This window comes from Alosa alosa, chromosome 17 (assembly GCF_017589495.1).
Source record: "Alosa alosa isolate M-15738 ecotype Scorff River chromosome 17, AALO_Geno_1.1, whole genome shotgun sequence".
In the NCBI taxonomy this organism is placed as follows: Eukaryota; Metazoa; Chordata; class Actinopteri; order Clupeiformes; family Clupeidae; genus Alosa; species Alosa alosa.
In genome coordinates this window covers 16,817,951-16,932,950 of record NC_063205.1, presented here as the reverse complement: position 1 = coordinate 16,932,950, position 115,000 = coordinate 16,817,951, and the positions used below count along the sequence as shown (strand labels likewise).

Below are 115,000 nucleotides of genomic sequence, written 5' to 3'. Positions count from 1 at the left end.
AGCAGTCAGTCTCCATGTACACCTGACCCCTATTTATTATATGAACACACACATATGTACAACACCCATACATACACACACACACACACACACACACACTGCAATGTCACCAATCCTAGTCAGCTTGGGGCAATGTCAGCCTGAGCAATTCAGTGAGCCCCTGGCCTTCAACAAGGATCAGAGGGGGCACGCAGTGGGACTCTGTAGCGGGGGATGAAGATTAAACAGGAATAAACGAACGCCACCAGAGATCTCTGAGAGGCCACAGAACCTCAGGATTAAATATGGAGGGCAAAAAGGAGGAGCAAGAGAGAAAGAGTGAGAGAGGGATAGAGAGACGAGAAAATGGGGGGGGCAGGGAAATGTGGAGGGAGAGATGGGGTAGAAAGGGCATTTCTGAGCTTCTGAGGTCCACACACACACACACACACACACACACACACACACACACAATGCTACAGTAAGTCTACAGCTATTTCTGCAGCAGGGGCTATTTGTAATCCTAAGCTATTAGTAAATTAGGGCCATTTGGGAGTCCTGGCTGCATTAGCGACCTAAAGAGTGCTCTTCTTATAGCGGCTTAGAGAGCAGCTCAGCCTCTCTAGTTCCAGCTCAAAGTGCAGGAACTGATATCAGAGCAGGACCAACTAGCTTACCAAGGTGCCAACCCAGGGCCAAAATCTGTTCCAGGATCAGCTATGACGACACACACTGGGGAAAGTCCATCCATAGCCTAGTTAATATTAGCGGAGGAAATCACAGAGTAGCTTACAATATTGCACCTTCACAGTGCTTGAGCCATGACGACGATAACATCACAATAGGGAGATTCTGCAATACTCAATACAATGAAAGGAAATTATCTACAACACATGCTGGGGAAAGTCCGTCCACAGTTGCACATACATGGTGCTACTACTGCAGATGAATAATTAATCCATAAAGCCGGACGTCCAGGCAACACCCGGGGATGGACAGAAATACATCAAAATGTATTTTCAAATAAAATATCAAATACCCTCATTTTAAGTGTATCAAAAATAAACTACAAAAGACACTTCAGTACCCACGCCATGTATCAAAATAAAATACTGTATTTTTGTATTTTGAAAATACTCGTCAAAGGGAGCATGAAATAACTTTTTAAACCTTCCATATCTGTCTATTTCATCTATTCCTTCATCACTACACTGACTCTTGATAAAGTGGGCAGTGTTTGAGACCAACAGCTTTTCTCTGCCTACAAGACATGCATACATCTGCAAACAGTCAACAGATCAACTATGCTGACCTGCCTGTAACATCTCATAGCCTACTGTATCAAAGATGTAGTCAAGAAGTCACAACTGAACTTGTCAAGTGGTATCATCTAACAACCGAACCACTGAGAGCCACAGAACGAGGGCTTAAAGCAACCCAATGCAGTTTTATAGAATATAGTTCAAAATAACGGCTTCAAACTCATGGTACACTGACATAATAATACAGAGAATGAAGTCTCTCACATTGTCAATGTGTGGTTTTTAACTAACTGGGTACTGTGTAAGTGCTAAATGGACTAAATAATGGTTTACATGTATTCTGCTGACTAAAGGTCTCTAGAAACTGATGGTTAAAGTTCTCAAGAAACGTGAAGTTGGTGTGAGAGAGGGGGTGTATTGTGTGTGTGAGCAACCTACACGTTACTCATTTTGCACTGGATCCTCTTCCTGAATCTCAATATTTAAGTGTGGACAAATTACTCAAACAGCACCAGTCAGAGGCTACATTCTTTGTTTTACACACAAAAGCATTGGTTTTACCAAAATATTTGACAATATTTTTAAACTACAAAAATACACACCTATAAAGTATTCTAATACAAAATACGAAGCCATTTTTTTCAACCCAATAAAATACAAATTCCAAAATACAATTTTGTATTTGAAATATGTACTATTTTAAATACATTTATCATAAAAACTGCCCATCCCTGGTAAGACCTGTTAGGCTAAGTGGAGTGAATGAGCAATCAAAGCATCAGGACATCGTGATAGACCATTTAGGCTACATGTCATCATTTAAACAGGTGCTCTTATCCATGGCAACTTACATCACCGACCCCAGTGCAGTTTGGGAACTGAAGCGGCGAGCTTTGCATTGTTAGCGACACGCTCCACCAGCTAAGCTAAGGGAGCGTTACTATGAGTCGATAAGGCACAGTCCTGTGCTTCCTGAGCCAATATGTATTGCGCTCGGAAACAGAAAGTATGAATCACAATACAAATGACAAGAAGCACTCTCGTCTCAGCAGCTGTAAGCAGTACTCTTCTTGGAATAACATTAATTAAGATGGGTGTTTTTTTTACGTTCTGGTAGCAGTCTTAAAAATAGATACTCTGAGAATAGAAGACTGGGTTTAGGGCACTCTCCTGGGATGTGGAGACGGCGACAAAAACTTTCAACAGAGCAAATGCACTGACCAATTAGGAAACTTCCGCAGACACTCGGATTCCTGCCTATCAGTAATATTGCCCTTGGGTTTTATAGTAAACCACATTAGTTAGAACCCAAACTCCCAAAAGACAAATGGCTTGTTTGGTCAAATCCCCACCTCCCTATTTTCCAATGATTTGTTGTATACCAATGTCAATGTCAAATGTCAATGTATACCAGGAATAGACCTAATTGACAAATGTCAATGTATACCAGGAATAGACCTAATAGACCTGTAATATGAATTTTATCTTTTTTTTCTTTTTCGAAAACAACCCTAGCAAGACCCTAGCAATTAATTTGGACAAGGAAACAACTCCATCCAGAAAAGCAAATACAACTTTATCAACTAAAGTGTTAGTCAACTGCCACAAATACAGTGGCACTTCAACCAAACTCGACACACCCCTCTGTCACCATTCAGTAGCTGAAGTGAGTGTCCGATTAAAGCGTCCATCGTCTCAGCACCTGATACATGGCTCAATGTTTACTTTGTCTCAGCTGCCTAATACCCACAAGTCCAGGCAATTTGCTCCTAACCTCTAGACTGTTACAAGGCCATTATTATTCTGCCCAGCACTGCTAGTTCTTCCCAGGGCTGAGTGGGTCTTGACGGTTTAAATAAATGTGACAATTGTCTCTGCTATCCGTTCATTTTTTTTTTCATTAAATGAGCACAGGCGAGAGATTTCCCTGGAAGAGAGCAATGGTGTAATATGTTGTTTCATCTCCAGCTCCAGATATTACACTAGTGTGACATTAATTTTGTGAGCAATCACAGCTTTTTTTCCCCCCTAAGCCTTTAAGTGCTCCAATATGTCTCAGCAGACTGTGCAGTGTGTGTGTGTGTGTGTGTGTGTGTGTCTGTCTGTCTGTCTCTATGTAAGTGGTGCGTGGTCACAGACTGTTTAAATTAAACATACTGGAATGTTCTAATATCTCTGCTGAAGCAAGGTCTGGTGGCAGTGTATGGATACTCTTAAACAGCATGTGTTCGTACATATATATAAAAGACAAGTAAGAGCTTTACTAACACAAAACCATCATTCCAACCCTCCTCCTTCTCCGCCCTGTCCACTATATGATTAGGTGCACACAGTGCTCCCATGAGGCGATGAACTAATGCTTTTAATAAGCACTAAGAGCCTGTTATGGTTCTATTCTTAGTGTGTTATGATTCTATTCATAGTGTGTTGATCCAATAAAGAGAGGAGGGAGGGGCAGGTAATCACTATTTCTGCAGTCGTCTCTCCACGTTAACACGTCATGGAAGCCCCGTGCATGTGTCACTTTGACTGGTAAACATGACCCGTTCGTACATAAGTAGTTAACGTTTATGACCGAAAAAGTCTGACGATGATGACTGTATTTAGGTAGGTTTATGGCCATGTGTTTCTTTTTATGTGCCAACTGTATTTATATATGTGTGGGTCTGCATATGTGAGTGCTGTGTGTGTGTGAGTGGTGTGAGTGTGTGTGTGCAGGTTTGCATGTGTGTGTGTGTGTGTGTGTGTGCATGTTTGTGTATGTGTGTGAGAGAGAGAGAGAAAGAGACAGAGACAGAGAGGAGGGATTATCCTCTAATCTGGTTTAAAATCAGACTTTCCTTAACTAAAGCAAGCTGTGTTAAGACAACAACGTTGATACAATAACACACTTTAACAATAACATAAAAACACTAAAATTATCTTTAAAATAATCTGTCATAGAGCCAGAGGCACTGAAGTAGAGTGGGAGAGAAAGGGTATGGAGAGAAAGAGAGAAAAAGAGAGAGAACGAGGAAACGTAGAGGAGAACGCACTGTGAGGGGTCACGAGGCGCGAGGGGGGATAATCTGAATCTTTTAATGAATGTGTCGCCCTGTTTAAGCCTGCGAATAATCCCCGGGGAAGACACAGAACTACTCAGCACAACTTCCTTTGATTATGAGTTGCATCAAACACACACACACACATACATACACACACGCACAGAGACAGAGACAGAGAGAGAGAGAGAGAGAGAGAGAGAGAGAGAGAGAGAGAGAGAGAGAAAGAAGAGGGTGAACTGGATAAAGGTTAGCCTCAGGCATCACACACACACACTGAAAGTCACCTCCGCCTGCTTCTCATCACCATATAGCATAGCTGGACATACAGTACGTTGCATATAATATGCATTAGAAATTATACACACCAACAGACACAGACCATGCAAACACAGATGGGAATCTGTACAAAGAGAGCAATGTCATTTCCAGAGAACTTTCACATTTTGATAGGGATACTGTTACAGTGTGAGGGCTGGAAATATACACACCAACAGACACAGACCATGCAAACACAGATGGGAATCTGTACAAAGAGAGCAATGCCATTTCCAGAGAACTTTCACATTTTGACAGGGATACTGTTACAGTGTCAGGGCTGGAAATATATACCATGCTTAAAGTTGCAGTAAAGAGTTTTGAGCTAAAACAAGGTATGCAAAGGTATGCAAAAAATAGCAAACAACAACACAGTTGCCATGGCATAGAGACTTGCTGTCATCCTAATTCATTTATTTTAGTGATATGTGTGAACTACATGCACAGCCTGGGAGGTTAAGCGGAATGAAAGGTGTGTTAATCTGTCCTTCAACTACATTAATTTAAAGCTTCTTTCAACCAATTGCACTCTGTATTTTATGACCCTATGAATTATGTAAATACATGTATTTTACTTATCTATTGTTTTGTCCCTCATGCTATTTTTTTATTACTGTTTTCTATTCTCTGTTTTTTGACAATGTAGAGCCCACTGAGTTGCCTTTTTGTATAAAATGCACTATATGAATAAAACCTGTCTTGCTTTATCTTGCCTTCCCTAAAATTAGTTGTCGATAAATCTATACTTCAAAAAGAATGCCCCAAATGGCTGCATGCTGTTGCTTTAAGTGTATAGGGATGTGAGGAGGATGCCCTTTATATGAAACTCCAGCCAATGGCAGACATCCCCTGGGGCCTTTGTGGCATATTTCTCACAGTGTTCCTGGTGTTCCAGTGAAACTCCCCCAAGCGTTGTGGCCAAATGGCCATAGCTAAAGATTACAGACAAGGGCGCTGACTCAGGAGTCATGGTCACCAAACACACACAAACACACACACACACACACACAGACACACGCAAACCACAAACAGGAAACACAAAAATGCTGAAGACCAACAAATAAAACAGAAGCATGACAAAAACATGAAAAATGAGCATGTTTTTTCCTCATTGTGTACTCCTAGAGTGCCCCTCTCTTTCACACACTATGTGTGCATGTGAGTGAGTGTACAAATTAAAATTAACATTCAAAAGTTGCTTTATTAGCGTGTAAAATGTTTATTATTGGCACTTATATTGCCAAAGCAGTCAATACATGTAGGATACAAGGCCATAGCCATATAGTCAACATTGGGGGGACTAAATGTCCCATATACAAATTCATGAACATAATGACTGATATGTTAGCATGAAAGATGTTGAAGTATACGCCTAAGAATTTCAACGTCCATGACACATTTGAAAAGTAGCACTGGAAAACATCTGATGTTTTCCGACATCTCTGACACCAGTTGTAACAGTTTCATGTCTCTGTTGTTTCGGTCGTCAAGACACCAGACGACAAGTATGTTGATAAGAATGTTGTAGGGTCTGTTTTTATTGAGTATTGCGTGCATGAACTTTCATTTCAGTTGGATTGCCTGAAGCTATTTGAATAATCAGAACTAAGACTTGGGACTTGCCAAAGACAATCATAAGTTTTGAAGAAAAATACAGTAGGATCTATTGCTTAGTTATCGCTAAGCCCTGCCCATCAAACACAGATAAGCCAATAGCAGTTAAGAACCAGCCACACGCGGACAACTTCAGCCTTAAACTCTATAGAGTTGCAGTAGAAGCCATGATTTGTGTGGGGTATGAGATTTTATAGAGATGTTGAAAACAATGGCAAAACAATATGCATGGGATTAATGTAACACTGATACCGGAAATGTTTGCTTTCAGTCTTGTATGATCTTTCTGTAAATTAATGTGTATTGGGGTGAAAATGTCCCATAAACAAATTCATGAACAGATGGAGTGATATGTTTATATATGTTTTCTTTTTACAATTGTGTCTAATATCAGTCAAACGTGTGTAGGCCTATATGGGGACCCCCTCCAACATTGACAATGGTCTTCCACACACATGATTATGATTTCTAAAAGGCCTATAGACAGGCTCATTTCTGACATCACCAGACTATGAATGCATTATTTATGTTGTAAGACATGTGAGAGAAATTAATGACACCAGCACTACTCACAAATTCATCATTTAAACTTAAAGGGCACTGGGAGAGTAGAGGTCCGCCAAGTTTCACTTTCGCGGTCATTGCGAGAAAATACTACCGGTATATGGAAAATACTTTGAAGTTCTCAGAGTCAGATCTGCTCCAAAATTTAATGGATTGTCCTTAGAATGTGTTACACCTTTCCACCAAATTTTGTGAGAATTGGACTGGTAATTTACCACACCGCAGTAGCCTATCGCAGTAAATGGAAACTCTACCAAGCACACGGACAATATTTTGTGCCTGCCCTAATTCTGAAGCAGTGGCGTTGTGCGTTATTTATGTTTGATTAAAATGTCAATAACCACTCCAGATGGTGGTGCTTGTTGGTTTCCTGTAGTATAGCGTGTGTTTCTTTCTTTCTTTATATTTTTATGTCCATATATTGGGGGGGGGGGGGCATTTGGATCATATCAACCCCCCAATGTATATGGTAATTACTGCCTTTGCTGCAGTGAGTTTATCACTTTGTTATGATATGTATAGAAATGTGTGTGTGTGTGTGTGTGTGTGTGTGTACATGTGTGTGCCCATATGTTCTTCACTGGGTGCATGTTAGACTGCAAAAACATATCAAACATACTGCATGTGCAGCAGAGTCAAGGAGACAGAGAGAGAGAGAGAGAGAGAGAGAGAGAGGGATGGAGAAAGAGCAGAGAGAGAGAGAGAGAGAAAGAGAGAGAGGGATGGAGAGAGAGCAGAGAGAGAGAGAGGGAGGAAGGAAGATTCAAGTTGAGAAAGAGGACAAAGTCAGGATCACGAAGTGTAAGTGGAACAAGCAATTAAGGACGGCACGGCCTGAATGTCTTCTCTCCGCTCGTGTCTTTCCCCTCTCTCTCTCCTTTCCTCTTTCCTTTCTCTCTCTTTCTAGCTCCTCCTCTCTCCTGTCTTTCCTCTCTCTTTCTCTCTCACCTCGCTGACCTCTTCGGTTGATATGAGTTTTTCTCAAGTTATTTCTTGAAAGAGGAGTGATGTTTTGGTCTTACATTAAAAATTAAGAGTAGAGATTGAATTCTGAGTTGTGTGGAGTAATACTAGGGTTTATACCTAAAGCAAAAAGCATTGTGTTTGTGACAAAAAAACTCCCAGTGTTTTCTTAACATTAATTTGGTCTAATCAAGTCTGTCTAAAGGATGCACCTGTTGAAATGGTCATGTGACATCCCTCAACCTGTGGGTGCTCAGTGAGTTCAATTATTCAGTAGCTGCTGTCTACATGTACTCTCACACACACACACACACACGCACACGCACACACGCACACACACACGCACACACACACAGAGTGATGTGAAACCAGATCCCTGACTCTCATAATGCCCCATATCCTTCGCTACGCAGTGTTGAGTTAGCGTTCCGGTCATATGCTTCCAAACGCTATCCAAACATTTCTGCTGCTGGATGGACAGAAGGCAGGTCAGCGTCCTGCAAGCATGGAACGCTAATGATTAATAGCACCAAAGTCAAGTTAAAGAATGAATTATTTGAAGAGCTAACATTTGCTACAGATCACACGGGGCTCTGGTCAGATGGGGGCTCAGGTAGTGAGGAAGAGCAGAGCCCCCATGTGATCTGTAGCAAATGTTAGCTCTTCAAATAATTCATTCTTTAACCCCGAGTCAGCCCCCTAAAAAGATCAAGACAAGGAGGGAGGAGTGTAGAGTGCTAAACATGGAACTTTCAAATGAAAACAAAAAAGAACTAGGCATTGCTATACACAGTAGAAAAAATGGCTGCTGCATGCTTTAGATGCAGGGGTCTGTCTTGCCACTTTAGGTCCAATAAGACACACACATGCACACACACACACCCACCCACACACACACACACACAGAGAGAGACCACAATTAATTCATTACATCCATTTAACATCCACTCATTAGTGTGTTCAGAAGCTAGTCCAACCATGTCATGACAGACAGCTAAATGGCTGGGAGCATTGTGGTCAATATTTAACCAGAGTCTTGTGTTAAGGTGGATGTTTTGTTAAAGCAAATGGATGCATTGAACACATGCCAGTGGTAGACAGAAATATTTCAACTCCGTCAAGCAGCAGACACATTGTGAATACATTTCTGGTGTATGTCAAGTTAATGTGATAATGAATTGATGGACGTGTTCACTGAAAATGTGTTTAAAACTATTGCAAACATGTAAATAGTGTGTATAACATGTATCACTGGGGGATTCTGTTCTGTCTCGGGAGTAGATAGACTGCTGTTGACAACACTGCGTGAGACAGACCAGAGAGAGGATGAAGACTCAGGATAAGAGTTTGGATCCAGATGAACTTATCTATACAGAACATATACAACTCATTGCTTTATTTTCTCAAACGTTGCATGCAGATAGACACATGCTATCTTGTATGCTGACACTTCCCAGGGAAATCAGTCACATGCTAAAGAAGTCTGTTAAAAAAAATTTGCAAATGCATGCTATGTGTGCCTTTGGACATAATATGCACATGTGGCATATAGTCTACCTATGGCTACCCACTATAGCCGCAACGCTGGCAATACCCTGCAGAGTAAGTGCCTTTGCCATTGAATTTTGTCCAGTTTCCATCAAGAAATCTGTGACTGTCAAAAATGCATCAGTCGTAATTCATCCAATAAAACTGATAAGCACTGAATCGTCTACCCACTTAGATACAGATTCATACACCATAAAAATATTCATTGATAAAGATTTCCTTCATTCACCATAAAACCCATTCAACACAACATGGTCCAATCATGAGGCATTATTTGCTCCAGTGCTCCTCCCACCTCTTGCCTGCTGGGAGACAAAGCAGCCCGACACATCCGAAAGACCATCCCATCCTCCATCTCATCCCCTCGACTGGTAGAGCCACTTTGAGTTGCCATGACTCCTTCTCTTGTGTTGCCATGACTGCAGTGTCCTAGCGCCTAACTCAGATCCTCTTGTCAGGAGATGAGATGGGGAAGATTTCCATGTGTGGGCAGAAGCTTGGAGGCTTGGAGACCCCCAACCCCCCAAACACACACACACAAACACACACACACACATACAGTCATAAACCGAAGTAGCCAAACAATTTCATCCTGGTCCCCATATCAGCCATATGTACTGTCATTAGTATTATTATCATGCTGCTACACTGACCCTGGCGGTCCATTCTCTATTCCAAGAGACTTTCTCCCGCGCTCTAATCTGTCTGCATTAATCCCCCCATTCCCTGACTCAACTGGAGCCAGCACCAGCCTTCAGCAAACAGCTACCGGTGGGAGGGAGTAGGCTACGGCTACGGGCGAAGAAAAACGCCACTGCACAACAAACATCGTTTGGCACGACCCAACAGGTCCACATCACAGGGTCTCAGTAAGAGCGGAAGTGGGCGCATGCAGTGGTCATAGACTGGCCGACCGTTGCCTTGCGGTTACAAGTTCCTGTGACAGGAGAGTTGTCCATCTAAATTTCTGGGGACAGGAACGCACGAAATGGCGCAGATAACAAGCCGTTCTAATCAGTTCCTAAAGGTCGAGGGACTAAATTAATATCCGGAACTCTGTTATCTGGGAGGGATGACATTTTCTATCCCGTTTATTGTGATTGCCTACACAATATGTTGAGAAAACGTAAGGTAATCGCATGGACCAACACAGTGTTAAGGTTATCAATGGGTTGTTTTTGTTTTCTTTGGCTTCGATAAAGACCAACGAGACGAATGAGTGCTTCCTTTAGGGATAAACGTCAGATTAATGAATAGGCTATGTTCACAATAAATAATCCAAAACACTGTTTCGTGTAAATAAATACCCACGCCGTTCCATTTAAAGCAAGATTTACTTATGATGAGTTATTTGGGGTCCAGAGGGAGAAAATAATGTAAAAATATAGTTGGGTTATCAAATTACTGTAGATTAGCCTAACTTGCATTAGTCCTAGGCTATATGGTCGTCCGAAAGTATTTTTTTTTTATCCTACACCGATATCTCTCTTCGTCTTTGTTTACTAACAGTGCAGTGTTACATTGTTTCTCATAGACTGTCCCGGTCCCTTTACACATGCTTACCCAACATGGTTACAAAGTTTCAACGGCCTGCCCTTGATACACTACGTGTAGCCTATTCGGTGAATTCTACCATTCACATGCATGCCCAAGGGGAGAGCCGCTTGCATATTTCTAAACCTAGACTAGATGAGCTTGTTAAGTCACTCACGTTCCGAGGATCTCCTTGAATTCAAATATCTTCTTGATGTCATCAACTTGCTTTTTCCACGAGCATTTCCCGGAGTCTCCGTTCTCCCGCGCCATGGTGCAACCGGGAAAAGCCGTAGATGCTTCGAACAGTTTTGGGTCCCCCGGAGAAGAATCTACCTCTTGCCTTTTTTCCCACGCTTAGGATTCCACTCCCCTCTGACGAGCACAACCACGCGCATCAAAGTCACCGCGCGGGCGATGATGTTCTCTTGCAGGCTCTCGACGGTGGAAATGCCACCGCCACCTCGGGTCGCCCCGCACCTCTTTCTCTCTCTCTATCTCACTCTATCAGCAGGCACCAAACGGGACCACGCGACTTCTCTGTATCATTCGTTTAAGATCACGACTTAAACAGTTGACATAAATAGCCTAAATTGTGCAGGGGTAACCCTGTTTAGGCTATGTCACCCTCCACCAGACAAGACGAGCACAGTAGCCTAGTCACCGTAGTCCCTCAAAATACAACCTGCTCTCGCTACGCCCCATACAACTGAAGCACATAATCTAAACCCGGATGTTTTATTGAACCATGCTAATGCCTTCGGTTGTTATGGCACTGAGGGAGTGAGTAGGATGCCACAGAAAGATAGACCTGTCAACAGTGCGCACAAGTGTGCTTGTGAGCCAGAACGTCTAGGCTACCTACTACAGATAATTCGCATTGCACCAAAACGAGTCTGGCGGCAAAGGGGATCCACTTATGCTAACGGACACCCTGTAATGTACCGTTTAAAAACATCAATGTGCTTATGAAATAAAAGTGGTGTCTAAACCAATGGCAGTGGATAAAATGCTCATAATGGACTCGATTAAGCACCATCCCCGATAATGGGACAGTGTTGCCAACACGCTGAATATGCGAGCTCACACGGCTTGGTCAATATTTTTAAGGACATATCCATAGTCGGTGTTATACTAGGCTACCTGATGAACACAAGCAAGCATTACAGTGTGAGTGTACTTGCAATCTACTTTGAAAACTTGCTAGGCGACTTCAAATATGTAAAGTTCGGTCGTATGATTAAATTATTCTATTAAAACTTCTGGTAGCCCTAATCATGATCGTTTAAATTAAAACGTAAAAGTTTTCCTTTAGTTTTCTTAAAAGGTTTTTCCTCATTATCTTCTGAGGAAACAGCTGAGTCTGAATCCCCTTAGCTACTGATTGCAGCGTGCACCCCATACAAAATTGCATTCTGGGTATGAGTAAGAATTACGTGCCCAGTGCCAGCTGCAGCAGTGTGTGGTGGGAAAGGGGGTCTGGATGGTGCCCACAGCGCCAGCTTGGCACTGTAGTTAGGGGGGATAAAATTACTGCAGGCTTTCTCATTTGACAGACCAGCCAGCTCCTGTGTGTGTGTGTGAGCGCGCAAGTGCTCATGAGTATTCCAGCTGCAAACTACTGCAGTTTTTTGCTAAGGAAAATCTATCCACTCCCTTCCTCTCTTCTTCTCACCCCCCCCACCCCTCCTCTCTCTCTATGCAGCCATTTCTGAGTCAGCTTTTCAAACTAGTTTGATTTGACAGAGCCTCCGCCCCGCCTCTATCTAAAGAAGGATAATACTCCTCTCAGCTTTACTCGCAGTGACAACCTTTCTCTCTAGTCTGCAGCTCTCTCTCTTTCTCCCGGGAGAGGCAATCCAGGCTGAGGGTACTGTGCACACTGCTGACATCTGCTGTGTACAACACACACACAGACTCACACTCGTCATAGTGCATACATAAACACACCTGGTGTGACAGGACACAAGCCACTTGCTTGGCCCTGGCGCCAGGTACAAGAATAAAACCAGTCCATCCCTTCATGTTTATGTTTTGTGTCTAGCAGTGTGTTCACAGGCATCACAGGCCCCTTTGATCTGTGTCAGCAACACACGACAGACTGGCTCTGGTCCTAAGCAATGCCCTCAAGCATTTGAGTGAGAGAGGCAATAATGCATTTACTGAGGGAGAGTAACAATTTTTGCATGAATACCTTGATTTAAAGAGGATCCACTGCCAACCTTCAGGAGTGTGGCAGTGTGTATGTGCAGTATGTGTGTGTGTGTGTGTGTGTGTGTGTTACAGCCTAACTGTGAAAAGTGAAAATATCTTGCCCTAATTCTACAAACAAACTTAGGGTTACCAAAGTGTTAAGGTCAGTTTTTTTTTAATCAATCCAAATGGAGAGTAAAATAGTAGCTAACTGCAGTGACGACATACTGCTTAGTGAATACAATGTAATATTGTTGGCGTTAGCACAACATTACCCTTACAGTCACTAAATTGTTGAAAACTATTTGACAAAATACTAGTGAATTGCTCCACCTTGTGGAAAACTGGGGAGATTGTCCAAAGTTTAGCAGTTGCAGTGTGTGTGGTGAGTCCCAGTTATAACTATTCATATAACATACAACATATAGCAATACTAACATATACCAATTGAAAGCATGGAACGATAGGAACACAATCATGAAAATGTATTTGAACTGCCCAGATCTGATGCATTTTACAAAGATCTCTGGTTAAAAACTGATGAAATGAATTTGAAAATGTCTAACTGATGAACATCTGTTTATTATTATTATAATTATTATTATAAAGAAAAGTTTGTGGTGTTTGCAACTCGTTTCTCATTGTCAAAGGGGGGCCTGTTATGAAAAGTGATGCACTGGTTTACAGGGACCAAGATTAAACAAGTCAAACTGTTCCACAGTGAAATCCAGTTTCAAATACAAATATATAGTTTCAAATATAATTTACACAAAAGCGTTTATTTCACAACCATAATGAAAAAGCCTAAAGCCAACTGTGGATGTTGACTCCACTCTTCTAGTCCCACTTCCCAAAGATGATAGAAGATAACCATGGTCCATTTGAGACCAAAGTCAACATACATGCAAAAAAAAAATGCATGCACATTTACATGGTGTGAGGAGGGATCTAATCAGTTCACACAATAGGCTTTAATGCCCTTTTGCATCAGAGCACAACTAAGACACAAACGCTTGTTATTATTTAGGTTGTTCCTCAGAAAAGGAGAGTTATTCCTCAGGAAAAAGAAAATTCCTGTCCTGTTAAGCAAACATTATATCCATAAGACTACAATAACTCTAGATCCAGTAAAGAATCATGATGGGTACTGCTAAGCTTTACAAAGTAACAGCAAACACAAACTCACTTGAAAGTGCAAGGAGCTGGGAAAAGGATTTTCAAAGGTAAGACAGGATGAAGCTTGTCTTGATATGTGAATGAGAACTGTAATAAGACAGTGGTTCTGGATCCACCTAGTCAATAATTTACTGCACTGTATGTATGTGTCTGTCTACAAGAAGGGAAGCATGAACATCTTCTAGGCCTCTCCCTCAGATTCTTCTGCTTCCTGCTGTCTTTTGGTCTGAAACAAGAGAAAACGGATGCAAACCTTCAGGACACAAGCCTTGATGCCACATATGCAGACACAGAGACACACACAAACACAAACACACAGTATGGTATGTCTCATGCTACATCATTTATGTCTTTAGATATTCATAGAAATAAACACTACATTAACATTAAATGTAACAGTTTAAAGTAAAATCAAATAAATGTTAAAAATAAGACTTAATAGATATATTATATAGAAATTTCAAAAGTTCTTCCTTTACTCATACTAAATAGTAACATTATTCGCACGTAAAGGCATGAGCAACTCTTCCATACCAGTTTGAGAAAGTCGATAAGTTTGTAGGCATCCTCTCCTGTGGACAGGTCCACAAAGTCCCGTGGCATTCTGTAACTCAGGCAAGGACTGGGCTGAACAGTGACTTCACTGGTAGTATAACGGAATGCAGGCCTCTCCTAGAGAAAGGGAAAAGTGTGTGTGGCTATATACTGTACACTTCACATTATCACATTTATACAGCTGCACACAGCAACATACATGCATGTGCACACTCACACAAGCACACACACACTTACAAAAAAGCACTTTTGCAAACTATGTATATATTTTTTTTCTCCCAAAATTTCCCATGATAATGATTGCAATACACATGCACACACACCTCTTGAGGCATGTCATCTTGTGGCTGACTAGCGGTCAGACGGCTCCCGGAGCTCAGTTCCTCCCAGGTGAATAGCAAGGAGTCTGTGACCGGCCCGAATGGATTTATATCAATCAGCCAGACCTGGCCCTGTTAGGAACCGTAGAGGAACACTGAGTACATGCTGTGCATTTTTAAGGGTCGCTCACACCAAGAACAGTAACTGTAACGATAACAGCGAAAAAGCATCGCTCTAGCTAATATGGATGACAACGTCCACCCATAAACTATAACGATACCGACACAAAGAATGATATTGTTAAGCTTATTTTCAGTTATCGTTGTAGCTATTGTTCTTGGTGTGAATAGCCCTTTACAATCTGCTGGAGTTACTTGACTAAATGACTAGCACAAAGATGGTGCAAACCATAATACCTCCATGGTGGAAACCAATAGCAAGAGCACTTACACAGCTATCCCGGTAGACGTCCAAAACAACTGCAAAAAAATAAAAATAAAAACACATCAAATTGTTATTACAAGGCATCTAATTAAACTACAATGTCAACAGAAGCACATAAACACAGTGAGTGAGCTTTCCTTCTCACTCTCTATCTCTCTCTCTCGCACACGCACATGCACACACCCAAACACACTTACAGTCATCATCCAGAAACTTGTACTGGATATGGTCCCTGAAGAAGTCCTGGATAGACTGACAGATGCTGTCTTCCTGTTTCGATACGTGATGGTAGTACTGTGTGTAATCCCTCTGAGAGATCCCTGTGAGGAAGGCAGATGTTAACGAGGAGGAGTTTGCATCAGCATGCATATTTAAATCTAGACCAGATTTTAGTGACGATTAGCTCATGGCAAGTCACCATTAGGCAAATTGAATGTGTATGTGAATGTGTGACCACATGACAGTGTGTGTGTGTGTGTGTGTGTGTGTGTGTGTGTATGTGCGTATTTAAGATGCAGTACCGATCAACTTGCTCTCCTTAACGAAGCACCGGAACTCTCCCCCTGGGATCAATTCACTCCATTTCCTCAAGACCAGCTGAGAGACAAAAGAGGAAAGGAGGTATAAATATATAATATGTAATATACTTAATATAATATTTATCATACGGCTCTTCACAAGGCAAGTAGAACGCTCCATTGGCTTGAATGGGATTTCCCAACGTTCGGCGGTCTGCTAGTTCTGAATAACAGACCGTTGCTAAGTATAACAGACCGCTGTCAAGGAAAATGGGCTTTGTGCATCTATTTCACGTCTTTCATATTACTGCGCAAGTAGTCCGGCCACTTATCACTTTAGAATACTCTGTTGCTAAGCTACGCGAGTTGACTTGCACATACTTTGTAACGGACAAACTTTCAATTCATCCGGCGCAATGGATGAGTTTAATATTAGTTTTAATATTCTTGGAGATTACCCAGATTTCGATTCTTGGATGAAGGCTGAGTTGTCTTCACCACTTAAGAAAAGAAAACAACACAGAGGAAGGCAAAGAAGCGAAACGACACAAACATCTGGACGACAGTGTTGACAGAGACAGAATTGAAGAGAACCGACGTGAAATCAATACAAAACGGACCACGGTATGGGCCATATCAGTTTTCAAAGACTGGTTAGTGGAAAAAAAATGTTGGTTGACTTTGCTGATTATAATGCAGAGTCTTAATCAGGTGCTACGTTCTTTTTATCCATCGGTGCAAAATGCCAACGGAAAGACCTGCGAGTTACATGGCAATTAGGGCAGGGATATCTCGACATTTCACAACCCTAGATATAATGATCATCATTAAAATTATTGTTAAATCAATATTTTGTTGCCGGTGTTGATTGCTTTAGTGGGTAGCCGCTGCGCGTCGGGGTCCGGTCCGCCCTGTCGGGACCTATTTCCCGACAATGACCGGCGTTCTATACATTATCCCTTACGTATTTAATGGAAACATGGGTGAGATAAGTATGTATGTAGAGAGACGTCTTTGTTACTTAAAGGAGAAATCCGGCGATTTTTCACATAGACTTCCGGTTCTCGAGGTCTCTGAGTAATGTCAGTACGGAAAAAAAACAAAGCAACTGGTTTTACCTAGCTTGAGTTGCTGCATCCAACAGCTAAAGCAGCCAGGCAGTTACAGCGCTACACTGTGGGTAGTACCAAAGTCATTTTAGGCAAGTCCCTCCACTCGGCGGCCATATTGCAAGGCTTTTTGGGCTCTCATCGGGCATCCTATTCGGCAAAAATGCGCATGCGCAAGGCTTCACGACACCAACCTTGCTCCAGCGGCGAGTTCACAAGATATGATTGGCCTGATGTCTTCACATCACACCACATGATTGGCTCAATGTATTTACATGTCGAGGAGGAAGGGGAAGGAATGGGTAGGATATGTGTAGGATGTGGATATTGCCGAGGAAGGGGTGGGATATGTGTAGACAACGGCCATACAAACTAACCCCATGCACTTCTATGGAAGATTTTTTGAGTGCTGTGTCTCCTCATTAGAAAGTCTCTGGTAGTACTAGTACTAGTGCAACGCTGTAGCTGCCTGGCTGCTTTAGCTGTTGGAACGAGCTAGCTTTTCTTTTTTTTTTGAACAAACAGTACTCGTTGACCTTGTGAAACTTTGCCGGAGTTCTCCTTTAAATGTCTGGATAATATGTGAATACAGCAAGCATATAGTGTGTCTGTGTAATTATTATACATAATAACATCACTGTACAGAAGGCATGTACTTCACCTCATAGCTGATGGTTGGATCTGGGGAATCTTGATCACTACAGTGGATGAATCTGCGGGTGGCAAAATTAAGTAAATTACAGCAATGTGTTGACACCCACCTACACTAACACACACACCTACCTACACTGTAACACACACACATACACACACACACACTCCACAGAGCATAACCTGATTAAAGTGTCATGGGTCTAAAGCTAGTTCAGTCTTCAGGGAGCCTTGACATTTCCCTGGGGATTTCAATCTCTCCTACATTAATGCGCCAATGTGAGTTTCTGTCCCAAGAGCTCTTGTTTCTGCTGTGCCAGCAAACAAATAGCTGGCTTGATGACAGATCCGTGATGGAGAGAAAGAGTTGGGGGTTGAAATAAAAATGATGACCTACACCATTCTTGGGGTTGTATTCTGGAATACAACCAGTTTCCATACATGATTATGGATGTTGGTTGCATTCCAAAATATAACATTTCAACTGATATCCTTCCTCATTGTGGACTCAAGGACAAGCACAGCATTCTAACCAATGACAATACACAGAGAACCCATCACATGCACATTTCGATTAAGCATATAATATCTGTGACATAGAAAGCATACAGTAACAGAAGTCACTGACTGGTATTTTGTCTGGTGATTTTCACAATCTGGTATTAATTTTCATGAAGGATCCTGCTCTAGGGTAAAAACAACTTCAAAGGCTGACAGAAGTAACAAAAATAGATCGAGTGTGGTGTGTGTTTATGTGTGTGTGTCTTTGTGTGTGTTAAAATATGAATCTTAGTCAAGCTATTTGAACTAATGCACTTACCAAATCACAAAGGGGACAATTGATTGTGCAGCTAGTGACTATGAGCCAACAGTCAATATTGTCACATATATGGAGGTACTGTGCTCTGCATGCTAATTAATCAGATGTGGCCCATCTAAAAGCTATATTAGGAAGGATTTCTTGTTTTAATTCCTGGATTAGTAGACAGAGCAGCTCATATCTCGATGTTAACTCAATTGGTAATTGGTAATCAACATGTTTACATGACATTATATAATGATTTTGAACCGAAGCCTGAATTATATCAGAAATCAAATTACAATTGCAATATCTGTCAGAAAAATTGCAATTGATAATGATATGAATGATATTTTCCCCAAATCCTTTAGCCCCAGTGTGTCCCATCTTTTAAATGCATTTAGTAAATGCCTTACGGTTGTGTGAGGTCATGCGTGACAAAATCGGAGCTCTTGAACAGAAGAAATATGTCACTGAGGCTCTGGCATTGCAGGGAACTGTTCAGAGCGATCCAGTTAGCATCCTGTAGAGAACAGAGATGAAGAGGATGTTGTCAGTGGTCACCCTGTGCTTGGTTGTTAACCACTGTAAATCACTATGATGAAGGTCTGACTGACCAAGACATCAGTTTATTAATAAACCGGCAGCTCCGTGGAGTAAGCAGTATTACACTTTTCTTTCTTTATGTTACTTTGAACCACTGTAGATACTCACTGTAGTTAAAGTAACACAATGCGGGTATTCCTTTTTTTGTAAATTTTTAACAAAGTGGGTACCATTTACCGCTAATGGGTAACCAATTTGATTAAAACTGATGAGTAATGCTCCTTCACACCACAACCACATTACATAGAGCAATACCAGACGCACATCAACAATGTCAGAGACTCCTGTTATTCTAAGGTAAAAATAACTATATTGTGTTGCTTTTACCACTGTAGTTGCTGTACATCCAAAATGGATATGCTTTTTGAATCTATATTCTGTAGCTCAACTGAAAGATCCTGGGTTGAAATCAAATTCAATCAAACATGTACCCTACTGTCAAATGCTAGTCGCTTTGCATAAAAAATGCAACGTGAATTAATGTAAATATATTTTCCTTTTCTGATCCTCAGTTTCACACAGTTATGGCTATATCGTAGTATGAATATATTATGTATACTTTGGTATGAATTCCTTATTGTAATGCCTATATTTGTATATGTGCCGACACGCATGTGTAGCCTTTATCTGAACTTACACGTGGTGCACTCCAGTTGAGTTTAGGGAACACGCACCCACCAAGTGAATTTATTGCTTCAAGCACTTTAGCATTGAAATCTGGGAACTCTGGGGCCTGTGGGATGAAATTAAAACAAAAATCACTAAATGTTGACTTCAAAATAGTGATTAACCAGTACAGTCAAACCCAATAGGAATGTGTTTCATTCAGAAATAAGATTAACTAAACACCTAAAATGCATCCTACACCTTTTTAACAGCAACATGTCTATAGAGGCACAAGGTAAATAAAAACAATGAATAAATAAGAAAGAGCCTTACTTTAACAGTCTCTGTTGTTTCGTCGTCTGACCACTGCCAAAAAGACAAACAAAAAAGTTTAGAAGATGGAACCACTGTATGACATTTTTTGGTACAGTTTTGAGCATCACAAGACCATGATAATCAAGCCAACATAATACCTGAACATCATCTCCTTCAGAGTCACTAGTGTTGTTATGAGTTTGCGGAGTGTTGCTGGCACTAGAAATAGGTAGGGATGACATTGGTTAGGACAGATGTTCTTACCTTAAACTGTAGAAAACTACAGTTCATTAACTCTGATAGCGCTATGTCTGCTTACCTTTCTGGTACTACAAGTGTTCCATCATCTAGCAAATAATCAATTACATTCTGAGGCAGAGGAAGAATCAAACTGCAAGCAAAATAACAAATCCATTGATACGGATGATTAATACTGTGAAAACCATGGCCTTTCAACTACCACGGTACCAACAGCATAGCATTCAAAATAGTATGTTTTTCCTGATAGTAGGATAGGGTAAGGTCGCGTGTGCAGTAACGATGTAACATTTAACTGAAGTACAAAATTGGATAAATATTACAAGGTTGCAGTAGTAAATGGATACAATGTTGAGAGACTATCAAGGCCAATGTTATGATAACAAACGAGTGAACTCAGCTGACCAACGTTAGCTTGCTGCGTGTTATCCACAGAACCGCATGATCAGTAATATATTTTTTGCCATTAAATTACCATCAAACAGACGAGATTCAAGAAAATGTCAGAAAAGGAATAAGAGGACGGTACACACGACCTTACCTCTTTATTGTAAATTTCTTAAATATCGGATACCAGACCGAAAACTGACAGTTGACAACTTGCTCCTTCTTCATAATGTACAACAAACACGCCAGAATGAGCTTCCGGGTCAATTTATTTGGTAAACTTTCAAAACAAGAGTCCTCCCAGCAGACACGAAGTCTCAATTATAAAAATGTTATCAATTATAAAACAATAGTGCAATTACTTTAATGATATAAACGGCAAGATACTGCTTAAATAAATTATATGATATATTTAGTAGTTTTTTTTGTTGTTGAGATTTTGACCGTAATATCTTGGTATTGTATTTGACCTAGGCTATATGTTACATAATTCTTGCAATCAAGCTGTCTGGATCAACATGAACCGACATGAACTGATAAAATAGTTTGCTTACCCTAAAGGTTAGCTAAGGGAAGTGCTTCTAATGTAAATTGAAGATGCCAGAGCACATGCCAGGAGTATTTAAAATATTTGATTTGACATTCAAAAGATTTCATTTGACATTTAAGATCCTGTATTATTCAACATTTTGAATGGACTGTTATTCTGGGCATCTACTTGAGCATGGGCCCTTACAGCGGTACTAAATGGTTTGGGAACCAGTTAGGTCTACAGATTCCTGCAAATATGCATTTATATTACCTAAAATGTAATCAGATCTGAATTGAGAAAGAGAATGAGATGTCATTTATTCCCCCAAATAGTGTACTAATGTTTATTATTATTATTATTATTATTTACCAAATGTTCCTAAATGATATTAGCCTAGTGTGAAACCGTATGTGAGTCTTTAATTCCAGTAACTGATGGGAACGTTGGAACAACAATGACCAGGCCTACTAAACATGTCCATGATGATCAGTTATGCACAACAGTTGGGATTAAATCTGGTTTATAACACATTTACATCCATAAATGTTGGTGCTCCAGTAGCCTACTTAAATGTTAGTCTGGAAAAATCCAAAGTCATTTACAAAGTGAATAGAGTCTAGTTACTCTCTATTGGGAAACGTTTGCAACACTTGCATCGCCACGGGCACTAACTCTGAAATCATTGGTCCAGCCTTACCAATGATCGCCTAAACTTTACAAACTGACAATAAACAGCATCAACAGTCAGGAAACAATGTATATGGCCCAACCTTTGTTGTAAATGCATTTCTGCATTTTTACAACAGCATTTTCTGACGTTTGCAGGTGTTGCTTGAATGTGTTTTTTGAATGATGGTCCTTTAATGGGGACATGTGTGTCATTCAAAAATGATCAGGAAATAGCAACAGAATGTGAGGAAATAACTGTTTTGATGTAATGTCAAAAATGCCTATGCTCTGTGCTTAGGATATAGTGAATATTAATATGATGTGTAGGATGGGAACCTAGTATAATAATACACATATGATGGTCATACTAAAATAAAATAAGTTTCACTATACACTGTGGGGACAACAACTGTGCCAGTTTAACTTTACAGACTGAAGTTATGTAGTATGGGTAACTGGATGTGAGAATGTCCACATTATCAAGATAGATCATGAACATTCCATTGAATGATGTATAGTAACAACATGGGTCTGCATAACTAATCATTCATTAAATCACCCAACTTAAAGCAACACAATATGTAGTGATGATAATGGCTTCAAACTCATTTTGATAACAGGCAGAATCGCATGCTCAGAATATCTGATACTGCGTCGTAGCTTTCAAACAATTATCAACAAATTAGGTACCCCATCGGCACTAAATGGGTACCTATATGTTGGAAATTGTCAAAACAGGGAACAGACATTGTTACATTAAACCTACATTGTGTAACTTTAAGCATTAAAAGTTGCAAAAGCTGAAGAGGCAACATCATGATGTAAAGGAACATGACAAAGTGAAAACTGGAATTGTTCACTCTGTTTAGTTGTTTGAAATTGGTTTATTTCCATTATTTTCTGGTAATTCGATGTGGTTATTTTGGTTTTTGTTACCTCACAGTATGGCAGGGGAGGATGGCAGGACAGCTGAAGCTATTAAGAAGAGGGTTAAGAAAATACAAACTGCATGAATTAAGGGCAGAATTGGGGAACTGAAGAAATCCAAACTGGACAGAACCACCGCCAATGCAGAGACGGTTGTGGCGAGAACAGTTACCATTACCGTTATTATTATGTAACACTTTCACACATATACTTCCAAGTCAGATTTCTTGCGATACTTAACTATTTCTCCCTAATAAATGTATCAAACATAATTCTGTAACCTAACTAACCTCTCCATTAAGTTGCAGTTGGTTCTTCCCATGCGTTTGAGTCCTGAGAGAAATTGGTGTTGTCCATTACCTGATCGGACTCCACTGCCACAGCACAGCACAGGAAATACCTGCATGGTAAACGCTCATACAGACTAGACAACTGCTAATGGGCTTGGGCTTTATTAGTAGCCTGTGAACCAGTAGCAGTTAGAGCACAAACTGTACTGTTGTTGGTGGCACACCTACTGTCCCCTGCCACTCATGGCCATTTGCCAACTTGGGTTAGGGTTAGAGATAGGGTTGACATGGGACAGTGGTGTGGGACAGTAGGCAAGTGGCGCGGGACAGAGCCATGGGACAGTAAAGCAAGTGGGCACCTCAAGGTGAGTGCCACAAGACAGTAGGTGAGTGTCGTGGGACAATAGGCGGGTGGGGCGTGCCACCACAACAGTACAGTACAGTTTTTGCTACTACTGCCTCTACTGCAAACACAAATCTGAGAGAGAATATCAGTATCAGATATCCTGAATTTGCTGCAGGAGAGAATTGGTGATGGTACCTCTTTGGTGCTACTGCAAACACAAATCTGAGAGAGTGCATCAGTATCAGATATTCTGAATTTGCTGCAGGAGAGAATTGGAGATGATACCTCTTTGGTGCTGAAGCACCATGTTTTCACATCTCTTCAACAGAGCACAGAATTTGAATTTTGCATTTCCTAATGCACACCCCTGTCCAAAAAGTGGTGTGGTTGTTTTGCTATGGAACTGAAGACAATGTTTCAATGCAAACTTCTTATTTCTGCTCTGTGTTCGCTTTGGTTTCGTTCACCCGGTTCACAAAAAACACTTCACTAAAAAGTTGAATTACTCAATTGTTAATGTTAACTTTAATTGAATCAGGTGTTACACCACTTTATTTAGTGGGACCACAACTTTCACAAAGGACCTCTTATTATTCACATTGAAGACGACTTTGTAGAGTTGAGAGGGAAAAAAACTCATTAAATGCACGACTGAATTAGAAGTCCTCAGATATGTTCAAAGTTAGGCTAAATAGAGCAAACAGAAATGGCCCTAACAGAAATAGCCTTCCCTCTCAATTACAATGGGTATTATTTGACGTAACACACGCATATTCCTAATTTTCACACGAATAGATCTGTGGACCAGTCATAAGATTCCAGTTCAATATTGTGTGACTGCAAAAGAGACCGATGCTCGTCAGTTCTACCGCAGGTAGTATTCAATGGCTGCCGAGAACGCAGCAAATCCTCCACACCCCAACACACCTGCCTTCAAACCAGCCCGCAATCCAATCGCTCCTCCTGTGACACATCCACTGTACACGGCATTTTTCCAGTCTGATTTGCCTCTGTGTGATTCGATGATGCACTCTGTGCAAGAAAACATTGCTCCCACAATAGCGAAGTTCTTGGCGTAAGACATACCCCTCTGGCCCATATCTTTCAAGACCTCGCGCGCTGTCGGGGTCTTCAGGGGGTCTTTAGGGTCAAATCCAACGTTGGTGTCAATGCCAGCTGTGAAAACACCAAAAGCACCACCTAACACAAAACCTCCAACACATGCGAGCACTGCTTTGAACGTACAGCTCTCCATTCCTCGTTCGATCATCTTCTCCTGGTCCGTTTTCTGTGGACTCGGCAGTCCGCCCATAACGCCCGGATTCAAGTCTTTGATCGGCTTTCTGTCTCCAATAAGATGTTCCAATATGAGACTATACTGAAAATGAGAAGTTGGATCACTTGAATTGTCCGAGGACAAGGTAGGTATGGACGACTTTGAGCCATCACTGCTGTCTGTGGAGGTCGCCATGTTGGAGGAGCCTGTTTCCCTCGTGCAAATCTTTAAAGTGGATTGAATCCAACTAATGGAACATTACTGACACCATGTGGACTGGAAGATTCTTGGATTTTCAGCTGTTAAACAAAAAAGTAGTTATAGCCTGTAGGCTGAATGATAGCATTTTAGTGTAATACAGTAATACATGATCACAATGTATTTGTTAAAATAAAGGCTTGCTGGAGTAGCAGGAAAATAGCATGTTCTATCTGCAGTGTTTGATACAATGGATTTAGTAAGAATGATGTAGGCTACTGCACCACTGTGCATAGATTGTAGCCTATCCCGTGAGGGAAATTTGGACTCTGCATTTTATCCCAATCCGTGAATCAGTGAAACACACTCAGCACACAGTCAGTGGCGATTCTAGACATTTTTAACAAGGGTGGCACTATTGAGGCACTGATAAATTCAAGGGTGGCATGAGGCAAAACATCCAGATAAACAGAAACAGGCTCAAGATGTGAAATTAACATTTATACATTAGGGAAACCAGGCACCAAACACCATACTCAAATTAAAGAACAAAAAAACACAAATACCTTACTCTCACATAAAATTTATTTGTATTTGAATAAAATTATCTAAGTTGTTTGTCACTGGGCTATGCTGTGCTAAAACAAATTCCATCATGGGGATATTAAAATATTTTATTAATATGTAATATTATATTGATATTATTGTTATTATTACTATTTTGATTAATAATGAGGATCATATTGGCCTATGAGGCTCCAGGGGTGCTGTTAAACATACCATTTTAACGAAGTTTGGTTTGGGAGGGACAGAAATACCTTAACAGAGCAAGCAGGGCTCGCCTTCTGTCTAACTCAGCTAGGTGACTTACAGTAAACATTGGCTACGTGCATATCACTTCACTACTTAACAGTACACTGCATCAGGGCCAGCCCTAGGTAGCACTGCAGCCAACAGAGTGTAGCACTGTAGCTGCCTGGCTCATCTAGCTGTTGGCAGGGATGGGCAAAAATACATCAAAATGCATTTTAAAATAAAATATCAAATATACCCTAATTTTAAATGTATCAAAATAAACTATAAAATACATAGCCACACCATGTATCAAAATCAACTGTATTTTTCTACTTTGAAAGTACCAAAAATACTCTTTAAAAGGAGCATAATATCACTTTGCAAACCTTCCATATATATCTATTCCTTCATCAGTATACTGACTCTGTTGATTAAGTGGACAGTGTTTGAGTTTTTCAGTTTTTCTCTGCCTAGGAGACATGCCATAACCTGCAAACAGATCAGCTATGCTGACCTGCCTGTTACATCTCATCGCCTAAACACTGTATCAGAGATGCACTCAAAAAGTCACAACTGAACTTGTCAAGCGGTACAAAGTGGAGACAAGTCTCTGACATTGTCAATGCATGCCCAGATTGAGCAGTGTTGCAGAGCAACCACATAACTGGTCCCATGTGTTCCAATTGGATAATTAAAGTTCTCAATAAACTGATCATTAAAGTTCTCAAAAAACTTGAGGCTGGTATGAGGGAGTGTATTGTGTGTGTGAGCAACCTACAAGTTACTCATCTTGCACGGGATCATCTTCCTGAATCTCAATATGATCACATCAAGTCTGGGCAAATTATTAATTAAATAAAATGTTCAACGTTTTGCTTTAGGCAAAAAAAAACAGTAAGTATGTTGGGGATGTGTGTTGGAGAAGCTTCCTGATGAAATAATGTGCTGTGTAGGGAGGGGGGGCAGTGTACTGCAAGTATGATGAAGGGACTTACTATTGCAAGCAGAGTACTGTATGTATGATGTATGTGAGTGATGACAGTGAAGATGTGTGTGTGGGCGGGAGGGGAGTGGAGCAGTGACTGTGTGTGTGTGTGTGGGTAGGTGGGGGCAGTGTGCTGTAAGTATGTAGAGGATGTGTGTTGGAGAAGATCCTGAAGACAATGTGCTGTGTATGTAGGGAGGGGTGGGGGTGGGGGCAGTGTGCAGCAAGTATGTAGAGGAGGCTTACTGTAGCAAGCAGTGTGCTGTATGTATGTGAGGTGATGACAGTGATGATGTAAGTGTGTGTGTTTTGTGTGTGTGTGTGTTGGGGATGGGGGTGGGGGGTTTTTGAAAGGCTAGGCAATCAAGCATGATTAGGTTAGGACATTATTGTCATTAAACGCTTTTACAAAAGTATATACCGGTACAGTTAACACTTAATGACCTAGCAAATGTCGGCGACTTAGGTGTGTGATTAGATAAATAGGCACTGGCAGGTGTAATAGGTAGATAGATATTTTTGCCTGTCAGAACAAGCAGCCACCATTGGCTGTAGGCCAATAAAGGCAAGCGTGTTTGCCACTTACATTTCTATTGCCTGACACTTCAAACCGCTTCAAGTGCAACAACAGTGGCGCTCGGGGAGTAGTGAGGGGTTAGGTGCCTTGCTCAAGGGCACTTCAGCCGTGCCTACTGGTCGGGGTTCGAACCGGCAACCCTCCGGTTACAAGTCCGAAGCGCTAACCAGTAGGACACGGCTGCCCTAAACTAGGCCTATATGAACACAATGCAGTTCTTTTAGCTTAAAATAACAGCCTCAAACTCATTCTAATGCTACACAGACTTAATAGGGCCTACAGAGAATGAAGTTTCAGACATTGCCAATGCGCACCTGGAACGGTTGATATTGCACTATGTAACGATGTTGATTGGGTCAGATAGTGACCCTTTTAGTCTGTTTATGACTAACTAGGTGTGATCTTCTTCCAATGTGTTCCTTTAACAAATACGTATGCAGGGACATTGGCTATAGTGCCTGGACAGATTCTAAGTCTAGTGCTGATAAAACCTTGGGTTATATTTTGTGTAAACATGGGTGCTGTCATCCTATTTACACACAAACCGTTAATTCTTTTATTCTCCCTAACATTCATGGCTAACAAACAATGCTATATTCTAATATCTTCACAGATGAGTTATGTTGGCTTCAGTTCAGAGGTGTTACACAGCAGCACATAACACAAGCACAGGCCTTTAATTAAATGCTATTTATTTGTCCTAAGGACAATCATCACTTTTGATTAAACAATTTAATTGTACTAAAAACAATAATCAATCATTCTGTCCAGTCATGTAAATCGTAGAACCAAAGTCGTAAATCATAAATGTTATAGTCATAGCCCAGTGGTCTTGCAGGAAGAAGAAGGGTAGATTAGCCTGTTCTGGTGTTCGAATCAGCAGAGATTCTTATCTCCTCAGAGGCCTAAAAATAAGATCAGATAAATTGTGAATCTTTATCAATTTCTATAAGCTCCAATTTTGATAACATCGAGGTAGGAAGCATGATAGGTACATTTTTTACCAGTTCATGGAGAATGTCTTTAATTATGGCTGAATTGCTGTCTTGGTGATTAAAAAAAGAAAAGAAAAAAGAGTAAGAGAGCTGTGGCGCTTAGGTAAATATTCCTTGCTTTCTACTAGTTAGGTCTGGTTGTGCATCAATAATATTTAATTAATAATAAATACTATGCTCATTCATTTAAAAGTTGTGGGAAAAGGTTTTGGAGAGGGACTCACATTTCTGACAGCGGGACCTGTGATGATCAACACTAGCTGACCGAGGCAAGGTTTCCAAACGGGATTTCTTAAGAAGCACCAGCAGGTCTGTGATTTCCACCAGTCTGCAGGAAGGAAACAAGGTAGGGCATTGAAATAAACAACACACTGTAGCCTACACAAGCGACATATGTTGCTAAACGTCGGCCTTGACATCTGATTGGTATCTTGAAATTATCTTAATAAAATGAACATACTAACACACAATTTACTTATTGAAGTCTTGCTGGTCAATGTACTTTGCCCTGCCATCCACTGTTTGTGTAAGTGTTTACTGTAGGCTCCAGATCTCCTGATGCCAAATTAGCTTAAAGCGATGGTTCGGAGTAATTTCACCCCCTTTGCACCATGCATTCAGTTACAGTTACTTTTTGGAACAAGTAGTGAGTAACTATAACTAATTACTTTTTTACGTTCCCAGTAACTTCCCAACACTGATTATTAGTGGGGTAATTTACAAGATACTAAGTTGGTTCCATTACGCCTGCAGAAAGTCATTTGTTTCTGACAGCGCTACTCGACCAGGGTTCGACCAAGGGAAAACAGGTTCTGGGAGGGTGTTTGGCTCGGGGTCATGGTGCAAAGGACCCTAGAGTGAAATTACTCCGAACCATCGCTTTAATCAATGTAGTAAACTATATGAAGACAGATGAAGAATAATGATGGCCAACCTCTGACGCAGACGAACAAGGTCTGCCCTCTCTGCCTCCAGAGCTCTCTCTAACGTACATATTTTCATCTGTGGTGTGGTAAAGAGGCAAGAAAGATAAGGATTAGGAAAAGGAACAAATCAATCTAAACTATAATTATTATGGTTGTTAAGGCAAAGTGCTTTCTTACCGTCTTCTGCAGTAACTCTTTTTCCAGCAATGCCATCTGCTACAAATTAACAAAAAATGAGAGAGAGAGAGAGAGAAAAGGAGCAAGGTACAATTATGAACAGGTGAACAGACAGAGCTAATCTGTGGGTTCAGCAGGATGTGAAAAATTAGGAAACACTAAAAATAAAATAGAATAAAATCTGACACACAAAATGTAACTTTCAAATATTACCACGCTATTCCGTTCAGTGTTTTTTTGTTCCTCTTCTGAAAGGCGCTTTTTGAGTATTTTGACCTTGTCCCTCATATTCTCATTTTCCTCTCCAAACAGCTTGATGGTCACCTAGGAAACATTCAAGGGATTGAGTCATGTTGGATCATGTTTGTTCACAGATTTGTGTACAGACCATAGGCTACTTGTCAACATTCCCGTTTTTCCCGGGTTTCTCCCGTATTTCAGTGTCATCTCCCGGCACCCTCCCGTTTTGTTATTTCTCCCGGAAAACTCCCGTAATTTGCATGGCCATCAAACTTAATTTTAAAATCATTCATCCATTTTTCTGTTAGTCTGACATCTCCCAGGTTGCCAGATTGTGTATGAAATACACCCTACAAATACACAATCACTTTTAATTTCAACAGTTTTGTCAGGCTAAAACCTGGCAACCCGAAACACAAATAAGGAAGCGGGTGCCGACTGCGCAAGCAATTAAAGGGGTGGTTCAGGATTTTGGACATAAGACCTTATTTCCAAGTAAGCAAGTGTGATATTTATCAGTGGAGACCGTTTTCAGCACGTTTCATCCAGTCCTTCTAATTGCAGAGTTCGTGAGGTGCTAGGCTAGCTAAGTCAACGGTATGTGCTAGCCTGCCACAGTCTTACCCACTCCAAAGTACACCTGAGGCAAATTCCAGACAATCGATGTAAATGTCTGTGTTGATAGAATAGTGTAAGAAATACAACTACCCTTGCATCGCGTTGCAATAGTTATACTTTGGTCCCTAAAGTCCTATGTCCAAAATCCTGAACCACCCCTTTAAGCAAGCGAGCGGGCTAGTTGAATAGCCTACCTAATTTTCCTTAAAATATTAGTATAGACCCTTTCAACAATAAAAACAAAAACAATGCCTGAACGTTCTATTTGGGCCCCAATCTACTTCCTCTGCATTAAGATAACATATGGAATGTTAAAAAGGAAGTCTTGTGGGGCCAACTATGATGCTGATAATGGAACTCTCTTGAAAGGGTCTATAGCCTAACTAACTGTTGTCAAATTGTTGGGAATTTAATTGATTAACACATCACATAAACTGTTATTGAGTGTTGTTGATACACAGTAGGCAACTTGTGTCCTCGGAACCAAATCTGACAAGCAGCTTTGGAGTTTTGGAAGTAGGCTGCAGGCAGGCAGCTGGTGGATACATCTGGCATGCGTAGGCTTTCGGTAAGGTAAAAGCAACGACTCCGAAATGCAGTGTTGAAACACGAAACATGTTAGCCTAAATATGCAAACACTGATCCGGTACAAACACTGACCCCCCCCCCCACCCGTTTTTTGCAAAAATCAAAAGCTAAATGTTGACAGGTATAGGCGGCCTTGATAGACAGTAGGCTATTGTTTGATGATCGAAAACACAGTTTACCTTCATCTCATCATTCTCCTGTTGTAAGCAGTGTTTGGAATGCATGCACATATTCAGCTGACCCTGAAGTCGCATCTGAAAGAAAAAAAACTGTAAAGCAAATGTCATTCTTTTGCTTTCACAGAAAACATACGGAATGGTGTGGGCTTACTGTTACGTTCTGCTCGGTTATCTTTGCCAATGAATCATACTTCTCCTCAAACAGACTGGCAACTCTTTCAGCCAGTTGAGATTGTCTCGCTGTGTGAGGAAAAATGCTTTGTTTTTTTACATAAGAAACAGGCAAAGTAGGCTTATTGCCTACCTCCAGTCGTGTTATGAAATATAAAACTTACAGTTGTATAGTCTTCTTAGAGCCTAGAGATAATCAGCGGACAGAAGTGACAGAGAATTAGGCTAGGCTACACACAGAGCATTTCGATCAATAAACATGGAGGCATAGAAGCTAGTAGGCTGAAGAAAATAACTCACACAAACTGAAGATCTCCATACGAATGTCAAGGGAAAAAGTAACAGGCCGATGATCACCATCTTCAGAAACAGAAGCGCGCGCATACAAGCACAACACACGCATTCAATATTATCTACACTGCTCCGTCTGGCATTTTTTGTCTTATTGTCTTTTGTTTTGTGTCAATGTCTTATATGTGGAGCGCCTACTAAATAAAACTGACTTGACTTGACTACACTATGTCAAACCAGGCTATCATAATGCCAGGTGAGTTAGTTCGCAAGTTAGACGACACTTTTTACTTACATTTTGAGGAAATATCATCAGTTGGCTTAAATCAACGATGCCGTCGGTACCAAATAGGCCTATCTCCATCTTGATCGATTGAAGACCGGGCTAAACTTTGTGTATTTGTATCCCGTTATTTGATGATTTACGACACTAAACATCTATGGATGAGAAAAGCACAGTTCTAAATAATAGCAAAGGCTACAGTTTCCTAGCAACGGGGACGCACTAAACCAAAAATTCTAGAATGGACCGCTCTGGACTGATTCGCTGGACGCCCACCGGTAAGCCTCAGCCCAGTCCTGTGACTGCATTAAACTCCATGCCAGTACACTGACCCATACAACCTCATGTGCTATTTATTATTGTGCCTTACTGATGATGAACTGTTCGATCTCCACTGAATTGCTGTGATTTTTGATATTGTACTGACATTGTAGTCATACCCAGTGTGTAGTGTTTTAACCCTTTAGGCGCCATAAAAAAAGATTGGATTTTACATCAAAATGTCAAAAGGCCATGGCTTGAAAGTGGTCAGAGATAAAGTATGAATAAAATGATATGAGTATGAACAAAAGTTTATGAAGGGGGTAAATGTACTTACCTAATTTGCATATTATGACATCACTGGATGGCAAACACCTCGATTTATACATATTTTAGTAAATAGGCCTACTGGATGTTGAACACATTTGAGCAGTTTTATTTTCTTTGTATGTCATTTCACCCACATAACAAATGAACAAGTATGGTATGATGTCTTTGTAAGTGACATTTAATTAAAAAGTGTTTCTTCCGTCCTGGTTCTCCCTAACAAAAAACGCTGTTGCTAAAGCCCTCCTTACACTGACAGACTTTTGAAAGATTTTCAAAGATTTGGAAAAGATTTTTGAAAGACTACAGTCTCAGACCCTCTCACATCTGAAGACAAGTAGTAGAGGTTTTATACTATGATGTGTTTTATCTAGGGCTGTCAGCGTTAACGCTGACAGACACATCCTTAGGCTTCGGCATGGTCCTCCTCCTGTAATCATGGAGATGTATAATAGAGATATAATGTGTACATTTTGTGCATGCACTTCTGCTGTAGCATTTATTTCAGTTTATTCATCTATATTTCTGAAAAAGACATTGTGTTGCCTCATGCCTGCTACACATCTTTTAAAATTTGATTTGAAATAATCAAATACGTCATACGGTAACTGTCTTTGCATTAATTTGATTCCCAGTCAAGATTCACTGTTAAGAATTGATTTACATTGTTAATATGGACTTCTGGAAAGTTCTGAAATGCAAAATAATAGAATTTTAATAATGTGATAAAATATGCAATTAATCACAATTAACTGTTGAAATTTAGCGATTAATCGCAATTTAAAAATAGGCCTGAAAGGTGATGCCAATGTACAGTGATGCACACAATTTAAACCTAACAGTGCCATGATCACTTGGCTAATTAACAGATTAACAGGCAGTTGGTCCTCCTTCTCATCTCATTCCATTTGGTGTCCTGAGGACATCAAAGCACAGCAGGATGTTCAACTCTCTGGGCGCTCCCCCTGGAAAGCTGGCGGCGAGTTTGAGCTGGGGGACAGTGCTGGTGTGCACCTCTCCCTCCCACATCTGGCTCTTCTGGTTGATGCGCAGCTCTGTGTGGTCCTGTCCTATGACGTTCACTTTCATTGCCCTGGGGATTTTAACGCAGAAATGCACCTTGGACATGGGCTCCAAATGACCCGTACGTGGCTCGAAGAGAACACAGCCATCATTCCAGGTTGAGTAGCTCTGGGGGAATGGAGGCCAGGCACCGTCCCAGTCATTCCACAACACATAGTCACATATGTGGGATAAGGCAGAGGTCGCAGGTCCACCAAACAGGCTGAGTCGGTAGACCCCTGCACCTGGCAGGGCCACGCTGATCGTGACGTCTTTCTCATCACAGGAGAGGAGCACGTAGCGAGAAAGGGGGTACTTGGGTTGCTGACGCTCCTGTCTGGACAGATCAGCTTGAAGTTTCAAACTGTGCTGATTGCGAAATGTGATGCTGCATTGCCCCTGCTGAGTGTTTATTATGGCCCTGGTGTGGCTGAAATCAGCAAGACCTGCTTTGAACGTGCCATTGCCAGGCCCACAATTACTGCTCAGACCAGGTGGAAAGAGTTTATTGATGTTAATGACAGCACTGCTTGTGCAATGCAGGAGGAACGTACCAACAGGACTGTATGAGTTACCAGTGCTGTCGCAGTCCTTCACAAACACTGTCAGCCGATAATAGCCCACATAAGAGCAGAGAACGTGACATCTGAGCTGGTCAGGTTCACTTTGTGTGGCCACGCATCTTTTGGCCAGCGCTTCATCCAGGTCTTTGTGGAAAAGTTCGCACAGCATCATCAGAGGCCGACTGGTTTGGAGCACCATCTCAAAAGTGGCAGACTCCAGCATGATCTCAGCCTGATATTGGCATGGTTTGAGCCCCATGCTCGTTGCGTTCTGATTCAGGCCCCAGGACTTGGATGGGTTCTCGGGGAAGCTATCTAAAGGAGAAGGCTTGGGACATTCCAGCAGGAAGTTGCAGACACATTGGAGCTTGCCAGAAGTGTTGGCTGTTCGAGCAAACACAATGACGTCGAACGTTCCCTGTGTCGGGGGCCGAAGCCGCAGCTTCATGTGAGTGGTGGTTACGGTGAGGAGAACAGCAGAGGTGCTCAGCTCTCTCTGTATGGAGTCACTGCGCTGACAGATCTGGTAGGAGAACTCCAGAGGCTCTGGGAAAGTCATGGAAACAGTGGCTTCACCATTCTCTGAAATGGGAAAAGAGGAAGGTAAAGATGTTTATTGACCTAATAACAAATAATGGAAACAGCTGACAGGAAACAATAGTATTGTGATGCATTATGATACCCCTATTATTTAAAGGTGCTCTAAGCGATGGCCACGCGTTTTTTAGGCTAAAACATTTTATGTCACTTACTGCAAACATCACCTAACCATCCGTTAGCTGTCTGTGTCCTGAATACACTGGAAAAAAACGCAATCTCTGTGGACTGCCCAGGCTCCAAAAACGGCAACAAAAACAACCTGGGCAAACCTAGCCCATAAAAACATAACAAACTGTTCCAGCAAATCACAGATGAGATGCGCGTTTAGGAGAGTTTCAATTCAATCTCTGTTTTGTTTGAAAGACAACAGAAGTGACGTTACCCAGCATCGCTTAGAGCACCTTTAACATCAGACAATTGTTGACCAGTTGACAAGGTGTTTGAAGTGATGCCTCCTCAAATCACAAACAAACCAATCACAGTATGTATTATGACAAATCCTCCTAACAATCCAATTCACTGAGATGGTAATGCCAACCTGTGATCAGCAGGAAGTGTGTGGGATGGTGAAGTGTCAGCCCCAGCTGGAAAAATTGTGAGTATTTTTGGACCCTCATCCGGAACTCCTCCAATGAGAGAGGCTCCTTGAGGAGTTGCCACTCCACCTCGTCTGGGAAGTGGTCACTTATGAACATATCTGGGTCTGTCAGGAAGTAGAACTCATTGTAGCTGGAAAAGAGAAAAAACATATTTTACTGGAGAATTTTTAGTTATTCCGGCATGGCATTTACTTATTTTCCACAACCTTTTTAAAACTTGTATTACTTTTAACACATTTCAATGACATTTTCCATTAAACCATTGAATTACACTATCTCCCCTATAAGACAAACTGCAAGCTAGCCTGTCTCACCATTTATTGAAGACTCTTTTGGTCAAGTCCACGGTCCCTGCCCCCCAGCATGAGTCCAGCAGGTACCAGTTCCCCTGGAGACGCACTGCATTCCAAGCGTGGTTAGACTGGGTGGGTTCGGCATGAAGACCGGGCCGGTAGCTGGCTCCTTTGCTGTGACCACTCACCTTCCGGCACTGGATCCCAACCTCACTGCAGAAGCACACGAGAGGCTGGTAAGGAAAACAAGTCACCAGAATGTAATAACACTACATATGGATCGCCCTTGACTGAGAGGTCAAAGGTGAGAGGTTGAGAGATCAGGGTACCTGCACATCTGCTCACACAACCTGGCGTATCCAGAGCAGACACCTCGGCGAGTCTCGACGACCTGCTCAATTGAAGTTATCATCTCAGTCATCCCCAAGTATCCGTTTACGTCATACTCTACACAGAGACATCCAAGCACACTTAGATTGTCATCTAAATAATTACACAGCTACAGAGATGTTCTCTCAATGGCAATGACTACGGCTACACAACAACAGTGACATATTAATACAAATGTTATGGCATGGTATGACAACTCAGAACCTGATGCATCTAAATTTTAATTAACTATTCCGTCCACATGAATAAACACTTTAATATTCATTAACAGAATGTATCTCTCATTGTCTAGCACTGTACAGAAATATAAACTCATATTGAATGTGTTGAAGGACGAGTGACACATAATTCAGGATTCCGTATTGTAGCTTTTACTCAGGAACTTGTAAAGGCATAAAGCATTTCAGGCAACTCGGGTCAGGCTCGTCATTCACTATAAATCATTCTGACTATGCACATGCACAGTGCCCATTTAAAGTGTTCAAACTGATCTCATTAGCCTACTTACGAACATTTGGTGAATAACATAACATACACAAATGTTCTACACGATGTTTAAAGACACTCATAATCTCTTTCGCAATATTGCCAGTGTGAGGGGAAATGACAAAAATGGACTTTAACTGGATTTTGTTTTTTTAGATTAGATTAGATTCAACTTTATTGTCATTGTGCAGAGTAAAAATGCAAAGACAACGAAATGCAATTTTTGTCTCTGATCCTCGTGTTTCTGTAAGATCTTAAAATGGATTCTTCTGTTAAAGTTGAATCCAATTCTTAATGTTCTTCATAACTGATACTTCTATTACCTTTTGAATTAGTTATTCTGTGGGAACCTAACCTAGTTATTTATGTTTTTACTATTTGATACTTCTGTTCCTGTAACTGGTGTGCAGGTGGCAAATCATGTTTTGTGTGATAGAAATGTTCTTAACCCAGTTTTAATAACTAAGTCATTGTATTGACTACAGCTCCCTGTGCACACACATGCTTTTATGATACAATGATAATATGACACGGTACAAGGTATAAATGTGTGTGTGAGAAACAACTGACTTTGTCTCTGTATCCTGATTCCCTGATGCATATGAGACCTCTCTGTAGAGATTAATAAACTACTAACAAGAAAGACAAAACCCAGTGTTTCCCATACATTGACTTATTTCTGGCGGCCCACCACAATATCAACATTGACCACCACACAATAATTTTCCAGGTTGTACTAAATTGTGCTTAAATCTGGTTCATCATAACCACACTATGCTAATTTGTTAAAAACTGTTGAATTCAAGTTAACCCTTTAGGCGCCAGAGTTCCCCAAACGTTCGATTTTGACATCTTAATTTCAAAAGACTATATCTTAAAAGTGATAAGAGATAGAGACTTTCTGTAAAATATTAAGGATGACCCAAAGTTTATGTAGGGATTACATTTCCCCATCTAATTTGCATATTATGACGTCATATGGTGGCGGCCATCTTGGATTATAGAATTTTCATCGAGATAATGACTCCCTATCCATACAGGGCCGGCATTCCCATCATCTTGCATATAGACTATGCATAGCCTAATTAGGGTTGGGATAACGCTAACGTATCGACCGCCGACGAAAAAAAAATAATATAGGCCAATTTGTCAGACCCAAAACGCTGCTGCCAAATATTTTGAATTTTACACCTTCAGTGTTTCCCATACATTGACTTATTTCTTGGCTGCCCACCACAATATCAACATTGACCACCACACAATAATTTTCCAGGTTGTACTAAATTGTGCTTAAATCTGGTTCATCATAACCACACTATGCTAATTTGTTAAAAACTGTTGAATTCAAGTTAACCCTTTAGGCCCCCCCCGAAACGCTCGATTTTGACATCTTAATTTCAAAAGACTATATCTTAAAAGTGATAAGAGATAGAGACTTTCTGTAAAAATATTAAGGATGACCCAAAGTTTATGTAGGGATTACATTTCCCCATCTAATTTGCATATTATGACGTCATATGGTGGCGGCCATCTTGGATTATAGAATTTTCATCGAGATAATGACTCCCTATCCATACAGGGCCGGCATTCCCATCATCTTGCGATAGACTATGCATAGCCTAATTAGGGCTGGGACAACGCGTCAACGTAATCGATTACGTCGACGCAAAAAAAAAAATATGGGCGTCAATTTGTCAGACCCAAAACGCGTGCTGCCAAATATTTTGAATTTTACACCTTCAGTGTTTCCCATACGTTGACTAATCTATGGTGGCGCGCCACAAAACCGGCCGTCACACATTGATGTTCTATGTTGTACTATTTAAATTAAAGATAAGATAAAATCCTTTGAGCTGCACTTTTTACACACGCAGCCTTTCCCTGCCCCGCCTGCTCTCTCTCATAATGAGCCCGCTGCCCCCTCTGCATGTGCATTTAACACAAAATATTCACGATTGTTGAAGGATTGTTGTTGCCTCATAGAAGCATTGCATAGAACACAGCTGGATAAATTGCTATTAAATCCGCTTAGCATCATGACCATGCTGTGCAAATTTGTTCAAAACTGCTGCAGTTAAGTTAACTCTGCTAAGGTCTTATCACAACATAGTACATTGAGGAGACTAAACTTAGTTAAGTTATGCAATCAAGCAGTATCTCAAAGCTAACGTTAGAATACTGTTTGGATGTTGAGTTTAGCATGCTTACTTACAGCTGCTTGTCAATTTTGTTACTCAGGGCTCATTTTATTGACTCTGACACTGAATGTTTGCAAAATCCCGATGTAAATGGAAAAATGTTTTCCAAGACTCAAAAGTGCTTGTTCCAAGGAGAAGTACAAACTGTTATTTGAACTAACTACGTTAGTTCTTGAATTTCCCCTGGGGATCAATAAAGTATCTATCTATCTATCTATTTATCTATCTACGTTATGAATTGCATCCATACATCAGCTGCGTTTTAACTGCGTGTTACAATTGCAAGGGAATGAATGTCTTAAAGTGACAGGCACTCAATTAGACCTATACACTACTGAACTTTATTGAATGCTACCCCTGACTAAGAATGCATTACTTTGCACTTGTATAGTCTTTTATTTTGGAATTTTAAGAACAATAAACATATATTGCAATGTTAAGGAATTCATGTTTTTTTCATTCAGATATATAAATCAACGTATAAATTGCTATTAGTCAATTAATGGGGAGATAATCGATAATCGAATCGAATCGAAATCGAATCGGACTGAAAAAATGAATCGATTAATCGATGCATCGAAAAAATAATCGCTAGATGAAATGGTTTAACCCTCTAGGCGCCACGGTCGAGTTTACGCGACAAGATGCGGTACTGAATAAAACGGCCGATTTAGTCAAATAGGGTGTCATATTTCGTTCGACCTCCACTCCACTAGATGGCAGACATGTCATACGTCATCCCCGAGTCCGAAAAATGTCACGCTTTAAACAAAACTTTCGCGCTACAGCGCATTGAATCAGTGCGTGCAATACCGGAACTAGTGTGCGTGTGAGCCACTTTATCAGAGCGATATTGTCAACGTCAGCGAGTATTTGCATTAGATTATCGTCTAATGGCATTAAAAAAGTTTACCCGAAATGAAGTGTTGGGTCTTCTATTCGCGGACCCTGATTCTAAAGGGGAATATCTGCCTTCAGAAAATGACGGTGATTCGTTTAGTGAGGCTTCAGATGCGTCCCTGCCTTGCAATGATGCAGCTGGACAAAGTGAGTTTAGCTTACACCAAGCACAAACGTTGAATCGTTTGCCCAATGTCAGTGGTGGGAATAATGTTTCACGGGGTTGGAGTGTTCATCGGGAAGTTAGCAGGGTGTTAGTGGTGTGGCTTAACGAGGCTGGAGGTAATGTCCATGTAGCTATTTCTGTCTTCTGACCGTGTGCTTCTCCCGCAATCGCGGCGACAGTAACGTGGTGGAGCCTTTGTCTAATGCCACTGGGTATGTTAGGACGAGGTCGAAGTGCTCATAGGATAGTTAGGGGGAATTAGAGGCAGTGTGGGGAGTCGCTTAATGAGAATGACAGTAGGCCTAGTCGAGGGGCGCAAATATTCTCTCCACTTGGCTTCATACGAGGCAGATCTGGCCATGCTGTTTTCGCAGCAGGAGCAGAGGTGGTGACACGGGGCAGGGGAGCCATTAGGCTATGCATAGTCTATCACAAGATGATGGGAATGCCGGCCCTGTATGGATAGGGATAGAGAGTCATTATCTCTACAGCAAAAGGCCTGCTACATAAAAAAAAAAATGTCAGCCATTTATTAGTAATGATTTACACTGTTGATTTGCTACCTCTTTCCCTGACCATTTAGGACATACACTAGGCCTATGTGATCTTTTTTTGTGTGTTCATGTCCTTGTGATGTGTGTGTCTTTGTCAGCTAAGAAAAAAAAAATCAACAAAAAGAAAAAAAATACTAATATTGTCTCTTGTCTTGTCTCGTCATCTCACTCCTGATCTGTGCCTTGCCGTGGCAAGTGAGCTTTTGAACTAAACAGGTCTTGTCTACTTGTGTTTGTGTGTCATCTGAATAAAATATATGTGCCCCATACATGGAATCAGAGTGCCTACTGTATGTAGTAAATGGAAAATCTCTACAGCAAAAGGCCAGCCTACCGCTACATGCATTCGGTTTGTTTCTGCCATTTATTAGTAATGATTTATACAGTTTGTTTACTACTTACTATTTACCTGAGCATTCAGTATTGTGCAATATAGCATACAGAAGGTGAGGGACATTTTGGGGGAAAAGAAGTGGTGCATTTTATCATTCAAACATGCAACTTTTCATGAAAATTCTATAATCCAAGATGGCCGCCACCATATGACGTCATAATATGCAAATTAGATATAAACATTTAATCTCTACATAAACTTTGGGTCATCCTTAATATTTCTCTAATTTACAGAAAGTCTCTATCTCTTATCACTTTTAAGATATAGCCTTTTGAAATGAAGATGTCAAAATCGAACGTTTCGGAAAAAAACCTCTGGCGCCTAAAGGTTTAAAATAATCGTTTATCCCAGCCCTAAGCCTAATGGCTCCCCTGCTCCGTGCCACAACGCCTCTGCTCCTGCTGCAAGCAGCACGGCCTTCAAGGAGAAGAATATGCTGTTTTTATTTGTTATTATTGTTTGGTTTTGTTTATGTAAAGCACATTGAATGACCTCTGTGTATGAAATGTGCTATATAAATAAACTTGACTTGACTTGACTTGACTTGACTTGCTAATTCATGATGGTAAGCCATTGCAATATTAACCATTAATATTATTAGAAATGGCTATGAAGCAACAGACTTGGGTATGAATATTGCAATGCCAGGAGTATGGAAGAGAATGATGATTAGAGCTAGGGAACTGACCAATGTTGTGGCACAGCCAGATCCAGATAGCCCTTAACTTCTGCAGGTCAGTCACTGCACCCACAGTGATAGCTTCAATAATGGCCTTCACAGAGAAGATCCTCTTCCTTCTCAGCTGCAATAGACAACAATAGGATATAATGTCTGACACATACGCACAGACACAAAAACATACACACACACACCAGGGTCATTTAAATTAGTGATATCTGTCAGCCAAAAAGCTTGCTACAGCTGGCCTGGCTTCAAGAGGCTTAGGAAGGTGTGTGCACTTTGGACCTCTGGACATCAGTTTAATGTGTTTTCTTATCAGTTACCAAGATAAGAATTGCATTATCATTGAGTATGATAATGCAATTATCTCACCTCCTCTCCGGCCTTGATGGCATGGGCATCAATCTGGCTGAAGACTGCTGGGCTTGGAAACAGGTGCTTTTTCAGCTTCCTGCTGCTCTTCCGTCTCCTAAGGCTCCCCTTGGCACTTCTCTTTGAGTCTCGGAGTTTGCTGCCACTTCGCTGAATGTTGTTATCACCAATTTTACCGCCGTCTGTCGCGTCTTCCCCTCGTTTCGGGAAAATATCGTTGAGTGGTCTTCTCTCCACAGTATGCCCTTTTTGGCTACACTTTGTACCATTGCTCTTCCTTCTCTTGGTGCTCCTTTGTTTGCTTCTCTGGGTATCATTAGCTTGGGTGCCTCCCAAATTTGCTGGTTGCCCATTGTCATCTATTACCATATATACATGTGATGTTTTATCAGTGTCAGTATTTGTTGAGGCCTCAGTCAGAAGTTTTCTCTGTCGGTTTTGACTGCGTTGAGCTCCATTGCTCCTTCTGGGCCTTATGCTTCCCCTCACACTCCTCGATGAGGAAGGTGTTATGCTTCCTCTCTTCACCACTACAACTTTTCCCTTCTTCTTTTTGTTTTTGGGGTTCTGTTCTTTTTTACGCCCCCTCCTCAACCTTGTGATGACAGCACCCATCTTCTCACGTCTTGTATGTTTCAATAGTGTCTGTAAAAAGATGGAAAGCCTTGCTTAAATGTAGCCTAGGTTTTCCCATGCTGCCTTACGTGCTCGATTTGATTCACGCTGCTAGGCAGCTTGGATTCTATGGACTCCGTTTTCACCTCAACGAAGGAACCAATCACAGAACGGAGGGAGGGCAGCAAGACGATGACGACACACCGAAGCCGTTCTGAGCTACGTACAGACGCATTTGATAGACATTTGTATTGCCCAATAAAAGGTTCTGGGCATTCGTAAACCACGTTTCAAATACGAGAAAATGAATGTCTAGTTCCCAGACCCCATCTCAATGAGGTCTGACGTTAGCCAGGCTAGCTTAAATGTGCATTTGTGAAATAATGTACTGTATGATTGAATGTACTGTATCTCAAAATCAATTTACAAATTCTATATCTTTCTCATGAACACAATATACTTTACTTTGCCATCAAAGTGTCTTCTTATTTTGCATGTAATAAAAAGAGCATTAATATAAATTCATATACAAAAATTAACTTTTACACCGTATATTTCATTATGCATTCTTCAACTCAGCTTGTCAGTATAGAGCTCCTCTTTCTTAAATATGCCTTGAATATTCCTCTGACATACCTATCCCTAAACCTCTGCTTTGCTCTGCTCTCACTGTGCAGATGTTTTAAGGACCCCGTTTTGGGCTTATTTTGCTCTTCTAATTCCTAACTTTACTGTTTCTGATCGATGACATTTAATATAAAATTAATGAATTAAAAATGTATATATATTTTTTTAGTCTTTCATGTGAGATTGAAAACATTTTTGTTCCCTCAAATTCCCTCTGGGAACTCTCCTAGAGTGAAGGAGATACTAATTCATCTGATCACTGATGAACTATTCAAAAGCAGCATAATATAAAAACTTGATGTACCACAGAGCGGTACAAAATACAGGGTTTCCGCAGGGTCATAAAAAGTCAGATTTAATAATAAGAATTTTAGACCTTAAAAAAGTCATAGAAATGTCCAGATTGTAATTTACATTTAGTCACGTCTAAAATGTATACACTTGTTCATTCGTTGATTTTACCATCACCTTTTTCCCCTGAAATATGCGCTGGCGGCGGCATTCATTCGTTCTGCTTGTTGTACCCCTTACGGAAATTAACCATGGTTTTACTATGACAGAATAACCATGTTTTTTTAGGTAACCATGACCATGTTTTTTTGTTTTCATGGGTAACCATGATAACCAGTTTATCACTATAAGCACCATGCCACGCAGGGGCGGTGCTAGACAATTTGGTCCCTCTGGGGGCTCCCTGTCAGTGTTGGGTCCTTAGACCCTACACTTAAAGTTCCAGTGGGTGGGTTCTGTGTCATCCTTATGGGGCTACATGCCTACCAAGTTTCGTGCAGCTCGGTCTTTCAGTGTCCCGGGAATAGTTGACGGAAATTCACTGAAGAATAAAATAAATAATAATAAAAAAATAATAATAATAACGGTAATAATAATAAATATAGCTGCAAGCTGCAATGTGGGGGCCAAGCAGTGCGCTATAGCAGGAATGGCATTGCCATGCCATGAGCAAGGACTCACAGCAAGTTTGATTGCAATTGGATAAAGAATGGCTGAGAAATAAGCTCATTTACTTTGTTACAGCGCCCCTAGAGGCCAAATTACACCAATGTCCTTGTGCGTTCTCACAATCAGCTACCATGTCCCTCTACCAAGTTTGGACTTCATACACCAAAGTGTTGCTGAGATGTGAGCTCACTTTCTTTATTACAGCACCCCTAGAGGTCAAATGAGACCACTTTCCTTGCATGTCCTCACAATCAGGTAATATGTCCATGTATCAAGTTTGGACTTCATACAACTAAGCTGTTGCTGAGATATGAGCCCACTTCTTGTATTACAGCCCCTATAGAGGCCAAATGATGCCAATTTCCTACTGTGTCCTCACAATGAGGTACCAAGTCCCTGTACCAAGTTTGGACTTCATACATCAAAGCGTTGCTAAGATAGGAGCTCACTTCCTGTATTGCAGCCCCCTATAGAGGCCAAATGATTCCAATTTCCTAGGCCATCATAATCAGGTAACAGGTCCTTATACCAAGTTTAGACTTTTTACAATCAAGCGTTGCTGAGATACAAGCTCACTTCCTGTATTACAGCGCCCTATAGAGGCCACATGATGCCAATTTCGTAAAAGGCCCTCACAATCAGATACCAAGTCCCTGTACCAAGTTTGGACTTCATACATTAAAAGCATAGCCGAGATGTTAGCCCACTTCCTGTTAGGCGGCATCGTCGCCATGTGTGATTGGCTGTCACGGGCAAATAAACGCGGAAATTAAAAAATCTGACAAGTATCGTTTTGTGCTGCTCGGTTCGAAGATCATCTCCGCCAAGTTCTGTGAAAATTGGATGAAATTTGTAACCGCTGAAACTTTTCGTAGTGTTTGGACCAAATCCAATATGGCGGAGGTCCAATATGGCGGAAAGTGACGGAATAGGGGCCGATGAACTCTGTATGGTCCAAGGATTCAGACACTACCTCAATTGTGAAAATCAGACAAAGAGTCAAGGATCATGCGATGAACGCATGTCCAGCATTAAACTGGTGGTGGCGCTAGAGTGTTCAATGTATATGCATAAAAAATGCTGTGAGTGATTGGGACAGTGTCCTGACTAATCGTATCGAGTTTTGTTATGTTAACTCAAAGTGTCACAGAGATGTTAGTCCACTTCCTGTTTGGCGGCTTCATCACCATATTTGATTGGCTGTCACGGGCAAACAAAAATGAAATTGAAAAATCTGACAAGTATCGTTTGTGCGGCTCGGGCAGAAGATCCTCTCCGCCAAGTTCTGTGAAAATCGGATGAAATTTGTAACCGCTGAAACTTTTCGTAGAGTTTGGACTAAATCCAATATGGCGGAGGTCCAATATGGCAGAAAGTGACGTGAACTTAGGTCGGTCCAGGGATTCCAACGGTGCCTGATACGTGAAAATCGGACGCACCGTTCAATGGTCACATGCGTGAATGCAATCCAGGTTCGACCCATTGGTGGCGCTAGAGTGTTGGGCATAGGGTTCTGGAAATTGGTGAGAGTGATCATGGGACAGTGCTGAATCAGTGTGCCAAATTTCATAACTTTAGACCCAGCGGTTCAATTTTCGGCCACATTTTGACCTGTTGGTGGGCTTAGATGGCTGGGTTTAGAGGTCCGTAAATGAGTGTGAATGGTCAGTGGAGTGTCCCGAAACTTTCTGCCAAAAAATCTGCACTTTTTAGCCAGGCGTTCTATGGGCTGCCATAGACTCCAATGGCAGAGGAATAATAATAGGAAAAGCTAGTAACTCAATGGGGGCCTTCGCAGCTTCGCTGCTTGACGCCCAATAATAATAGCTGAACGCTAAACAATAAAACGTGTCTGTATTGTCATGCATTCTGTATATGAATCATACCATATTAAGCATTAGCTTTTGTCCAAGATGACATTACAGTCAGTCATCAGTCATGGACATTTCAACCACTGGAGTTTAAATCAAGCAATTCCCCATCGTCTTCACAGCTCTCTTTTTAAATGTTGGCGTGAGACTTAGTGTTAGTGTGTCAGTCTGTACAGAGTCTTACCTTTATTCCTTGTTTGACAGCAGTGCACCTTGTTCTGGTAAGTGTTGTGTCTAGAATTTCATCTACCTCTCTCTGCTACCACGATCATATTCAATTGATCTCCTCTCCTGAACACCTTGCGAATATTATACCTTGCCTTGGGTATGGGCTGAAGTCCACATTATATGATTTACCAGAAGATAAGAAGACAGATAAAGGGTATTGTTGTCAGGGGTGGAGTATCTGCTGTACCAGTACCTTCCAGTAATCTCCTCGTTGATGCTGATACAGTGTTTGCTCAAGTACATTTTACACTACAGTTTTACATTCATATTTACTCACATTTGCATGCTGTCATTTGTTGTATAGCACCACGATTTTATCTTCTACAACAAATTACCGGTAGTCATTTTCTAATGTTATATTTCCACATGCATACAGCATCCCTCAAAGGTTTACAAGTTAAAACATGTAGTGAGGGGGAAACTGAAAGCTAAAACCTGCAGGAGAAAACCATAAAATGACATTTTGCGCTCCCTATCAACATAATGATTTGGCTCAGTGCATTAGTGTGTTAGTCATATGGGGGTAGTGGCATGGGATATCCAAGGTGGAATCACACCCTTTATTATATAGTGAGCTGTAGTGTAAAACAGCAGAAGTGAGTGTGTGCCTGAGAAAGGTTTTTCCTGCTGCTTTGTCTTGTGGGATTGGCTGGTACTGGCAGTTTTAGAGATACCAGGTTTACTGGTATACTTCCTTATCTGTGAACTTTATGTCTTTATCTTTATATAATTAACAACAGGTTATAATGAAAGTTAGAGTGCATACTCTACTTAGTCTATTATTTGAACTCATAGGCAAAATTAAACTAACTTCACCGTGGTGTCAATTAACGACAAAACAGTTACACAATTAATTATTTCCACTATTGACTGACAAGGGGTTACCATCAAGATCTTTGGTAATATGGCCCCGCTGTAAGTGTTTGGGTTTTAACATTTTAGATAATAAAATCAGATAATGCATTGGGTCTTGGGTAGAAATAGAGAAAGCACTTTACAAGAATATGACAATTATGTATTGACATACTGTGCTGAGAATGGCCAGACCATCTCTAACATATATCTCCAAATGATAGGGGAGGCCACCGCCACATATCCTCTACCCACTCCATAGAGGTGAATTGGGTGGCAAAGTACAATATTTTGGCCTTGGGTTTCCTCCCAAGTTATATTAGCCTCTCCATTCCATTCTGCTGTGTTATCCCAATGAAGCTAACTTGCCGGAACTAGCCGACCGGAATATTAACACAAGGCGGAAGGAAATACATTTCTAAAATGGGCGCGGTGGAATAAGGTCAATACAAAGCAGATACAATATGCAGGTCGTCACAAATGTGTGCCTTGATGTGAAGTATGTAAAGTAGCCTAAATGAAGTACAACAACTTTGAACCAAAGATTCTAGAGCGCTACGCTCCGCTCTAGAATCTTTGCTTTGAACTCTCACACCATACTCGTTTAAAGACTGCATTTAGGAAGGGTTTAAACCTTTTTCCAATGAGAGTGATTGCAAGCTAATTAGTAAAATTTTCTCTTTACTATTTTGCTTAATGGTTGCTCTGTGGTTTATTTTAGCAAATTAATCAAACATGTATATTTTAAATTATTGACGTGGGAGAATGACAGTGGTGCATTCATTGTTTTTCAAAAAGAAGTGGGCATGAGGCATGATTTTCAGGTTTGTCCAGGACCTCCAGCAAGTTAACTCTGCTTATATTATTTTGTGTCAGGTGCCATCTGATGCTGCTTGGTTCTCTGTGGTGGATTTGGCAAAAACGTTGCATTTGGTGCCTATCCATCCAGACAGCCAGTTCTGGTTTACTTTTATGTTCAACGGCAAAGCATACACCTTCACCAGAATCTTGTTTACAAGCCTTGTTTGTTTGAGCCGCATTGATAACACAATATTAACAATAATATGCACAATATTAAGTTGTTATAAGCAGCTTCCATTGCTTTGGAAATGGAAGTATATAATGACATGTTGCTTCACATTCATTTTTGCAATTAAAAGTGAATTATGAGACTGGTAGCCACCTAGCTAACAGTGATAATTTTGGTCACTATAAGCGTGAGGTTAAATTTTCATCCCTACGCTGATGTAGACGAGACAATTCTGATAAAGCAGAGTGAACACACAGTGAGGTGAAGCACACACTAATCCCGACACAGTGAGCTGCCTGCAACAACAGCGGCGCTCTGGGAGCAGTGAGGGGTTAGGTGCCTTGCTCAAGGGCCATGCCTACTGGTCGGGGTTCGAACCGGCAACCCTCCGGTTACAAGTCCGAAGCGCTAACCAGTAGGCCACGGCTGCCCCTCTGTAGAAGGACAGAGTACCAGCTGACCTGTCTAGATACACTCCAACTCTGTTGGAACAAGGTGAAGGGGCCTGCACATCAGTGGACCTCCCGTCATGCCAGACAGAGAATCCGCTATCACCACAGTATCATCTCCAGGAATTCTTACTGTGTCCAAATGTAGCGGTCGGACCACCTCCTTTCCTGCTGATTCCTTTATAAGCCACAGCTACACCTGCCACTCTATCCCATTCAGCCTCCGAATAACAGCGGCTAGACAGACCCTCTCTACACAAAACCTGTAGATAGAAATCAAATCTGTCTGGATGGTCAGGGTAGGCTGCATCTCTTCAACACCATCACCTTGGTCCAGTGAGAATACACTCATGCAGTCAAATTAGGTATTGTAAGTGCAGAAGTACACCATCTGAGACACAGCCATAGTTTTTACAAAGTAATTTAGCAGGTCACAAATTGCAGTTTTGGGGGGGCTATCCCGTTCATCGGCTTGCTGTTGCCATTATTTTCTTTTGAAAATGGCTTATTAAACACTGACATTTACTAGTAATTTACAGTACAGCAATAGTAGCCAGGTTCAATAATAATTAAAACTAAAAAAATGAAAATTAAGTCAGACTTAAAAAGTATTAGTGGTGTAATAATTGCACAGAATATGAATATTGTTTTGGGGAAAGGTCCACATGGTTAAGAATCACTCAAATCCAACTTGAAAAGCTTAACCACATGCACATAGTTTATTTGTGACAAAACAACACTCCTTTTTTGGCTACACCTTATACTCCATGTTCAGAGTTCCAGGTTTAATTTACCTTATGCATTATATTACTATCCATTTGTTTTATTATTGATTTGGAGTTTCTTGGAGTAAGAAAACCCCATCAGGAAAATACCAACCAACCGAGACAAAAAGATTACAAAGAAATAAGATCACTTGAATTAGTAGATCAAAGACTGCATGTCAGAATATCAGCAGTGATGTTTACATCATTAACATATTAAAATTCTTGCTTTATCTCATTAAACTTTTCCTTGTATTCCTGTATCATTGTAGGCTTACACTATTTTAACTGTATAATGACTTCAAACTATTGCAACGAAACAACTTCAGCACTGATATGATGGATATATTGTAAAGTAATGATATAATATTAAAAGTAGAACATATTGGAAAATAACAGCTTTATAAAGGTACAAAGTCAACATAATGCCAATCCACAGGTTTTATAGGGTTATGGAAGTCATTACAATGTAGAAGAGGGAGGGACAAAAGGCAAGATACAAGACAAGAGGCAGGTTATAGCAACCTTTGCTCCTGGTCAGTACAATACAATTATGCTAAATAGATATATGGTGATGATGATACCCCACTAGGTCCTGAACCTAATATAAAACTCAGTTTACTCTCTTAGATATAGGTATCTTCTGAGCCTACGTCATTACGTTCACTGGAGGCAAAACAAACCATCACCTCAGCTGGGAAGCTAAACGAACAGTCATATTCGGGAGGCTAAAGGTTATCATGGTCTCATCTTGCTGTGCTGTCAGGTGCCAGAACCGAAAAAGTCATCGGTTAAATTTGAAACTAGATGTACCGCAGAGCGGTACAAAATATGACCGCCGCCCAGTCCAGCACATGTTTTCCACAAAAATAAGTCACGCTGAAAGGCATATATGATTCTAACTGCCTCACTGAATTGCATTATGCACACTCACTGGTATCTGCTAGACAACAAGTACCAAAACATGATTAGTTCATAGATTTCACATGTAATATACATTTTATACAACCCCACCCCCATCTTGCCTGTTCATAATTCTGAGAAATTCTTGAATTGTGTGCATGTACATGTTTATGTGTGTGTGGGTGGGTGTGTGTGCGTGCATGTGCTTGTGTGTTTGCCTGTTTATGTGCCTGTGTATGTGCATGTGCATGCATGCGTATATATGTCTACTGTGTGAGTATGTGTCATACATAGGATTACTGTGAATGTTTGTGTGTGCGTGTGTATCTGTTTATGCACATGTGTTTATATTATATTATATTTGTAAATATTGGTCATCCTAGGCCCTACGGTTCTCAAGATATTCACAGAAAACTGTGTCTGCCTACCCCACAGATCAAAACGAAAAGCGATGGTTCCATGCTATCCATATGGGGTTACATGCCCACCAAGTTTCGTGCACCCGGTCTTTCATTGTCCCGGGAATCCTTGTTGGTGTATGGTCACTAAATGTACACATAAACGATGAACGAAAGTCCACGAAACTTGGCATGCATTCGGAGGGTGTCAATGATCCTACACTTTCAATTTCGTGCAGTTTTGACCATGTCAGCCAGAGATATTGTGATGAAAACACCTAATGTTTTACTTTTTAATTTTTAACTAGGTGGCGCTATACATGAAATAAGTGGTAATGGGATAGGTTGACATGCCCCCTTAAGACCAACATACAAAAAAAAAGGTGGACCTCCTAGGCCCCACGGTTCTCGAGATATTCACAGAAAACTGTCTCCGCCACCTACATGCCAGTTGGTGTATAGTAACATAAATTAATTTATTGTGTGGCCCCATGAAGCGGAATTCCACCTAAACTTGGTGTGCATTCAGAGGGTGTCATAATGATCCTACACTTCCAATTTCGTGCAGTTTTGACTATGTTAGGTCACAGATCCCTGCGATTACAACACCTCATTTTTTTTTGTGTTTAACTAGGTGGCACTATACATGAAATGAGTGGTTATGGAATGGGTTGACATGGCCCTTAAAAAATCAACAACATAAAAAAAAATGGTCCTCCTAAACCCCTACGGTTTCGAGATATTCACAGAAAACTGTGTCTGCCCTACCCTCCTTTCGGGGGGTCCAGTCCAGCGGGGGGGGCTACAGATCAAAACGAAAACAGGAGGTTCCATGCTATCCATGTGGGGTTACATGCCCACCAAGTTTCGTGTACCCCGGGTCTTACAGTGTCCTGGGAATCCTTGACAGAAATTTGGACATGCGAAAAAGAAAAAAAAAAAAAGAAAAAAGAAAAAAATCTGACTAAACCTATACGACCGCCAAGCAGCTTAAGCGTATGGGTCATAATAAGTAGGCTACAGTTTCCAGTGAGAACGTAGTTGTTCGTTTGACTCACGATAACCCAAGCCTTGTATCGGAACGTCACATATTAGCCTACCAATCGTCCTGTATTTCCAACCTCTTTACATGTATGTCACTTATTCATTTCTCTACAAACCAAGACTGCGGATTCCTAAAGAAACGCAAGCGCCCACACCATAAGTGTATCTAAATTAGCTATGTAGCCTACCAAAAATTACATTTTACCGTGACTCGAAGAGCTAAACCAAAGATCCTTGATTACTAGTTACTAGGCTACTACTGTGTAAGGCCCAGCACTAAACTCCGAGTGGTAAACAAAATGAGATCCGAGTGGTAAACAAAATGAGATCCGAGTGGTAAACAAAATGAGATATGAGATATTTCAGGCAGTTAAATGAGATATTTCAGGCAGTAAAAGCCCCGGTAAGAAACAAACTAGATTTTGTTCAAATCTAGACACCTATGGCTACTGAAAAATGTGAGGTTCATTTATCAAATGTTATTTTGAAGTATTAAAAAACATTGTTGTTTTAGAATTTTCAAACGAAATGGTTGGTAATTAGCACATTTGCAATAATAATAATAATAATAATCTTTATATAGCACTTTTCAAAACAAAGTTACAAAGTGCTGTACAATATCAACATAAATGAAAATGCAAATAAGACATAATAATATAACAATCAAATAATATATACTAATTCAATTAGAACTTAACATAAATTTGAAAAAGGAAAATAAACTTACACTGAAATAAAACTTACTGAAATAAAACTTAGATACTGAAATAAAACTTGAAACTGAAATAAAACTTACTGAAATAAAACGTAACACTGAAATAAAACTTAATAAACTTAACACAAAAGGAAGTATATTACTAAAACAAAAACTAAGGAAGGCTTGTTTGTAAAGATGAGTTTTAAGGAGGTATTTAAAAAGAGCATGGGGACTTGGCTGACCTGATTTCATCAGGCAGGTCATTCCAGAGCCTAGGTGCCCTGACACTAAATGCTCTCTCCCCTTTAGTTTTGAGATTGACCTTAGGAATAGTTAGGAAACCACTACCAGATGATCTTAAAAGTACGACAGGTGTATAAGGTACTAGGAGATCAGATATGTAGTTGGGAGACAGGCCATGTAGAACTTTAAAAGTAATCAGAAGAATCTTAAAATCAATTCTAAAGCTTACTGGGAGCCAGTGCAGTGAGGCTAAAACAGGAGTAATGTGATTACAGTACTTTGTCTTAGTAAGAAGCCGTGCAGCTGAATTCTGAACAGTTTTAAGTCTCTTTATAGATTTTTGGTTCAGACAAGAAAAAGACTATTGCAGTAATCCAGGCGGTGAAGAAATAAATGCATGTATAATGGTCTCAGTGTCTTTAAAAGTTAAGATGGAACTAATCTTGGAAATATTTCTGAGGTGATAGAAACAAGACTGTATGAGCTTTGTGATGTGACGTTCAAAGCTTAAATTACTGTCAAACCAGGAACCAAGATTCTTTGCAACAGGTTTTACAGTCTAAAAATTGAAAGGGACTTAAGGATGGTATCATTTGTTTCACTATGTGCTGGGATCCAATGATGAGGACTTCTGTTTTGTCAGAATTCAACTGGAGGAAATTGTTTGGCGCCCCAGTTTTTATGTCACAAGACATTCATTTAAGGAATTCAGCATACTAGGATCAGAGGAACTAATGGGCAGGTACAGCTGTGTATCATCAGCATAGAAGTGGAAGGAGACACAGTGTTTCTGGATAATGTGCCCAAGAGGAAGCATGTATAAACAAAATAAGATTGGTCCTAAAACTGACCCTTGAGGTACCCCATACTTGACAGGAGAAAATGAAGATGTGCAACTGTTTGCAGAAACACAAAACTTCCTATTTGACAAGTAAGATGAAAACCATTGTAAGGCTGTACCAGAAATTCCCACCCAATGTTCCAGTCTATGCAGCAGTATGCTGTGATCAATTGTGTCAAAGGCTGCGCTAAGATCAAGAAGTACAAGGACAGAACACATGCCATCATCAGCTGTTCTTAAAAGGTCATTTGTAACTTTCAGTGCTGTCTCAGTGCTATGATACTTTCGGAAACCAGATTGTAGCTTTTCAAAAAGATTATTATTTTCCAGTGCAGAGACAAGCTGCTTGGACACTAATCTTTCAAGAATCTTTGATACAAATGGCAACTTGGAAATAGGTCTGTAGGTTTGAGGTAGAGATGGATCAAGCCCTGATTTCTTTAGCAATGGGCTCACACTTGCAGTTTTAAAGTAATCAGGGACAATGCCATTTAAAAGTGAACTATTAAAAATAGAAAGCAAACAGGACCCAACAGATTCAATTACTTCTAATAGGAACTTTGTTGGTACTACATCAAGAGGACTGGACGATACTGTCATATGTGACACTGTCTCTAGAAGTTCAGACAGAGTAACTGTATTGAAGTGGTTTAAAGTATGCCTATCCTGTAAGAAAGAGACTTCAGAGTGCATAGTATTAGGAGTGATAGAGGTTCTAATTGACAATTCTTCAGGCCTGAAGAAGACCCAGCAGGGTCGAAACGTTGCATTAAACAATTGGGAGTCAAAAGCAGTGTTGCGGACATTGTATTTTTTCAATTGAGCACAACGTTATTGTCACATATTTGTTTATTGCACTTATTGATACTTCGGTATGTCTTATTCATTCTGTTTATAGAAACCACTGTCTTATGTCAAGTATGTTAAGAGATCTACTAGATGAGTGGCATGTTTCTGAAATGTGTGAATAAACCAAGAGTTTGGAAAGTGACATCTTCCTGTTCTTATCGGACAACCTGAGACGATTGCTGCCTAACTAAATCAGCACTAGTACACATCAGTCTTGTGTCGGGTTCATCTCCCAGCACCCTCTTTTACACACTAAGTTTTTCAATAATGTCCAGCCATTCAACTGATGGCAAACCTGTCTTTCCAATCACTGACGGTATTGGGTCTGTCAGGATGGTCCCATCTGATAATGTAGCCTTAGTTTTTTCAAATAATCCTCCAGATCACGTACACTGAGTGTATGTACATATTGTGTTATATCGTTACACATTTTAGCAAAGATTTTAGATTACTGTCGGATTTTAGCCGCCTCACTAGTACTATTCAAATAGCCGCCTCCCTATCCAAACGATTGTTTCTGCCTCCAGTGACGTCACGCCCACCCGAATGTTTATGTTTTCACCACCGGTGCGAAGGGGTCTTTATTCAGCCATTGGATGATCCGTCCAATCAGGCAGACTTGAGAGCTTCCGCTCAGTTGCAGGTTCTACTGGCCAGCCCCAGGCTTTGAAGAAAGATGTCAGGTTCATGTCCACCACTTTGGAGAAGGTCCCCACAAATGTGTTCATCTTCTTCATTTTATCTTGTGGCACTGCAGGCATGTTATGGTAGGCACCAAAGAACTTCTTAAAGGCGTCCCAGCCAAACTTCTCCTGGAGCTGGCAAAACAGATTTTAAGGCTGTAAATTATCACACGGCTCAGTGATATGTAGTTTGAAATGTTCATATCAATATGCAATCCAGTCCCATATAGTACATAACACTGGACAATTAAAGTGTTTTGTGTCTAAACACAACAACCTTGTAAATGATAAATGTTTGACAATCTACATTTTGATGACTGTTAGGCCCCATGTCCAGTGTTTTTATTTTTGCTGTGAGCGCCAGTGACTTTTTGAAGTTACAGATTAAAAGACACTGTATAATCTAAAAATGCTATTGTTGTAACCAAAAAGTATGTCTGTGGTGCTCTATCTACCCTCAAGACAAGCAAGTGAATTGTCTTGCAATCTTGTTGAGTTTGTGTTTTTGCTAGCTGGTCATTAGATAGGCCTATAAGTTATGCTAACTTTAACGGTACTCACATGAAAGTTTAAAGCAACAATATAGTTTTTCCAACCTTCATAATATATTTCCAAGACCCTTGTGATGGTACATCGACTTACAATAGGTTGAATGACACGTATGCCATAGCCTGTCGGGGTCTGTATCGCTTTTACTGGCACTACGGAACTTCTGGGTGCGGGTAGTATCCCGAGCACAAAAAGAACTTACTAGCTGTTGGACTAGTAAGTCTAGCCTGCCTGCTTCAACGGCGGCGCTCGGGGAGCAGTGAGGGGTTAGGTGCCTTGCTCAAGGGCACTTCAGTCGCGGCCCACTGGTCGGGGCTCGGCAACCCTCCGGTTACAAGTCCAGAGTGCTAACCAGTGGGCCTTAATGTTGGAGTAGTGTTTTATGACGAAGCCCCTTTTTTTAGGACAAAGCCTAATGACTGCAAGCTGATAGTCATATGTTTATTTATTTATTTTTCTGGTGAAAGTGTCTTGCCTCAGGCTATAATGCAAGAGATTTTTCAACTTTTCAGATTCATCTATGGTAGCTTGATATTATAATATTGACGATATATGGCTATTTACGGTTAACCTGATTTCGTTCCGCCTAGCTCCACTCATCCATCTGGGACCAATCCATTGGAGTGTTGCTTCAGAAGGCTGGGCCTAATCAAAAAATGCTTGCATATGATTGAATAAGCCACTTGTCCGTCATCTATTGACGTGCTACTTCAATCACTCACATTGAAGCCAACCCGTGACGCTGATAACAGTCTCACAGTTGCTTCTACGCTATGTCACATCTATGAAACTCCCACCCTGCGTCCTGATTGGCTGTACCATAAAATCTGGTGCAGAAATCACTCTCAATGGAAGAGGTCCCAGATGGATGTGAGTAAAGCTAGGCGGAGCTAAGTGGAACGAAATTCATCTGGCAAGAGTCAGGTTAATTTACGGTGGCCGACAGGTGCAAACGACATGCAACTTTTGACAACAGATGCAAATCAACAAAACATCTAATCATGTATTATTTACTTGTGAATTGGCAGCTTGTTTCCAAAATGTAAATGTTTTCTGAATTTGCACTGTGTTTTCTAAATGATGTGCATGTGTTGTCAAATAAAGATGAAAATGTTTTCTTAAGTTGTTTGTGTTTTGTCTATTTGCACGTGTTTTGTTGATTTGCATCTGTTGTCATAAGTTGCACGCCGTTTGCTGCACGCTGTTGCACGCTGTCGGCCATCGTAGCTATTACCTACCACACAAACATTGAATGGAATTAGCATGTCCATTCTGTAAAACTGTAGCCAATAGGCTACTATAATGACGCTGGCTTGTAAACGTGAGCTACACGATCTTTTGACGTTTGAAAAAAAATAAAACCCATGAAATTATATTCATATGACATGCTGAAATAGATGGCACTGTACCTGGGATGACATTTCACACGCAATGCAGGTGGGGGTATCGGCTTGTCAACAAATGCACGTGTATCCCCTGGTGTAACCTGACAGATTTTACGACAGTACTAGACAATACTGTTTTCCGACTGTAGGGGGACCCCGAGAGCAAAACTTCCATAGTGTTGCTTTAAACTTTAATAGTCAGACTGTTAAAGGAATTTACTGCCTGACTGGAATTTGGTTGAACTGGTCCCAAGATCTATGTCTGGATTTGCAACCTTGCAGGTCCACTCTCTGCAGTCAAGATTCTGACTCTGATTTGTCACACACACAGACACAGCTACACACACATACAATACCTGCAAGTAGGTCTCAAGTGCCGTCCAGACTTTCCAGTCTTCCAGTCTACGGCCTCCCTTAATATACTCCTGGACCCGACGTTGTCGTTGGACAGGTTTCAGACTCTGATGGGCATCACCCCATTTAAGTCCATACACCGTCTCACAGATGAACACTGACCACAGGTTATTGGTGGCCTCACCAGTGTGAGGGGCAAATTCCCAGACAGGGAGCTGCTGGTTGTGGCCTAGTTCATGAATTGGTCCCCAGGGATCTTTTTTGCCAGTTAGCTTCAGTAGGTCAGGGGCTGATGAAGAGTGCATCATGATTGGGTAGCCAGCGTGCATGAATCCTTTTTAAGGCAAAAAATCAAAGGTTGAATCAGACTATGGTTTCAATAGCACAATTTCATTTCTGTAAAACAGGAAAACAAGCCTTAATTACATTCATTTGTTTCAATTAATTTAGTGAATCAAGAATATTCTATAGGTATGAGCACGTAATGATATCACAAAAGCATCTCACACACCAGCTGAGATCTGCACATCGGCCACAAATCGCTCCTTGCGTGGGAACTTGCCGGGTTTGGCTGCCAGCTCAGCAACACCCCTCATGACGGCATCCCACTGTTCAGCTAGCAAATCCGGCCGTTCCAGATCTCGGATGAAGTCAGACTTCAGAGTGATAACTAGGTTCTGAAACTCCAGCTCAGCCCAGGGGGCAGGGTAGTTCCTTATACCCTGGAGCCATTGGTACACAGTAGTCTCCCCTGTGAATGGTGTGATGAAGGGTACAACATCTTTCATTTCAATTTGCATCCTCATCACAGTACATATTCACTGATGAAAAGCTTACATGAAACCAGTCTCCCCTAAATATATAATTCTGGTCTATCATGACTGTAATTTATATAGGTCAGTCATTTCTGTTCTGGTAGAAGCATACATTCATGTGATCTTAAAGTTATCAACCATACATTGATATGTATTTCACATGATACTGTAAGCAATTTGAAGTGATTTCAAACACTGTTTGTCACGAATATCAGTGAATATTTCCTCCCCATCAGCTAGCTACTCTACAGTAAAAACAACCCTAACATTTGCCTGCACAGCTTTTAAAAATAAAATTGTCAGCTGTTGCCAATTACATTTCAGCTGATCATAACTAGATCGAATTTTGGACGTTGAATGCAACGTGAAGGATACATCTACACTGCCTTTAAAATGCGTAAAAACAAAGATATTTTAGAAGGGAGCATTTTATTCGGACATGCCTTATATCTCACTTTGATTAAGAAACTTCATAATTTTGTGTGCCATGTAATGCTTTCAGTTACCAGGAGAAACAATATACTAAAGTCAATGTTGTCAACATATGAAGATTAATAAAATCCTGTTTCAGTTACAGGTCCTAAAAATGTGATGGTATAGGCACTCCAACCCTACCAGATTTATAGTATGGTGCTCGAACAGCCTTTTCCACCAATATCTCCACACCATCCACTTGACATTTTGGTTGGGCAACAAAGTAGATAAGACCTCCCCAGAGATTCCACACCTGCACTGTGTTACTGTCCACAGGGAAACATTCAAACACCACTGGTGCTCGTTTCCACTCATCTAAGAGCTGAATATTGTCAGTCTGGCAGCCAATCTGCACCTGGGGGACGGATGTAGAACAGATTCAAGGCCGTAGCCATGATGTCAACATTGGGGGTGCAGTGTGAATTTCAATAACAGAATTTCAATACATTTCCTGCCATGCAAAAATATTATTAAAATCACAAACAAGTCATTAGTTAAGTCAGTCAATTAGGATATTCCAAACTTTTGACGGACATAGGCACGGATGAATTATGAACCCCTGGGCATAGATGCAAAAAAACCCTCTCCTGTTAAGATAGGGGGGCCCAGGGGCATACTTCCCCGGAAGACTTTAAAAAAAAAAGACCCTTTATATTATGACGACTTCAGTTTTGTGGAAATAGAAGAGAAGGGCGGAGAAGCAACTTCACACAGCTTCAGGGCCCCCTGAGCTTTTGGGCCCAGTAGGCCCATTCAATAATCCATCCCTGGATATAGACCTGTGGTATGACTCCATTTGTCTCCAAAATGTATATTTTAAAAGAAAATACAAACTAGAGTATCTTTGATAACCTCTATATTACACTAAATGCTTACTCATAGGTTTGGACCTAGCCCAATCATATTTTGTATTTGTGATTTTATTATTCTGGCGGCTAATCACACAATTTTAAGGTTGTTTGAAAGGGATGAGATTCAATATAGGCTACTAAGACAGGTCCCTCTTCTGTCTGACTCACCTCAAGTTACCCTATGCATTATAGGCTGGTTTCTGACAGAAATTACTTTTTGTGTTAAAATGGAGAAACACAGCCTTTATTTGGTGAATGGAGGTGGAAATTCCTTTCTTTGGTTAATGTCCGCGATTCACATTAACTGTAGGCCATCACCGCCATTGTAAAAGTGTCAGGGCCGGTGAGGCTAGGTAAGGGACTGTGGAACCAAAAGTAGACTTAGAAGCTGATTAAAGGTTAATTAGGTTTTAATGTTGAAGAACACAAAAATAGGCAGCCAGGCAAAACCACTTGGTAGGCAGAGTCAACTTAGTAGGCGAAAAAAGCACAGGCAGCATACAGGCAGGGCTCAAGCAGATCTCCAGAGTGGCAAAAACAGGCAGAGTTCGGTACACAGGTAGGCCGCAGGCAGTTAAGCAAAGGGGCTAGGCAAGACTCACGTGTCAGAATAGGCAGAGGTCAGTAACAAAGAGCAAGCAAAGTCCAAGCAAAGGTTTCCAAAAAGGTTCAGGCAAAATCACAAAGTCCAAAAACAATCCTTAGTCAAAAAACAGTAAATCCAGCAAGAACATGAGAAAACGCAAGAATCCACACTGAAAGACGTGACGATCTGGCAAAGAGTGTTCCACATGGCATGGCTTAAAAGCCATGGCTGACGAGGAGAGTGGCAGCAGGTGTAGCAGAGCAAACACAGATGATTGGAAGCCTCCCTTGTCAGTCAACCAAAAGCCAAGGCAGAAGGAAAACCCGGACCGAAGCAGCAAAGGCATCTCAAGTCACAGGCTAGGAAACGAGGCTTCTGGACCGGGTTGTGACAAAGTTTTTTCAACTTTTGTGCCGTCGCCACATTTGAGTGCTACGTTTTGCCTGCATGGATGCGCGATTGAGTGTGCATCTAAATGTAACATGCAAGATGCAACAGCCATTTCTAAGAGGCTTATAAACCGGTTCATTTCTGACTACTACTAGCATATGAATGCATTATTTATGTTGTAAGACATGTGAAAGAAATGAATGACACAGGCACGCACAAATTCAAATAATTCACTTCAATTTTCTCGCAATTCACTTTCGCTATCATTGCGAGAAAATAGGCTACAATATGGAAAATGCTTCAAAGTTACCTTTAAGTCTGATCAGCTTCAAAAATTAATGGGGTTTCCTTAGACAATGCTACACCTTTCCAACAAGTTTTGTGAGAATTGTATACGGTATCTTTTGCGATATTGTTGACAGCCTACACCGCAGTAGGGTGCAGGAAGCTTTTGATAGCGCACGCCTCAAACGATAAACGCAAAACCTCCAGGACAAACCACTCACAGTAGTCTGAAAAGTTGTGGGTTCAATTCCCGGCTTCCACCGCCCTTGAGCAAGGCACTTAACCCCAAGTTGCTCCTGGGACAATGGCCCTTGTAATATAACTGTCACATTATGTAAGTCGCTTTGGATAGAAGCATCTGCTAAATGAATACATGTATAAAGATATACATGAAATAATAAGTATTAAATAAGTAAGGGATAATGTATTGTCCGCCGGTTATTATCAGAAAATAAGTCCCGACAGGGAGAACAGAACCCCAACTGAAGGGACTTATTTTCTGATAATTACCGGCGGACAATACATTATCCCGCTTATTACACGGCTACTTGCCAAAACGAAAAAAGAAATCTAAAACATGTATCTTTAAAAATGATTTTGCTACCGTTTCGTGTCTTCCGCTGATAAAATAAATAGTTCGCCACATATAGAACTTGACAGTTTCAGGTGTTGCGTGGCAACGTCTTACTAGCTTACTTTCCCTTTCAATGAAATTCCATTGCAATAAGCGAACGGAATTCTTGCGGAGGGATATGAAAGACGTTAATCAACCCATTGTCATTGACAGCAGTGATTATATACTTTGCCGGTGATTTATATAGATTTAACATAGGCCCGAACGTTGGGAAGGCCCATTCATGTGAATGGAACTTTCTGCAGCACTCTGAAGAGCCGTGTAATAAATAGTAATATGACACAGTATCTTAAATCATTACAGTAAGTTTTAATAGGGGTAGAAAAGACAGGATTTGTTTTGTCTCACCTTCCAACCTTTACCCACAATATTTGAGGGAAACTTGATATTTGTCCTCATACCAGGGGACAGGTACAGACCAGTGCTGATCCATTCTTTGACATCTGCCATAGGGTCACCAAATAGAGAGGCAAGCATACATTATTACCACTTGGCATTTCTACAGTTCATTTGGCTACAGTTGTTTCAAATTATGTCATACTCAATGCCAAATCAAACAAAAAAACTCCACAAACTATACCATCTATACTTTGTCTATCATTTTGCATGTGCAACATTCTTCTACAGGAGGAGCAAGTCTTCATGAGTAACGCTGCTTTCAGCCCTTTAATTGAAAAGTTGCTTTTAAGTGCTCATGAATAGTTCTTCCGTCACTTGCTTATTTGCTATTTCATGTCATTGTAAGCTTTCATCGAAAATGAGCTCTCACCACTTATGTCCTATAATTTGTAATTTGTGTTAAAAAAACAATAAGAAATATATCTCCTTCAATACATCATAGAACATAGAACTACAAACTATGAGCTGTGATTAGACTAACCTCCTGTTTTAGCACTGATGGCCACAGTGCTGTTACTGACAGTTACAAGAGCAGGGATATCCTTGATGATGTAGGGCAAGAGAGCTTCCGGATCTGGACAATGTTTACACACCTGCTGGGCAACTCCAAGAAGCAGACGGTCTTCAACATTTCTAACTGGGCAGCTTTCACATACCTGTGGGACTTTACCTGTCTTCACTAAGTCTGTTAGCATCTCCAGCACTGAAGAGTAGGAGGCACAGTCATGAGCAGACATAGAGAGGTAATTAACATAGTCTCTTTCCATCTTTTTCAGACATTCTTGCTGATCATCACTGAAACTTTGGTTCTGAGCTAAATTATTGGAAACAAGTTGCAGAAATTGACGGAACTGGTACGCTTCTAAGAATTCACGTCCTGATTGAGCTTCATACAATCCTCCCTCTACCGTCCACGGCAGAAAGGAAAGACCCATCTGGTTGAGAATGTGGTTGCCAGGGTATCTAATCAGTGTTTTTTCGGCAATATTGGTGTTGGACCAGTACCAGGCATGGCCACCAATTAGGAGTCCTCCTCCTTCAGCAACAAACCTCTGGATTTCATTGCAATGGTCATCACTGTATGAGGTGCAAACATAGACACTTAGATCATCACTGCGGTCACTGAAGTCAGTCACCTGGCACTGCAGACCCGACCTGCTCAGAAGATTTGTTGCTCCTCTTAGCTTAGGTGAAACACCAACAAGACCCTTGCGTCCCTTGTCCAGCCAGAGCACAGCATTTATTAAGAAGCGGGACAAAGGTTTGTGACTCAGATATGTTTCGTGGGTGGCAATGATGACACGACCCTGCCCATAGTGAGATCCGGCCAAGAAGGCCCTGCTGTCAGGTGTGGTGGCAATGGGGAATGCTAGTGGGCCATGAACGAGGACCTCTGAAGGTACTGCATCATCACGAATATCAAATTCCGAGACTCCATCCAGCAGCACGTCAAGGTCCTCTTTTAAATATCCCTTCACCCTGGATTGGGAGAAAATACAACAAGGCTATCTCATGTTCAAAAATTAAATTACACATACTAGGCCAAGAAGAAATGATGAAGATACTTACGACTTAAAGGACCATCGGAGGGGAATTTGTGGTGGGACAGTTGTCTGTCCATGTGACCCACAGTGCTCGGTGAAATAAATACCAGCCACACTGCACACCTTGTTTCCAGTGAAGTTCAGCAGAACATTTTCTTGAGGATGCACCTGGTGCCAGTGCCAGGCCTGTCCAGCAATAAGGACCCCTCCCCCCTCCTTGAGGAAATTCACCAGTTCCTTACTAAATGGACCCACGTGATAGGCATCTGTAACATAGACTCCAAGATCACTTCTGAATTGGCAGACCTCTGCATCAATTGAGGAGGAGGAGAGGTTTCCAACAACAGCCTGGCAGGTCGGATAGACACCTACTTTAGCCCTCCCAAATGAGGGTTGAAGCCAACCAAGGGCATTCTTAACTAGGTCTGGGAAGTCTTGAAGGTACGCCTCATGCCCCATCACCACTATGCGGCCAAGGCCATAGCACGAGGCAGCTATGATGACCTGATCCTGGGCGTTCACAGCCAGTGGAAACGCATGATGACCATTCAGCAGCAGCTCACTGGGTACTGGTGGCCCTTTGAAGGTGATCTCCTGTATTCCATGCATCAGGGTGGAATAGGATCCTTCTAAAGCCCTGTGCAAATAGGGTAAAACCATTATGTACATTAAAGAAGTCAAATTGTTTTATTTGCCATATTCTTAAATTTGCAATAAAATAGACCTCTCCGGAATAAGTCCCGCCTCCGAAACATCCGTATCCACCCAACTTCCGGTCGTCAAATGTCTATGGGAAATAACATGGCGTTTCGAAATATCGTACCTGTCAAACTCTGTAGGTGACAAAGTAGAAAAAGCTGGTGGGCCGATTGGCCTACACACTTCTGCCATCTACTGTAGTTTCCACTGGATTTTTTGATTGTCGGTGCCGTTAAAGTAGTAAACGATTATTAATGCTAACCGGGAGCTAGTTCCAATGTACGCGGGCGGAGGAGTGTGTTAGATCTTGCTCACAACCTAACGTGATGGTCATTTTCACGTGTGATTTATGCGTGATTTCAGTGGTCTATAAATGTAAATCGTTTGCAAGGTTCAGCCTCTTTTCAACATGACTTAACTTTGGTTTGACTGTGCGAGTTTGTTGGCTGTTATTGAGATATTTGAAAAAGAAAGAAATTGCCGACAAAGCCACTAAAGACATGACGAGATGAGATTTTTTTTCTCACGAAAAACAGATAATGATAAGCAGACTAGGAATCAGAGGCAGGGTCGTATTGAGTCGATAGCTTTATGTTGCATGACCTTGATCAGAACAGTAACATTTTCAGAATGTATTAACAACCTATCAAACATGATGATTTCACGCAGGGTTAGTGCCACCCCCGTAGACCGGCTCTGGTGCTACGAACTCCATTTCGGTGAAGACAAACTATGAAACATTGCCGTTGCTATGCAACCTTGATTGGGGAATCGCAGCGTTTGAAGCGTGCGTTAGCTTAGTGCTTCTTACTGATATATTTCTACTTTAACGGCACCGACAATCAAAAAATCCAGTGGAAACTAGATGGCAGAAGTGTCTAGGCCAATCGGCCCACCATTTTTTTCTACTTCGCCACCTACAGATGTTTGACAGGTATGATATTTCGAAACGCCATGTTATTTCCCATAGACATTCGACGCCCGGAAGTTAGGTGGACACGGCTGTTTCGGAGGCGGGACTTATTCCGGAGAGGTCTATTGCAACAAACATGAAATTATCAGAATATGGTAATTTCCATCATAGTCACATTATACCTTAAGGAAGTCTAGAATTAACCTGTCCACCTCTATTGCAATAGAAAATGTTAGGGTAAGGCTATTTGTACCCCTGGTACAATGGCACGCTCTTAAGAGGGTTTTCTACGATTCATCTTACGGTCGTTCGTTTGGTTTCTCCGACTGTTTCCTGAACATGCTCGTAGTGTGAACGCGCGTGCACTGCTCTTAAGGGGAACTGTCCACCGAAGCAGTGCTGAATATATCAGCACTGCGACTCTGTTCGTAGGCGGAAGACACGTGTCTACGGAAGGAAGTGTCCTAAATAAAACAGTAATTTCCTTCTGAAATTAACGCATATCTCCGTTATCACATGTCCTTTTACATCCTTCTTTGTAATTGCTCACGTGAGATGAGTTGTCTATATAATGGCCACAATCAAAATGGACAGAAGACGTAAACAGAGCTTCAGGCCCGATGAGGTGCGTCTCCTCATAGAAGAGATAGAGGCGCACAAAGGTGTGATCTTTGACCGCTTCAAAGGTGCCCACACCAACCTGCAAAAGCAGAAGGTGTGGGCACAAATAGCGGAGAATATGGCCGCTGTGTCAGGGACCAGGCGATCTGGAGTAGATCTCTGAAAGAAGTGGCAGGACTTTGCCAGTTTGGCCAAAAAAAAGGCAGCTGCGATTAGGCAACAAATAGCAACAGGTGGAGGCAGTAGCTCTGCACCTCCCCTTACCCCCGAGGAGGAGACGGCCCTGGGTATCCTGGGGACAACTGCATCATCGTGCATCCCTGGGGGGGTCGATGTGATGGGGGGGCATAGATCCACAGCCAGGGACCTCGACGGAGCCACTACCCCCATACCAGGAACCCAGGAGCCCCCTCACTCCTGCTGCCAGTGCAGCCAGGACCTGGTGCAGCTGGAGAGGGAGAAGCTGGCCGTGCTGAGGGAGCTGTGTGGCCTGACCAGGGAGGCGTCCAAGTGGGATGCCGAGTACCAGCAGCAGGTGCTATATATGAAGAGGGCCAAGTTGGACCTGCTGGCTCGACAGGTGGCACTGGAGGAGGAGAAGTTGGCTCGGCCCACTTTCCCACCAGAGAGGAGATGACGGCGATCCAGGGGCATTTCTTCCGAGAGCATCAAATTCCTCAGGTGGCCGGAGTGGTGGATGGCACGTTAGTGCCCATACTGACACCCCACAATGATGGTCACATCTATATCTGCAGGAAGGGGTACGCGGCCATCAATTGCCAACTGGTGTGGTTGACCACCGGGGCATCATCCTTGACGTTGTGGCGAGATGGCCGGGCAGCACGCACGACTCCTTTGTTTTCAGGGAGTCCGCTGTTGGTCGGGAGGCAACTGCGTCGAGGGGTGAGTGGCGACTTCTCGGCGACAGTGGGTACCCCCTCTGGCCATACCTCTTCACACCTGTGGCCAACCCTGAGGACAACCATCAACGTGCCTACAATGAGGCCCATCGTCTGGCCAGAAGTGTGGTGGAACGCACCATCGGGCGGTGGAAATTGCGCTTCCAGTGTGTCCACAAATCAGCCGGGGGACTCCTCTTCAGTCCGGCGAAGGCCCTGCGCCGGATTGTCCAGACGAGGAGGAGGCTGAGGCTGATGAGGGGGGCCGTGATCCGGACGACCAACCTCAGCACTACATGGCTGGTTTTGAGGCCCGTCGTGACGTGATCCAGGACTTTTTTAATGTTTTGGGTTGCTCCTTTCCCCACAGTCACAGTGTCACCAATCACCACCAGCACACTTCGCATCCTCCCTATGTTGCTTTTGCCACTGCCCCTCCAACTTCTCTCCTACACCGTCTGCACAAATCTCTCCCTTCATATTTGGTTCTCTGTCACATTCTCCTGTTGCCTGTTTTGTGTTTGTTTTTTTTTTTTTTTTACATATATATAATTATATATATTGGCCGATCGTAATATAGGACAATGTTTTTTTCCCTGCAACACACTATGACTTTAACAACATTGGTATGAATGATTCCTGCACCAACCACCTAGGCCTACCTAAGAACATATATTAACTCACACAAGTGAAGTCAGTTTAGTTATGCAGCGGATTTTATTTGCTGACGTCTTCACGCACACGCCTCAGTGGAGTCACCAGTAGGAAGATCTGTGACATTACATAGACACATGTAATGTCACTGATCTTCCTGCGGGTGACTCCACTGAGGCATATGCGTTAAGACGCTCTTAGCCAGTAACGAGTACTCTGGAGCACTCGTAGATCTACGAGTGTTTTCACGACGCTCTTAAGCTACGATGGTTTCGGGAAACAGTCGGCAAATCTTAAGGCGTTCGTAAGAGGGACTTTACGACGCTCTTAGGCTTAAGATGCTTTCGGGGAACTGGGCCCAGCTGTGTGGCCAAGTCTATTGGTACCAGGGGTGTAAATAGACACTCCGAAAATGTTATGCTTATTCCAAGTTTCCAGACACGATTTCCTATTCAAATGGTAAAAAATGTGCATGAAAAAGTTGGATGGAAACCCAGCTAGTGTGTAAAAAATCGAACATGTAGCATTTGAGACATAATTGTATGATCAAATCTTCAAACTATATAGCAATACTGCACAAAAACCCATACTTACATTGCAGACCAACTGGAAGGCATCTGCGATAGCACAGTCACAGATCCATGTGGCCCGTAGTGCTCAGTGAAGAAAATACCAGCCACACCAGACACTTTGTTACCCGGAAAATGGTGCTGTATATTTTCATGGGGATGTATCTGGTTCCAGTGCCAGGCCTGGCCAGCAATAAGAACCCCTCCTCCTTCCTTGAGGAAACTCACCATCTTTTCAGCAAATGGATCTATATTATAAGCATCTGAGATATAGACTCCAAGATCACTTCTGAATTGGCAGACCTCTGTATCACAAGAAGAGAGATTTCCCACAATGGCCTGGCAGCTGGAATTGACACCTACTTTAGGCCTCCCAGATGACGGTTGAAGCCAACCCAGGGCATTGTTAACTAGGTCTGGGAAGTCTTGAAGGTACGCCTCATGCCCCATTACCACAATACGGCCAAGGCCATAGCATGAGGCAGCTATAATGACCTGATCCTGGGCATTCACAGCTAAAGGAAACGCATGATGACCATTCAGCAGCAGCTTACTGGGTACTGGCGGCCCTTTAAATGTGAGCTCCTTTATACCATGCATGAGAGTGGAGTAAGCTTCTTCTTGGGGCATTGTAAACTGATTTAACTTTTATGATAGTAGGAATAACCTGCTGTAACTCCAATTATTATTAAGTAGCCTAGTATTCCTTTTCAGCTTAGTCTGGGGTTTTGCAGCAAAATAAACTGTAACAAAGACAGAAAGTTGAAAAGACATGTAAGAAAGAGCAGCATGCAAGAACTATTCAAAAACTACAAAATAGAATACTGTATTGTTGATGGTCATCAAACTTAAACAGTGATAGTGACAGTTTTGCAATTTTATGTTATTTTGATTTTGTCTTATAACGAACATCTGACTATTACTGCTAACTTTGCTCATATACAGCCACTATGTTCTGGTGTTACTGGTTAGGGTTGTGTAGGGTTGATAGACATCACAATGGGAACAAAGATTCTATAGTTAACTAAGATGAATCATAAGACGATTCACCAATGGAACGAAATGGCACTAGTTCCGGACTCCTAAATAGGCGTGTCAAAACATAAACTTTTCCCTGAATAAGCAATAATAACATATAAGTTTATAAGCAATAATAACATATCATTTTGTATACTATTTTACAGTCATTGTTTGTGTGTGATGCCAATGAAACACTCTTTCGAACACGGAATGAATAATTTCATTTTGCCCTGTTAACCGAGCTAGCTAGCTTAACGTTAGCACAGTAAACGGAAAGTGAATGGGAATGTTCGCTAGCTAGCTAGCAGCTAAGAACTTTGGTTAAACTTATATATTGTTGCAAACAAACCTGAAATAACATATGTTCAGCAACTTTGTGGTAGTCTACTAGCCTGGCGGGCCATCCTATATCATTGAAATGTATAGTATGGAATCGAGCCATTCACCTCGCTTAATCCAAGGGGCGGGCAGAGAATTGTCTTTCAAACTGCCTAGGCATGCAATAGGCCAGCGCTACGACGGTCGGCAAACCGGCAAATACATCCTTCTTCGAAAGGAATGACTTAAGTGCATTGTGTTGCTCAACTTTCAAAGAAAAGCACAAGTCCAACTCCTCCAAAGTTGACGCCAACGCCCGATTCAAACAACATCTTCGTTAAGCCATAGCCACCTTCCTTGTTGTTCACCGTCGCAGGACTGTCGTTATCCTGTTAAGCCCGCCTTAAGACTCTCTAACAAAATACAGCGCTGTGATTGAATAACATCCACGGTGTTAGCCAATAGAAATTCCTATGGTTTGCTACTAGACGTACAGGCTGAGCAAATTAATTTGCCGCCGCTAGGGTGCGTCTAGATTTCTAGGCTAGTAGTCTACTAGTTCTAGCAAAAAATATGTTAGGTTAGTTTATCAACCATCTCTGAGTCTAGAGCCTCTGAGAACAGGTGGCTGTGCAACAGAGCTTTGAGGAGACAGTGACAGATCACGAACAAAGCTATTTTTGTCTTTATTTGTTTCGTTGGAAAATACAATTTCAATGTCGGAATGTTAGGGAGACATGTGGCTTCTAGAAAATGGGTTCAAAACTTACATTGCTGAATGTAGGGCTAACGGCTCCTACACACAGCAACGCATGCCAGTGGGTGTTCCTGACGGTAGCTATGCAAATGACTTGAAGTATAACCGTAATTTGATTGGTCGGTGCTGTCAGTCGATTGGCTTGATTGGCTGGTGCCGTCTGTCGGTGCAGCAACAGCTGAACTTCTCAACGCGAGCGGCGGGAGAAATGCGACGCAACGGACCCACAATTCAGTTCGGCAACGGATGACGTGAGCCCATGTAAAGTGAATGGGATGCTTCTTCAGCAACGCAATGCACACAGCTGTGTGTAGGAGCCGTAAGGGATTGGTCATATTCCGTGAAAATGTTCATTTCTCCCATAGGAATACATCGAAACTGGACCTCCCGCTAGACTCCTAAATAGGTGTGACAGCTTCGAACCCCACATCACAACGTGCCAGAATTTACCCTCTTATGAATCGTCTCGCTTTATCAACCGTCTCTGATGGGAAGGGAAGCAACCATCGTGATGCCACGCCCCCACATGCCAGGCACTATTCCTGCTGTAGGCTAACATAGGCTAAAACATAAAAGGGCTGTCAGCATACTCTGTAATTAATTAATCTATATTAATCGCAGATAGAATTTTTGCCGTGAAAGTATTTTAAATATTTAAATTCAAAAGAATCATTGAATAATCAGCATTAGTGACATTAAAGTTCAAAAACTCTTTTATTATTATTTTCACTGTTCAAATAATGGCCATATTATAATAATCTATGATATGACCTAATATGCTGAGGAAATAAATTCAAAAGTGCTTCGGGAACATGTTTGCGCCACCAACACTCCCCCCTCCCCCCAATAAAAATCGCAAATGCCCCCTCTGTCACTGTACTCTACAGCCGGGTCTGTCGGCCAGAGACCTTAGTGCAGCTGCAAACTCCTCCATTGCAAACGCTACCTGGGTAAGACGTAATCACGGAAGTGACGTAGCCTAATTCCCGCCTTGACGAGTGACTTGACAGATTACAGATCGAATTGCCATTCAAATTGATTTTAGGATTGCATTGTCACTTTGCAGATTAAAATACAATTTGTTGGAAATTATTGCAAATTGCAATATTAAATTGCATAATGAATTGGCAATTGCATAATGTAATGTCTTTTTGAATTGCATATTGCAGATTGCATTCTCATTTGAATTAAGCTATACATATGCTTCCATAGGTGCCACCCGCATCGCCAGACAGACTACCCCAAAGCACAACCAGTAGGTTCCAGCAGCTTTGAGAACCACCGATGGGCTGGTAAGAAAGGCTCTGTTGTAGTTTCTAGATGATCGCCTACACATACAAAAGTAATTTCTGTCAATTAAACCTCTTATCAGTGCAGATTATTTATGGGTATCCTCATTTATTGTGATGTCCAAATTCCATGATAGTGTTTGTTTCACGCAGTGTGTGGTTAGGATGAGCCAGACCGTGCAGCTTGCCTGTCTTCAGCTTAAAGTTTCTGTCCAAAATCGCGTGATTGTAGTGTAGATTAGTGTGCATAGCATTCATTCCTGCAGGCGACCCTGACTCAGGCGATCGATGAGGGTGGCACTCTCACGTCCCGTTTTACCTGCTAATCCAGTAACAGGAGATAGATATCTTCACCTTTAGCTTCGTCTCTGGTCGAAACGTGCGTCATTTTCATGTAAGCCTTGTCTGCTTTAGATTGTGATCTGTACCAGGCAGAATGCGCTTGCTCTGTGCGTAAAGCCACTACATTTTGCGTGTGCTTACTACCCTACACTGAAAACGTAATTTAGTGTCTCTCCCTTTCAAAAGATTTGACAGAAGTAAATTTCATGTTTGTGGGTTGATGAAGTTTGGACTAACTGCTCAATTGCATCCGAGAAACTTCTAACCACGTTAGCTAAAATGACATCTCGAGTATAGCCTAGGAATTGTAGGCTAAAGGCTCTGGTATGGTCGTGCGTCACATTTGCGTGTGTCCAAGACGTGCGTCATTTTTGCCGTGGACGTGAAGCATACTCCAACTTCTGCTGTCCTGAATGCGCGTTAAATCGTTAAGGTTAGCGCCTGCACACTACGGATTAACTGTGATACTCTGCCCCACCAACTGGGGGCGGTACGTCGAGCCTGAAAGTAGGACACGACCACCAAAGAATCCTGAAACGCCTGAAGAAAAGAAGAACGTGTGATGTGCGAGGGAGGACGAAGGAAGAGCTGATGAAGGAAAAAGCACCACGAGTACGTTCACCTGTCTGCTGGGAAGTTTGATAAGCTGGCCTAGCCTGGCTAGCGCCACCACTTCTCAATGAGACGTGGTCTGGGAACCAAACGTTAATTTTCTCGTATTTGAAAAAAATGCCCAGATCCGTTTATTGGGTGCCACGGATGTCTATCAAATGCGTCTGTGCATAGCTCATCATCGTCTTGCTTTCCCCCTTGTTCTGTGATTGGTCCCCTATCTCAGGCGAAAATTTGCTCCATGGTCTCCAGGCTGCCTTAGCAGCGTGAATCAAATCGCGCGCAAGGCAGCATGGGAACACCCAGGCTAAAGCTGGCCCATCGCATCGCTCCATTTATCATCCACCAGAACACACACAGCACACCTGTTGGTATAGCTGAGAGACTAGCTTAGCCTACTTGCTTATTAGGCTACTTAGCCTATAGCTAAGTGACTCGGTGCTGCGAGGGCAGCAATATTGGTGCGATACAAAGTAAAGACATTTTTCTAAGCACAGCATGGGAAGAAAGAGTTGTGCGTACAGATGTCCTCAATTAAATTTGTATTGAGTCTTCACACCTGCCTCATACCAAAAAGTATGAACCAAAAACCTGTAAATATGACGTGTCAATAAAAGTTTTGAAGTAACTATATTTGTGTTCATAATGTATAATGTCTCACTGTGATAATGGGTGTATTTAGAGCGAGAGGTAGCCTAGGTTATTCCTTCAATTATTATTATGATAATGCATTATCCGGTGTTGACAGGCGAGATTTGAGTTCAGCATTGTTCAGGAGTAGGCTAGGTGATAATGATTGCACCTGGGAGAGGTACATTCCCTTTATTATTATAATCACTATTGATAATGCAGTATACGGAACAGACGAGAATGCATCTCGATCAGCAAGTGTTACTGGGTTTCGCCTGAGCGTTGTAGATAGATACCTTTATATGGCTCTGGGTTTCGCAATTTGATTTCAGCATTGTTCAGTAATAGGTGCTAGGCTACGCTCATTTTTAAAAGATGCATTTAATCCGAAGTCATGTCAGCTCTCTATGCATGGAGGGCTGTCAATTATTCGAACATGACGTGAAATATCCGTAGTCGAACTATAAATAAACTATTCGGTTTTTATTGTGTATCGCATTTCTACAGTCTATGATTAGTTTTATTTTATTGTTTGCCATCTCATTCAGCGCTATATGATCCAGGGCTCATGACCAAATCAAGCCAATATAATAGCCAGTAGCCACAATGAGCCCATGCAGCCACACTGTTTCGACAATCAAAGGTGACGCACAGAACGGCCAGCAGACAGATAATTATGTCCTCTTGAAATACTTTGGGTTCTACATCATAGATGGTAAAGTGACCGTTAAATATAATGTTAAAGAATGTATCTGTGGATTGTGGCTTTAATCGGTCTAAGTTGACTCCATGTCTGGTGTCTCACGTAACTCAAAGCCAGACAAGCTGAGGACAGGCGCTCTCTGCTCCATCGTCGTTATGGTAACCAAACAAGTCTTCTTCTGTCTAGGTTTGTTTCTAGGTTTAAGTGTTCTTCTATGTGGTCCACCTACTGGAGGGGAGTGTTTACAGCAGTTCCGTTTCACACATGTGCAGTCTATGTGTCACTTTAACACGAATTTCGGTCGACTCAAAGACACGCATGCTGTAAAAATGATGCAATTCTCGTCACGCGCTCACCAGTGCCGTGTGCGCGGGACGCAGACGTGGGAGCGTACCATTGCCTTAAGTAGGGTAGGCTACAAAAATTCGGGGGTTCAGGGTTTTTTTTTTTTGCAGTTAATCATTTTTCACACAATTTTGGACAGAAACTTTAAGCTGAAGACAGGCAAGCTCTGGCTCATCCAAACCACACACTGCATGCATGAAACAAACACTATCATGGAACTTCGACATCACAATAAATGAGGATACCCATGAATAAATCTGATAAGAGGTTTAATTGACAGAAATTAATTTTGTGTTTGTATCATCTAGAAACTACAACAAAGTCTTTCTTAGCAGCCCAACGGTGGTTCTCACAGCTGCTGTAACCTACAGGTTAGCTTTGGGGTTAGTGAGTGCGTGCCTGCAGGTGTACAGCCATACACACTGTGCGTACCATCAGGCAACTGTGTGCGGGCGTGCATGTGGGGAGGGAGGGGGGCACATTCCGATTTTGTGCCCAGGGCCATGATAATCCGGCCATGTGTGCGCCTTACAGAAATAAATGCCATTTTTTTATTTAGTGATTAAAAATGACCTTTCTGCGCCCATATCTGTAACACGGCGATCTGACCTGACTTGACCCGGAAGTTTACGTAGTTAGCGCAGCCTGTCTGCACTCATGATTCTCTACAACTTTTTACTGCATTGCCATGAACAAAGTAAAGGCAAAAAAGGTGTTTCTTTGTGGAACAAATTGGGATTCAATGTGAGCCTTGAATTGGATGCCATGCAGGAATTTGCTAGGATCTGAAAACCGGATTATGAACATTCTTTGCCATAAAGAAACACACAATAGCGTTGGATTATAAACATGCTTTGCCACAAAAACAGAAAAAAACGTGAGGTAAGTCGAGCTATATATGAAGTTATAATTTTGTGTCACTTCGTCTGTTAACCCAGAAGGATGTACTTGGTATCAAATGATAGCTCTGTGTCTCCTCTTTCATCTGACATGCGTGGCATATCTATCTGATCACAGGTCCGCGAGTAATTCAAACGAGAGTAATGGGTGTGCAGTTGGTTTTTGTATTATTTTGCAGTCACTTCGTCTGTTTTCATAAGCCAGAAGGATCAACATACTTGGTACCAATGGATTAGGGCTGCACGATTATGACCAAAATGATAATCACGATTATTTTGATCAATATTGAGATCACGATTATTTATCACGATTATTAATTAATTTTACTGACAAAAATATTTTTTCCCTAAACAAATTGGACTTGCTATCTGGCTCACCCAAATTCTTCCCCTCACATTTACTCCCCTAAATTACTGCAAATATAGATTTGACTGCAACTTCCAAACTTCCAAACAAATGTTTTGTGCATGCTACTTTGTTAATATTTGGGAAAACGCCCCACCGGGAATCCTCCTAACGCTTTCCCATTAGCCACTTAAGCTCTGCTTCGCGGTTCATGAGTTTTACTGTAATCGTTAGTCCAGGGGTGTCCAAACTTTTGACTGAAGGGCCACATTGGGTTTTGAAAATTGGCCAGCGGGCCACACACAAATAATAATAATAATAATAATGTTTTGTATTGTAGTGAACTGAGCCTAGCTGGTTCATGACTGAACTCCCATAATGCTGTGCAGTATGTGTGTGTGTGTAATGTTGATGTTGGTTTTAGTATGAGTAATTGCGTTTACCTTGTCATGTATGTGTTAGCTGGTATAGTCTTTCCTTATGTTGTCCTCATGTGTTTACCCCGTGTATTGTATGTGACTACCCTGTTTGTGTATCGTGCTTGTTTAATTGACCTCCTTTGTGTTGCCTGTACAAGGACGTCCGTGTCTTTTGGTGCGTAACCAATAAAACCATTCTGAGACAACTTTCCAAGATTGTTACATTGGTGTCAGAAGTGGGATGATGACCCCTACTGGACGGGAGGAGAAAGCTGCAACTGATGCCCTGGCAATGATGAGTTTCCTGCCAAGACGGCTCTTCAACAGCGCGCTCTCCCATGGCCACCTGCTGGGCCCAGTAAAGTTGCCCCACTACAATGGCGAAAGGCCGCTGGCGACATACCTGGTACAGGTCCGGCTGGCAGCCGAGCTGAATGGCTGGTCGGCGGAGAGAACGGGCGCATAGGTGGCGCGTAGCTCTGGGGGAAGCGCTACAAGTATTAGAAGACCTGCCACCGGGCGGAGTAAGCTGGACCGGCAATCGAAGCAGCTCTGCAACGACGCATTCGGCCAGAGAATCTTCATCAGTGATGCCAGAGAACAACTCGCTTCCAGATGGCGATACAAGGGCGAGAGACTGGGCAAGTTCGCGACTGACCTGCAGCTGTATGCCCGGCGGGGCTACCCAACGTACAGCCAGGGTCTACATGAAGAGATGGCACTGGAAGTGTTCGATGCTATGGGGCATCCACCCAGAGCGCTAAAAGAACACCTTCCTGAGCACCCCAGCTCGCTATCCGCTGCCCTCGAAGCCGAACGGTGGGAAAACATCTTCCGCACAACAGAGTCGGGCATTGCGCACGCCAGACATCGATGGAGGAAGACAAGGAGGAACTGGAGGTGACGTGGCAGAACATGACACAACGCCCACGCGAAAGTGGAAGAGGCTGGCCAGCGGAGACGGATGCCACCGGTGTGGCGAGCCGACACATCGCGCGGGTACTGCCCAGGCCCATTCGACCAGCCTCATCGCTACCGCTCGCCAAACGACAAGCAGCTGAAGAAAAGATCAAGGAAATGGCCGCCGCAGGAGTGATAGAGCCAAGCAGTAGTCCCTGGAATGCGCCCGGCTGTACTGGTCCGAAGATGGATCGCTGCGGGCGGTTCTGTGTTGACTTCGGGCTTCAACCAGGTAACCCGGAAAGACTCCCTACCCACTCCCCCGCATTGACGATGCGCCTGGACAGCATTGCCGGCTCCTGCTGGTTTAGCGGCTGGACTTACGCGAGTGGCTACTGGCAGATTGAGCTAGCCCTGGAAGCTCGGCCGAAGACAGCGTTTACCATCGGGCAAGGGCTGTGGCAGTTCCGGGTACTTCCATTAGGCCTATGCAACGAGCCAGCGAACTTTTAGCGGCTGATGGAGCGGTCCTGGCGGCATTCCACCTAACATGCTGCGCGGGTTTACCTGGACGACATCCTGTGTCATGCAACAGACTTCACCGTGCCGCAGGACATCTGGAAAAGGTGTTCGACGCCATACGGGTGCTGGGCTCAAACTGCACCTGAAAAAGTGCCACCTGTTCCGAGGCAAACCGGATTCCTGGGCTATGTCGCGGGGGGGGCCGGAGTGGCCACCGACCCAGCTAAGGTGGGAGACGGTGAGACGCTGGCCTGTTCCGCGATGGTGCTGAGCTGCGGAGCTTCCTGGGCTTGGCGCCATATTACCGGCGTTTCATCCGGGACTTTGCTACAGTCGCCAGCCCGCTGCATCGCTTAACGCACAAAAAGGCCAGCTCTTCGAAAGTGGACGCCAGAGGCGACGCAGCATTCCGGGCGGCTGCGAGGGCTTATGTGAGGCCCCAGTGCTCGCTTCCCTGACCCTCAACTGCCGTTCATCCTGGACACCGACGCCAACAACGGGCGCTATGCCGGGCCCTCTCAAGCAGGCGCAGCAGGGCGAGAGCAGGTGGTCGATACTTCAGCCACTCACTTGACCGAGCCGGAGAAGAATTACTGTGTGACCCGCAGAGAACTGTTGGCTGTGGTGGTGGCAGGCGCCATTTTCGAACCTACCTCTACGCAAATGGTTCCTGCTGAGAACGGACCATGCATCGCTCACCTGGCTGCTGAACTTTAAAGAACCAGAGGGCCAGCTGGCTCGCTGGCTGGAGGCGCCCAGGACTACTTACATGGAGATTCGACACCGAATTGGTCGCCCGGTAACGCCGGACGCCTGTCCAAGCGCCCGTGGTGCAACAGACCAGTGCCAGCACTGCCACCGAGGGAGGAGAGGAGCCTGGTATGGCTCAACCGGAGCCCGGCCAGCCGGGCTACAGGCTGCATCACCGCTGACAGAGAGAGAGAGAGTCGCTGTTTTCAACGCCGCCAGCTGCCAAATGAGAGGGTCAACGCTCGCCAGCAGCACGCCAGCGAGAGACTCAACGCTCGCCAGCGCCGCGCCATCAAGAGAGCCACCGCCCGCCAGCTTCATGCCAGCGAGAGAGTCAACGCTCGCCAGCAGCACCCCGAGGTCGTCTCGCCGCCTTCCGCTACCAGCTACAGTGATCGAGAGACCGGAGACAGCGCACCGCAGCCCAACGCCACAACACAGCACTGCAGAGCGGCAGCTGGGGCCATGGACGCGCAGTCGCTGGAGGACGTGATGTCAAGGGAGGAGATCCGGAAGGCGCAATCGGAGGACGCCACACTCGGCCGAGTGTGGTCATGGATCGAAGCCGGTCAGCGACCGCCATGGCCTGACGGATCAGCACTCGATCCAGAGACCAAAGCGATTTATTCACAGTGGCCGGGAATAGTAGCACGTCAAGGACTGTTGTATAGACACTGGCGAGCTCCCGATAGACAATCTGACATTTTCTGACATGACAGTTGCTTGTTCCTGCTGGATTACGAGCCCGTGTACTGGAACAGGTACATGGGGCAGTGGGGGCGGCTCATTTCGGCATTGCAAAAACTCTTCGTCGGCTGAGAAGCCACTTCTATTGGCCGGGATGCAGGCTGGACGTTGAACTGCATGTTCACTGCTGTGACTATGGCTATGGACTATTTCACTAAGTGGCCGGAGGCGTATGCAGTGCCAGATCAGAGCGCCCAGACGACAGCGGACAGACTGGTCACTGAGATGTTCTGCGGTCGCGCGGGCACCGAAGAGCTCCACAGCCACCAAGGGCGGAATTTCGAGGCAGAGGTGTTTGCTGAGGTTTGCCAGCCGCATGGGCATCCGAAAACGAGAACGACACCTCTGCATCCACAAAGCGGCGGGCTAGTGGAACGGTTTAATCGGACGCTAGCAGTGCAGCTGGCCATATTGGCTGACCGCCGACTAAAGGACTGGGACTTACACTTGCCCCTGGTGCTGTGGGCATATCGCGACAGCGTGCAAGAGTCAACGAAATGCACACCGCAGCTCTGATGTTCGCACGCCGGTGGACTTGTGTACGGTGTTTGGTTCAGCCCGAAGCGAGATTGAGGTAAGCCAGGGCTGGAATACTACAAGCAGCTACACGAGACTGAAAGGAGTACACGAAGCTGGCCAGGCAGGCTATGAGTGAAGCTGGAATACGCCAATAGCGCAGCTTACGATACGGGCTGTCGCTGCCAGGAGTTCCAAACCCGCGATAAAGTTTGGGTGTACTGCCCGAGAGAAAGAAAGGCATTTCTAAAACTCACTAGCCAGTGGGTCGGGCCGCATGCATGTCTTAGAGAAGCTGTCTGGACGCGGGTCTATCGTGGTGAGACTGATTAAGCGGGCCGGAGAGTTGTGGCTCTCCACCGTGATCGACTGGTCCCCTCAGATCGACCCCTGGCCTCAGCTGAGGGTCGCGGGAGACTTGACACTGCTTCTGTGGACCTTGGCTACAATGGAGCTGTGGCTCTAACACCGTCACTGTGCAGCCGCCCCTGAAGTCACCGCCCAACAGCGGGCGCCCACAACGCCAGCGCCAAGGCCCCAGCCAGGCTCATGGACTGACGTAGGGTAAGACTTGAGTCACACAAGGGACATAGACTAAGTCTCGGGGGGCCTAGCTGGTTCATGACTGAACTCCCATAATGCTGTGCAGTATGTGTGTGTGTGTAATGTTGATGTTGGTTTTAGTATGAGTAATTGCGTTTACCTTGTCATGTATGTGTTAGCTGGTATAGTCTTTCCTTATGTTGTACCTCATGTGTTTACCCCAGTTTATAAATGGTCAGTAGTGGGAACTACTGTTGCCATCGCCCTCTCTCCCACGCTCAAATGCGTCCCCAATTAAATGGACTAGCATAACGTAGTTAGATCTGCTGCAATGGAGATACTATGTATCTCGATGTGACAAGCTGTTTTGACATTGTAAACGTTCTCTAAGAAGAGTGTAAAGCAGTTTGCAGTAGCCTAAAGTTAACCACAACGTCGTCTATCGCTGGAAAAAAATAGCGAGCGGCCTATGATAAACTAATAAATGCTCGGCGGGCCGGATGAAAGTGCATGGCTGGCCGCAGTTTGGACACCCCTGGTTTAGTCATTCGTTGATATGTAAAACAGAGGGTAGAGTACGCATTTGAAATATCGCTCGATCACGCAAATTTGATCGTGGGAAGCCAAAATCGTGATTAAAATTCGATTAATTATGCAGCCCTACAATGGATAGCCCTGTGTCTCCTCTTTCATCTGATATGCTTGCCATATCTATGCGTTCACAGGTTCCTGAGTAATTCAAACAAGAGTATGGGTGCGCAGGTGAACGCAGAGAAGTATATACTGTAAATATGATGCAATTTGATTTAATTTCATGATTTTTTTTTATCTTCATACTTTAACGTACAGACAAGTGCGTGGTCTCATTGGAAAGCCCATCGTCTGCTCTGTCACGCAATCATTGCTTCATCTCGCTGCTATGAACAGCGGAGCAATGTAACAGAGAAGAAAGGATGTTTATGAAAATAAATTAACACTCCCCTCAATGTCAACACTATTTCTTTGCATTGATGTGCGACTTTAGAGTTGACGAACTCCGGTGATATGCCAATTCCTTGCTGCAGACATTGCAGAGGACTTTATTTTAATCAATACTTTATTTTTATCAACACCATCAACACCATTTTTTAAAACTAAATGTTCCAATCAATGATCTACTGTAGGCAGCACATTTTCTTCTCTCTCCTTCATTTTACAGTCTAATGGTTACTGACTAGAACGGCTCGGGGTCAAAGGTCATAGGGATCATTCATCTGCACTATTTTTTTTTAATCAGTTATTTTTTCTCAAATTAATTAATCGAAATTAATCAGTTATTTTGACAGCCCTAATTTGTACATGTCTCGCAGAATAGCTTACATTTGAACGTAAAATAATGTAGCCTAATGTTTTAGCAGAAAATAGTCCTGATGAATTATTATTGTTACGACTAGGAAATTCTAGCTCTAACATTTTTGCGAGGCTACATACAGCACTAAAGCGCCAAATGCGCTTTAAAGACACACACACATAAAAACACACACACACACACAAAGACACGTAAACACACATACACACACACACACACACACAATACACATGCACCCACACATACAAACACACACGCACACATACACACAAAACACACACACACAAAAAAACTACATGCAGGCACACACACAGAAGCACACATATACACAAAAACAACCACACACTCTGCACACACTTAATTACAAACACACAAAAAAGAAACAAAGTAGAAAATTAACACAATTTGACAAGCGTGACTTATGTTTGTGGAAAAAATGTGCTGGACTGGGCGGCGGTCATATTTGATCTAGTTAACATCGATTTGACACTCAGGGTTGCTGTCAGGTTTTGCCAATCATTCATTTAGGAAACTTAAGTCGCGCTATTTTTGTCATTATGATTACAGTACGGCCTTGCTATGTTATCATTACCATGTCATAACATTATCGCAATTAATAAGTCATCATAATCATCATCATCAGCATGGCATGTCACACATTTTGATGCACTCACAGAATCCTGGCTCTGAGCCAAAATGGGAGGGGTGGGGCCTGACAAGAGCTGTTATTGGATCAGTCCAGTGTCAGTATGAAAAATGAACCTATGGGCCACTGACTGTCCTTCGTTTGAGCGGATCGTTGGCCAAACAAATTAAAATTATATAGCCTATTTTATCGCCTAAAAGGTGCGTCGGCCCACTGGAAAAATGCCTGGTATGCCAGATGGCTAGTCTGCCCCTGGTCAATAAGTTCCTGCAGTCTCAACTTTTTTGAGACATGTTGCTGGCATTAACTTCAAAATGTTCTTATAAGATACTTTTTCTGATTTGGGGTTGTAATTTAAAACCCAAACGTTCCTCCATAATCATCACAGAGGTGCAATGATGAGGGCTTACGTCACATAGCCCCTTTCTCTCTGTCTTTTCATGTCAGTGCAAGCCTGTATGGCTGAATGACTTTTCATCTGACACAGGCATGCAATTCTCTTTGTGCTGTGGGTTTATAATGCCTCTCAACCTCTTTTTGTTTATCACTAGATGTCACATAATTTATACAGTACAACTAATTGTAAATAAGTTCCGAGCTTTTCATCCACATTGTGATGTTTTCTCTTGGGTGCAATCAAATTAAAACCCAAACCTTCCTCCATATTCATAACAATTATGTAATGATGTGGGGTTAAGTAATCCTCAACCTTCATTTGCCTGCTTTCTGTTTAACTGTCACAGACCTTACATTTCATTTGTTTATATTATTCTTAAACATTTGCATCTTTAAATGACATTAACAAATGCTCAGTGATGTGGCCATTGAATGTGGCCATTAAAACACCATTTATGGATGGTCTTAATTTATTAAAGTTATTATGGCACATTATTATAAAAAGGTGTCTAATGGAAGGAGTAACCATGAAGATAATTATTTTGTTATATAGAATGGATACAAATATAGACAACAAATACAGAATATTTGATCATAAATAGCCGTCATATAATTACAGAATTGAGGTGTAGCTTACCCAAAGGTCTTCAGCTCCTTAGTGCCTCAGTTATCCTCACTTCTGTTTTTATACTTCTCATGCTCACAAGATGGCCTTCTGTGCAACCTCCTTAGCCATTGGGCGGTAAACTTGCCAAGACTTGCCAAGTAGCATTTTTCTTGTGAAGTCAGCCGCTTAATCAGTTTACCCCAGCATATCCTTTACTAGCCGGAGACCTCCAGCTGTTATCTCAACTTTTGCACCTCCCTTCCCTCCCCATTCAAAAGTATCTCGTAAACAGCAACAATCTTTGCTGACACATAACACAGAATTTGCAGTGAAAAATACTGATAAAAGCAGAAGAGAACAAATCCATGTATTAGTTTTATGAAGTTTAGTCATGCATATTGTCGAAAAACATATTTCAAAGAATTCACAAAGATAATCCAGGCTTCATAGTTCAGTTATAAAATATTTACAAACAGCAAACGGAATTCAACAAGATATGGCATTTGTTTACCACCAGACAACTTTGTGACATGAGTATGCATTTTGGAGAGAACCTCACCTCAACACCTTGGTAACTGTGGTTCTGCCGAGCTGCCGAATTCAATGGTTGTGACATATTCAGCAGCTTTTATAGATACATCTGCAATTCAGTGTGTATTTCGTTTTCCATTTATTTCAGGGCCAAATGGAGAGAGGCATATCAAACATTTCCTTTTGGGGTGCCAAGCGGCACACATTGGGGCTCTTCTGCTTACTTGCATCATTGCTACTTAAGCATTGTTTGCTGTGGAGCAGTTGTTTAGGCAGACAAAAGCCCAAAAAGGAGGACACTACCTTGGTCCAGACAGAGGGCTTGAAAGCTGGACTATCCGGATAAAATCCGGACGAATGGTGCCCCTATTTATCTAAGTAAATAACAATTTAGGCGACATTGGCTACTAGTTGGGATAGGGATTTGTAGCCTAATTAAAGGGACACCAGGCAAGCCTGATGCTTTATCTCTACGAAACTCCCCCTCGCTCGGTCTGAAGCTCTTTTCCTTTTCTTTGTGTCTTCCGTCAAGGGTTTTCGCTGCTTCTTCGCCGGCTCTGCCATTATACACACGTTTGCAACAATCTCTAGCGTTTTGTTAGCCTGCCTCTGTGCTGTAAACTGATACTGCTTCGGTCAGTGGGTAGGATACACCGAACTTGCAAGTGGGATATTCTTCCTACAGGCAGTAGGGGCGGGCGAGAGAGCCTTCATTCGCCCCGTAATGAGTCATTTAACCATATACCGACTTACGAAGATGATTAATTAACACAAAAACGTTGCCTGGTGTCCCTTGCGTAAGATTGTGGGTAACTAAATTGTGGTAATGCTAGACGCAACTGTCTTATTTTTGCATAGGGTCAGATAAAACAATGAAAAGAAATGGTGATATGTTAAAAGTCTTTTTAAAGAAGATATAGCCCCCCCAATGTGGACTGTCTGCTCGACCTAACTGCATTTTTTAATATGCTACATGTACACACCAAACCTACAATATGCCTAGAACAGAACATTTCAGAAGTGAAAGAATGGCTTTTGTTGTGGATTTGCTTTTCACCCTGACTCGAGGGGAGACTTCACTCGCTCTACAGATCCTCTCATGACAACGTAGCCGGCTGATTCGCGCGGCTGACTGACTGGTGGTCATGGGCGGACTGGCCATCTGGCATACCGGGCATTTTCCCGGTGGGCCGACGCACCTTTTGGGCCGATATAAAATAGGCTATATACATCATTTACTGTAATCGTTTTGGCCAACAATCGGCCCAAAGGAAGGACAATCAGCGGCCCATTGGTTACTTTTCCATATTGCCACTCAACTGATCCAATAACAGCTTACGTCAGCCCCCACCCCTCGCATTTTGGCTCAGAGCCAGGATTCTGTGAGGCATCAAAAGTTAATCGAAGTTGCCTACACGAAATTGCGGCGGGTGCCGGTAGTGACAATAATGCAAAAGTAACACCAATGTAGAAGCTTCAAAAATACAATATTGCAAGTAGGCTAGCAGATGTCAGCAACATGTTGAAGTTCGTTGAGTTTGAACGAGGATGTAAGCAAGCATACAGAGCAGAGGGACAGTGAGCAGGAGGTGGAGCCTAGTTGAGGCTACATGATAAGAACTCAGTGGTGGAGCAGGTAAGTGTGACATGCCATGCTGACGATGATGATTATGATAACTTATTAATTGCGATAATGTAATGATATGGTAATGATAATTATAGTAGGCTGATAACATAGTAGGCTAAGGCCGTGCTGCGATTATAATAACAAATAGCGCAACTTAAATGTTCTAAATGAATGATTTGCAAACCCGGACAGCAAAAGTATCAAATCGATGTTAATTGTTGGTCAGATTGATCAGTTTCCATCAGACGCCCAAAATTCAACATCGATGGCATGAGTGGTGGTTGGTCTCTCAAAGTGGAGCGTCGAAAGGGTTCTATCTGGGAAGGGTTATCATGGTAAAGATGGGCTAAAAGACTGTAGACTGACGGAAATGTAGGCTACAAAACATTAGGTCATATTCATGCACAAGCCAACTAAGCTATATATACAGTGACCTATACGATAGGCTACTGGAAGACATTAAAGATAATTAGTTAATGCAGCTATACTGTTCCAAAATGTACCAGCAATGTAGGTAGGTAGTATAGCCTACAGGAATAAAATATTTCCAGCAACAGCTCTGTTTATTTCGTGTGGTTTCAGTTGTCCTACAGTGATTAATGTCTACGACAATCTAGGAAATGTATCTCTTTACACATAGTAACTGTTTGGTGCTGCTGTCAGTTGAGCATTGTATAGTTTAAATGTAGCCTATTGAATAATTTGAAATGATACTTTGAATTCAAGCAGATCAATCTTTAATAATTGCTTTTATAGCCTACTTGAATATGGAGATCATGTGCTCCATGGCTACCTCTGAACAGTCAGAGTGATAGCCAATGAGGCCTACATCACTTTCAGTGCAGTTGAAAATATATGTATATTTAAGGGTAATGCAAAGATTTTGTATTTAATTAGGTGTGCCCGACCGATTTGAGGGCCGATTGGGCCAAATATGCCAGGGCCGATTTTTGGTCCCAGTCCGCCCCTGCTGGTGGTCTACGAGCTTGCAATGTTTCCGGCTCTGCAGGAAGTTCCTATAACCATCTCGGACTGTCTGCTCACAGTCACTTGAGTTGACTTGTGGAGTTAATGGTTGCCTACGAATTTGTAAGTTATAAAGCTTTTGGCAGCTAAGATGGCTAGGACTAGTAGCTAACGTTGCAAGAGGTTTGTGTGTGCCACTGTTTATAATTTTGGATTGAATTGTAGTAGGACTCAACTGATCTGAGTTAATGATACTAGGGACTCACGACTCAACAGTTAATTTAAAGACACGGATGAAAGATCTGAGTGAATCACGAGTTACCACAGGTTAGAGTTACCACAGGTTACTCTATACAACCAAAGGTGGCACTGTGGTAACTCTATATAAAACTGGAAAATAAAAAAGAAAGATTTGCGTAAGACAAGTCAAATTTGTGTCTTTAAAAAGAGGGGATCATGGAGAATAAAGAAACAAATATAAAAGCAAATCTTTGTATATTCCCACAAGGTGTTAGGGTGCTCTGAAAATGAGAACCAAAATGATTTTTCCGACTTGTGAGGTCTGCTGTTCAGACCCTGAAAGAATTTATTTTCTGTTCATTGCTTTTTGTGAGATGGTATCTACTTATCTCAATAAGGAAAATAAATCAAGAGCCCATGTTGAGTACAAATATGTCTTCTGAAGGCGTAAACAGAGCCCAGCCAAAAACTCCAAAAACATTTTGATCAACTTTGATGGACAGCTATGACCATACAGGATCATCCAGACCAAACGTGACGATGCTACATACTATTCCTAATTATGTATCAGCATGCAAAATTTGAGCCTCCTATGGTTTAGTTCTTGCGCTATGGGCTTGTGAACTTTGACCAAAAAAAAGAGGCCGAACAAAATCGACACCCCCCTCCCCCGTAAAAATTGGCTGTATCTTGGAAAGTATTGATCTTACATAAAAGTAATTTCACATTGTGTCTCCTGGGTAAAACATTTTTGAGACCTAAGTGCGTGGGCCCTGGTTGAATTGACGTGGAATGACCCAATACTGTATTACAAAACTGCAAACAGAAAGTGTAAGTCTTTTTTATCTCTTCTTAGACACCTGTGCTAGCAACCTTAGCTTATAAATAAAATAATGATAAAATAATTATTAATACAAATTATAAAAACAAACAAAAAAAAACATAAAAACAGGTATATGTGTGTGTTTCACACCAAATAAAAATATTTTCCTCTCATAACTTATTTAAACCTGGCAAACTTTAGGCGCCAGGGTTAAAAAAAAAAAAAAAAAAAAACAGCATTGGATTATTACATCAAAATTTCAAAAGGTCATGGCTTGAAAGTGGTCAGAGATAAGGTCCTACTGTAATTGTGAAAATCTTTAAGTATGAACAAAAGTTTATGAAGGGGGTATATTTACCCATCTATTTTGCATATTATGTCACTGGATGGCAACCACAGTAAATACTGGTTGTTGAACATATTTGAGCAGTTTTAAGCCCTACTTTATTTTTGTTATTTCACCCACATAAGAAATTAAATTAATAGGAAAACAGTCAAATGTAAACCAACAATAGTACTATAACCACAAACCCTATGCTACTATACAATAAAGTAGCCTGGTCAAATCAGTTTCTATCGCGGGTGACTTTGTAGTTCTTCAGAGCCCTATTTTTTACCCCTGCTGTCTGTACCAGGGATGGATTACTGCACGGGCCTAACGGGCCCAAGGGGGGCCCTGAAGCCCAAGTCTTTCCATGAAATCATTGCCTCAATATCAACAAATCAGGATGTAGGCTATGAATCTGATTGAATTAAAGTATTGCCCATCCCCAAAATGCACCAGAATACAGGAAATCACATCAAACAAATTAAAAATTTTATGGGGGAGGACCCCCAAACCCCCTCTCCTATATATGCGACAATTAGTGTGGGGCCCGAAAGTTCATAATCCATCCATGCTAAAAACAAATCAGTAATGCACGTCTACATCGTGTTTCTGCGTGTAATACAAATACTTCCTCTTCTGTGAGCATTGAGAATAGCCGGACGACTGAAATGTCTGCTCTTGCTCCCAAAATTAAATGGAAAAACTCCTTTCTGTAGACTTTGTTTAAGTAATTTCTTTCAGAGTGCGAACTACTCCTCTCTCTCTCTTAAACTCTTGGTTTAAACGAACCTAGCTAAACTCTAGATCATCTGAGCGCAACAATACTCCCCTGCATCCAGTCACTAAATGTACACATATATTAATTTATTGTATGGTTCTTCATGAACGGAATTACACAAAACTTGACATGCATTCAGAGGGTGTCATAATGATCCTACATTTCAAATTCTGTGCAGTTTTGAACCTGTCAGCCAAAGATACCTTTATTTAGACAATGCCTCATTTTTGCTTTTTCATTTGATTTTCATCAAATGAGTGGAGATGGGATGGGTTGACATGGCCCCTGGAGGCAAACATACAAAGAAAAATTGGTCATCCTAGGCCCTATGGTTCTCGAGATCTTTACAGAAAACTGTGTCCGCCCTAGCCGAAAAAAAGTATACGAAAAAAAAAAAATCCAGATGAGTTTTAGGGTAAGCCCTGAATGTTTTGTGACGCCCTTGATGTCCCCCCCTCCCCCCCAATATTGAACACACAGTAACGCCCCTGACTACTAGCATATGAATGCATTATTAGGTTTAGTCAGAGTCTTATTGACGGTTAGTGTAGACTAGACTGCTTACATTTTGTGGCAAGGCACCTTGTGCTTTCATTTTAGACCAGGTTTTTCTTGGTCACTGTTATCATTTTTAGACACATTAAAATAGCAATTTTTGGATCATGTGCCTGACCACACCTATTTTTTTTCCATTGACATGCCTGTGGCCGCAATGTTCAATTAACAACTTGATCGTTTGGCGAAAAATAGTGTGTTGTGTATGAGCACCAGTCTCAGAATCCACAAAGTTGTGCCTTGAGTGGTCCCAGACAACATTATGTTCCTCTTAAAGGACCATCGGATTTCATCATACACAAATTGAAGGCCCATGAAATGGCACTAAACACCCCAATCCATCCCAATCAGACTGTAAATGCCAGTGTTTTGGAGCTTTATATCAATGTACATCATTTGTGTTGTGTTTACTGTGTGTTTTGGTACTGTGTTAAGCCAGTATAAGATAATACAATTGAAATGTTAAAATGAACACACATTTTGGTAGTTAAATATAGTGTGGTGTTTATTTTATTTAGAGTCTAATTGGGATGGAGAGTGTTTTGTGCCATTTCATTGGCCTTCAATTGGTGTATTCGAGTACATTCCATCATTTTTCAGTGAAATCTCTGAGCCTTGTGAGTGTGTGTCCAGCTTCTGGTTTGGGCGGAGGCAGGATGAATGGACAATTCTCTGTATTGTAGCCCTTTTTCGCCAAGACAGCTGCCTTTGTTCCCTGTGGTAGCTTACTCATTGTAAATGCCTTCCCACATGTGAAAATTCACTTTTCTTTCTCCCTAACACATGCACACACGCATACGCTTCCACACTCATAGGGACACACACAAACAGATGTTCCTGGAAGTCCTTCTGAAAGGAAACTCAAAGAAAATGCACAGTGTTTTTGCAGGAAGTTAGCTATTTATTAGACAAGACAACGAGGCAAGTAGAGCTGAGTGTCATTGAAAGCTGAAGATCCTCTTTTTGTTCTGAGCCTCTCATCACCGTTGGACTACGATCAAAGCTTTCTTTTTTCATTTAAACCCTGTTTTTATTTTCTGCTCGGTAGTACTGTTACATTGTTAAGAGCTTAACCTGGGGTATGGCACCTCCGAACACCTGCCTCAAGCGGGCATTCAGTACTCTTGATGTTGTACTCACGGTAAGTCAGGAGTGAATATGTGATGATGTTGGTTGGTGTTTGTATAAATGCATTTTTCATATAATGTGCTGAGAGATGTCCTAAAGTTGCAGGTTATTCACAAAGTTGACCAAATTATTATTTTAGCCTTAAATTAAGATATTTCGATGCCATTTAAAGGCACGTGTTTACAACTTCAGCAAAGCACAGCTGCATAGTGTTGACAGAGGCCACATTTAACTGCCGCTGACAATAGTTCCTTGTTCAGTTCATGTCAAGCTATTTGAACTGAAAGGACCTGACTATTCCCTCCATCTCCTTTTACACATATTTGTTTGCTATTGGATTGCATTTTTTGGCAATTTTGTCTTCTGTAGTGCCAAGAGAATAATGTTTGTGTACATCCTTGGGAAAATTTGGCATGTTGTGCTGTGCAGCTCTCCCAGTAGCACAGTACATGTTTAAATTCTTCTTCTGTCCTCGAATGAAGAGGGAATGGCGTTGAACTTTTGTCCTTGTTCCATATCGGAGGCTGGTGAATTTCGCATGCACTTACATACCTGAATACTGTTTTAATACCGCACAGATCCTTGGGGCCTTCATCCTAGCCTTTGCACTGTTTCAACATGGAGTTCTCCATAATGAGCAGAAGGTAATGAGATCAAATGACCGATGTTGCAGAAACTTACAAAAGAGGTTTTCTAATATATATATATGGGTCAATGACGTGACGCTCATTTTTTTGTGTACATATGGGTTACATACATTTAAAATAGTTAAAATTTGAAAATAATTTCACAAATTATTTTCAAATATCATTTTCATCAAACCCTAATCTTAAAGTTTTGGATTTATTTAATTTTGAAAGAGTATTAACTGAATTTGGGTAAAATTGTCAACACGGTGTAAACCACAAAAAACATGAACAAATAATTACACTTGCTGAAAAAAATGTGAAATTCTCTCCAAACTCCCTTCTAAAATAATCTGGCATGATCTTGCACAAGAACTTTTCTATATTTAATACAAGTAATGAAACCCCATTGTTCTGAATGTTTGAATTAATATGGGGAATCGTGTCTGTCACATCAACCACTTAAAATGTCAAGTGGTGTAACCACCATTTAAGGAGCAATTTTGTATGTATTATGTCAGAGAATCATGTGACAGGAAATTATGTCATAGAGAAGGACCCTTCAAGACCCCAACTGCTATGAGTCAAGGTTAGCAACTCTCTTAAAGTAACATAATAGTGTTTTTAGGCCATGGCCAGGCAAGCTTAGGTTACATGTCAAATGGTATGACCTTTTAAAAATGTTGATAAATCAAAATAATCATACAATATTCAATTTAATGTAAAAACTGTGTTTGAATATTCACATAAAGGTGAAGTGTGTACATAGTTGTCCATAATAATGCCTGCAAATTTTGCTTTTAAATAGAAATGTCAAATGGTGTAACCGGTTACACCATTTGACTCTTTTCTGTTTGAGACCAGTTTGATCAGATTCAGGGCCAAGAGTATGTAATTTTAGGTGCTAATTATATTATTTTTATAATTTAAATAGTGACTAACTGTTTAGCATGAAAAATAGCTTTAAAAGGGTTTAATTAGATTGCAATTTAAGCGATTTTTGAAATGTCAAAGCTTTTCATTTTAAATTTAAACTTCCATAATTCTTTTTTAATATTTTATTATGATGTATGTAAACAGTATGTTCAAATTATAAATAAATAATATAAATACATTTATTATATATAAAATGTGCCTCTTGTCCCCCAATAGATGCCACTTACAAGCAAGAAATACTTGTCTCTCCACAGAGTGCATGTGAACGCAGATCCTGCTGTTGGTTGGTTATTAAGAAATTATCATACCCACTCTTTCACTCACTCTTATTCTCTCTCACACACACTTTGGGCCCTAATTTAGCAATATAAAATGCATGGTCACTAGCAAATAGCGTAAATACATTTAGGGGTTTGTCCAGTCCACATTCGGGGTGGTTTTGTTATCAAACGTCAGGTGCCCTGCGCAAAAAGGTGGCTCTTATGTATCTTAATCAGTCATGGGTGTGTTTTGGGCTTAACATCCTTTAAACCAATGAGGAGGACATCTGTCATTCCCTTTAACAGCATGCAGGGCAACTTCAAACAGCGCATCAGTATTTTGATAGTCAGCGGTGTATTTGAAGGAATCTGCTTGTACGCAAGACCGTATGGAACAGGTATTCCACTAAGAAATTCTTTACTAAAACCGAGTAGAGTATAGGCTACACACATCTGCACTTGTCTATTAATTGAAAATATAGGCAAAGTGAAACTAACTTCACTGTGGTGTCATAGTCAACGACAAAACAGTTATACACAGTTAATTACTTTCAATATTGACTGACAATGGGTTACCAGCAAAACATAGCCTGAAAAAGCAAAAGTTCCCCTATAATGTTGAATGACTGAATAAATAACCTAAGGACATTTATTCTGCAGAGGAATTGCTGCTTACTGTACATCTCGTGACAGTGACGTGTTTCATATGCGCCTTTCGCTATAGACCAGGCTTTTCTTGGGCAGTGGCGTAATGCTTTTTAGACGGAATAAGATAGCGATTTTTAGATCATGTGCCAGACCACACCTTATATCGGTAATTGCCACACCTCTGGGCGCATTATTTAATAAAAGTGAAGTGTAAGATAGGAAAAAACTTTGCGTCAGAATCAGGGCTTGAAAACGAAATTATTTTTCAAACGTTCCGTTCCGAACGGTTCAGGTAGGCCTATGTTTAACGTTTTCGTTCTTGCATGCGTTCCGCCACCAACATATCGGTCCTGAACGGTCGAACGCATAAAATATCGTTCGTTCTTAAAGTTCCGGCAGTGTTTGGCGGGCCTATCAAGTCTATTTTTGTGGACTTTAGAATAGACGTACTCATTATTTCCCCTTGATTTAGCCTATACCGTAGCTATGCCCAAAAATAATAAATCACAGGCGGCATCCAAAAACATTCAGATGGGCTATCCATCCCATAGCCTACAGATTTACTGTAGGCCTAACCTATGCCTATAAATCATTTCTTATCAAAAATATTTCTGGATAATGCTAAACTCCTTACCTGGTTGCAGCCTAAATTTTATCCATATGGAGATCTTCAAAGGCTTGCGCTATAATTCCAACCCTGTTTATAAACGAACCTGTCTGTTGCTGACAAGGCCTATCTCAAATTTCCTGTTAATCCCGTTTGCATAGAATAGGCTATAATTGCGCAAACATTTCAAATCCCGACTTTAAAACGACAAGGCGTGGACAGGCAAAATAGGCTATTACGCATAGGCTACAAGCAATTTCCAAATCAGTTTCAGTAGCCTACGCCACGAAGCTGGCCTAAGATCGAAGTGGCAGACGGATAGGTTACATTACAACGGCAAGACAAAATATACACATTTGGACCAAATGTCCATTTATTCGGGGTTTTTTTTTTCAAACTGCAGAAATCAAATTATTAGGCTGTTCGCCTACAATCAAACGAGTAGAACACTTAGGATATGCTTTTTGTGAAATTTTATAAAATATATAGAGAACGAAAAAAACATTATTAACCCGGTTTTGTGGATTTCAGAATAACGTTTCTGTTCCGGAACAGTTGAAGACCATTTTGTTTTCGTTTCCGTTTCCGCTCCTTGTAAAATTCCGTAAAATTCCGTTCGTTTTCGGTTTTCGTTTTCGTTCCTTGAACCGGTTCGGAGCCCTGGTCAGAATAATAATACGCTTTGCGCCAGGTTTTGCATCGCGAAAATAGGGCCTTTTATCTCACTCTCTTTGAAAATAATGGGTTCAAATAGAACACAAGTTTCTTCATTGATGTTATGAAATGATATTTGATATGGAATATGATGAATGACATAAATACATATCAAAATATCCCATTCAGTTTACCTTGATGCCTATTTTCTGTGTCAATTTCTTGTCCTATTGCTATAAACGTTTTATGGTCAATTGGTGTAACCAGTATTTTGTCTAAAATCCTAATAATGTACAAAAAAAATAATATGGATAATGATTTAATACTCTACTTTACTGTAATAATGGTTGTTTAAACCATTTTTACTCAAATGGTCAAAGAATAGACAGAAAACAAGATGTTTACAGCATATGGTCTTGCTCAGTACAATGAAAAACCCATATAATTTAAATTTAGAAATAAATATAATAAAACATATTCTCATAGGATATTACAAAATAAACTAATAATTTCATGAGAGCAATTGCATGAACTCTAGGAGGTGTGAAATATTAGATATTTGTCATTTTTGTGGTTACACCATTTGACAATTTAGCAGGCTGTTAGTTCTATCTTTTGTTAAAAAAAATAGCATACATGTCATATTAAATAATATGAATACAACAGAAATACAAAGTATACACTTTAGCAAACCTCAGGCATGTTTTGTTTTAAAGTTTTAAAGATATTTTTAATTTTCTCATCTTACCAACCCTTATCTGTCACTGACCCATATATTTAATTATATACCTTATGGATACTTGTTTAATTTGAAGCTGATATGGATTGGAAATAAAAGTTATGTTTAGTTACATTGATCTTGTCATTCATACACAGCCATCCGTCACATGTGCTATGTTCCTAATGGCCAGACAATTCCAGAACCTACAAATTGATATCTAAGTAATGACAAGACTGACTCTTGGGATAAAATTACAGTAAACACACCTACAATAGGATTCATGTGTATATCAAAATGGCTGGTTTCCTGTTTGTAGGTGGAAGAATTTCATGTTGTGGTGATCTCTGTCTACGCCATTGGGGCTGCCATTGCAGCAGGGGCCACACTTGGATTGTACGGCGTTCGGAAAGAAAAACAATGGGCACTGATTGTGGTAAGCTTGTTGACATATGTTTGCTCACTGGGTGGGTTGGGGAGGAGGGTATACTACGCTAAGCTAGATTAGTGTGTTCACATTTGACTAACAGGCAAATGGTCCAGGCATATTTTTTTTCTTCGACTTTTACATTTTATCTTTTGTGTTGCAATTTTTTGTTGTTTTCTTCAAAGGTGCAGTCAGCCACTGCGCAGGAAGTCGTTTTTGTTTATATTCAAATTTATTAGCAGACACTTTTGTCCATGACTACATATATTATATTTTATCCAATGGCCAAACAAAACACACCAGAGTGGTAGCTCACCCCTCTCTTTTCTATTCCCAGAGAAACACACAGTTTCGTTTCTGTTTGGGGGACAGGCTGCCCCCACATTGTTTGTTTCCAGTTTTCAGATACCGGGGTTTTTGACACTGTAGCTCACGGAATGAGCAGCCAGTGGTTTGTGAGGAGATGGTTGCAGAATGTGACAAAAAAGGAAATTGCATACAATCACTGACTGCACCTTTAAACTTCAAACAGACTCGCAATCAACATGGCAATTGCCACAAGCCTCAGCTTGCCGAATTTGAACGTAATTCTGGCCTTAGGCTCAACATACCACTAATCTTGTTTCGTGTAGCTATATACAGTCTAGGGGTATACCCCACAGCCCATTTCCATTTACTAATATGTGACCCACTGCTTGGTGTAACGATAACTGTGTTTGCCTCTAACAGTCGTCAGTTGGTATGACAATCATCAGCCTATTTCTTCTTCTGATCTCCATAGCAACAGCAATTGAGGCAAACAAGGTGAGAGACATGAATGATTTCTTTACCTAGTTGCTGAGAAATCTTTTGCCAGTGATTTTGAAAGTGTGATAACTTCTCTAGAGGCACAAAAACATTTGGATTTTAATTGGAGGTTTGTTGCCTGTACAGGTGGAGCAGTACATTGAAGAATCCTATAAGCTGGACCATCTCCATGAGGTCAGTGAAGACAGGCAGCAGGATGTAGAGGAATGGCAAACAATGGTGAGGGCAAACATCACGCTTATGTTATTGTATACAATACAACAAACTTTTGCAACACTTAGAAATGCTTTACAGCTATAAGTCAAAGCACAAATAAAGGGTGAAGGTGCATTCATGCATTTGAAGCATAAGTGTGTTTGTTTCATATCTATTCTCCCTCTACCAAAGCTCCAGTGTTGTGGCCTTCAAAACGGGTTCCAGGACTGGCATGGGCATCACCCGGAATCCTGTCTCTGTCCAGAGAAGCCAGACCGCTCCATCAAATGTGTGAGTGAACTCTCAGCGATCTCCTAGCCTGACCACGCCCACCTCGATCACCTTTCTGAGGGATACTAGTCTGGAACACCATAATTCACATTTTGTCCTGACTGTCGATGCTGTTTATTGTCAATTTGTAAAGTTTAGGCAAAGTATGGAAGTAACGGTAGGAATCTCTGATCAATATGATTGGTTAGGCTGGACCAATGATTTCAAAGTTAATGCTATGTCTACGCCCGTCACCATGCTAGTATTAAAAAGGATTCCCATCGTAAGTGTCCAGACTCTATTTACTTTGTGAATGTATTTGGTAACCAGGCTAGCGATTTCCATGTCTGTGCTGAAACATTACATTTCTGCCATGGTCTTTCAGCCACTGTGATACCAGCTGCTGGTCTTCATAATCTGTGGTGTGCTTTTAGGTCACTGCTTTGTTCATAAATGGCACCACAACTGTGGAGGAGCTGGTGTACGAGCAGGTACAGTCTATGTCCCCCCTGACAGTTAGAAATTACTCAGTCTGGCACATTTGTAGTGTATTATAACTGTACATGCTTATGCATCCTAAATAACATGTGCATTGTTTGTATACTGTATATATTGTCTATAATGTATTTTATTTATATACTTTGTGTTATATATTGTTGATATATTGTCTATAAAGCTAAAGTGACACCATGGGCTGGAGACAAATTACTTGTGGGTATCCACGTGGCCAAATAAATCTGATTCTGATTAGAGAGTAATTGATGTCATGTATTAGCCTAGAAATCTAGACGCACCCTAGCGGCGGCAAATTAATTTGCTCAGCCTGTACGTCTAGTACCAAACCATAGGGATTTCTATTGGCTGACGCCATGGACGTCATCCAATCACAGCGCTCTATTTTGTTAGAGAGTTTTAAGGCGGGCTTAACAGGATAACGACAGTCCTGTGACAGTGAACAACAAGGAAGGTGGATATGGCGAACGAAGAGCGGTTGTTTGAATCAACGTTGGTGTCAACACAATGCACTTAAGTCATTCCTTTCGAAGAAGGATGTATTTGCCGTTTTGCCGACCGGATACGGATATGGTCGTAGCACTGACCTATTGCATGCCTAGGCAGTTTGAAAGACAATTCTCTGCCTGCCCCTTGGATTAAGCGAGGTGAATGGTTCGATTCCAGACTATACATTTCAATGATATAGGATGGCCCGCCAGGCTAGTCATGTATGGCACCGAGAGTAAATTAGTCATTTAGTGAAATCTAGAAATATATAGTACTGTGGAGCCTACCAGATAAGTAAATCCCCTCATTTAAATGCATAAAAATGTCCAGAAACCCATGTCTGTTACTCTGTAATAAGCATACTAAGGCCTAAGTATCCCTTGTAGTAAATTATGAATGCAATTTTAAACAAAAACGTGAAAATGCCATTGATCTAATCTAAATTGTTTTTCTCCCTAGACCTGTTTGCCACTAATGGTTGGGTTCATGAGAAGGGCATTCAACATTTTCTTAACATTGTTGTTTGGTTTATCCATTCTTGTGGTGAGTATTTAGAACATAGAGTAATATGTACAGCATGTCTGCAATTTATATTATTAATGTACATGTTCATGTAAACAATTTGTGTCGTTGACATTACTTATTTTTCATTTATCAGGTTATTGCTACGGTTATGACCTTGGCTTTGCTCTATCAAATGAGAAAGAAGACTGTCAACACAGCTGTAGTGTTCAAACTTACTCCCAGTGGCTCCACCTATGCACAGTTTTCCAACTCAGACCAACATTACTTGCTGAGTTGAATATTTTTGCTGATTTTACTTTGAAGTAATGTCATGAACGCATACAGCGCCCCCCACATTTATTGTCACCCCTGGTAAAGATGAGTAAAAAAATATATTATAAAAATATTCTGGTGTTTTATCACAATGAAAACAATGAGGTATAATCAAAACTTTAAAGGGAAACAAATTTATTCTGCAAAGACAAACATTCTCATAAAGAAATTAAAAGAAAAGAAGATTTTTTTATACCTCTTTTTACTCAATTTTACCAGTGTCAATAAATGTGGAGGGCACGTATACTGTATGCTGAAAGAACAAACTGTTGGAAAAACTGGGAAAACTGTTAGCTAATGCAAGCATCACTGTGACAAAATTCTAAACAAGCATTTTGTTTTAAGTCCTCACCCAGCTGGTTGTGGCATTTTAAGCTATCTTCAAAAAGAATGTCAGTGTCAAGTCTTTCCTCACTAAATGTCTTTGACCCATTAAAATAATAATAATAAAAAAAACATATTCCCCCATGTACTGCAAGTTGCTTTAAGAGAATGAATAAATGTTTTAGTTTCTGATTAAAGCCCTGTGGTGGATGTTTGAATACTGTGATTTATCATTAGAACTAAGGAAGCTAAAGTCGTTTCATTACTAGGCTATATTACAACTATAAAACTATAAAACTGTCTCTACATTTTAATTATGTAGGCTAATATTTGATAGGCATAAATTAACCTAATGATATAGCCTACATCCTTTGTTTAGAAGTCTATTTTTCTCTAGTTTGTGGTAATTTGATGGGTCTACTGTAAAATTCACTATGATAGTTCATAGTAAAACTGTCACCTTATAAATATTTTACAGCTATAAGTAAGTATATTCACTCTTTTTATCCTGTGAGGGAAATTTGGTCTTTGCATTTATCCCAATCCGTGAATTAGTGAAACACACTCAGCACACAGTGAACACACACTAATCCCGGCGCAGTGAGCTGACTGCAACAACAGCGGCGCTCGGGGAGCAGTGAGGGGTTAGGTGCCTTACTCAAGGGCACTTCAGCCATGCCTACTGGTCGGGGTTCAAACCGGCAACCCACCGGTTACAAGTCTGAAGCGCTATCCAGTAGGCCACGGTTGCCCCAGTAAAAAAAAGCTTAACCATTAAGTATTTATATTAACAGTTATATGACCAATTATGATGTGTTCATGATAAGTATAGAGTAGCCTACTGAAGCCATGATGTGGCGTTGTCAATGGACGACACTGCGTTCTATATCAAAAGTTTGTTTTTCTGTCATGTTGTTAAACTTTAGTAGATAGCCTACTAGTAACATGTGAGTAAGTAGGCCTAAACATAGCACAACTAGTGTAGCCTACCATTTGATGATCACACATAGGCTTTAAGGGATATCCCAGAAATGTGATTTGCTTTTGAAGTTGAAAATGTATAGTTCAACTGTAAACTTCATGGTCTGACTCTAAACTGAATTGCGGTCAACCATCATGTTTACTTATTAACTGTAAACTTTAAAGTCTACATCAGAGGTGGCGACCAAGAAATTCATAGTAATGCGAGAGTTCATAGTCAAGTTATAATATGTTCATGGTCTAACTGTAAAGGCAATGATAGAACTATAAACAATTTAAGTTAAACTGTAAATTTCGCTGTTTTACTGTGAAATTTTACAGTTATTTTTTTCCTGGGCAATACCAGAATCCAAACACAAATGGTCAGCAAAAGCTGTGGCTGTACACCTTGAATACCTGTGAAAACCGTAATGTGTCTCGGCTGACCACTTGTGATCGAATCACACAAGACACATTCTAAAAACAAATATAAACATGCCTTTTGTCAACTTCAGAGAATTACTCCTTTTGATCCTCTGGCTTTCCATTCAGTGTTCTTGATGGAAAAAACTGTGGTGTTCCTACACAGTCTTGGCTCTGTACATGTGAAACACACACTGATATCAAGAAAAATTGCTCTTTTGAGGTCAGTGGAAACATAGTGGCTTAGACCAAGTCATGAGCAATCGCTGTCAATCGCTAAATTGATTGGAAGTTTATTTCGAACATCAAAATACAATTCACAAAAAAATGAATCGCAGAATGCATCCTCAACAGTACTTCGTCAGTTAAAGTAAACCTCTGGTCTAAGATCAACCTACAATAAAAGTAGAACCTAATGATATTTTGAGTCTAGTCAGTGTCTTAAAGTAGCGATTTACTCTGATGTAGTAAGCTTGCCCACAAGACTATGCTATATGCAATTTCCTTGCAAATACATATTCTGGTTTTGCTCAAAACTACTCTGATGAACGTAATTTTGGTCCCCCATAAAAGTTTAATTATCATCTAAAAATAGACCCTAGGTTGTTCATTGACCAGAGGTTTCCTTTAAGTGTACCAGTGAATATGGCTGCTAACATTGAATCATGAATGCGTTTGATTCATATCTATTCTCCCTCTACCAAAGCTCCAGTAGCCTAGAAATCTAGATGCACCCTAGCGGCAGCAAATTACAAATTACTGGCATGGGCATCACCCGGAATCCTGTCTCTGTCCAGAGGAGTCAGACCGCTCCATCAAATGTGTGAGTGATTTCCATGCTGTGCTGAAATTTCTGCCATGGTCTTTCAGCAACTGTGAGACCAGCTGCTGGTCTTCATAATCTGTAGTGTGCTTTTAGGTCACTGCTGTGTTCATAAATGGCACCACAACTGTGTAGGAGCTGGTGTATGAGCAGGTACAGTATATGTCCCCCCTGACTGTTAGGGCGTACTCACACTATCCGTACCGTACCTGAGTACGTTTGAACCCCAAAGTCCGGTTTGTTTGACCAGTGTGATTGCTCCGTAACATACCCTAAGCCCATATCATAAGCCCAACCGTACCGTGCCCGAGTCCACTTCCTCAAGCGGGCCCGGGCACGAATAAGTGGACCTGGGCATGGATAAGCGGACCATGCCCGGGTCCGCTTGTTTGTATACTGTATATATTGTCTATATTGTATTTTGCCTATATATTGTGTTATATATTGTTGATATATTGTCTGTAAAGAGTGATGGGCTGGAAACAAATTACTTATGGGTACTAACTCATGTGGTCAAACAAATCTGATTCTGATTCTGATTATAGTGCAATTGATGTCATCCATGGCACCGAGGGTAAATGAGTCATTTAGTTATGTAGAAATCTAGAAATATATAGTACAGTGGAGCCTACCACATATGCAAATCCCCTAATTTCTGCATAAAAAATGTCCAGAGATAGGGTCTTCTGTTAGTCTGTGACAAGCATACTAAAGTCTCCCTTTCTAGTGAATTATGAATGCAATTTTTAACATGTAAACATGTGGTTACATATAATCATTGATTCATGACACCTGTGTCAGTTTCAGTGCATAGACGATGAAGCTTATCTAAAAACAGAAAACAAGAAACAAATCAATGCAATGTACACATCAGGCTTCAGCCGTCATAAAAACAAAGCATAAAAAACATTTCATTGTTTATAGGAATACACTCACATCGAAATCCTCATTTAGGCCCAAAGGTTGTAATGTCTCCAAAGTATGGATCCAAAAAAGCTCTCGTTGGCAGAGCTTTCTGTCAACATCACCCCCTCTATGTGAAAATACTTGCTCTATACCTTGAAATCTAAGGGAGGAGATAGGATGTGAACAATCATTAAAATGGCAAGTTTACTGGATAATTTTCATCTCTCCCGCCTAATTGAACTTTTTGTGTTCACTTATTCTTTGTTTAAGTGGACGGGTAGTTTTACCAATGTACATTTTATCGCATGGACATTTTAACAAATAAATTAAATTTTTTGTATTACATGTAATAACTCCCTTGATTTTAAATGTCTTTCCAGTGACGGCTGAAGCCTGATGTACATTGCATTGATTTGTTTCTTGTTTTCTGTTTTTAGATAAGCTTCATCGTCTATCTATGGACTGCATTCCTGATGCTTTTTTGGATGTCATGACTCTGTAAAAGACTACAATTCCTAGAATGCACTGAAACTGACACAGGTGTCATGAATCAATGATTATATGTAACCTCTAGCACTGTTTCACTTAATGTGTTTTTACTCTGCCTGAAGAAGGTCATCTGACTGAAAGCTTGCACATAGAGTAAAAAAACTTGTTTGCAAAGACTTGAGTGTGCGGATTTTACTTTACTTTTTCTTTACTTTTTATTGAGTTACTTGTTAATCCAGCACCTCAACAGATGAGCGGTGATTTTTTTTACCTTTTTACCAAACATGTAAACATGTAAAATGGCATTTATTTAAGTGGAAAAATGTATTCCTAGACCTGTTTGCCACTAATGGTTGGGTTGATGAGAAGGGGATTCAACATTGCCCTACCATTGCTGTTTGACTTATCCATTATTGTGGTGAGTATTTAGAGTGGTGTATGAATGCACAGCACGTCTTCAGTGTAGGCCTATGAGTACTCAGTTAATACTTAATACTTAACCAATGGTTGTTCTTGCACTGATATCGTTTTTTTTATATTACTGTGTCTACATTATTATCTTATATGTCCATATTTATTTTATGCTGGTTATTCTTGCACTGTTGGACTTACTTATTTGCACCATGACACTCACTCTCATAGAGTACCTTACCATGCATACAGAATCACAGGCTCAATCTTCTACTGTCTTTATTTTTCAGTGGTGTTTTTATATATATATATATATACTTTTATACTTATATTACTTTTTCTGCTGTAAGTGCATGTTGTGTGTGATGTCTGTATGCTACTGAGACCTTGAATTTCCCTTTGGGGATCAATAAAGTATCTATCTATCTATCTATCTATCTATCTATCTATGAATGACCGAAAGGCATCTTGAATGTAGCCTAGTGGTTATTTATTATTATTCTGCTAATTCTATTCATTCTATTCATTTTTTGTCTTTAATTTAGGCCATATGACTTTACTATAATGTTAATGTAATGTTTATTGATGTCATTGTAAGTTGCTTTTGACAAAAGCATCTGCTAAGAAACATAAACACAATTGAGTACTGTATGTCATTAGTAAATGCCAGTGGAAACTCTTTCTTGTAGTTTCATTTGTGGCCTGCAGATGGTTCTAGATCACTTTACGTAAAATCAACGTAGCCAACCTATCACGGTAGACCTTACTTTAAATTACAGTTTTTCTCAGTCGCTTTGGTGCTTTTCTCAGATCAGAATGAAAATTCTCATAACTATTAGTTCAACCTCCACAACATTTAGTCATTTGTGCACATTATAGTAGCAATTTCTCCTTCCTCTGAACAAATTGCAAATGCTTTTGAACATGTATCAGTTGCTTTGTCATGTCAGTCAAAATGACATGGATGTATACTTATGGATATATTTATGGATGCTGAATAGTCGTTCCCAATAAAACTAATAGTCTTCATTACATTGCTTGAGTCATTACATACAAAATTGGTGAACTAGTTATCAAATTCTGTCACAATGCTAGAATTGCAAAGAGCATATACAATAAAACTGTGAAACGTACATATTCAGTGTCTTGTACTCACTTACTCCCCTAACTACAGCAATTTGTAACTTTACTGTAGTTTTCAAATGGCTGTACAAGTACTGTATAGTGCTGTCTTGAGCATTTTCAGGTAGTGTCACCGAGTTCTGACCTTTTTTTGCATGGGAAAACACTGACAGCATAAACTTGTAATGAAAACATGACAAAGCCATTTGACTATCTTGTTCATAAACGATGGTGTCAAGACTTCTCATTTTGATGACAATGGCCGTTTCATTGACATAAATACTTGCTTTTGAGAAATGGACTATCCATTTTGAGCAAGTGACATGCTTTTGCAGGTTATCCACTAGGTTTTGCAGTTTGCACTAATTGCTGTGCTAACTAACTAACTGCTGTGCAAATGTTAATAGTGATGAGACTGCTGTGCAAATGTTAATAGTGATGAGAGAAAAGCACATATAAGAGTCAGCCTTCAGTCAAACTTTTCGCTGAATAAAAGTACTCCTTTGTGTTCATACAAATAATTTCTGTTTACACGAACTTCTTATGCTTAGACAGCAATGGTTGTCTGATTTGTTTGTTGCTGTTGGTTTCACTAATGACCAACAGAGGGCGCACTTCACTTGAGAATTAACCCAAAGGCATTTAAGGAATAATTGAAACCAAACAATGGGTGAAAGCGATAACATCAATATGTGAGCATAGAGTGCAATTCTTTCAGTCAAACTCATCAAATGTTTTAAGGCTTTTGTACACCTTTACATTGACCACCTCTATTTTGTGAGCAACTATACCACTAAACCTTTAAACCAAACCCCACTGAATCTCTCTTGTTTGTGTTGTGGTGCATCTCCGAGGCAGGTGTGTGTTTGTGCACTCCTCCAGATGTTGCCCTCTCCCTTTGGCCCTGTGTTCCCAGCCCCTGAACCCCCCGGGGGGTTAGTCTGTTTACTGCACCCCCTACCCTAAAACGCCCGGCTGGAGGTCCCTGAGCTCCCACCGCTTTCTTTTATCTGTTTACTGCTCTGTCTCACTCCGCTGAAACGGGTGCTTATTCGTCACTAATGACAGTACTGTCATTAGTGACGAATAAGCACCCGTTTCAGCGTGTGATGAGGGCAATGGCAATTTTATCTGTGTTTGTTTTATTTCTGTTAATGAATAAGACAGGTAGAGCTACTGTTTTCAGATACTGCTGGAGTTGATTGTGTATTGCCTTGACTTGGTAGACAATAGAGGTTTTTATTGGAGTTGTTGCTCTTAAAAGGCTACCCAAACCCAAGTGTTATTGCCATTGTCAGATCAGAAAGAAATACGATTTTGGCTTGTACAGTGGTAATTTTTCTCTCAATCCATTTTTTATCCATTTTATATTCATTTTTTTCTGGATTAACTAAGAGTTGGCATCAAAACGTCCCTGAAAGCAGACATAAACTCCAATGAAGATGTAATCCTACAGAAAAGTTGGTAAATTCTGCACCTTTTTCTTCACATTAAATGAAGGAATTGGTAATCGGTGTTCTCCAGTGATGCCTCTGCCTACTGCAGACTTAAGGAACATTCAGGTTTTATAATCAGACTGCTATTACTGTCATCTAAGCCCAAATGCACTAATTTAATTATAACCCTGCACCCTCTTCATCTTTGTCTATTCAAGCACACACCTTTGTCCTGTGTCATTTTGTACTTCCTCTGGTCACACCATGTCCAGTTTTACTACTGCTAATTACACAAACAGCAGAGGTGTCAAACCAGGATGCATTTTGTATTCCCTTTTACCCCTTGCCGCCACCGCCACCGCCACCCCCACCTTCTACAGATCTACATCCTCACCTATCATGCACCCCCCACACACACACACACACACACACTCTCTCTCTCTCCATCAACAATTGGTTTTTGAAGTGAGTACCATCTCATTAACATTTCACACATCACCATGTCCCCTTTTGCCTCTGTGTGGATGTGTCATATGAGGTGTGTGTGCGTGTATGTGTGTGTGTGTGTGTGTGTGTGTGTGTGTGTGTGTGTGTTTGTTTGTGTAAATAACAGTTGGCTGCCTGAAAAGGTGTTGGAGGTGAGGCAGGATCAGAGGAGAGTAGCATGCACACACACACACACACACACACACACAGACACACACACACATGCTGGGTTCGCTGAAGAGGAAATGGAGCTTGATGAATCAATGCGCCACTGTGTGTCCCGAGAGGTGTTAATGAGCAGCGCTGTCTCTCTAGTAGCCCTCAGGGAGGTCATCAAATGTCCTCTCAGCTCTTTGACTTGGTTTCACGAATACCATTTCAAAGCTGTTGTTTTTTTCAGACTGTGTTTTAAATGGATCTTCCCGTGTAATTGTGGAGCTTCAATCCAACATGTTCTGTAGTTAGAGTAATGCCATTAACCTAGCCCTCAAAGGACTATGATCACAAATGTGATTAAAATGTTGCCATCTGAAGGTTCTATTTTATGATGTAATAATGAACTCAAGGGAGTTTTATGAATGGCAGTCAATGAATAAATAAAGTAAAATTATTATTAGTTACAATATATTATTATTATTATTATTATTATTATTGTTATTATTATTATTATTATTATTATTATTATTTATTGGCTGAGATAGTGTATTGTTCCTTCCGAGCCACTTAATTGTTTCTCATTTACAGAGCTAGGCCTGCGTACGAACACCTACATTTTTCTGATCCCTCACCTCCCTCAGTAGGGACAGCTACTTATCCTTGATGGAGAAAATCACAAAATTTGACAAAAAGTGTGTGATGGGAGTGCTTTATTGCTTTGTGAGGGTGCGGGGCGCTTTGTGCAAGAACAGTAGCATCCTGGCTGCCAGATTGCCTTGGCGATGACTGATTTATCTTGAATGGCTGGGTCCGCACGCTCTCCCTCTAGCGAGCGCTGGGGCTGTTTGGGTCGGAAATGGTCAGAAAAAGGCCCTGGAGTTATTGACCCTGTCGTGTTAGTCACAGTCTCTCTGGCCAGCGTTGACTCACTCTCCATGTATTCAGCCCAGACTTGAACTAAAAGGGAATTAGTCCCAGTGAACAAAACATGCCCACACCAGCATTACTTTACTATATTTCTGTTTTCACTCAGCTCTTGTTTTTCTTTATTTGTTTTGACTACAGCATTTTGTTTGTGTTGTTTTCATAGACATGCTTTTCTTTTGTGCACCATGACATGACGTTTCTGTCATATTCTGTGCTCTTTCTTCTTTTTACTTTCTTTACTTTCTTGCTTGTGTGTTTGCTTTCTAATTTTCTCTCTTTGCTTGCTTTCTTCCTATCATTCTTGCTTTTTTTTTCTTTCTCCTCCTTTTCTCTCTCTTCTCTCTCCTTTCACAGTCTCCCCCTTCTCTTCTACTCTCTTCTCCATGTCTCTCTCTTCTCCATGTCTCTCTCTTCTCCATGTCTCTCTCATTCCCTTCTCCTTTCGTCAGGTCGCCCTATGGCCCTTCTGAGGTGCTGAACATGGCCTTGGTGTCTGGGGCACACCGACGTGCCGAAAGGAGACAGGTCAGAGGGTGCTCCGCTCCCGGAGGGGGCTCCAGGCAAGCCCAGTGACACCTGATCCCAGCAGGAGGGTCACTGGGTGCCCCTCACACACCCCAGTCACGAGGGAGCAGGTCACATACACACACACATACACACACACCCCACACCAGTAATCCCTCCATCTCCACCCAGGGCACTGGGGCTCCATTGGGGACAGGAAAGGTCCCAGACCCCCTAAACCAAACACCCCCACAGAGCTGCACAACCCCCCCTCCCACCACCACCACCACCATTATAAAATATAAAATGCACTCAATAAAAGTATCATTAACTTAGTTGAGATATGAAATCCACACATGTCTATCTATAATAATATTTAGAGTTTTACAGAATAACAACGCACTTTTACTGACAACATACTTTTTGTACTTTTACACCCATCTGCATTTTGCACAACATTCATTGCATTCATTGCACATGTACATCCAACACTTTTTGCACATATCAGATACTTTTGATACTTTTATACTTTTGCTATGATTGCTCTTATTACTTATTGTATTGTATGTTTATTGTATGTATTTGTACTCTTTCATATATAACTCGGCATCAGTGTGGACGGCAATGAAAGAATTTCATTGCACAGAGAAAACTTGTTTTCCTTGCTGTATATGACAATAAACACTTTGAATTGAATTTAATTGAATACTTATTTTAAAGAGTCATACACGGCATGAACCTGGGTAGGCTATTGTAGTGAAGTCTCAACACGGTAGTTGGACTGATAGGTGTTCTATAAGAAACCAGCCTGGCAACCCTCTGGATAACGTTGTGGCTATTTACATTTGTGAATCACTTGTGTTTCTGGTCCATTCTGGTCCAACTGAAGTACTATGTCTACTGTATTTTGTGAAAGGTTCTTTGCTTTCCCCTGTCAGCCATGTTGTCATAGTGGTTTAATGAAATGCTCCATGTCACTTTTACCTCAGTGTTCAATGTGCTGACTGGTTGATGTGAGGTTGTGACATTGTTTTTAGTGAATTTGAGAGGAGAAGATAAGAGTGGATGGGATGGGATAAGAGAGGACATAAAGAGGACTTGCTGAACAGGAACCATAATCTGAGTATCGGAAGTGGTGAGGGAGCAGTGGAGGGAGAGAAATGGCTGTAAAAAATAATGATTTCTCCAGACTCTGTGCCAACTTCCACTTTTTCTCTCTCTTTCTCTCCATCTCTCTCTCTCTCTCTCTTTCTCTCTCATTACTCTGGAAGAGAACATGCACGTATACTGCCCCCCCACACACATATTAGTTTTAAGAAAGTTACACAAACACTACTTTATATACACACTCACATAACACACATAAACTCACACAGTATCTCACACACACACACACACACACACACACACATATATATATATGTACACACACACAGAGACATTCCAGAAGAAAGGGATGGGAGCGTGTCAATCGGGAAACAACGGCTGTTAGTTACAGAAAATGCATTAGCCGGCAGGCCGGGGAGCCAGGGCAAGGCAGAGGAAGCTCTGGGATTAGGAGTCCAGGAGAGGGAGAGAGAGGGAAGAGCACCAGCCCTCTCTCCACCACACACACACACACACACACACACACACACACACACACACACACACACACACACACACACACACACACACACACACACACACACACACACACACACACACACACACAGTAAAGTGCCCAGATTTATAAGGCCTTAGGGGCCTGCTGATACCTCATCCTCCCCACCCCACCTCGTCCAACCTCACCCCCACCCCCCCCCCAGCACCCCGACAGAGCCTGATTTAAAAATAATCCTAAATCAGCGATGTGACAGTCGTCAGTGGGCCTCGAGCGGGTCAAGAGAACCATTCACAGGGTGAAGAAGGGAAAAAAAAGAAAATGTCCCCCTCCCTTCCTCTTCCTTCTTAATCTAGCTTTTTTAAAAAGTGTGTCCACCTTGTGGTTATTGGCCATGTCACTGTTACTTGGTGTTCGCCTCTTTTGGAGTATGATAGATGGTAATTTTGCACCTGGATGGGGGCTGTGTTTTTTCCCATGTGATAGAGCAAACCATGCTGGCTGGATCACCAGGTGAGTTTTACATGGCTGTAAATTTGAGGGAGGAAAATGCCAGTGAATTAAACTGCACTGTTATGCTATTTTTTTGTGAGTCTCCTCCGTGTAACGGAGTTATTTTATCCCCCTCCTTATGGTTGACCTCATCCTCCATTTCTATCTCACTCTCTCACTCTCTGTCTTTCTTTCTCTCTCTCTCTCTCTCTTGCTCCATCTACTCGTCTCTCAGAGCAATAAAACATTCATGTCCATCTATTCCTCCATCCTCCTTGCCCCATCTCTCTTTCCTTTCCCGTTTTCTCTCTCTCTCTCCCTCTCCTTGTCTTTGAAGACAATAAAACTTCCAAATCCATATATCCCACTCCAGCCCCTTATATACACTTCTCTCCCTCCCCCCCCCCCCCCCTCTCTCTCCCCCTCTCTCTCTCTCCCTCCACAGCTACTGTTCCACCGATGTATTTGTTTTAACTGCCCCAGCCTCTCAGGGACCGGATGCGCTGCACTTGCTCGGGACTCAGATCACAGCGGGCCTCGGAAGGCCTTTTACAGCAACAGGAAGCACTTCATGCTCGGGGTCGCGACCCTTTCATACCAGCACATGCATGAGTCAAGTGCAAGGCCTCTAGCTGACACACACACACACACATATCCAGGCCAAGCCAAGAAGATTCCGGTCTCTTGGAAGGTGTGGAGCGATTGACAGGAAGAAAAGGGAGGGAGAGAGAGAAAGAAAAGTGAGAAAGAAACAGCACATGTGTCAGACTACAGCCGTGTAACATCATTACACACAGAGACCCCGACCAGCTCACCTAAGCCGTGGAGCCACAGCTGGGACTAATACACGGCAAACCCACAGAGGAAACTACTGTGTGAGCTACTACAGCACAAAGGCCCCAGCTCCCAGCCTCAGCTATTGCCTCAGACAGCCATCCAGCCAGCCAGGCACAGGGGACCAGCAAGCAACTCAGACCCGCAAATGAGCTGAGGGCCCTGGGGACCGGAGGCAGCCAGAGTCCCAGGCTTTTTGGCCTCCGTTGTGGCTGATGTCATGGGAGCAGAAAATTGGGGTGGATTCTTCTGTATTGTGTCATTAAGGATTTTTTTGGAGGTTTTAAGTTGGGGTGAAAGATTGAGTGTGTGTGTGTGTGTGTGTTGGGGGCTGGGGGGGCTGTGGAGGGGTGAATTACCGAGAGAGACTTATTGGCATCATTTCATTCATAAAACCATTCACACTTTGTGTCAGCCTCCACATATCCTGTTTTGTTTTAGAGACAAAATGTCTTTCCAAATTTCACCCAACCAAATCTATTTATATTAACATTAAGGTATTATTCACCTTACATACTCGTACGTAAAGTATACACCAGTGCTTGCAGCCATATCTCCCGTGGTTTTAGAATTTTTAAAGCGTGTGGTAATGTGATTTTTCAACTATTCCGTGTGCTATGCATGTGTTTATATAAGTGATATATGGAATGCTTACCACATAAGCCTGGATAATTCCTTAAGTACCCTGTGTGTAATGCCCTAAGCATCACTTTTAACAAATGAGTTGGGGGTTTTTTACCACCAAATTTATGCCTTGCCAGCGCTGATATTTGTCCCCTTGCCAGCTGTTTTCTTTTCCGAGGTAAAACTCAATAAATCAAAGGAAGTTAAGCTGCTGAGAAAAAGTATTCACTCCGGTGTCCATGGGCTGACTCTCCTCCGATTGGTTTCAGGGCATGAATCATGCGGCCAATGAAAAATCAGCACCAGCGACTGACACACGGGACACAGCAAGAAGAGAGTGTTTTGGTAACTGACTAGGCGCATACAGTACACCTCAGTATTCCAACAATGCCCATCCCTCTTTTCATGGCAGTTTGTCACATTGGTACGAAGGCACTGATCACCCCCCACCCCCCCATACACACACACACACACCTCCCATCTCCCTTGTTGGCCATCTTTGGGGACGATGCCTCTTGTCTTTGCATGGTAAGGCGATCCCAGGGTTGTGTCGTTTGTCATGTAACTTAATTCCCCCCGGTCACAGTGGAAAATGACATTTTCGAGATGATGTAGTACGGAACGGTAGGTTGTGGGGGTGAGGGTGGAGGGGTGGGGGTGTCCACCATGTAAATCATGCCTGTGCTCTCCTGGACACGACATACACACACACACACACACGTAGGCACGCCGTGAATCTTGGCCTCTGAGAAGTGAGACGTCGTTTACATTTGATGCAGCTAACACCACACAGCTCAGGATGGGGTCCGAACGTGCTGGTTGAAAATAATTGGTCATTCAAAGCAATGCTATGCAACTGTTTGCCTTTTTGTAGAGGTATGTTTTCATCAGTAGTTTTATTATGATGGTATATGGTCGTGTGCAGTAAACAGCTGTGTCGGTCCCATCAGCCATCTAGGATACGCACAATGCATTTTCTTTCCGGGCTGGAACACACCACAAAAACGTAAAGATTCTAGCAGTACCACATTATGGCTCCGGGTGGCTTTAGCAAGGTTTTACATGCCTTTTAGGTAGCTAGATCACTAGTTTTACACCAAAACTTACACAGTGCTGCTTTAACACAGTTGTTACAGACTGAGTAAACGCTAACTCTCAACCTGTCTAACCTGCGGGGGGTCAGCAATGGATTTGAACTTGTGGGTCTTGGGCCAATAGACTGGACAGCCATTGTAGAGAGCAGAGGCTGGCTGACGTCTATGGCAGACCAGGGATAGGGACAGAGGGGCTCTGGGGGTAGGGGGATGAAAAGAGGAGGCAAGATAGGGCTTGACCCTTGACTAGACTGCAGGTTCCAGGGTGTTGACCCAACGGTGACCTCTGTTTGTTTACACAGGTTTTCGGTTCTCCCCTTTTTAAAGCCCACGCTTGGCCTGCCACTCTAAAAATAAAAGGTCCTCCACCAGTAAACCCTGGAAAGGAATGATCATGTTGCTGAGTTGGGGGAGGTGTGTGTGTCTGTGTGTGTGTCTGTGTGTGTGTCTGTGTGTGTGTTTATTGTCCCGAGATGAGTAGTGGCCAGATTACAGCCTACATCCAAACAATGAATTGACTAACATTATATTATTTTCAAATTTCCTTTTAGCCTTATTCATAGCCTTAATCAGATTTTTAAGTCAAAGCAATGCAATGTAGTTGTTGTCTTCAAATGTCAATACCAATGCGTGCTTGGAGTTCATGGTATTGCACGATGGAGCGTTGTTATTCCGATCAGGAACATGACCCAACTCATCAGTTCTGAATTGGATACTCCCTCGGCACTAAATAATTACCCAGAAATCGGCAAAAAGGGGGAATTCCTACATTGTGTGACTTTAAAGAGAAAATAAGTAATCTTACTCTAGGAATCTAGTACTCTTGGAAACTGTTGCGTGTTAACAGTTAATGGGTGGCATGCTCATCAACACCAGCGTAAGCTCTTCAGGCTCGGTTTATTACTTCGATGGGGAGACCACCAGTGTGAACTGGCCAGTTTCTGACCCAGGCTCCTGGATCCTCTTACCGTCAGGTCAGCTCCTCAATCCTGAGAAGCCCTGCTCTCACCGGGAGGTTGGTTTGGAATGGAGAGGGGTAAGTACCTCACGGAGGGAAACAATCTCAAGGTGGTCGTGCAACAACAACAACCATCTCAAAACTCAAGGTGGTCACACTGAAATAACAGCCATGTCACATCTCAAGGTGGTTACACAATAACTGCAAGAACTCAATGGGCTGATGTGTGATTATAGCTAAAGTGTCCATGTGGAAAATCGTCAAAAAAAGCAGACAAAACAGCCCATGAATGTCTCCTCTGCACATAGCAGTGTTGTAGGAGCCGTCTCTGGGCTGCTGTGGAAAGAAGATGAGTCACTTCTTCCAGCTCTCCATATCTAGCCTCATCCTGCGTGTTTGCAGGCTGAGTCGACAATCCGACAAGGGGAAAACCAGAGGGTCTCAGAGCTTGTTTGCTGTGGACCAAACAGTGACGTGATGAGTTTCCAGTGGTCAGGCGTGATGAAGGGCCTGAGAGAGAAGCAGGTTCCCCTCGGTGAACCCCCCACCCCCGTCCGTCCCTAAGCACATTCACTCTCTGACCTCCTCATCACTTTCCGCACAGAGCGTGAAAATGCGACTAAAGGCGCAGGCACTTCATCCCCTCCAAATGAACTCCTCACCGAGAAGGAATGCAAATGGACCGGAGGGACACAAATCTCTCTCTGACTCGCTCACTTACCTTCTCTCTCCAACTGAACCCTTGGTCCGGCCATGCTAACTCTATTAGCGGCTCACACAGCACCGCCCAGCACAGTGTCCGTCACTACAGTAGTCTCCTCAGTCTACAGGAGGGTAGAGCATTTGCTACTCATCTGATGGATTCACTTGATGTTGTGTTTGCCCTGTTTTTGCTGAATCAATTAAATAATAGGAATGCAACCGACTGAAGGTCTTTCTTTTCTCTCTCTCTCTGTCATTTGCTTACCTTCTCTTTCCCCTGGCCTGGCCATGCTAACTCTATTACTGTAACAGAAGTATTCACTTCCAACCCAGCAGCCTTTCATTAGCTCACATTCACCAACATTTCCTACTCGCCTTCTAATCATCAGTTGGCTTGGAAATGGTTGCATGGAAGGGACAGGAAGGGACAGCAACTATAAAGTGTTATCTATCAGCTGTATGCCATTACTGCAGGCCTAATAGCTTTCCCATTTTTAACTCTGCTCACTAACTTTCTTTCTTCAATGGCCCCGGCTTGGCCATGCTGGCTCTGTTAGCAGCACAAGCTCATTCACCTCGAAACAAATAATAAAGACGTAATTATTTTGAATTTGTCATATAAGACGACTTTGGGGGATGACTTTAAAATGTTACCCAAGACAATGTGCAGAATGTAGAATATGTTCTGTCCATTGTGAATTGTACTGTGCAGTGTAATACATTCACTTTTTGCCCTTTTTTGGGAATGAATGAAATAATCAAGTCTTTCAAGGCAGAAAAACAGAGCCAGTATTTTTTTCCAAGGGAATGCATTACGCTTACATGGGTTCATGTTCAGTAACTGTCAATGAAGCTCCTATATCCTTATAAGTTTTGGGCAAACATGACTCTCCAACAATACTAGAATAAACTTAAACAGGCTTCTATGGCTCTCACCCAGAATCTGTTTAAACGTCATTGCCTCACACACACCACGCACAAAGCTTTAAAGCCCTCTTGAAATGGATTATTTCTTTCAGATATGATGGATGTACTAACATTACTTCAACCTGACACAGAAAATGTAGGTGGAAGGTGGGAAGGGGATTATACCGAATTAAAACTAGAGGAAAGGGGAGTTCACACTGAATTCAGATTCAAAGAGAAGTGAATTTACGCTGAATTCAGATTAGTCAATAACGATTCCGCATTTACCTGTTGCGCTAACTTGATTAAATTGAGCTGATGTTTTGGAAATGGTGTGGCTCTACAGAGGTGAGGTAGGAGCGGGAGATAGAGGTGGGGTGTGGGTTGGCGCGCTCATTAACGAGGAGGTGGGGTGACGAGGTGGTGGTGGTGGTGGGGGGGGGGGTGCAGATGGAGGGGAAGGCCTTGCTTTGGGTTTCAGCACCCTGCTGCTGTAAACCGTGGGTGGCAGGCACATGAAACAGGGCCAGGGCCACGGCTTTGTTTTCTATGGGTGTTTGTGAGTCGCGTTCAAACACAGAGGGGTGTGTGTGTGTGTTTCGGAGTGTGTGTGCGTGTGGGTGGGTGGGATGCCTCAGGACCATCCTGTGCTGGCCCGCTCTCCATCACACCTAGACGCTAAGGAACACATTCTGTGGGGCCAAAAGTTTTGGCTGCAAAATGGCCGCCAAAACTGGTGTGACTAAATATTTTGGAATGAATGACATTTGGGCAGTGATGGGTGGTCTGTGGCTTATATCATTACTGAGTGTGTGTGTGTGTGTGTGTGTGTGTGTGTGTGTGTGTGTGTGTGTGTGTGTGTGTGTGTGTGTGTTGAGAGAAAGGGTGATAGGGATAAAATGTGTGATTATACGATATGTCAGTATTGTGTAATACTGTTATAATTTTCTGTATGTAAAGTGTGTGTGTGTGTGTGTGTGTGTGTGTGTGTGTGTGCATGCAATCACTCTTTAACAGGCAAGTCTTCTCCACTTTGGGTTGTGAAAGATCAGAACTATTGTGACTATATGTGTGTAATATGAATATACCTTTGCCTTTATATATGTGTATTTAAGGGTTATGCCATAGATTATGTGAGTATATCTGTATACATTGGCTGTTGAAGCCTGTAGGAGGCTCTGTGTGTGGCTGGTGATCTCCTACACCTGTCTCTCTGCCCTGTGTATGGAGGGTCAGCCACGGGGTGATGAGGAGGGCGGGCTGCCTGCCCGTCCGCCAGCCTGGCCTGCCTGGCCTGCCTGTCTGCACCACCTCCATTAAACAGTGTGAAACAACAAATTAACCATCGGCCATTGCCAAATGACACCCAAAGCCAGGCTAGCTGCCCCAGAGTGGAGGCACCATGTGTGGTCCGATGATGCAGGAGAAGCTTACAGGAGGATTCGGGAGGTCTGGGCCGGTGGGGGTTGCAGGATGGGGGGTCCGTTGTGCATGACCTATTAACGTAGCATGTGATGGGAACGTTGTCTCGACCCCATGGAGGGGAGTGGACCTCTTGAATTATGACAGGCAATGTTCAGGGTGTTGTCACCACTGTGGATGAATATGCTGTTTTCCCCTTTCTTTTTGATTACGACCCGTCGTCACCCTAAAACAGATATCTGCAATCTGAAGAGTGAGGATGGCGCAGGGGAGGATCATGATACTGTGAAAATGATCACCTGTGTGCTACAGCGAAGAGGAAAACGAGATGGGTAATAGGCTTCATTTTACCCCTGACTTTTATTGCAATCTTCTAATCTAATCTTTTTTTTTTCATTCATTTTCACCAGGCACATAGAAAGAGACATAATTTGT

The 115,000-nt window shown here is 41.8% G+C and overlaps 7 protein-coding genes across 15 annotated transcripts in view; 1 reads left to right on the top strand and 6 right to left on the bottom strand.

Annotated features, from left to right (window-relative positions):
* Positions 1-11,692, bottom strand: part of LOC125311021 (calcium/calmodulin-dependent protein kinase type 1D-like) — a 61,877-nt gene extending 50,185 nt beyond the window's left edge. Inside the window, exon 1 of the mRNA XM_048268829.1 lies at positions 11,001-11,692. Within this exon, the coding sequence (XP_048124786.1) occupies positions 11,001-11,095 (95 nt within the window). The 5' untranslated portion in view covers positions 11,096-11,692. The remainder of the gene's footprint in view (positions 1-11,000) is intronic.
* A 2,083-nt stretch (positions 11,693-13,775) lies between these two features.
* On the bottom strand, positions 13,776-21,011 carry cdc123 (cell division cycle 123 homolog (S. cerevisiae)). Its single transcript, XM_048268312.1, has 13 exons — positions 20,915-21,011; positions 20,435-20,506; positions 20,274-20,334; positions 20,134-20,166; positions 19,832-19,927; positions 19,005-19,111; positions 17,800-17,851; positions 16,033-16,108; positions 15,709-15,831; positions 15,518-15,546; positions 15,070-15,198; positions 14,726-14,863; positions 13,776-14,417 (listed from the first exon to the last, which is right to left on the bottom strand). The coding sequence occupies exons 1-13, from the start codon at positions 20,986-20,988 to the stop codon at positions 14,373-14,375; spliced, it is 1,035 nt and encodes a 344-aa protein (XP_048124269.1). The 5' UTR covers positions 20,989-21,011; the 3' UTR covers positions 13,776-14,372.
* Positions 21,012-24,021: 3,010 nt separating this feature from the next.
* On the bottom strand, positions 24,022-25,335 carry timm22 (translocase of inner mitochondrial membrane 22 homolog (yeast)). The gene has a single exon (XM_048268295.1). It carries the CDS (start codon positions 24,993-24,995, stop codon positions 24,390-24,392), a length of 606 nt encoding a protein of 201 aa, XP_048124252.1. The 5' UTR covers positions 24,996-25,335; the 3' UTR covers positions 24,022-24,389.
* Positions 25,336-28,026: 2,691 nt separating this feature from the next.
* LOC125311019 lies at positions 28,027-32,080 on the bottom strand. 7 transcript variants are annotated; one of them, XM_048268824.1, is made up of 11 exons: positions 31,836-32,080; positions 31,550-31,609; positions 31,414-31,435; positions 31,230-31,318; positions 31,079-31,153; positions 29,670-29,777; positions 29,454-29,492; positions 29,285-29,352; positions 28,575-28,678; positions 28,351-28,400; positions 28,027-28,260 (listed from the first exon to the last, which is right to left on the bottom strand). In XM_048268824.1, exons 1-11 carry the CDS (start codon positions 31,902-31,904, stop codon positions 28,210-28,212), a joined length of 735 nt encoding a protein of 244 aa, XP_048124781.1. In that variant the 5' UTR covers positions 31,905-32,080; the 3' UTR covers positions 28,027-28,209. The 7 variants fall into 7 exon arrangements, with proteins under 7 accessions (XP_048124781.1, XP_048124782.1, XP_048124780.1 ...); XM_048268825.1 differs by having other exon boundaries at positions 29,454-29,489; positions 31,836-32,078; XM_048268823.1 differs by having other exon boundaries at positions 29,454-29,489; positions 29,667-29,777; positions 31,836-32,076.
* A 424-nt stretch (positions 32,081-32,504) lies between these two features.
* Positions 32,505-46,278, bottom strand: LOC125311018 (kyphoscoliosis peptidase-like). Of its 2 annotated transcripts, XM_048268820.1 has the most exons (7): positions 45,928-46,278; positions 41,671-42,315; positions 41,305-41,419; positions 35,858-35,975; positions 35,550-35,741; positions 35,175-35,365; positions 32,505-34,618 (listed from the first exon to the last, which is right to left on the bottom strand). In XM_048268820.1, the coding sequence occupies exons 2-7, from the start codon at positions 42,283-42,285 to the stop codon at positions 33,306-33,308; spliced, it is 2,544 nt and encodes an 847-aa protein (XP_048124777.1). In that variant the 5' UTR covers positions 42,286-42,315; positions 45,928-46,278; the 3' UTR covers positions 32,505-33,305. The 2 variants fall into 2 exon arrangements, with proteins under 2 accessions (XP_048124777.1, XP_048124778.1); XM_048268821.1 differs by lacking the exons at positions 41,671-42,315; positions 45,928-46,278 and having other exon boundaries at positions 35,858-35,919; positions 41,305-41,390.
* A 7,496-nt stretch (positions 46,279-53,774) lies between these two features.
* On the bottom strand, positions 53,775-82,112 carry LOC125310391 (TRPM8 channel-associated factor homolog). Its single transcript, XM_048267759.1, has 9 exons — positions 82,031-82,112; positions 67,371-68,088; positions 63,016-63,627; positions 61,928-62,925; positions 61,396-61,490; positions 58,443-58,656; positions 57,524-57,763; positions 57,015-57,346; positions 53,775-54,859 (listed from the first exon to the last, which is right to left on the bottom strand). Exons 2-9 carry the CDS (start codon positions 67,973-67,975, stop codon positions 54,623-54,625), a joined length of 3,333 nt encoding a protein of 1,110 aa, XP_048123716.1. The 5' UTR covers positions 67,976-68,088; positions 82,031-82,112; the 3' UTR covers positions 53,775-54,622.
* A 2,969-nt stretch (positions 82,113-85,081) lies between these two features.
* LOC125310143 (tetraspanin-8-like) lies at positions 85,082-97,497 on the top strand. Of its 2 annotated transcripts, XM_048267318.1 has the most exons (10): positions 85,082-85,247; positions 88,897-88,989; positions 89,555-89,620; positions 93,745-93,861; positions 94,582-94,656; positions 94,786-94,878; positions 95,047-95,145; positions 95,559-95,615; positions 96,586-96,669; positions 96,785-97,497. In XM_048267318.1, exons 1-10 carry the CDS (start codon positions 85,230-85,232, stop codon positions 96,926-96,928), a joined length of 846 nt encoding a protein of 281 aa, XP_048123275.1. In that variant the 5' UTR covers positions 85,082-85,229; the 3' UTR covers positions 96,929-97,497. The 2 variants fall into 2 exon arrangements, with proteins under 2 accessions (XP_048123275.1, XP_048123276.1); XM_048267319.1 differs by lacking the exon at positions 88,897-88,989.
* The last annotated feature ends 17,503 nt before the right edge of the window (positions 97,498-115,000 follow it).

Excerpts from the sequence above, each read along its gene's own strand:
- timm22 (XM_048268295.1), bottom strand. The coding sequence starts at position 24,995 with ATGGCGACCTCCACAGACAGCAGTGATGGCTCAAAGTCGTCCATACCT.
- cdc123 (XM_048268312.1), bottom strand. The coding sequence starts at position 20,988 with ATGAAGAAGGAGCAAGTTGTCAACTGTCAGTTTTCGGTCTGGTATCCG. Across the intron at positions 15,547-15,708 it reads CAAGTTTCTGGATGATGACT|TTGTTTTGGACGTCTACCGG; the intron begins GTAAGTGTGTTT and ends ATTTTTTTGCAG. Across the intron at positions 15,199-15,517 it reads ACGTCTACCGGGATAGCTGT|GGCCAGGTCTGGCTGATTGA; the intron begins GTAAGTGCTCTT and ends GGTTCCTAACAG.
- LOC125311019 (XM_048268822.1), bottom strand. The coding sequence starts at position 31,904 with ATGGAGATAGGCCTATTTGGTACCGACGGCATCGTTGATTTAAGCCAA. Across the intron at positions 31,436-31,549 it reads TATGGAGATCTTCAGTTTGT|GCTCTAAGAAGACTATACAA; the intron begins GTGAGTTATTTT and ends GATTATCTCTAG. Across the intron at positions 31,319-31,413 it reads TCTAAGAAGACTATACAACT|CGAGACAATCTCAACTGGCT; the intron begins GTAAGTTTTATA and ends TTCCTCACACAG.
- LOC125310143 (XM_048267318.1), top strand. Across the intron at positions 88,990-89,554 it reads CTCTTGATGTTGTACTCACG|ATCCTTGGGGCCTTCATCCT; the intron begins GTAAGTCAGGAG and ends AATACCGCACAG. Across the intron at positions 95,146-95,558 it reads CAGACCGCTCCATCAAATGT|GTCACTGCTTTGTTCATAAA; the intron begins GTGAGTGAACTC and ends GTGTGCTTTTAG.
- LOC125310391 (XM_048267759.1), bottom strand. The coding sequence starts at position 67,975 with ATGCCCCAAGAAGAAGCTTACTCCACTCTCATGCATGGTATAAAGGAG. Across the intron at positions 62,926-63,015 it reads CTCCGATGGTCCTTTAAGTC|GGTGAAGGGATATTTAAAAG; the intron begins GTAAGTATCTTC and ends CTCCCAATCCAG. Across the intron at positions 57,347-57,523 it reads CGATGTGCAGATCTCAGCTG|GATTCATGCACGCTGGCTAC; the intron begins GTGTGTGAGATG and ends TGCCTTAAAAAG.
- LOC125311018 (XM_048268820.1), bottom strand. The coding sequence starts at position 42,285 with ATGGGTGCTGTCATCACAAGGTTGAGGAGGGGGCGTAAAAAAGAACAG. Across the intron at positions 41,420-41,670 it reads CCATCAAGGCCGGAGAGGAG|CTGAGAAGGAAGAGGATCTT; the intron begins GTGAGATAATTG and ends TGTCTATTGCAG. Across the intron at positions 34,619-35,174 it reads ACACTTCCTGCTGATCACAG|AGAATGGTGAAGCCACTGTT; the intron begins GTTGGCATTACC and ends TTCCCATTTCAG.